General features: G+C 44.4%; 3 protein-coding genes and 1 pseudogene across 3 annotated transcripts; all 4 read right to left on the minus strand.

The window, feature by feature from the left end:
• Positions 1-577: 577 nt before the first annotated feature.
• On the minus strand, positions 578-35438 carry BIN2 (bridging integrator 2). Its single transcript, XM_066614743.1, has 14 exons — positions 35361-35438; positions 29326-29406; positions 28624-28678; positions 27256-27350; positions 26366-26461; positions 24924-25031; positions 22515-22600; positions 19473-19548; positions 16111-16193; positions 13503-14197; positions 13261-13367; positions 9820-9891; positions 9454-9549; positions 578-3811 (listed from the first exon to the last, which is right to left on the minus strand). Exons 1-14 carry the CDS (start codon positions 35436-35438, stop codon positions 3704-3706), a joined length of 1836 nt encoding a protein of 611 aa, XP_066470840.1. The 3' UTR covers positions 578-3703.
• A 3687-nt stretch (positions 35439-39125) lies between these two features.
• Positions 39126-50660, minus strand: CELA1 (chymotrypsin like elastase 1). The gene is made up of 8 exons (XM_066615292.1): positions 50621-50660; positions 48224-48306; positions 47061-47161; positions 45104-45229; positions 42120-42256; positions 41374-41519; positions 40010-40159; positions 39126-39168 (listed from the first exon to the last, which is right to left on the minus strand). Exons 1-8 carry the CDS (start codon positions 50658-50660, stop codon positions 39151-39153), a joined length of 801 nt encoding a protein of 266 aa, XP_066471389.1. The 3' UTR covers positions 39126-39150.
• A 4725-nt stretch (positions 50661-55385) lies between these two features.
• Positions 55386-113269, minus strand: GALNT6 (polypeptide N-acetylgalactosaminyltransferase 6). Its single transcript, XM_066614467.1, has 11 exons — positions 113230-113269; positions 89216-89864; positions 75994-76166; positions 69922-70071; positions 68307-68541; positions 63347-63464; positions 62192-62392; positions 61046-61177; positions 59196-59297; positions 58107-58259; positions 55386-57354 (listed from the first exon to the last, which is right to left on the minus strand). Exons 2-11 carry the CDS (start codon positions 89701-89703, stop codon positions 57241-57243), a joined length of 1866 nt encoding a protein of 621 aa, XP_066470564.1. The 5' UTR covers positions 89704-89864; positions 113230-113269; the 3' UTR covers positions 55386-57240.
• Positions 59369-59490, minus strand: LOC136642948 (5S ribosomal RNA; annotated as a pseudogene).
• Positions 113270-144179: the final 30910 nt, after the last annotated feature.

Consider the following 144179-nt stretch of genomic DNA (forward strand, 5'->3'; position numbering starts at 1 on the left):
ATTGTGAAACCTCTGCAGTTGTATCTTTAAAATGCAAAACTTAGTTTTGCCGTACAGGGATTGGCTATACATTGGCAGACATCTCCTTTGAACTAGTGTAGACATGTGCAGAGGCAGCATGGGGCTATCATTGGTCCCATCTCTGTGGTTAAGCAAATCGGACAGCATAGACTTTGCCCCAAATGTAACTCGCAACAAGAAATGCCCTCTGTAAATCCCAGAATTAGACCCCAAATTCTTACCTAATCAGATGATGTTGGAGCAAAAAAAAAAACCAAATGCTGCTTCATGTGGTGTTGGCAGAGTCTCTCTCTTTCTCTCCCCAAGCTCCAGCTGCCCTGGGTATCTCTCCCAGCTCCTGCTTCCTCATAGAACTGCCTAGCTTTCTGCCTAGCTTTCTGGTGACTAGGCTAAGGCGTTTCCCTTCCCACCTCACCTTTCCAGTTTCACTACATTGATAATAAATGGCAGAGTCATCAGAATGCTTACTCCTCATTCACTCTTTGTAATGCCAATGAAAGAGGCAGGCAGGCACAAGTGGCCCATAATATTTCACAGACTGAAAACACAGGGCATCTAGGTTCACCTGGGCTCACTTTATTAAAAGAGGCTGGTTTTACATAAAGAATCAAAGCAAGCAAATAAAATATGCTTAACAACCATTTTCCTGGGATTATCTGATTTGGGTTGGCACAAAATACTAGAGAGTTACAGAACAAGCTTTGAGACAAGCCACTTAGGGCCACGCTGTTATAAAATCCTTTTACTGAAATACTTTTGGTATAGGAATTAACTTGCAAGCTCTGTGACAATCACATGCAGTTCTACTTTGGTGAACACATGTGGAGTGCAATGTGTATCAGGAAGCTGTGGCCAGTTCTGGCTTCTATTGTGTATATACATACAGCAAAATACATACATGACAATGTATGTTGGAGTTGTGCACTAATTCCCACATGGATGTGTATGAATTTATAATACAAGATGCAGTTTTTCAATACAAGAACATAGGTTATAGACTTTTCATCTGAAGAGAGGAGAACATGTCTTCACTGGTCTTTGAATGCCCACAATTTAGTACTTGTTTATTTAAAAGTTGAGACCTGAATGATCTCAGACATTTAGGACAGGCAACTAAAAATGCTTGACCAGTAGCTCCTGTTTTGCTTTCTCATTCCTGATGTTGTTAAGATGTTCTCTATGGAATCCAGGTGTGCAAGATGCTTCAGTCTGCACTGGTGTCACAACTGTCCTCAAAGTTGAAAGAGACAGGTGTGGGCTGTGTCTTTGTTGATCCATTGCAGAGATAAACACTTCTGCATCTGAAGCAAAAATCAAAATGATGCCTCCCCCACCTGCAGCTGTGTACTGAAGTGCAGTTTTCTTAATTGCAGATATGGAGACATTGGAGCCATGAAAAAGGCATCCCTTCTGGAAACTGCTTCATGGGAACATCAGCAAAGTAGGTTTCCACCATTTAGTTTGAAGTGGTAGGAGTACATTACCTGTAAGCATATTTAGGCCAACTTACATCAGTTTAACTGTCATGGCTTTCCCCTGAATTGCCGTTTGGTGAGGCTGCTGAAAATGTTTTGTTCCTATTCTCACAAACCTACACAACATTGACCTCTGCACAAGGAATTCTGGTAACTAGTTTACATGTATTCTGTTTTTCGTGGACAGTTCCCTGTATTTCTATTCATGTGTGTTTAAAAAAAAATGCTCAACCAGGAGTGGACCAGTGTTTGGTCTCAAGATTTCAAAATGCATAAGAATGATATAAGACAAAAAGATTAAAACAGGACAAGCAATGGATTTCCCACCGGTAAAAAAGTATGCTATTTACAAATAATGGCATGATGACCCGGGATAGACATATCCATGCTGGTCTTCACATGATTAGTATCTTTGGTGGTTAAGTCAAACTACCAGGTTCAGAGGCAGAAAGCCACTATATACCAGATGCAGAGAACAAGGGAAGACTGTGATGTTTTGGGTGTCCAGAGGTAGGTCTCTTTCCTGTTGGAAACAGAATGCTGGACAAACGGATCTCTGTACTGATCTAGTAAGGCCATTCTTATGTTCCTGCAAGACCTGTTGGTGTTTGCAGGGGGAAAAAATACTAAACGGTCAACTAGGTACGATGTGTCTACAGGGAACCCCAAGTTACCAGGTGGGTGTATCAGAGGTTCTTTTGTAAAATGCACAGCAAAGTACAGAGCTGAACAAATCAAGCCTAGAATGCATGAAGGATTCATAAATTTGCTCTACCACAGACCTCACAAATCCCTGACTAAGGACTAGTTCACACAACAATAGAGGAAGTGGTAAAATTGTCCCTGGTGTGTAAGACTTAAGTAGTTCCCAAATCTTTTTGGCTGGTGGCTTCCTTGACCTACTGGGCTATTGGCTGCAGCTCCCCGTTAGGGCTACAATCCCATACATTGTATAGTGTTTCAGGGAGTCTATGACTCCCCTGGCTGGTTTCCATTGCTCCCCAGGGAGCCATGGCTCACAGTTTGAGAACCACTGTTCTAGGGTACAGATGGGGAATGGCATGGTTGAATTGATCCCCAAGGGAATACAATTTTCTGTATAAGGGAGAAAAATTAGCAGGAGTTCTCCACAATAGCTAGCTTTCTATATGAAGCAGGCAAAGCATTTAATTGTGATTTGTTCACCTACTGTTTGAAGTAGTACAGTCCAGGAATTACCACTTCATCACTTATTGTTTGCATGAGCTAGGCCTAAACATGTTTAATTTACCAGGGATTTCAGTCTTTTTTTTCATCTTTACAAAGCAGAAGCAAATCTTCATTTGCATCCCATCCCAATCACTTTATTTAAGCCAAGCAGAGAAGCCTTCTCTTGGGGCTGTTTCAGTAATTAGAACTATAACCTTTAATTGATTAATCAGTTAGCTTAATCAAACTCCTTTTAAAACTGATTACTTTTAAAAAACATGTTAATTATATTTCACATAAGTACTTAAGGATGGCTGGCACCATCTTATAATAAGAGGCATTCCCACCATTTTCAATAAGAGGGTTAACCTGTTGAAACATTATATTGTATATACATCAACTAAAAATAAAGTGTGCATTTTTTTTCAGAACTATTGTTAGGTTATAGGCTTATAGGTTATACAGATTTAACTAACCAAAACTAATTTGACTAAGATGTTGTTAATTGGGTGGCAGTCATAATAATAATTAAGAATAAATTATTGAGTTGTATACATTATTATTACTGACCTTCAGTAGAGCCATAAAATGCAACCTCATAGGGTTGAATTGGTGGGGGCCTAAGGTCAGCTACTAGGTTTTGTTAAAGAACCACTTCAACAAGACAATATGGGATGGTGGGCCAAAACGTGCTAGTCCTTAGCCTGCCAGCGATTCATTACAGCTCTGAGTGCCTCCATACCCCTCTTTCATCTCTTCAAGTGTACCTGAAAGGTGAAATAGTAATTCTTGTGAAGGGTGATTTGGCACAAGAGTTGCCGGTTGCTGACTCTAGGGAGCCTCCAAATTACCAAGAATAATGCAGTTTAGGTAGTATCACATATTGGCATGAAGCTACATGGGTAAGGAACAGGGAGGGAGAGAAGTAACATTGAGAAGTATCTTTGGAAAAGCAGTAGAACAGTGGGGCTTCTCCTCTATCATGTTGTCCTTCACCTCGGTTCTGGCCGTTTCTGAGCTTATTCTGAGATAGACTTGATGAGGTCTGGGGGGAACATCCCTTTCTGTAACGTATCATGGCTCTCTTTCCAGTCACTCTCTTTTATACCCATCAGGAATCCCTTTTCCTAGAAAGAAAAATAATTGTTAGTCAGGGCTTTCCCGTGATCATAGCCAGGAGCGTCTTCACCGCATTTTTTCCATGTACAGGTTGAGACTCATTATTTGTGAGGGTTCCATTCCAGAACTCATGTGAATGGCAAAAACTAAATCAATTTAAAGCAAATCAATTTAAAGAACAAAGTCCCTTTGCTCTGGTGTTTTAAAAACAGCTTTGCTAATCTTTTGAAATGCGCACAGAGGCCATCAGTCTCTCTCCAGGCACTTAGGCTTCACTAGGAGGCAGCAATCCCTCTCTTCACCAGGAGCCCCAGGGAGAGGGAAAGAATGGGTGATAATCACTGCCTTCTTTCAAGTGCTCAGGGCGAAGGGAGGAGGGAAGCCTGGAGAGAGAATGATTGATGGATTGTCAGGACTGTTTTCCTTAAATTTAAAGGGTACTTCTCATCACTGTGAGATAGAAAAATATGTGGATTTCCCCCCCCCCCGTCCCTGTGAAAAATCTATGGAGAATTAGATTATATCTGTAAACCCTTGCATGACTGTCTCCCTACAACAGTAAAAAACAGTTTTTTAAACTGTGATTTTAAAGGGGTGCATTTTTCGCCTTCTCCAGGGATCAGCACATTCCTTCTCATTTGCAGGGGCCATTCATGTTGAGTCAAATCTGTGTATAAAAAATCCGTGTATAACAAGGTTGGACCTGTAGTTAAAAACCAGAGAGGCAACTCAGGACCAAATCCTATCCAACTTTCCAGCACTTGTGCAGCCATGCCAATGAGGCATGCGCTGCATTCTGTGGTAGGGGTGCAGCCACAGAGGCCTCCTCCAGGTAAGGGAATGTTTGTTCTCTTTCTTCCGGGCTGCATTGCGGCTGCAACCACAGCTGCACAGGAAAGTTGGATAGGATTGGGCCCTCAGTTGTTGGTCCATTGGAAGAGCAGCTACAGGCACTCTAGTATGATTAGCAGTCATACGGTATGACAACAAATTACAAACTAGTTTCTGGAGTGAAATCTGGGGCTCTCAGAATTTATAAACGAAGATCTTCAGCAGCAACCAAAATTGCAAGCATCCACCTATGCCTGTCAGAATTTGCTCCAAACTATGGATGTGCTCAGAATGAGTGTCTTTAAATTCTGTCACTCAGACTGCAATCTTTAAATATCAAAATTTGCATCAAGAAACAATTTTATATTTTGAAATATAAGGACTGCATTCTGAATGAGGGGACTCATTTTTTTTGGAGCAGATTCTGACCATTCAGATGTGTGTATGCTGGGAGGCAGACATAAGTGGATGCTTGCATTGCCCATCTTACTACTATGTGGTCAAAGGAGATTAGCACTGCCATCCTCTAAAAGGTATACACAACAAAAGCAGAAAAGCACCCAGCACTGTTGCTAGTCCCTTTCTGTAGGGTAAGGCTACTCTGAAGCTACAAGCATGACAGTCTGGCTCCATTAATGGACAGGGGACCGTGATCTGTAAGGGGTTTGGGCCCCCCTCCCCCCGCAATGCTAACTACATTAGCAAGGGGAAGATCCCTCTGCCATCCACTGACTGGAGGACCAGCAGTTGTTGGGTGTTTGCCCCTTCTCTTGGATGCCAGTGCACCCCTTGTTTTTAAAGCAGCTATATTGGACAAGAGAGACTGTCACATAGAGGGGGGCTTGGGCCATTGAGGTTACAAGCCTAGGCAGCAGGGCACTCCCTGCTCTTTGCCTTTTGCTAAGAGAAACTTGCCTAGTCAGGACAATGGCAGTCTGAATGGGCCACCCCATTGCAATCAGAAGAGCTCTAAGCCTCCTGATTGATTGGTATTCACAAAGCTTGGTTTCTTTGTGCTCTTCCCACATGGTCCTTTCCCAACAAGCCAAACCTGCTCCTTAGCTGGATCATTCTGGACTCTTAATGACACCTTAGTGGAGCACATTATCATGATGCTCTGTAAACTTTTCTCTCTGAGACCAAAAGCTTTCTGCCATTTCTAATCATATCGCCCCACTCGTTTACTGGCTTTACAGAAAGGAGCATGCTTGCTTTTTGCCTTTTCACCTGTCTGGGAGCTTTTCTTTTCTTTTGTTTCCTTTTAAGGCTATAACTGCCCTTGCCATTTTGGGAATTAGTGTTGTGCTTGCTGAGGACAGGCTGTCAGACACATACATTGCTCAGTTTTCCTTTCAAGGCACCTGGACCTGAGGATCCTGTCAGTTGCGTCCTGTCCCCCCCTTGCATCCCACAACTTGCTGTCCACTAGCCCTGCTGCCCTGGGCCTTGCTTGGAACTGGCACCTTGGAGGCTGGGTTCCCAAGTGCTGGTGTCTGCCTAGCATCACTGCAGCCTGCAAGCCAATCTGATCTCATGCCAGAGGTTTTATCTCAGCAGATTAGGAGTGGCATCATCTCATTTTCTCCCTCAAACCACATTTTACTTAAATGCCACTTCACAGAGCCTGTTTGCTTTTAGGAATGATAAAAAAAAAAGATGTAATGTTTATATAGAGCTTTCTGAGTGTGCAAAGTGCTTATCATGTATAGTCTTGATATTGTCCTTGCAACAATGCTGTAAGGTAAGTACCTAAACTACCCTGTTTTGTAGCTGGGGAGCTGGCAAGAGGTCCTGCCTTATCCAAGGCCACCTAGTGAGAACTGACAGCAGAAGTGAGATTCAAATCAGGGTAGTTCTTATTCACAGCAACTCTTAGTAACTGTCCTACATCATCCCCCCCCCCTCGAACTTGCTAATACAGCTGTCACTACCCTTGCCTGTTGCTCTGTAGTATAGCTAGAAGGTGTGCCGCTGTGTTCCGGTCAAGTCTGGAGTATGATCTGAGGCCTGGGGAGGCAGCTTGCAGTCTCCTCAGAAGGCCTTCTAAGGCCTCCAGGAGGAGGGATAATAAAATGCATAGGATTTGTATCACACTTTAGAGCAGGGATGTCAAACTTGTTTCATACAGAGGGCTGAAGTTAGCATTCATGGTGCCTGCTGAGGGCCAGAAGTGACATCAATAAGCAGACAATAGCCAGGAGTGAGCATGTTGTTCTCACATAGAAACTTATTCGCTGCAAACGGCAAAAGAGAAAACCTGCAAATTTTGTTCTTATTTTCTAGATATGAGAGAGCCCAACTATCACATTGGGAAAGCCCAATTATAACGGGGGCTGGAAAAATTGCTTCCGGGGGCTGCATTTGGCCCAGGGACTTTATGTTTGACACCCCTGTTAGAGGGTTCAGAGTACTCAATATACATTAGTAATTATTGCAATCAACTCAGTGGCGGTCCTGGACTTTTTCCCACCCTGGGCTGCCACTTTGTTTGCTGCCCCTCGCCCCCTGACTTGGAAGTAATTGTGGTGATGTCATCATGTCACCACAGCTGCTTCCAGAATTGCGTCGGGAGTACAAGGCTACTCCTGGCATGCTTTTGCACTGCTCTGGGCTGTCCCCCTTCTTCTCCTTCTCTCCTTTATGGGAGGAGAGGAAAGGGGCAGCCTAGAGCAATGCTGAATCCTGGCTGGAGAGGGAGCAACTTGCTACCTCTCCAGCTGCGATTCTGCACCCCCCCCTTCAGCAGTTTTTTTTTTTTTAAAGAGAAAGAACCTGGCAGAGCTGCCGACTTCTTTCCCTTTAAAAAAAAATAAACTGGCCTTTCATGGTTCAGATACAGACTTGGTCCTATACTTGTTAGACCGGAGAAATGAGTGCAGCTCATCAAATGTAGCAAAATATATATTTAAAGCACGGTCGAGGCGTAAATTCCTCTGTATTTCTTTGCCTGATCAATGATTGGTGGCTACCCTGAATGTTTTAATTTTGTTTTCTTGTTGGATTGTTTATGCCAATAAAGGTGGAATGAATGAATGAATGAATGAATAATAAACTGGCTGTGGGGGGAGGGCAAGGGTGGCCCCATTGCCCCTGGAGGGGCAGTACCTGGGGCATTTGTACCCATTTCTCCCCCAGGTACGCCACTGAATCAACTTGTAAAGTTATTACAACCCTAATTATTCTAGGTGGGGGGCTAAGATTAAGAAAAAGGGGTCTGCCTAAAGGCCCTCTACTAAGTTCATAGTTGAGGCAAGCTTTGAACTGAGAATTGCTTTACTTATAGTTCTTTGCCATTACATTGCAATAGCTTAATAGACGAATTGGGTTGTGTTTCATAAAAGCTAAACATCTGAAGATGTAGCACTGGGCATGTTAATATGACTTTAAATTTTTGGTTTTGCTAGGAAGTGACTGATCAGTGCTCTTAGTGTAGTAAGGGGGTGTGTGAAGGAGAAAGTTAATGATTGAGAGAAGGCAGCGAGCACATTATAAAACAATTGAATAAACAGACCCAACACACTGCAGCAGAGTAGCTCTGCTTGTGGTTCCTGTTCCAAGCTGAGAGCAGGGAATGCAACAAGGTCAGGTCATACTTTCTATGAAACAGCAGGGTCAGGTTCCATAGCTACCTAAAATACAACAAGGCTGTGCTGTTTACACAGCAACACGCTTCAAAATATACCCCACCAGACAGAGGTAGCATTGTGTACATTTGTCGTTGAACAATACAGTAATCAAAACCAAAACTTTGGCACCAAATTCTGCATGAGGATAAGACCCATATAAACTATGCATATTATGCAGGTTTGCCTAATTATGCATTTGCCTATTCTGATGTAAAGCTTGGGTTACTTTGGGGCTGCTATAGACATATTTTTCAAAGCCCTGCACAGAACTATGAGCCAATGTTCTACATTTATTTATTTAGACAGGTATTTATATACCACCTTTCTTTGGTCGTCAGATTTCTCCTCAGACTTTAATCCAAGGCGGTTTACATAGGCAGGCTGTTCTAAACCCCTAGGATTTTTCTAAACGCCTAGGATGTTCTAACATCCTGTTCTAAACCCCTGTTCTAGAACCCCAGTTCTAGACCCCTAGAATGTTCTAGGGATTTTTACAATTGAATAGTTCTAGTCTTTCATATAACTCCTCCTTCCAGCTATACATATACATTCTATAGTTTGTCCATACCATCACCGTGGCCCCCTCACCCCTGCCCCCAGATCTCCTCCTAATGTCTCTTGGATACAAGCTTAGGAAGAGAGAAGGGACAAGAGCAATCCTCTAACTTGAACTATTGCTTTCATTAATTGTATTGGTAGCAATTGCTAACCTCTGTTTTCAAATACAGTATATTAGCTCCCTTTGGGTATGCAGCAAAGAACAGCCAGATAGACCGGACTTAAAAGTGTCAGATTCAGGTGGGCTGGGGATCAGCTTAGCATAATATGGGATAGAGGTAGAGTTGAATGGAATGTGACAGGTCATTGGCAGGACTTGGTGGAAACGACCCTTGTTGGAATTGGGCCATTCTTTGAAACTGTTAGTGAAATAATCTCTCAAGTTTGCTGTCTTTCCAAACCCCAGTACTGGTGATCTTCAAGAATGGAGGTAGGTTATCAGACAGGCCACTAAAATAATACAAGGTACCTACCTATCCATCTGGGAACCAAATTGGACAAGTGTGGGATTTGTGTATGAGGTTTTGAGGCTACAAATTGACCACTTCAGATATTTAGAACATCCTAGATTACAGCAGCATTATGCACTATCATCCTCCATACGTGATAATGCCAAGCACATCCTCTTATCTTACCTCTGTCTGTGCATCAGACAGCACTAATATGGTCTCCCCCTCTTCAAACTGAAGGCAGTTCTCATCCTTTGAAGCATAAGGTTGGATTGCCTGAGCCTGAAACATGAACCACAACACCAGTAAAGAAAATGCATTTCTAAAATGGTCAACTGGGCTGGTCTTGTGTGTCCTGTGTGTAGAGTAGAAAGTGGCATTTCCAACATGATAGTAAAGAAATCCTTTGCAGTAAACAAACATACCCCAGCATGGACCTAAACATCCAGGATTTGGAACTTATGCTCTCCTCCCAATCCATATGCAAATTTGTAAATCATGTCAACAGTGCAAACAAACCAAAAAAACCCCTTCCCTATGAATGCTTTTTACCTTGAATAGGAAGCCCTGGGGCAGCTTGTAATCATTCTCTTCCTTATCAGCTGAGAAGAAGTTAGAGATGATCTGAAACACAAAGCCTTTCCAGTTAACCCAAGAGCAGAATCCGGGAATGACCAGGAAGGGAGAAATGTAACCAAGAATGAAACCATGACAGGCACCAAGTGCTAAAGGCCTCTACCCCCACATTTAAAATATAATTATAATAATAAGGCTAAGAAGAAGAAGAGAGTAGTTCAAAAAGCAGTTTACATAATAAAACCAGTAACAATGGTTGATGGGGTAAATAAAAATACCAATTTACCCACAGGGGTAAGAGTTGCTCAGAAGAGTTACTGAGATAACACATGTGAACACTTGGAAAGTGTTCAGTATACAGCAGTATACAGTATACAGCAGCCATTTTCATCCATTGTGCCGTGGCACACACTGGTGTGCTGCAAGTGGTCCACAGGTATGCCACAGGAATTTGGGGGAAGGTCATTTATTTGTAGGGCCAGTGGGGGATGTGAGCTCACACTGGCAGTATAGTGTGCCTTGTCAATTGTCAAAAACCTGGTGGTGTGCCTTGACCATTGTAGTGCCTTGTCAGTGTGCCATGAGATGAAAAAGGCTGAAAATTGCTGGTATACAGTATAAGGACCGAGCATTGTCTTTATTCTTTCGCTGCTACTTTGCAGTCAGGCAACTAATATGCAGATGTGCTTTCAGTTGGCAGAACCATAGAACTCCTGTTTCAGGCAGAGGTGTGACCAAGTGTGAGAAAGTGTTGTGTACAGGATTTTTCCTGTCAGCCAGGACTGCTATTCCTTTCACGCCTGCCATGTTTGCTACAAGGAAGCCATCCAAGTCAGAGCTCTGATTTGGAAAACCTGTGTTATTGAGCTGCTGTTGCAGCTTCCTAGGCAATGATGCAATGCAAGGATGGCCTTGACCTTTACAAGAGACAAAAATTGTTTTAAGCAAGGGTCTCAAAATAATCACCTGAATGAGAAAGGTAAGATGGAGAGTTTGTCTGCTCCAATTGAGATGTTAAACCTACTTAACCTTAAACCTACTCTAGAAGACCACTAAAGCAAATAGCACTGTCTTTGTTGAGTTTCAGAGGTGATCTCATGCTGCAGGTATCCCACCATAAATTAGAAAAACACATCAAAAGAGTCATCTCTTTGTCTATGATCATCACCCACACTTGCCCATTATCAGGTAGTCCTTTTAAGGGGCTGTGACCCACATGATTAGCAAACAGTATGAGGCAAGTGGTTCCTAGGAGATAGTTTTGTGGCCACCCAAATGGCTCTGGGCAGTGACCCAACATTTTTTCTGGGGTGACAGCCCTTCTTGAAAGGACTTGGAAGTGGACTGGAAGCCAGTGAAGCTGGTGTAATAGTCACATGCTCCCAAAAAAACCAACTGCAGCCAAGACCTAAGGAGCTGCATTTTGCACCAGCTGAAGTTTCCCACCTCTTGAATGAAAAGAGGCAAATACAAGAAGTATAACATGTACAACAGAGTCAGAAGCAGGCAATGTAAAGGAGTCTCATTGTAACAGCCTCACAAGATACAGAGCAGCCAGTTGCTGCTGTCTTTTGCTCCATGCTGAGTCTCAGTTGGTCCCAGTAGGTCAGCAGAATTTATTTGTCCTCGCTGTTTTCTAAGCTACAGCATCTCTGGGGCCAAGTGGCAGCAGGACAAAGTAAGGGACCTGACCCTCTCTTAGTGCCAGTTACAGGATTACTGACACCCAATTGAACGGTGGCTGTGAATTGAGGAGTAACATCCCCATGCCATCATCTCTTGCTTGGACAGTGTCTGTTTCAACTGTTCTTTTGCAGGAGAAATCTAGCTACATTTGCTTTTTAAGGAAGAAATGAAGGTAGTGCTGATTGTGAGCTTCTTGGAGAAGGGACTTTTCCCCCCCCTTAAGTTACCCTGAAAAGCGCCATATAGCTCAATAACTATTATTTGGCAAATATCAGGAGGTTGCTTGTTTTTAACATCTGATGTTGTTCATATTATGTACACAGTATGCCCTTTTAATAATCTGACTATATATTGTTGCTTTATTCTTTTATGATGATGATATTGTTTATCTTAAATATTTGTTGTAAGCTGTCCTGGTGACCCTTGCAGGGTTGAAAGGTCAGGATATAATTTTTAAAAATTAAAACAACCACCATAATCATTCCTCATTTCCCCTTACCCCATATAGCCCCATTGCTCTGTTGACCTGGGTACTACTGCTGAATTCAGCCACTGCAACCGCTTTTCTCTTAATTTCCTCAGTGGCCATTTACGTCCTCTAAAATGGATAAACATCCCTACTTATGTAGAATCTACAGAAGTAGAAAAGATTCTTCTACAGAATCTTTCTATTAAGGCTTCTCTCTTTTATATGGTTTTCTATACCAGGGGTGTCCAAAGTTTTTGGCAGGAGGGCCACATCATCTCTCTCACACTGTGTCAGGGGCAGGGGAAAAAAAGAATTAATTTACATTTAAAATTTGAATAAATTTACATAGACTTACATAAATGAATATATTAAAGATGAACTTATATGAATGAATGCAGGTCTTCCAATAGTTCAAGGCCTATAAAAGGCCTTGCACAAAGCAAGGCTGCCCTTTCCTTTGCTGCCGCTACTGCATCACAGACATGAAACAACAAGCAGCAGAGACAGCCCTCATCCCACAGCTCATGCGAGAGGTCAAACAGTTGCCCTCACGTTGAGAGCAGCTGTGTCGGGCCAGTGTGGGCTCCAACAAATCTCCAGAGGGCCAGAGGCTCATTGGAGACTGGGGGCTCCCTGAGGGCCACATTGAGAGGCCTCGAGGGCCACAAGTCGCCCCAGGGCCGGGGTTTGGGCACCCCTGTTCTATGCTAATAACATTCTGTAGCGGTAGCAATACATCTTTTTTGCTTGCCTGCAAGCAAGGTTGCAATGATTGTACACACTTCCTTGGGAGTCAGTCCCACTGAGTTTAATGGAGCTTCAGAGTAGACATGCACAGGATTGTACTGCAGGGCTAGCTAGCGAGGGCAGTTTTGCATGTCTCTCTGGCAAGGAAGTACATCTGACTGTGACATGCAAAAGGGCCTTCTTTGTGCTGCTGCTCAGACTGTGGAACTCCCTCCACCAGGAGGCAAAGTCAGCCCTGTCACTATTGCAGTTTTTGCAGCCACTAAAAACTGTTTTGTTTCAGTTAGCCTGTTGACCTCTGGTGCTGGGGGTGTTTCTGTTTTGCCACTGCTGTTTGTTATCTGCTTTCGTACACTATTGCATCTCAGCATTTTTTTTATTTTTAATGTTTGCTTTTAAATTACGTTGCTAGCCACTTTGAGTGCCTCCCTAATAGGAGTGGAAAGTGCAGGGCGGAATTTTTAAAAATACATAAACGAAGCATAAATAGAGATGAGCTTTCTTGTGCCGTTTACCTGAGTCTTGGTGGGCTTTGGGGAAAGGTCTATTTCTTCAATGCTCCCGTTGCTGTCGCTGTCTTCTTCAGATTCCTTGCACTCTTGAATGATTGCTTCAGTGGCCTCTGTTTTGGGGAGAGCAAAAATAAGATTGCCAGAAATAAGAAATAAGAGAACAAATTTCTTGCTCTTGGACTGTGCCAAAATGGGAATGGGAGACAAAGAAGCTTGATTGTTTTTAAGACAAACTGAACTCTCACCGGATGGCAAATTGTTCTCTTTGTGATTTGACTCTTTTACCAGGGCTTCCTCCTGGGTGTCTTCAGGGGACTCAGCTTCCTGTTTTAGTAGATTGTCATCAATTGGCCGGGGTGAAGAGCTTTCATCTTGCTTGCAAGTATCATTGGCTCCAGTATTATCGCGATGCTGGGGCTGGGCAGTGTCTTCTGAGACTTTGTGAGTGCCTTGTCCTTTGTGGGTAGCTACATGCATTGCCTCTGATAAGATCTCTGTTGCTATATTAATTGCAATATCCTCAACCTTCTTGGGACTGTCTCTGGAGAGGCTGATGGGCTCTTCCAACGTTGATGGTTGGTTATCACTTTTGACACTGGAAGAGTCTGCCTTGGCTGCCTCTGTCATCTCATTTTGTACTTCTGTGGCCAACGACGCAGGGCTCTCCTCTTCAGTCTTGCTGGCACCATTGGATACAGGTGGCATCTCTGTTGCTGAAAGAGATTCATTTGTGCCCAGAGAGGCAGGGCTCTCCTCCTCCTCAGTCTTGTTGGCACCATTGGATGCAGATGCCATCTCTGGTGCTGAAAAAGATTCATTTGCGAGATTTGAGGAAGTGGCAGGAGGAGAAATTGGTGCCTCACTTCTGCTGTTCCCTGGAAGCACGAAAGAGGAGCTGGTTGGACTTACTGGGGAGGAGATGACCAGTGAGCCTCTGTTGCTGCATTTGGAGAAACATATAAACTCTTAGTATGTTCACATTTATTTATTTCCTAACATTTCAATCTAGTTTTTCCACTTAAAGAAAATGCCCCAAATGCATAAAATACAAACCATCATACAATGGTTGTAAAATCAAACATGTAAACTACATCATGTATGATGTATGAACCATCATACAGAGACTCTAGCCAGACTTTGGCAGGGCAGGTTTTATAGTCATGTATACCTTTGGGAGAAATTCAGTGGCAGCACTAATTAAAGTGAACGTTCATTTAAGGGAAAAATTGGAATAATTGGGAACCTGAGGGTCGGAGAAGGACTCTTTCTGCTCAAGGCATCACCTAAATACAGTTTTGGACCATTCCTATTCTTACCTGCGCCGGGAGAGTGTTTGCTCTGCCGGCACAAACTGGTGCAAATGTGCTGCACTTTGTGATGGTGCACCTGATTGCAGCACTGGTGAGAAGTCCAGACCCTTCCCACTGGCTATGGCACATGGTGCTGTGCCTTCTGGAGCAGGTGAGTCCAGTGCTGTGCAGTTCAAGGGTGGGGGCAGGGGGAGGCCAGTGATGGGGGCAGGGTAGGTGGATTAGGCTGGGAGGGGGGTGGGATCGGCAGTGCTGGCACATGCCATATCCTATCCTCTTTCTTAGGCCTGATCTGCCACCAAGGATCAATGCAGACTTGTGCCAGTTATATAGCTGGCACAGGACTGAGTTGACCCATTGCCTGCAGAGGCTTATTCTGGGTCAAGGGGTCAAATGTCCTCTTAGCTTAAGGAAACCTCCAGCATGCAAAATTTGCCCACACCTGCAGAAGCCACACCGGTGCCGGTGCTTTGGCACAGGGGAACTTCTGTAGGATCAGACTGTGAGCTTAATGGTTAGAAAATGGAGTTAGGCCACTGCAGACTGGAACATCTTCTGTATAATTCTTTAAGATCTCGTACAGAAAATCGGCTGATGATTCCACCATCCATAAGGCATGTTGGCCATTTGTGAACCGGCCTTTTCTGCAATGACTGCCAGGTTGGGGGATCACTTGGCTGCTTGATTTGTGATATTGGTTCATTTGAATGAACTGTGACCACTTGGTTGTTTAGACAAGCTTTCTGGGCTCACATGCCCCTAGTGTGGAAGGTTGTTTCTATCTCTGGTTGCTGTGAAGCTTCCATTTGCAATTTCTTTTTAATTGTTTTTAGGCAGCTGTTCTCAAACTTCCAGGGAACTTGAGAACTGCTGTAAGTCCTTTCAGGGGAGCAGGGAAGGCAGCAGGGGTGGGGGAAAGGCAGCAATGTGATCCCCAGGATCACATTGCCAAGGAGGGAGCAGGGACTGGCATGTACTTACCAGTCCCTGCAGCAGCCTCCTGGGACTGTGGGGAGCCCTGTGCGACCCTCCGCAGGACTTCCCGAGCTTTAGAAAGTGAAAGCGGAGCAATTGTGCCCCACTTCCAGTTTGCAATCACTCCGCTTTCACTTTCAGACACTTGGGGAGCCCTGTGGAGGGTTGTGCAGGGCTCCCTGCACCCTGGGAGGCTGCTGCAGGGACTGGTAAGTATGTGCCAGTCCCTGCGCCCCCCTCTCGGTGATGCAATCCTGGGGATTGTGTTGCTGCCTTCCCCTCACCCCCGCCCCTTAAGGGGACAGAGCCCTCAGGCTGGGGTGTTGCAATGCCCCAGTTTGAGAACCACTGGTTTTAGGGATTTCATATATATTTTGTTTAAAAAGGTTGCTCTCTGCCTTGATAACTTTTGTTATTAAAAACAATGTTCAATTTTTTTTAACAAACCAAAATACTCTGTCTCCTAACTGAAGCCCAGAACAGTTTCATCTGGGGCAGGGGAAGAAGAGGGATTTTAATGCAGCTCCTTTATAGTCATACACGCTCACAAAAAGAGAAAACTGTTTACCTTGTTATCCCTTTAATAATGAAGACTTTATTGGAGTGTTGCTTTTCCAGTTTGCCCATCAGGTCGTATAGGTCATGGTTCAGCTGGAAGTGGCAACAATGAGATAACCAAATATCAGGCCTGATAATCAAGAGGTTTTTGGTTTTCTTTTTTTTAAATAAACTTAAAAAAAAATCAAATAATTACTGGCTAAGTATGTAATTCCAGATGAGCAGTGCAGATTTTTGTTACCTGCCTCATATCCCCTCACTCCTGTCTTGTCCCTCCATTCCCATCTTCATTCGTCCTTCCCTCCCAGCAATTATGGCACACTGTGGTAAGCAATTTTTAAATTCAAACAATGTCCATCTACTGTAAACAGTGACTGAAACAGTTTACCAATGTAAGGATAAACACAATTAAAAAAATTATAAACACAAATATAAGAATGAAATCTGAGTCAATTAACCATAAACTTGACTCAAATAATTGGCTTCAATTTGCATAATAAATGCAAATGAGAAAACTACAATACTGAAGAAAAAGCCTAATTTCCTTGATTTTACATACTGCATGCTTATGGTCACAGTAGGCACCATCCTAAAGAGACATTCCCTCTTTTGTCTGGGTCATGCAAGAGAAAAAGCCCCTTCTTCTAAGATGGCACTTACCACCTTAAATGTTTTGTAAGTACTTCTGTGATGATCTGGTGCAACCTTGTGGCCAACTGTGAGGGAGTAACTTAAAACCCAAACCTCAGTGGTGCCTCACAAGACAAAATTAATTCGTTCCGTGAGTCGTTTCGTTTTGCGAAATTTTCGTCTTGCGAAGTGCGATTTAAAACAAACCAAAAAAAAAAAAAAGGAAAAAAATTTGTCTTGCGAAGCACAGCCATAGAAAAATTCGTCTTGCGAGTCACTAAAAAAATCACAAAACGCTTTCGTCTTGTGAGTTTTTCATTGCGCGAGGCATTCATCTTGCGAGGCATCACTGTAGATTGGTTGCTACAGGAAAGGGAAAAGTGTATCCCTAAATATGAAGTAAATTTGGGGTGTCAATCATCACCATACCCCCTGCCTGGGTAAGCTGAAAAGACAAGGATTCCATCAGCAAGGTTGCTAAAGGAGTGATCTGGGAAGCCAACTGACCTGGCCTGTCTCACTCCTTATCCCCACACTAACACCACATTGCACTAACTCTGTCTGAGAGGCCATCAAAGAGTAGGAGAGATAGCTCAGGAGAGATAGCTCTTTGCTCTGGACACAAGGACTGGCAAGTGATATGTAACAATAAACCAGAGTTTACAAAAAAGTAAAAATGAAAAGGAGAAAGAGTGAATGGGGGAAAAAACTGGCAAAACACATACACTTGGAATTTGATAAAACAAAACATGTTTTCTAATTAGAAATTAGATTAGAAGCAAATCTGAGTTGTCTGGCATAAGCCCTGCCTAGAAGGGTAGAAACTTTGATGAAATTTCCTTGTTCACCTCCAGAGGTGCCATCAGTAATGAACTGGTCACCTATGTTCAGAACGTTAAAGAAAACAGGCCCAGAGTCAAATGAGTTTGCTCCTTTTATGGAGTTCTGATTGGCCCAGCCCCTTCTGCTGCAGCTGGTCAATTCAGAGAGAGATATATTGTTGGCATCCTTCAGTCTCGGAAGACTATGGTATTGCTCTCTGAATGGTGGTTCTGGAACAGAGTGTCCTCTCCAGTGCGCGAAGCCTGGGTAAAGTAGATCTGGAGGACAGACTGTTACCCATGCAGCAAATCCCCCCTCTCCACGTCGCTGGAATGGTCCAATGGAAAGGCAGAAGCCAATACGGTTGGTTCCAGCGGCGTTGCAGGAGTTGCCAGAATGTGACTGTGTTCAGCCATGAACTGCCTCAGGGACTCCGGCTCCGGATTTTGCCTCGAGGTTGACTCCTGAAGCCTTTTCCATAACTGGATGTAGCCACAAGGCAGTGGAAGTTTGGGATCAGAGTTTTCCTTCTCTCAGAAGGGTAGATGGGGCTTGTTAGCCTGGGAAGGCCGCTCATTCAGAGAGAAGAAACTTAGAATCAGCCAATTGAACCTTTCCTTAGTAGTGCAACTTAACCAACCTTATGCCAAACTCAGCAGGGTGCTAGCTGTTTTCTATCCAGTCTTTTGTTTTACTCCAGCCAGGCTGGAGTCTCTGGTGTCCCCAATACACATCCCAGCCAAATTGCTGCTGTGGACATGTAGATAAAAGATCCGAATGGCCGAGATCAACAAGATGGCTCATCTTAGCCAGCACCATGTTACACAGAGACATAAGCACAGGAAAAAGTACAGAATGTGGTGCTGAGAACAGAATTCAGTTTCCTGAGAATCTTCACTCTCATTGAAAACACACACGAGAGAGAGAGAGAGAGAGAGAGAGAGAGAGAGAGAGAGAGAGAGAGAGAGAGGGGGGGGAAGGAGGGAGGGAGGGAGGGTGGAGATGATCCATCTCTTCCCACACACAGAGCTTGGAAGGGATCCCCATAACAGGGATGGTCCAAAATGTTTTCTGTGCCTGAGACAGAAATCTAAAATGGTATCTCCATCCCATACTGATAAAAATATGATTGACTGTTCACCACCATTTAATGAGGTACCCCATAAACTCACCAAAAGCCTCACCCTGCCCAATAGTAGAGCTAACCCTGCACCAGAGGGTCGTAATTTTCAATCTCTCTGTCTTTTGGAACCTTTTCAACATTGATTAGTCTGCCAAATAACCCTGCTGTGGAACCTCAGCAAACGGCAGGGGATTCTGGAGCATATGGTAGGGCACACGTTTGGTCCATGTGGGTGACTGGCTGGCCTGTTGAGCCTCACCATGGCCTTGCTTGGAATGTGATGTGGAACACACCCAACATTCTTCTGCAGCTGCGCATCACAAAGACAGACACCTAGTGATTGGGCAAGTGTTTTCCAGAGTATCTTGTCCATCATTACTACAGTATGCATGTTGTGCTGGGCCCAGTGCAATGCAGATGGCTCATGTGCTCCTCCCATAGAGGGATCCAGAGGTTTTAGTCCTCCTCTGGGCCTAGATGCAGTCAGAGCTACTGTCAGTCAATCAAGGAGAATTGGGAGGAAATGGGTCATGCTTCACTTTTCTGCCCGTTATGGTTGTAAACTTGTGAGCATACTGGCTTGCCCTGGGCTGCAGCCACTTCCTCCTGTTCCTACCTCAACCTTTTATTTAATTCACACAAAGTGCCAAGTGCTGTACAGGGAAGTGATTTTGTTCCTGTTCAGAGCATTTGGATCCAAGTAGATTTGTACCAGTAGGCCATGTGGGGGGAAGAAATCTGAATTATCCTTCCATATACCAATTAGATCCCAGCTAATGTGATGTTGTCTTATTTACCTTGCTCATTTCCTTGTAGAAGATATCTCGCAAATTGGAAATATTCTGGAATATAGTCACATAGCATGCAATTCGACTGAAAAAGAAAAAAGTAAATATTGTATTATGGAATAATCTACCCTAATGATGCTAATGGAGTTGGGTCGTGCAATAAGAAAGAATATAATAACTGAAGACACAGAAAAAGGTGGGTGGGACTCAGGAAGAGTCTCTCAACACAAGCTGCAGAAGAATCAGAAGGCATGGCTTTTTCTGAATTGCTCCACTGCAGACTGCAGGAGAGTAACTGCAAGTTTTGAAGCTCCCCCAAGAAAAGAGATATTGTACAGCCTAGGCTTTTTCATGATATAGTAATTTACTAGGCGGAGAGAGCCTGTATTGGGGGGGGGGGTTGTTTACACATTTGGTCTTCCATCTGAAGTGGTTCTGTTCAGTCCAGTAAGTCCTTGCAAGTCTGCTGAATTGGCAGATTGGTTGAGAACCAGCCTACACCTACATATAAATCAGATAATTCAGAATTCCTGGAACTGCACCAGTTCAAATTGTGGGTGAGAAGGGTGGAAATACTTTTCACAATCTTCTCTGTTCATGGAAAACTAGTATATCAGAGATACAGATAGTTGTAACTTAGAGGTCTATCCCAATATACTAGTTGGCTATATGCAAATAACCTTTTTCCAGCCCAGGAAAGCTGCATTCAAACCTGCATTCCTGCACCTTCAACAATTGGAAGTGGTACAGTCTCTATTCCAAATGATTGGCTGAATGTGTGGATCAGTTCTAAGACACAAGCCTAAACATGTGGGAATCCTCATGCCTCTCATGGGTTGGCACCATTTCTCTCTCTTGCTGTATAGTGGTATATCAAGTACCCCACGTCGCAGTTACAGGATGTGCTGTCAAAGACCTGCCATCCAATATTGAGTACAGTATTTGTCTGCAGTGATAAGTGCTGTACTTAAGGAGAGATCCTCCCTGTGAGTGCCATCCTGGCATGCTCTCACTCCCCCCCCCCATGGTATGTATGCTCTCCATGTTTTCGGTGGAAAAGGGCTCATGAGGCACAGAGAAATCCAACCCCCCTTCACTACTAGAGTTTCTTTTACAGAGTGGATGAGAAAACATGACTGTTATCACTGCACCTATGCACCCTATGCACCTGAAAACATGACTGTTATCACTGCACCTATGCACCCTATGCACCTGAAAACATGACTGTTATCACTGCACCTATGCACCTAGCTATTATTTTCTTAGCTAGCAGAAAGTGATAACCCAAATAGTCCACATTTAAAACTGGCTACATTAGAATAGGTTTCAAGCAATCTTTTTGTTTTTTTTCCAGCAGACTGGCTGGAAGATGTAAGGGCAGCACAAGTACAATGGCACAAATTTGGCATTGATTATCAATAAATGCATGCACACAGTTCTGGGAGGAAGGGAGAGGTGTGTGTGTGTGTGTGTACACAAGAAATACATGAAGATGACTTTCAAGCCAGCATGGGAAACAGGAACAAAATGAAATGCAACAAGAATCTTGTTGCGAACCCAGCTTAAGGGCGGACTAGATGTGACGCTAAACCTGTGGTTTCAACTTCCCTCTCTTCTTCCTGTGACCTTTAGTTCCTGAGAGGCGTGATGTGATATGCCACCACTACATGTTAGAAGCTATTGTGGGGAGATAGCAGCAAAACAACCAAGACAGTGCCCTGTGTTACAGAAGCAGGGAAACTGGATGCAAGGCTGCCATTTTGGGAAGCAAACCTGTTTGGTGTCCTGTCTAGATCTTCTCTCAGTCACTATTTGTTCACTAAAGGACACAGAAGCTAAAATTCCATTTCTTTCATTTTGCTGCCCTCCTGTGGTCACCGATCACCAGTACTTTTCCAACATTATTTCAAAAAAGACCACATTCCAATGCTAATTCAGAAGACATTCCAGGTGGCAATTTGTAGCACAGCTGAATTCATTCTTTAAGTTTACTGCCTTGCCATTCTTCCGACTGCACATTGCATCAGGTATTTTACACACAGAGTATAAGTGCCACAGAAGTAATAGTAATAATTACCTCTACTTGCCAGCCTGATTTCTGTGTTTGAAGTTCTGGATTTAGGTCTTGCTTGCATGCTCTGAACACCAGGTCCCAGTCCAGCTAATCTGCTCCAACTGGTAAATTTCTAAGAATCTAGGTACTGGGGCTATGGCTGCATTCTTAGCTTCTAGTGCTAGAAGCACTAGAGAGCTGGTTTATTTTTTAGGTTCCAGGATTTGCTGGGGTTGCATTGTTTTTTTTTAGGTTCCAGCATGCTAGCCATGCTAGAATTTCTCAGAACAAGCTCAGAATTAGAAAAGGTGGCCGCCACCATGCAAATGTCACTTCCCCCTATTTTTCTATCTAAAGAATGGAGGAACCTGTCGAAAACATGGCGGCTCCCATAGTGTATGGACTGTATGGAAACAATATAGTGATCTTCATACAATTGATTTCAATGAGGAGATGCCATTTTGTTGTTTTTTAAATAACCGTGCTGGAAGCATGCTCGCAGTGTGCTGGAAATGTCACTTCTGCATTTTTCCTAGGTAAAAAAAAAATGCAGCACATGTGTGTCTGGAAACTGCAGCATTGACTCAGTTTACTGCCCCCTAGCTGCATATATGAGAAGGCTAGTTGCGGGCTGAGCAGTAAAAAAAACACACTCTCTGCACACACTCAGAGACAGAGTGTGTTTGCGTTCCAGTTCAAGGTTGAGCCCTGGCCCCTAAACGTCTCCTCTGCCTGCCTGAGACAAGCTCTGGTTCTGGTTTTGGAAGGGTTTTTAATTGCACTTTAATTCTAGCATTACTGTGTTTCTATTCCCCATTGTTACCTTCCTGCCTGAATTCAGCCTTAGCTCATAACAGGGCTTGATGGTTAGCAGTGAAAAGGCTCTTTGTGAGAACATGGCAATTAACATTTAACTCCACATATAATTTCTAGTTCCAAACTTCTAGAATCAATGGTCTATTTCAAATCCCTCATGATCTTTAGCCAGTGTAAGTTACCTGTTGTAAAGAACTGGCAAGTCTTCTCTTAATTCTTTATTGAGCTCCTCAAACACAGCTTGGGCTTTGTAGAACTCCTCTTCAGCCTGCCAAACCAAAAGGGTAACCAGAAGCATAGAATATTAAGCACAATTGACAAAGGCAGCTGAGTCAATGGCTCCAACTTCAGATCTTGACTACACATTACATATATCAACAGGAAAAGTAGCCACTTTTTAAACCAGGTTCCAACTCTTAAGAATTCAGAAGGCTCCTTGAAAACAGACGGAGGAAGCTGGAGAGGGCTGTGGAACTGTGGACTACCTTTCTCCATCTGTCATTGTCTCTGTGTTATCATTCAGTTGCTAATTGTTGCTGCTCCCCCCCTCCCAACACCTAGGGAAAATGAGGGCTGACCTACATGATCCCTTAAGCAGTACAGGTAGTTTGGTGCTGATGTGCTTGTTTTCTGAACCCCAAAAAGCAAGTGGGGGAAGGGGGCAGGTTTATTTTCTTTTTCTTTTTTTTATACTTGCACATGGTCCCCATCTGTACTGACACCCTCTTTTAGATACAGCTGCTATTACCATCAGGAAAGAAGCTCCCATTAGCACCAAATAGCAGTGTTCTAGATTGGGAATATGGCAAGGGGAAAGGGTTAAAGTGCCCCTCCCAGCACAATCCTGAGCCAGATTTCTTACCTCCCCGAGGCTGCTGTTTAGGGAAGAAAAAATAAGCATGATCATAATGTGTGGTTAGGCCCTTGCAGCCCAATCCGTTGCCAGCTTCTGCCAGCAGGATGAGCACAAGCACAGTCACAAACCTATCATAAGGCATGTTGTACAAGCTCAGAGGCTCATCCCCACCAATAGAAAGGCCTGCATCAGCCTCCTGCACCTGTCAGAGCAGGTAAGCAGTCCATAGGATGGGAGGAAGGCTGAACAGGGGAGGGAAGGGGTGTAATGGGGTGGGAGAGGATGGGGCGGAGGGTGGATCAGACCTGGGAAGGGGGTGAATATGGCAAACGAGGCCTCCGCCATATCTTGAGCCTGAAAGCCTGACATGGGGCAGCTTGGATCTACACCAGCTATAAAGCTGGCACAGATCCAAGTAGCCCCATATAGGCTGCTGGGGCTTTACTCAGGGTAAGGGCCCCCTTGATAAGACTTCCAGCAGCCACAATTCCCGCATTGGGTGTGGCAGAGGCTACACCAGCCCCCCTGCACTGCAATGTGGGAATTTGGTTAGGACTGGGCTCTTAGTCTCAAAACGAGACATAGGATAGGTATAGGCAAGCAGTAAAGAAAGGAGGCCAGTGGCTCTACAGTACCATCTTGCCCTTCTCCACTGGAGGCTAGAGAATTCTCAACAGCCTGGCTTACAAATGGCTCCTTTTCAGAAGGTGCGCAGGGAGGCAGGAGCAAGTGGCTGCCTTTCTCCAGCTGTTGTTCATCCCAGCTTTATCTTACCTGTTCTCCAGCAGTCACTTGTCCCTTCCCCCCCCCCCACCTCAATTCCCAAGGACAAGCAGCCAATGAAAGGAGAGAAATAAGATATTCGGAGATAAGAAACAGATGGAGAATGGCAGCCAACAGCTCTTTCTTCCCTGGGGTTTTCCTTGCTATTCCTTCCAGGCTGCTCTGCCGATCTCAGCAGGAACTCAGAATTCTCAACAGTCAGAGCCTGGCTTACTTCCAGGTGGCTATTTTTGATTAAAGCAACACGTCCTCGTCCTCCTTGGCAGGCTCTAAGCATTTGTTCTCTGTCCCCCTTGACCCTTCTCTAGAAAGGCTCTGCTCTGCTTTCTGCTTCTGACGTGTCTCAACCTCCTCTCTCTAGCGTTTCAGGAGCAAGACTGAAGATATAAAAATAGAACACTGTGAAACAGAAAAGTTTCTGAGCTCTGGGGGCTTTGTCTGAGTGTTACATTCTGATGCAAGGTGGCAATTCAGGGATATTGGGATCTCTTTAAGCAAAGTTACCTCAATTTATGAGGGAATCGCATTGACTCACAAGGTATGCAAAGGAAAACTTGAAACTCGGAGAGCCAGGATAGTGTAATGGTTCTGGAGCTGGACTCAGACCTGCAAGATCCAGTTTCAAATCCCTGCCCAGCTGTGAAGCTTTCTGAGTGACCTTGGGCCAGTCACTACCTCTTAGTTTGTTGTGAGGACAAAAGGAGGGGAGGAACTATGTACACCACTGAACTCCTTGGAGGAAGGGTGGTACAGAAATGTGAATGCATGTGAAAAAAATGTGAAAACAAACTCTTGTTAATAGAGTTTTGAGGGGACATTTGGATGTATCTTGTTCCAGGAGCAGGTTGGGCTTTAAGGATCTGCGTTGATGTTGCTGTGAGACTATCACTACCTGCTGATTGTAAGAAAACTGCTCCATGGCTTGGGTTGGCTTTCGAGACAGTCTTTGTACCTTTGCAATTTTTGCTTCATCTTTTTTCTTGGCATTCTGCAGAGCTTCCAAGTGATGCCTGCTGCTGTCATAATCCACTAGTTTCCGTCCCCTCTTAGCAATTCGCTCCTGTGAAGAAAGAGAAATGTGAACTAGAGGGGATGCTTCACTTTTCTTCTCCATACAATCTCCAGATGGAGGACCTTTGAACAGAAGCCACCACTGAATACCGATAAACCAGCAGGCACACCTTGCAGAATTTAGTAGAGGCAGGGAGCGGGGGAAATTCACAGCAAGACTCAGAACCCTATTCTTAGATGTATACAAGATTGAATTGTGACAAGACAGTGGATTTTCAGAGTGTTTGCTCTCATTATCTTTTACACCTCACGAAAACTGGAGATAGAAGTGTTACCAAAGAAGAATCACATATGCAGAGGGGGCACAACTCTCTTCTTCAGCTCCCTCTAAAAAGCTCATCTGGAATCCAGTATCCCTGTGGTCCAAACAATGATACACGTCCAAAAAAGTTCATGTCATTGCAAGGGCTCTCATTTGGGCTCATGCATGATCCCATGTCCTAATGTCTGCCTGCTTTAGGAGGCCCTCCTGCTGCAGTATGCCAGACCCAACATCTTGAGATCTTTAGCAGGTATCACCCCCACTGCATGATCCACCTGAAGCAGCAATTCTGCTGAAGGTTCCTTTTATTTGTGCAGTGAGATCCATGAGGGGGACAAAGCAGGGCCCTTTCAGTTGAGACCTTGATATTATACCCTTCCAAGAGATGGCTGCATAAGCCTCTGCTACCTGCAGGCTCTCCTTTGAGTGTCTTTACACTGTGATGCATCTTTACTTTAAGGTCTCATAGTCCAGAATGACTTTAAGGTCACTTTAAAGTCCAGAATGCTGCATCTCCACTGCAAACACAGTTGTTTCATGATGACCCAGATAGGGTCTGCTGCTGAATGTCTGCTTTGGTCCTAAATAGCCAGTATGCATTGGCAGAGAGCATTTCAACATGAAAATCTGGAACTGTGCAGATCATTAAAGGTATTCCCACTGTCTTCTGGAAGGCTTCCTCTGAGTGTTGTGTAATGGAGATTAAGAGCTTGGAGAGAGAGAGAGAGAGAGAGAGAGAGAGAGAGAGGGCTTGGAAAGAAAGGGTGAAGATGCAGGGGAGAAGATACCATACCATTTTTAATTGTTTTAAAAAGGGCAGGAGGGAGTAAAAAGAGAGGAAAGATAAAAAGACATATAAAAACATTCAAAACAGAAAGGCTAGCATAAAAATTTGAATTTATGTTTTTACAAAGAAAATGTCAAGGAGGTATAGGAAATATCCACGTCTCTTTCACAATCATGATGGCTAGAAACATTTTAAAATGAAAAACTGAACTTTTCAAGGTGCCACGTTCCCTAATAAGTTTTGGATTCTACATAGGTAACCCTGGAATCCATACCTTAATTTCATTAAACTGAATCAAGTAATTCTCCATGGTCCTGATTGCCTGGTCTGCAAACTTCTCCTCATAATCTTCCCACAAAAGATCATTGCTCTGCAGGTAAAACAGATGGAGACATTTCAGAATGGCATTCAGATAGTACACTAATGGCCCAACCCTAACAAAGACCTGCGCCAGCAGAATGCTTATTCCGACAATGTGTGTTGTTGCAAAAGTCCTGTAGCAGGGTGGGGAGGATGGAATGATGCGAAAGGGGCTGGGGTGGTTGGACTGGGCCCAGTAGGGAAATGGGATTGGCAGCAACAGCACACACCATATCCAGCCCCCTGGCACAGGTCTGAGTTGACCCATTGTGGCTGCTGTGGTTTATCCCAGGGCAAGAGATCAAACGTCCCCTTACCCCCTGAGAAGACCTCCATTGCCTGCGTCAGTGCTGCTGCATCACTGCATGGGGATTTACATTGGATTGGGCTGTAAGTATCCTACGTACATACAGATCACGTTCCAGCAGACTGTATGTAAGTTGAAACAAATGTAGGTTGAAACATCCAGTTCTTTCTGCTCTAGCACTATCACATTTGTGCAGACACACCACCAAAAGATGTACTGCACTTTTGCGACAGGACCAAAGCAGCCACCCTTAACCAGGACATCTGCAACTCAGGAAGCCCATGTATAATGTATATACAGTACTCCCCTGCCTTTTTGAGGTCATCCTATGTATTTCTTCATTCAGTGACTGCAAAATCAAGCAATAACTTGCATGTATGAAACTGCTAGGCAGATAAATTCAGGAGAACTAGTACTCAAACCAGAGGCCTTAACTATATTACAGGCCCAGGGCCAAAACTTGATTGGGAGGTCCATAATTGGATTTTTCAACTCACGTTTGCAATGGCTTTCAAGTCTTCATGCCCATCCCAGTCATCTCTGTAAATTTCTTGCAAGGTTTCAGAGACTTTCTTGGAACTTTCATGCATCACTGCAAAAGGATTAAAAAAATCCAGATTAACTCAGTGTTCCCACTGACTCAATGATTAGAGTTTTCTGAAATCAAGTTTCTTTGTTGTCAGTGACCAATCAATACATGTGGCCTGCTGCATGAACTGCTTCTTGTTCTCAGCATTGCAACCTTTGTAGGATTCGTAGGGCAGAAGGAAACTCTGGAGCCCCTCCTACTTGGACTGAGTGTAATGGAAGAGGAAGGCTGTGTTGTCTTGTTCACAAGGCAGCGGAAATAACAACACTGAAGAAGCAGTTCATAAAGTGAGAAAAAGAAATGGGGTGCGTACAGCAAAAGAAGGAGAGGCAGGCAAGGGAGAAAGTAGCCCAACAAGATCCACTGATACAGGCCAGTGGCTCCTGTCAGTCATGAATGGCACAGATCACAGAAATGAACAATGATGAGGTGAGAGAGTAGATCTCTTAATAGGAATGGTTGGTTCACCAAGGTCATTGACTCCTGGGTTTAAGACAGTTTTGACAAGAAGCTCTTGATAGCTGGCTCCAAGTGCCTGTACTGTAATCCCCAACCCCCTTTGCCAGTTGCTTGATGGTACAATGAGTAGGGAACTGGCTTCCGGTCTTCTGGCTTGAGCCCTGTGGCACCACATTATCTTGCTGCAAACTGTTTCCCTGTGTTCTGAGTTGATTTTAAACTGAATTATTGGACCCTCCCCTTTGGTGTGATGAAAATATTATCTGGAGTGTGAAATGGAAATAATTAATTCTCACACAAAAGGATTCCACGCAAACATGGCTTGGTGTCTCTAAGCTTCCTAGAGACCCCATCCTCCTAATCATCAGAAAGCTGTGCCTAATTGTGCTAGAGATTTTCTTTACCACTGTGGTGGTGCAGCAACAGTGCTAGACTCAGTCCAGACTCCTGCTCAGAAGTTGAGCTCTCAGTCTACCTCAAAGTGTTGCTTGAAGCAAGGAGAATGAGGTATGCTGCTCTCAGAGGAAGAGTGGAGGATTTTTTGTTTTAATCATCCAAGATAGACATGGACAAGAGTAAAAAAAAAAAAAAAGGAGAATTATTATGCTGTTGAGAAAGTTTGCCTTATGTAGACTTCAAGACTCCACAAGAGATGGCAGCTAAGCTAAAAACACAGTGAAAACTCTTGTCAACTTGTCTCATCATCTAGCTCTTGTCCACCTTGCGCTCAGGTTGTGCAGCTGAACAACGGAGGAAGTGGCAGCAAACAGTCTAGTACTGACAGATATGACAGTTCTGCAAACTTGGCTCACTTTACCTTTCACAGCACTGAGGAAAACCTTGAGGTCCTTATAAAGCCTGTGACCTTCAGTCTGGGAAAAAAAGAGGAAAGGCAGAAAGTACTTGTGTCAGATGTGGATGCCAATTCCTGCATGTCATTTTCATCATTCTCTTTAGATGCTCAAAGCAAGCAGGAGGAAAGAAAGAACAAAGCATGATGCTTCTGCCTGTAGTGCCCTCTCATCTTTAGCTAGGAACATGTCATATGAATAGATATCCTCAATAAGGTTCTGTTCAAGATATCATGATATTTCTTCACCACAATAACTTTCAAGAAACTGCCTGAGTCGCTTTATGCTCCACCTCCATACACCATCTCCTATTAAACATACACCCCAGAGGTCTATTCAAACCTGACCTCCACCCTTTCTCTATGTATTTCACAAATTCCTTTCTATATCTTCTCTTCCTCCTCACCATCCCAACATTTCCAGACAGCGGGGAGCCTCCCACTTCTCTATCAAAGCCAGCTTCTGGTGTTGACCTTAGATCTGGAAGATCCTGGTTCAAATCCCCACTCAGCCACCAAACTTCCTGGGTGACCTTGGGCCAGGCACTATCTCTCAGCCTCAACTACATAACAGGGTTACTGTGAGGACAAAAGGAGAGAAAGAACCACGTACTCCACCCAAGTTCTTTGGAGGAAGGGCCGTATAAAAATGTGAGAAATAAATATAACCTGCTGTTGTTGAAAATTGTATGCACTTTGTTCAAACTGCTCATCTTTAGTTTCCACTGTTTTTCCCAGTTTCTGCAAAACCTGTAGAGAAAGGAAAAAAAGATAGTAGGGTATTAAGATCTTCTCCACTAACCATTCAGTTAATTGCGTATACCTGGGGTGTCCAAAGTTTTTGGCAGGAGGGCCACATCAGCTCTCTGACACTGTGTCGGGGGCCGGGGGAAAAAAGAATTAATTTACATTTAAAATTTGAATAAATTGACATAAGTTTACATAAATGAATATATTAAAGACAAACTTATATGAATGAATGAAGGTCTTGCAATAGCTCAAGGCCTATGAAAGGCCTTGCACAAAGCAAGGCTGGCTTTTCCTTTGGGCCAGTGCAGGCTCCAACAAATCTCGGGAGGGCCAGAGTCTCATTGGAGGCTGGGGGCTTCCTGAGGGCCGCATTGAGAGGCCTCGAGGGCTGCATGTGGCCCCAGGGCCGGGGTTTGGGCACCCCTGGCGTATACCCTTAAGAGCATTTAAAATGCCTGCTTGAATTGCCACACTTTTGAGTATGCTTGTTCTTGAGGCACAAAAGCCAAATGACTACAAGAAAGAAAAGTTCACTATCCATTTTTAGGGTCTCAATGACAATACCAATGATTGGATGTGGCACTGGATGCCCAGTTAATGAACAACCAGACTGTGTGCTGAGATACAACTGTCCATAAATAGGCAACAGCCTGAATTCATAGGGTTCTTCTTGCAGAATCATTGTTTTGTTGGAAGGTTATAAGAGTAGCAGTGGCAGCTTCACATGCAACATCCACAGAAAAGTTGCCTTTTTGCAGCCTAGAGAGCCATGCTATAGTTACAAATACCCCCATAATGGGAGAGAATAGGCATGGCTTCTCTTGCCTGTTCCAGTCCAGTCCTGTTATCTTCCACTTGCCCATCTGCTGGCCCAAGACCTTCTGATGTCTGATGCAGCATGCCAGATGCTGCATCTCTTACTTGACAATGTGCCAGCCTCCTCCTCTTCTCCAATGTTCTAGCTCAGCACTCCACAGATCCTTTCCTCTCTGTCCCCCTCTTCCTTTTCCAAACCAGGGACTGGAAAGAGGAGGAACTGCAGTGTAAGCAAGAAGGTGGACAGAGATGAGCACTCCCACCAGTGCTGAGGCAACCACTTCAGTTGGCCTCATGAATGGGCCAGCTCTGGTTGCAATAAGCAGAATTCCAGGTATGTCTCACATTAACCAGGAAAGCAGCAATGAAAATATCACAGACAGAAATATCACCACAGCTGCTTTGTCTGCTGTTGCACTGGCGAACTGAAAACTGCAGAGCAGGTCTCTGAGTTGCAAGTGATAGAACACAACTACAAAGTTTGCCTTAACTCTGCTTTTCAGCATTCTGAAAGAAGTGTCACCTGGTTTTGTGGCTGACAATAATGCAAGTTAACTTTCTGCAGTTTCCCACATCCTAACCCTGTAGGCGTAGAACAATGCTAAAGGCACATGAGCTGAAGAAACAACCAAAACCACAAGCAGCAAACAATAATCTCTATCAACAGGTTGCAAGCCAGTGACAGGCTGAGCCCTAGTTCTTTTCCCAGTCAGCTTAGCAAACCTTCCTGTACTTACAAACACTGTAAGGCACCACAGAATGAAACTGCTTTTATCAGTTTGACTATCAAGGCTTTCCCCAAAGAATTCTGGGAACTGTCATTTGGTGAAGGCGTTGATCATTTTTATGTCTGAGATCCCTTACTCCTCTCACAAAACATTCCCAGAGTCCTCTGGGAAGAGATAACCAATTTGTTTGTGATATGGTTATATGGTGTCTTCTCTCAGCATGGCTTTGGGTGTTACACTCAAAAGCAGATAACCAAATAACTTGTGCATCTGATGTAATAGCTAAAGGGGGGATTCTCTTCTCCCTGATCCTCCATGATACTGATCTCCATATCAGTCAGGTCAGATGACCGCACTCACCTTGTGGTAATAGGGCCACATTCCCCTTTTCGGATGTGACCATGTATGAACAGCAGGAATCTCTAGTACTATACGTTTATATTCACCCCTCGATAAGATAGCCTGCATACACTTTCCGTGTGCAGCAGCAGTAAAAGGGCAAATTCAATACAAATTTCTTGGACAGAGATGGGAGCAAATGTCCAGCACTTTCGATATAGTCCAACATTTATATATATTCTATCTGAACCAGTATTCAGTGTGCTGGCATGCATACCTATTATTTCAGTTGCAAAGCTGTGAGGAAAAAAACCAGACTTCCATTATAAGTTCCATTATAGTCGATGGGACTTACTTCCAGGAAAGTGTGGATAAGAAAGGAAAATTTCCCAGGAAAGTACAAGTTACAGGTCATAGTAGGTATGTGCAAGCTCTTGGTTTTAGGTGCAGTCTGCCTCTGATTGCCAGATGCAGGGGAGGGCACCAAGATGCAGGTTGTGTCTGTTGTCTTGTGTGCTCCCTGGGGCATTTGGTGGGCCACTGTGAGATACAGGAAACCGGACTAAACGGGCCTTTGGCCTGATCCAGTGGGGCTCTTCTTATGTTCTTAGGATTGTAGCCTTTAATACATTTTATAACTATGGGCACAATCCTAACCCCTTATGTCAGTGCTTTCCAGCACTGACATAAGGGCAATGCTGCTCTGAGGTAAGGGAACAAACATTCCCTTACTTTGATGAGGCCTCCGTGAGTGACACCCAACTGCAAGATGCAGCACATGTCCCATTGGCACTGCTGTGCCAATGCTGGAAAGTACTGACATAAGGGATTAGGATTGCGCCGTGTCATCTAAATCCAGAAAGATGAAGCAGATGAGACATTAAACTAAGTAAGGACCAGATTGCTCATGAACCTTCTAGACTGTGCATAAAATTGTGGCAAGAAGAAAGGTTTGGGTGAGGAAACAGACAAAGGAAGGAGTCGTTTTACCCTGTCTCAATTTAGCCACAAGAGATCAAATGGCCAACCCATACTCTACTGCCACCTCAGCCTGGGAGAGGTGTATCTGAAGGCTATCAATTAATTCCACTTCCTGAGTCACCATCTCCTCTGGTTCATGCTGAATTCAGCAAATTTTGTTCAGTTTGACGGAATTTATTTTCCTCCCTCCCGTTTGGTTTAACTCTTCTGTCTTAGGTCTGAACTAGATGTGACTTGAGAGATCTACAATCAGATCTACAAATGTCTTTTTCTTTAGCTAAAAGCAGCCAATGGGGCCCGTTTTCATCACTGCACAATGTCTTTGATTTCTCAGAAATCTGTTCCCATAAGTTGCTACTAGCTGCGGGAGGGGGGGCAACAACAACAATATGGGTATCCTGCCTTGGGAAGTGGGAGAACAATTTGATTTGGATACAGCAGTGGAAAAAAAGGGTGAACGCCCTTCCTCCAGCACCAGAGGCCCTCAGTCGAAATTGCCTCCAGCATCATTTAATAACAAACTAAGCCAGAAGATGTCACATTTTGGCCTTTGGGGGTTACTGTTTTAATAGTTTTCATAAGAATTTGTAGCTTATGATTAGGGATCGGGTTGTTTCCTGTGGGCAACAACTGTGACTGTTAAAATTTGCTTATAATTGGGGTTGGCAAGCAAAACCAGTTGCCCCTCGTATCTGGGGTGGCTAGTGAAAGGGAGGAAACTGTTTTTCTGTGTTGGAGATGAATTCATAAAGCCTCACCTGAATATGTTAGTTCATCATAATCATAATCATTATCTTAGAAATTCATAAGGAGGGAACCTGAAGAAAGGTGAATGCGGCTTTGAAAATTCTAAGACGCTTGTGTGGATTGCAAGGGAGAAAGGAGCCTAGAAGCATGAAGGACTGTCATGTACAGTCAGTTCTTATTATCTGCTAGGGTTAGGTTCCTGGGAAACCTAGTGGATACCAAATTAGAAGATACTGAATCACTGAACCTATGGAAAAATGGGGTTAGGTTCCAGGGGACCCTCTTCACTATACACACTAGGGCTCATCTACGACTCCAGCTTCTGATGTTTCCTCCTCTGTGCTGGATATCCCTTGACACATTGAAGGTTGTGGGGATGATTATAGTGGTTTCTCCATGCTGGCTATCCCTCAACTCGTTGAAGGTTGCTGGCCCAACGCCTCAGAGTTCAGCAAGGGAGGGGATTGCTTCACCTGTCATCCTCCACCTGTTTCTTGGCTCCTTCCCTGGGCTTGCCCCAGCCCCAGAGCAGCCCACTGGTAGCCTATGTGTGTGAAGCTAAGAATGCAGTAGGTTGGAATTCAAGTCAAGAGGTTAGTTAAGTGTTCAAGTCCCTGGTGGTCCTGAATAAGAGCCTCCCTTGGGACCCTCAAGACCATGTACACCTACCTTAGACAAGGAGCTGAGGTTGTGAATGTCAAGTGACTCCTCCTTTTATGTAATAAGTGAGAAAGACAAAGACAACATGTGGTATAGATTCAGGAAGAAACAGAGACTGAGATGGGATGTGATTGGAGAGAGACTGAAACTGAAGCTAAAAGAAGGAGTCAGCTGCTAGCAGCTGCAGCCATGCTTAGAAGATTGCAAAGACACCATAAACCTCCAGTGATCTCACTTCTAAAGGAAGCCCAAACCCAGGTAATGCTGTGCCCATGGAACTTCTCACCACTTTTGGTAGCATTTGCCTTATTTATAAACATACAAGTTTGAACATCTTGAGTAGCACATTCCTGAAAGCAGCTTCAGTTACATGCATTTTCTAAGCAAGCCTGCAACTGTCAGCCTAATTCTGGACAAGATTGCTTAGGTATTGCCTCTTTCAAAAGTGGTTTTTGCCTATTTCAGAAGTGGTTTCTACAAAATCCAGAAGGGTGATGTAACATGGAAGTGCAGAATAGGAAAAAAAAAATTCTTTCTGCTTATAAGCAAAACCATGGGCAAAGTGTTTATATTGTCCCTTGATTAATACATCATGGGGTTGGAAGGGGGCAGATAAAGCTGAATGGGGGTGGTAGTGGAATTGAATCCTAGGCGTTATCCATCTTGGGGCCCTGAAGCGGAAAACAGAAACAGCTCAGCACAAAAGTTTTTCTTTGCAATGTCACTCCTCAAGTGACGCAACACCCCTGCCCAAACATCTCCTTGTCAAAGTTTGTTTATTTAATATTCTTATGTGACTCATCCTAAACATTTCCTGCAGATAACAGAATTCTCTGTTGGAGATTCCTAGCCCCCTTCACAGAACGACTGTTCTCAGCTTTCCCCGGAACAAGGGAATAACTGTTAAACCAGCATGTGGTACGGCTATACTATTTTTCTTTGGATTGATTGCTCTGTACTAAGGGTAGGCAGAAAGTAGGTGTCTGATTTGCAGGAGTGACTGACTCAATTATTTAACTTTAGCTACATTAAAAAAAAAAAGACCCCCCCCTCCTCAGTTAGGCTGCTGAAACAGAGAGTTTGGAGACTTTTTGCATTTTGGTACTACAAAGAAATTCCTGGGCCAAGCATGAACTCAGAGGCACCCTGCTGTTTTATGTCTATCTGCCTCAACTCAAGCCACTATTTTGTAAAGTGGGGTCCTAGTCAAAAAACAAAATTGATTCTGCAAATCTGAAGTCTGCCCATCCTAATCTAGATAAATTTCCCCCCTGACTATATATAATTACAAACATAGATTAGATGGCCATGCATTCAAGGACAGGAAGGGATGGGTGAGGGGTAGAAATGTCCCTTTTGCCAATATTTAATCACTCAAGCCACAAAAGATGGTTAAAGCCTGCAATCCAATACACACTTACATAGGAGTTAGTCCACTGAACTCAATTGGGCTCATTTATGAGTAGACAAGCATAGGATTGTACTAAAAATGTGTGAGGAGGTACTAGTCCACACTGAGCACACACCGACAAGTAAACCATCCGAAATCTTTTTCTTTCTTCCTAATTTTGCCCCACCTCTCCTTGTTCCTGGGGCATATTTTGAGAAGCGAGAGGACAGGCTGACACATCCCGCCCTGAACATAAAGCAGATAAATGTAAAATGACTTATCAGCATCAGTACCTTTTCTTGAGCTCGGCAGAATTGCTTTTGGACCCGTTTTGCGAACAGCCCGGCCCCTCCCGTCTTGCTTTCAGCCATGGCTGTATTTCGTTGTGCAATTTCTGTTTTCAGCATCAAGCTGTGGTTTAATTTTTTTTTTAACTTCTGTAAAAGGAAGTTTAAGAAAGAAGTGTCATCTGTCACTGGGCTTGGCACCCGCTTAACCATTGGTTTGGGACATGTTTGCCTCTTTAGCTATGTGCTGCGTAAGCCCGCCTCCTTTAGACAGAATATACAAAGCTGAGAAATGACATGCTGGATCAGACTAAAGACCATCTTGTCCAGTATCCTGGAGCAAATTCTGTGCTTAGAAATGCCTTTCAGGCCTGGCTTCCTGAGGCAATAGAATGAGGTGGAGATAAGATAGTAGAAGGGACTGTGCCACTTGACAAAATGGTTCCTATTGTGGAAAATTCTCTGCAAATAGACACTAGCAGATCAAATGAGTTGGGAATCTCTCTCTCTTAGGTGCACTTTTTAGTTGCAGAGATTTATTGTATACCATGGACTTTTATAGTTGGTGTCTCTACCTATTGTCTTATATGGTACTACCTCAGCTTTGTCCCTTTTCATTTGGCTGCATGTATCTACCAAGCCTCAGTACTGAACATCTATATATGAAACATGCAGGGCTGGATGAACCAAATTACATACCATAGGTCCTCTTTATCTGTGGGTTTGTTACCCATGGATTTGACCCATGGCAGGTTCTGAACCTGCAGTGGGAGGACCCACAGAGGACCTCCTGGATGAGACTGGAAGCTTGTTCCAGTCACATTTGGGAGGTTTTCTGAGGCCTGAAGAGGCCATATGCCAAATCTATGGACCTCAGAACTCCTCCAGACATGGGGATTTTGGTATCTGCAGGGCTACCCTGTAGATACTGAGGTCCAAATTGTGTGCTATAGAGCGGAGCTTAGTGGCATTTTATTCTTACATTTAGTATTTATATAACATAGTTATGAGATTAGGATTTGACGTAGTGATTGAGCAGGACACTAGAGCCAGGGAATGAACAAAAAATGGTTCGCAGAACCCAAGTAACTCCCTAAATGGGAGCCTCCAACAGGACCCTCAAGTACAGCTATCTGATAGGAAGGGCAAAGGCATAACCTCTCCTACACCCTCTGTGTGCTATGTTCAGAGCAAATGTGCAGAAATGAGCACTTCCCATGGAATAACAGCAACTCTGGATGCAAAACCCACGTGGGCTTCCTTGTGCATGAGTGGTTTGCTATAGAATAGGCCAGGTACATTTTCACTTTTTAATCAGTAAGTTCCAATTCTTCCATGTTGATTTTGAATGTATGGCTGCAAAACCCACATGGATTTTTATATCTGTGAGTTTTGAGCCTTTGGAGGTGGCAAGACGCACCCTAGACTGGCTCCCATTGTAGCCTGTCATCTCATTTTTGACTTTAAAGAGCAGCCGTCTTCTCCCCTTTGCTTTTGGCAAATTTAAAAGAACAGTGTGAAAGTGGAGCTAGCTTGAATTTTGACTGACAAGGACAGATCCATGATGAAGGAAACCAGTGATTCAACTGTTCCTGCTACTCCTGTCAACAGTGAGAGGCTTTCTCACCATCCAAGGAACCCTTTGTAGGGAAGAAGGAGTTAAGAGCTTTCATTGATATTTGCAGGAAAGGGCTGTCCAGGAAACTCTTGCCAAAAATTACCAAAATATAGAGCAGTTCTGCAACATTTTGGAGAAGCTGAAGGATGTGGGCTAGTAGAGGGTCCAATTCTATCCAAAATTCTGGTGCCCATACAGTTGCAGTGCAGCTCTGAAGCAAGGAAACAAACATTCCCTTACCTTGAGGAGGACTTCATGGCTGTATCAGTGCTGGAAAGTTGGACAGGATTGGGCCCTCAAGTTCAAATCCTTGCTTAGCCATGCTGCTTAATGGAGGAACTTGGGCTTGTTGCTAACTCTCAGTCAACCTACTACACAGAATTGTGAAGATAATATGGGGAAGGAGGAGTGCTATATGTGCTACTGTGCTTCTTGGGCAAAAGGTGGGGTAACATTTAAGAAATAATATTTCATTTTGGAATTTTTTAGAATTAAGAACATCAGCCAAGAAGTCTTTTAGAAATCATTTTGCATATTGATGTGTGTGTGTGTGTTGCTCATTTTAATAATAATACATCTTGAATGAAAAATTTAAAAAAGGTGTTTGCGATGAAACACATTAAAGACTCCATAAGACTCTTTCATTCCTTCTTTTAAAAGAAATCAAGACATGATGTGAGAATTTCATGAGGGAAGCTCCAGACTTCTTTTTCCAAAAGCTGTCAGGCAGGAGGGCAGGTTTGGATCAGGGCTGGGAAATGTGAGTGTGCCTCAAGGCAGCCTCAGGTGTGCCGCAGGGCCAGAGGAGGCAGGCAGCAGGGGCTGCGAAAAGAGGAAGGCTGCAATCCAACCCTCATTTACCTGGAAGAAAGCCTGTTGACTGTTATGGGACTTACTTCTGAGTAGACACGCCTAGGATTGGGTATCAAGTCCCTTGTCTGCCCTGCCTGCTGATTGGACAACCAGAAAAGCCTGGAGGAGGTCTGGGCGGAGTGAGAAGGAGGAAGCTGGGGCAGCTGAGCAGGCAGGAAGGGAGCAAGTTTGCTGAGGCCACCAGCCTAAGAACGGGCTGGCTGAGGGTTGACAAAAGTCCCTTCTCCTTTCCACAGTTGCCTGCAGCTTCCCCAAAGCAACTCTCCCTGCCGCGCCTTTGCCTTTCAGAGGAAGGGCGCTGGGCCACAATCCTATCCACACTTTCCTGGGAGTAAGCCCCATTGACTATAATGGGACTTACTTCTGAGTAGACATGCCTGACCTGGGCTGGGCTCTCACGTTCCTCTCCTAGCCCCACTTTCCTGGGAGTAAGCCCCATTGACTATAATGGGACTTACTTCTGAGTAGACATGCCTGAGCTGGGCTGGGCTCTCACGTTCCTCTCCTAGCCCCACTTTCCTAGGAGTAAGCCCCATTGACTATAATGGGACTTACTTCTGAGTAGACATGCCCAGGATTGGGCTTTTGGTCACACTTTTTTTCTGAAATACAAGAGCAGGCAATGGGGGGGGGGAAGAATGTGAGGCAAGTGATTCAAGGGGAGGGACAGTAGGAGAGGTGCTAACTGCAATTATGAGATGAGGGAGGGTGGGGGAGAGGAGGAGAGAGAAGTCCCACTTTGCCTGCTTGTGTATTTGAGAAAAAAGTGCAACCAAAAGCTCAATTCTAGGCATGTCTACTCAGAGGTAAGTCCCACAGGCACATTCCCCCCCAATGTCCCCCCCCCAGTCTTTGGATGCAATCCTAACCACACTTTCCTGAGAGTAAGCCCCATTGAACAAAATAGGACTTACTTCTGAGTAGACCTGGTTAAGATTGTGCCCTTTGTCATGTAATGATTTAATTGTATTAATTCTATTAATTAAAAATTAATTGTAATGTAGTAATTTAATGTAAGTAAAAAAACTGGGAGTGTGCCTTGACAATTTCAGTGCCTTGACAGTGTGCTGAAAAAGGTTAAAAATGGCTGCTCTAAAGGCTACTCCCACCTTGCAGGGAAGGGAAAGAGCAAAACCAGACTAACCCCAGAGAACATAAAGATAGAGAACAAAACAGGCTAATACAGCTTTATTTTTTTACCAAGGTTTGCAGACACTACAACATTCCACAAACTGTGCAGCATGTTTTGACTGGACAGTGACATCAGCCTTCCATACAGGGTCTGTTTTCTGTTTTCTAGCTTGTTCAGTTCGAGGAAATAACCTGAAAGAAGTTTTTTTTTAAAGTTATAAGATTATAAGCCTCATGCCACACATTCTTAAAAAAAAAAAAGTTATCCAAAATACCAGTTTTTAGTATTGGCACCAAAGTAGTACATAAAACCTGTGTCATGAAATGCCCTAGCAAGGAAAAGGCAATATAGAATTCCTGTTCCTATAGCTATAAGTGGGAACCATTCACTTCTATGAAGCTAGTTAAGTACAGCAAAAATAACAAATGAGTCATGCAGCACTTCAAGACTAACCAAGTTATTTCAACCTAAGCTTTCATGGGCTACAGCCCCTGCATCAGAGGTCTCTGATGAAGTGGACTGTAATCTGAAAAAGCTTATGCTGAAATAAGATTTGTTTTGTAGTGCTTTTCCGGTGCTACTGGGCTCTCTGTTGTTCTGTTTCTGGCTTCTCCCCACCACAACCCCAACAAATGCTGTGCTTTGTCTTACATATTTTAGTTCTGAAAGAGAGATTGAGTATATTTTGCATTATCACTCCCATCCCACGCACATTTTCTCTGAAGTGGGTCCTGTTGATTTTGATGGAGTTCACTATTGTTTAGGATTACAGCCCCATTTTCATTTCCAGTTTATGGTTCAGCCAACAGGGAACTTCTTATCCCTTCCACTCACCTGGACTTTGACACCGCCTATGCCACCACCAAATCAACCTCGCCGCAAATTCTTGGCATCTTCGTAAAACTAGCATGATGACCATTATGTGCTTGCAAGGCATGGTAGCTATTGCAGTTGTAAAGACTGGCATATTCTGGTCACCTCCTCAATGCAGTCACCATGGTTGCACTGCACTGCACATTGAAATAAACTTACACTATTCATCCAGGAGATGTAGGCAGAGACCCGGGTGAACACAGTAGGTTTCAGGTAGACGTTACAACCGGAACTGGAAACAAAGCTAGTGACACCATGGACGTAATACCTCCCATTCACCAGGCAGTGCAAGGGTCCTCCAGAATCCCCCTGGAGAACAAAGCAGAGAGCAAAGATGTGCATTATCAGTATTTCTCATGTATCATTTTTTCCTTGTGATATTTCAATGATATTTCTGTTCTGTCAGCGGCTTGCTGGGCTGTGTGAAAGGAGACCAGCTTTGTTAAAAACGTGCCACTCAAATAAAGGACTGCCCTACATCTTTCTGAAACACAATGGAACCCACAGCTCAATCCTATGGGGCTGCATTGCTGGTGGAACTTAGCGTTCTGCCAGCGGTGACTGCTTTACGGATGCTCTGTCAGAACCTGCTGATGGGGGGGGGGGGGTTGTTGAGATGAGTTGGAAGGAGGACAGAATGGGATGGGGAGGGGAAAGAGTGAGTTGGCTCCAGGAAGGGGGCCCCCTTCTCAGACCTGATCTGGGTCCATTTGAACCCTCACCAGCAATTTCACTGGTGAAATGCACTGGTTCGAGTAGATCCGTTTGTGCCGTGGAGTCTTACACCTGGGTAAGGGAATGAATGCCCCCTTATCCAGAGAAGAAGACTTCCTGGACTCCCCCCCCCCCCACAAGATGCAGCACAAGCTATTTTGGTGCACTTGCATTGACAGGGGGGGCATAGGCTTTCCCCCCCACCACCCAGATAATGCATTGGCAATGAAGGGAATGATTTTCCAAATTCCAGATGAATGATTCCCTTGCAGAATTTGAAGAGGCTCAACAAAATGAGCCAGAATGTTTTAGAAATTAGAAATTAGACTGGATACTAATTCAGCTTTGGTTGAGTATCCAGTCAATATCTTCTGCAGATGCTTATGATCTTTGAGATCAACAGAGAAGGCTCTTTTATTACTGCTGTCTCTTTGCCAGTTCTACAACAGTGGCAAACAGAGATGTAATCTTGATGGATGTATTTCAATGAAGAGGAGGAATAAAAGAACAATATAAATATAATTCCTGTAAGGAACAGAGAAACATGTTGTTTGATGTGCAAACATACTGGGCAATACTTTTTTTAAACGTCAAGTCATCATCAGAATGTTATCAACACAGAGGTGAACATTTTTTTCTGGGTTCTCAAAGAGTCATGGCACACACAGAACTAGATATAATTCAGATGACAACTGGAGTACTGGCTTGAGAAGTTTCACTTGCAATTTTAAGGGAGAATTCCCCCCCCCCCCAAATAGTTTCCCATCTAATCTTAAAAAGCTTGTGATTCAAGTGATTTGTTTTTCTACCTGGCATCCAGAGCGGCTTCCATCACCTCCAGCACACACCATGGTATTCTTGACTGTTGAGCCCCAATAGGATGGACTGGAGCATGTTGCATAATCCACCACTGGGAGATAGGCTTCCTGCAGGACTGAGGCCAGCTGCCCACCAGCTGTACAAAACACACACAGAGAGGAGTGGGATTTGGCTTGCCAAAAGAGATACCTATATATCTCAAGATTCCTCTTTGAAAGGAGGGGGAGAATTTCCTTGTTATATATGACATGATGGATAACCTGTCTGTATTGTATTCCAGTTTTGGAACGCTAGGACCATCATGGGGCAAACTGGCAGATTTATAGTGATCCTGATAGCACCAAATGTTTAGACAGTAGAGCATGAAGGATATGAGGTGGAACAAATAATCAAATTACCCATCAAGCTGAGCAAAAAACAACCACCATCACCTCCTTTAATTCTGGTCTGTCACGCTGAAGTTTTACTCTTGACTCAGCAGACCCTACTGAGGTAAAAACCTCGGCACTTCAATCAAACCCTGAGACCTGACAACAGATTTCCCCCTGCCCCACTGGCAAACAGTCAGCCTGTCATGGTATATATTGAGGTATATATTGATTATACTACAGCCATTATCTTATCCGAAGGACCAGAGTTTGAACTAGGGGGCAATGAGACTGAAGACTTGGGCATCTACAGCTTGAGCTACGTGACAGCTTGATAGCTCTTCCTGGGAAGTTATAGTAACACTCACTTCTAGTTCTGCCCCAGCCAGTGATGTAACAGGGATTATTGTTCGGCAGGATCTGACCAGACGGGGGCAAAGAACCAAGCTGTACGTAGCTGTTCAGAGTTGCACTTTGAGAGAGACGGAGCAGTGCAATGTCATAGCTGTTAAAGAACAGAGATACAATGGAGAGAGATATGAGAAAGGAAAATTGTCTTCATAGCAGCTGTTGACGCCTGGCCCCCTTTCAAGGCGTGATCTAGTGGCATGGGTCTATACCAGTGATTTTCAACCTTTTTCATCTCGTGGCACACTGACAAGGCACTAAAATTGTCAAGTCACACCATCAGGTTTTTGACAATTACAGGGCACACCATGCTTCCAGTGGGGGGCTCACATCCCCATTGGCCCCACTAATAAATGATCCCCAAATGATTCCCCCAAATTCCTGTAGCACACCTGTGGACCACTTGCAGCACACTAGTGTGCCACGGCACAGTGGTTGAAAATGGCTGGTCTATACAAACCTGCGCCAGCCAATTTGCTAGGGCAGATCCGAGTAGACCTCTCCATACTGCGGAGAATGGGATTGGGCTATTAGTAAGAATGGTCTTTAAAAGCAGTTTATTGCTAAATTTCTTTTTCTGCCAATGATTGCAAACAGATTGCTGCCCACTCCTTCCCCACCCCCTTTGGCCCAACATAAGTCCTGAAATGGATTCTTAGGGCACAGTCCTAACCAACTTTCTAGCAATGGAATAACTTTGCCAGTGGGGCATGTGCTACATCCTGCAGTTTGGGGGCACTCCCAGAGGCCTCCTCAAGGTAAGGTAATGTTTGTCCCCTTACCTCAGAATTGCATTGCCCTTATGTCAGTGCTGGAAAGTTGGTTAGGATTGTGGCCTTAGTCTGTGATGAACCCAGGAGACTCCAAATTCCAGCCTGGGTCAAGGAATGGCTCAATCACAAACAAAACATTGCGTTCCCTATGCAGCATTCTGCCTGGAGACAGGCCAATATAGGCTGGAGTTTCTAGCATGGTCCCGTTTCTTAAAATACTGGGCCAAAGTGTGCTTCAGGGCTGATCAAAACCCATTGTTAAAAGGGATACTGACTGACCCACTGTCATCTCCCTGCTTAGCTCTTTTCTATAAGAAAATCAGACAGATGGGCCTCGAGGCAGATCTACAAGGAGCTGCTACACCTGAGGTTTCTGTTAGGCTCCTGATAACAAGATTAACTGATATAGAAACGCAAGAGATTTTGGGTGCAGCACACAAAAAATGTTCGCCCCTGAATTTCCACCTAAGTAATACATTTGGTCAACAACCAAAGTATTTGACCTTCTTGGAGTGCCCCTTTGAAAGGAGGGCTTTTACATTAGCTCGCTGCAATGTGTTGCCTTCTAAAGACCTACTTGGCAGGTTTAGAAATGCCAAGGAAGGAAGAACGAGTCTGTAACTGTGGCCTTAGAGAGGTAGACTCTCTTTCATACATTGTTTTGCACTGTGTTAGCAATCAAGTGCCTAGAGAGCAGTACCTTCTCCCATTATTAAGAACTAAAAAAGGTCTTTCTGAGAATGTTTGCCTACAATTTTTGTTGGCGGGAGATTCTAAACTCGTGACCCTTCTAGTTGTGAAATTTTTACACCTGAGTAACTTGAAGAGGGCTAATCTGTTGGTCCTAAGCAACCTGGAGTTACCGCGCAAGTAAATTGTTGTGTTTTAACCTTTATCTTTATTCGCTTTTTAACATATATTTATATATTGGATTGTTTAGAGATATTATGTGTTAATTTTTATGCCTAATAAAGGTTTGATTGATTGATTGATAAAACAAACAAAACACCATGCATCTCCCATAACATTTAGTTCTACCGCAAGGTTGCAAATGGCAGTTCTAGTCACACTCTGTGTGGGAGCCAACTTCACTGACCTATGTGGAACATATTCCCAAGTAAACGTGCATAGAATCAACACAGAACAACCATGTGCTCTGTATTCTACTTGAGTTTTTATCACAAGTGACAATAACTGAAATGTGTGAAATTGTCATCAGGATTTACATGAGGTCTTTCCCAGTCATGCTACTTGACCGCTTTTTAATTGAAGATGCCAGGGACTGAGCCTCAGACTTCCTGCCAACAATGTATATGCTACATCCTTCAACTATGGCCCTTCTCTTTGGGTTTGCATTTCTCAAACAGCAGGCTGCAATGGCCAGTCACGTAGTGGTAAATTTTTAAATGAAGGAGTTCATCAGATTATACCCCCATAGCACCCCTCCAGGGACCCATTAAGATCTTGACAAAGAAACAACAATCAACTTTAAATTTCTCCATTAGAGTATTCCATTCTCCTTACTTATATTTCTACTTTGACACTTTATGTCATTAAACAATCTAGCTCATTTGATCCCAACCTTGGAGGGGGGAGGTGAGGCGGTTCATTAGTTCTAATGCAAATGCATTAAAATGGAAAAATGGGTTTGAAAAATATACCCAATAAATATAAAAAGTATATTAGAGCGTAGCCTAAACATGTTCTCACAAGTAAGTCCCACTTTGTTCAATAGAATTTACGTTATTTACATTATAAATTTGCAAAGGCTTGTAGCCTTACTATAACATTAATCTAACATGGTCTAACATTTGCCAGAAGCAAATTTCTCCGTTTATCTCCTTCTGAGCCTGATGCTTCTTCTTGGCTGAGGTCCTTTTGAAAAACAATATCAAAGACAGCAGTTGCTGTAGGAGACGCTCCACTCCTCCCCTGCTCCCCTTCAACTGTACCTCTGGCCATGGCATAGGGCAAATTCCTTTTGGAACCGAGGAGACTTTCAAAAACAGCTTGTGAAACGGCTTTGGGATATTTCTATTCAAAGGGATGTGGGGGGAGTGAAACAATCCCACTGAGTACATATGACTGTGCCTAAACAGCCTTTTTGGATCCTGGCCATTACGTGAACATTCGTTTCTGAGCACGAACAATATTATCAGATTCACACTTACCCTCCAGCAACATTGTTGCTGTTCCAGTTTGGGTGCACAAAGATACGTCCGACGCTTATGTACTGTTCGGTGCCTTCCTGCTGATAAATGTTGTGGTCACCAAGAACCACACGAAAATTCATGTTGCTGTAGATAAGAGAGCAGGAACACAGAAGTGAATGATGTTGCCAATTCCAAATCTCTCCATGAGCCTCAAATGTTTGACAGAGGATATGAAACTCCCAGAGGTAAATAACAGACCAATAGCAAGGTGGCAGAAAAGGTACTCTATACCAGGGGTGCCCAAACCCCGACCCTGGGGCTACTTGCGACCCTCAAGGACTCTCAATGTGGCCCTCAGGGAGCCCCTAGTCTCCAATGAGCCTCTGGCCCTCTGGAGACTTGCTGGAGCCCGCGCTGGCCTGACGCAACCGCTCTCAGCATGAGGGCATTTGTTCAGCCTCTGGCATGAGCTGTGGGACGTGGGCTCCCTCCACTGCTTACTGTTTCACGACTGTGATGCGGTAGTGAAGGAAAGGTTGGTCTTGCTTTGTGCAAGGCCTTTTATAGGCCTTGAGCTATTGCAAGACCTTCATTCATTTGTATGTTTCATCTCCAGTATATTCATTTATGTAAACTTATGTAAATTTATTTAAATTTGAAATATAAATTAATTATTTTTTTCCCTGGTCCCCGATGCCGTGTCAGAGAAATGATGTGGCCCTCCTGCTGAAAAGTTTAGACACCCCTGCTCTACACAACTATTATTGGATTTGAGGGTTCAATAGCCAAGGTGCTGTCCAACTTTGAAAGACAAGTTTTTGTTGGGAACATCAAATGATGAAAAAAATTTATACAGTGGACTTAAATTTTAATATGTCACTCTGAAAGATGAAAATCTGAACCAAGGATAACTTTGAATTTTTCACATAATAATCATCATAATTGAACCAGAATTATCCACATAATAATATTAGCTTATTTTGTATAATGTATGTTGGGTTATACAATTCTTAATAACAAACCTATGTAAGTTTTTAAATAGAACATAGGTGTGAGGGTCTGGGTTCCATTCCCCGCATAGCAATGAAGCTTGCTAAGTGACCCTGGGCCTCTCTCTCAGAGCCTAATTACCTCACAGCAGGGCCTCTGAGAAGAATTTTATCAGGGGGTACAAAATTTCTTTTGGGCCCTCTCACAAAGGAGGAGTAGTGAAACAGAGCAGGGGAGGGTCGTGATGGGGAAGCAGAATGGGGGCAGGAGGGGCGGAACAGGATGGTGAGAGAATGGAGATAGCTGGAAATGTCTTTGGAGCGCAGGCCTACCTACCCATGTGGCATCGACAGCTAGATACAGTAATACTGAAAACCAAACACACTCCTAAGTATCTCTAAAATCTTTTAAATATAGAAAATCATGCAGAAAATTAGCATCATCATATTTAGGCTCACACTAGAATGGAAAGTGTCCTGCGTGTACCAAAACTTGCTTCTGCAGCAGCTGTAGCCCCTCAGCTGTGTCCCTGAGCTTCTTTACATTTCTTCATGGTAAGCAGAACCACAAGCCAAAGACCTACTGTAGGAGGCCAGTTTCCTCCCAGATTTGACACTGTGTTAAGTAGTGTCATTGAACACATTCCTCGGTCCAGCATATTTGGCTTTCCAGTAGCCGTAGTAGCTGCAGCCGCATGCTTGTGGAAGTGTCCCCAGCATCCTATGTGGGCAACAAGTCTGAGTAGACAGGAAAATGTCAGATCCCAGGAAATTTCTTTGGCTCCTTTGGATCTTTTGGCTCCTGGGCCCGGGTACAAATTACCCCCCTTACCCCCCTCTCCTAGGCCCTGCCTCACAGAGGTGTTCTGAGGAGGCAAAAGCCATGTCTGAGCTTGTTGGAAGAAATGAGGGGAAAAATGTAAAAAAAAGAAATTAAAGCATATTTGTTAGCTAGGTTAAGTAATGAAGCCATGATTCATTGTCACCTGTCCACACAGTGAGCTGCTGTCATCACCCAGTTTCGCTGCACCAACGTCCCACCGCATGTGTGATACCAGCTTCCACCAGAGGCATATTGGAGGGAAATCTAAATGAGAGGGGAGTGAAGTGCATTTTTTGCCATTCAGAAGAGCACTAGAGATAGCCATATTGAGGATATGAGAGGAGAAGGTGTTCGTGGCTGGCTGTTGAAGGGAACTAGTCCCACAGACCATTCGTTAAACAATAGCTGGGTGATGTGGGCACATGTTTGGGGGTCACTTTTGAAGGAAACCAGATATAAAAGACCAACGACGTGCATTTTTGTAATGCAGTTCAGGCATTAACACACTATCCTTGTACCTAAGGCCCCATGAAAGATTTTAGTTGAAAGGAAAATATTGTCATTACTTAAAAGTCTTTAACTTCTGCATTTACACAGTCAGAAGTTAAAGTGAAAACATCAGCACCATGTGATGTGGATTCCTTTTTAGGGATGAACAACACTCTTAACTCCCCAGTTAGTAGCTAGTTTTGCTGGAAGGCCACTTGGAAGAGATGTGGGGTGATGTGTCAACATCTCCATCCCTTCCTTGCATAGTCACCTGCCAGTGCTCTCTGTTATCAGTGACGGCATCCACCTTTGGCCAAATTGGGCACCCATTAGAGAGCCCACCTGGCTGGGCTAACCTTTGAACCTTCAGGACCAGTGGCACTGGGAGTGCCCAATGTGTCATGGAGGCCCAGTGCAGAACTTGGCCACTGGGTCCCCAGCAGCCTGGTGCTGACATTGCTGGTTATTGCACTTAAAATTCCCTTCTTGTTTATCTTTTAGAGCTCTTCTGCTGTGTATTGAAACCGCTCCTTTTCATCCTCCTCCTTCATCTTGTAGCACCGGTCTTTTGCTGACACCTGGGGCCAGCCTACAGCATATCTTCCAAGCAATCAAGTACAGTTTTGCCCCAGCGTGTCTTTTTTAGCAGGGTAAACAGCCATGGGAGGCTGCAATTTTGAGCAGAGGAATAGGGTAGTAACTGCTGCTAAATGCTTCAAAATCAACCCCCCCCATCTGTTTTCTGGGGGAAATAACCCCTGTAGGAAGTGATAGAGATCCCTGTTGAAAAGCAAACAGGGAAAGCTGCCATTTTATCAAAAGAAAGATTGAATGTACCTGGGATGGCCATGAATTCTTCCTTGCTTCAGTGCCCCCAACTACACGTCCATTGTCCTCCAGCGACTGCTCTGAATAGCAGCCTGCAAGAGTAAAATGGTGTCAAGAGTAGGAACCCATTTGAATGCAACCTTTTGGATAAATGGGAAACAGCAAATGGCATGATAACTATGTCTGACCTGTACCATTTCAAACTGCAGGAGGCGAGGCCTCCCATGATGGAATGTTCCCAAATACAAGGGCAGTTTCTGCTCCTTGAAACCCTTGATACCAGGAAAAAGGGTTCTACCTAGTTTTCCATGGGTAGGAATCTTTTCTTCAGGCAAAAATAATTCAGCATGTGATCTGCCACTTGCATTTTGAAGTGGTACCACTTAAAATGGCTTGTCTAAAAGTGGTAAAAGCTCCCCCTACGCCCCACCAGTTTTGGGCCATTTCACACCCTCCACCCACACTTTTTTAAAAACTCAAAAATCTGAGGGTCAAAAACACGTCTAGTTTGGACTCTAAAAGTCCTGCACTTCCATTAATTTATCTGCTGTGAATCAATGCAAAAGACGTCATGCTGTTGGTAAGGTTTGCCAACCATACAGTGCAATTCAAGCCCAATCCTATGCATGTCTACTAAGAAGTCCATATAGGATTGCATATTACTACCAGGTAAATGCGTATGCTGTATTCCACATTCCTGGATTTAGGTGGAAATCCTATACATTGTATAGAGGTGAGGTTCTCAACAAGGGCAAAATACAAATGCGGATGTTTTGCTGAAGAGAAGAAAACTTACTTTTTCTGCAAGATTAAAAAAACAAAAACAAACTTGGGCAGTGTGGCAGGTTTTTCCCCTTCAGTCACCCCCTCAATTGGTATCACTGGGGGAGGCCCACCTCCTTGCCTCCACCAAGTGACACCTGCTGCTTCTACTAACAGATCACATCAGCTCCCCAGATTGTAACCCCTGCACCCTGAAGTGCTTCAACTCTCTGCTGGTTCTCTCCCAGTTCCCTTATTCTGTCTGTCTCACACTCAGATCAGCTTTGTGTCTGTTTCAGACCCACCCTGCCTCACTGTAGTTGCTTCCTTGGTTCTTTTTACACTGACCAGAAAGGGGAGAAATGAGTCACCTCATGCCTATCCGCTCAGGTGGACGCACCCAACACCCAAGCGTTTGATGACATCTTCTGTTCTAGGGAGATGTCAAGGAAGCAAGCTGGAGCCTTAAGAACCCCTTAGTGAGATTCCAGGCAGGCTGACAAGTCATTGCTTTGGAGCAAATCCCTTGTGCAAGGATCAGTCATGACAGTGTCACATTCCAAATGCATAACATTAGAAAAAGAATAGAGAGGGAAGAGGAAAATGAGCAAATGCAGGCACTAAATTTTTTTTTATAAAGTATAAATATTTCATGATTGTGCAGAATGGTCTCAGTGTGAGACAGTTCTGAGAAGAGTGGTGCAGTACCGCAGGAAATACAGTGACCCCCCCCTCCTGCTTATGATGGTAATCCATTCCAGAGACACCATTGTTTTGTGAAAAAATTGTAATGTGAACCCAATAATACATTATTTTTTGGTAATTTGTTCCAAGACTACAAAAGTCAGTCACATAGCGGGGGGGGGGAGTCACTCAGGAGCCCAGGCGGCACTGCTCCTGAGGTGGTAATGTCGCACTTGCTGCAATGCAGTTGCCACAGCCCTGCTCCCCTCACTCACAGCCAAGTTGCTCAGAGTGGCAGGCCTTGCTCTGAGTGGCATGTGACCATGCTGAGAAAGACTGTAGTCATTCTTGGTGCGGTTGGTTGGAGTGAAGACTGCCACTTCTTTTAAAGTGCCTGGCTTCACTGATTGCGCCAAAGGCTGCAGAGGCAGGCAGAAGGACCTGCCCACCCCTGCTGCCTGTTGGGGCAAAGAAGCAGCTGGCTTCACTCCAGAAGTAATTGCGGTGACAGCATGCCTTACAGCACGCTGGTCAGCTATGCGGCTGATAGAAGTGAAGTTCCTGCCACTGAACTAAGGCTTAATGGCAGAAAGTGTTTCTATTTCCCTTACTTAAAGGTGATTTTTAAAGGACCTGCTGTGCTCCTTAGGGCCATGATTATCAACTTACACAATGTTGTAATTATAAAGCACAAATTGCCAGGCTGTATTCTTCTCTTAATAAATGCAGCCACTTTGTAAAAAAATTCTGCTATTGGCTGATAATTGTACCAAATGCTTGTGTTTGTTTTGCTGATTGGCTTATGTATCCCCCATGAGGCCCTGGCAGCAGAAATCGTAAGCCCATCGCAAAGTGAATGAACTATCATATAGTGAACCTTGTTTTACTACAGAGAGTTCATTGTAAAGGGATTTGATTATAAAGTGAACCCATTGTAAAGTGTGGGTTTTCTATACTTACCACTCAGGACTACAGCAGCGAAGATGAAAAGCTTCAGCATGGTGATCAAGTGCACAAGTGCAGGGCATGGTCTGGATTGCCCATCTTTTTATACTTTCTTAATCTTAGGTCAAAGAGATAGCAGAGTTTAGTACTAGTGTATGGAAAGCAGGTGGAGAAGGAGGATGGGAAGAAGTGCAGGTGATCTGGAAACACAAACTGACCTTGCTCTTTTGCTGTTAAACATTTTTCATTCTGTGCTGTGTTGAAGGTCAGCAGTAAACATCTATTGAATTAATTGGCAGTGTATATATTTTAGGGCACCGACAGGTTTGGGGCTTCTAATGTCTCAGCCTCTTGAAAAATGGTTATCACTCATTTGCACTGGCTGCCAATCATTTTATTCTTGTTAGATTTTTTTCTTCTTGGAAACATCCCCAGTTACAGATGCTGTTGGATTTACAGGTTGTAACATTATTGAATTTGACATATTGGAAGGTATTCAAAGAACAGTGGGCAGAAGAAAATGACTCAGTGCTGTGCCATGAACTCTTGTGCAAGTGCTAGTGGAAAACCTCACAGGGCCACAGTGCATCGAAGACTGTACTATAACATGAACTCTGTGGTGAGCAATGAAGGAACAAATAGCAACAGATGAACTCAAGTGAACCAAAAGGTAGCGAGAAGGAACTCCTCTGGAGTTGGAGTTCACTTTTCTCATGCAGCACACTTCTGCAAATGGAAGAGGAAGGACACCTCTGGAACCAAGTCATTGTTGCATTATTCTGTTGGTCATTCTCAAAGCCAGGATGGTACAGTGGATCAGTAGCTGAACTCAAGACTTTGGAAGATCCAAGTTCAACTCCCCGCTCAGCCATGAAGCTTCCAGGGTAACCTTCGGTCAGTCACTCTCTCTCTCTCAGCCCCATCTACCTCACAGGGTTGTTGTGAGGACAATAGGAGAGGAGGAACTATGTACATCATACATTGCCCTTAGAATAAGGGCAGGGTACACATGTGAAAAACCAATACATTTCAAAAGCAGCATTAAAAATTTCAAAAAATACATCAGATGCTTAAACTGTGCAGTATTTTATTTAGGTCTTAGAAAAAGATCAATAAGGAAATGCTACAGTGGCTAAAGGTTTGTATAGTACCACTGATATGCCAGAAACTGTACAGAATTCTGGCATTAGTCTGCATCCACCCCCGCTCCCCACATAAAGTTGTAACATTAGGTATAAAAGGACCCTAAAAGTCTCCACGACAACAGTCACTTTTGCGTTTGGTGCAGCAAATTGCAGCAGTAAAAAAAAATATAGCAATAATTTTTTTTAACTATCGCTTGGATATAATTTGACTGTGTTGCCTGGCTATATATTCATCGTTTAACATGTTACGCTCCTTGTAAAGTGGCTGGGTGGGGAGGATACAGGGAGTGGCAAGGTCACACTCTCAGGATCCTCCTAGCCCAGTACTTTACAAGAAGCTGAAGGAGGACACAACAGCAAAGTTCATGCTGGTGCTGATTTGTATGTGCACATGTTTACTGGCATGTGCGCTGGCACATAGTGGTGGTGCTGGCTCTGGCACTGACAGGGGAGATGGTGAAATAATTTGCCATTTGGGACAGGTCAGCTTGGGCCACCCCGTGCCAACCTGAAGTGTGTATGTGTGAAAGAAGAAAATGGTGCAGGCTCAGTGGAAGCAACATTACCTATGATGTCCAGAACCCCACACGCACTGGTTGCCTGGCACCTTTCCACAAGCAATTGATGGCCAGCGTACAGCACTGCAGCCCCTGTTAATTGTAACACCACACACTGTCAAGTGCAGAATGCTTCAAGCACATACACAGCCATGCATGGTCTGAGAGCAGCACCTTGGCAAAACTGCTGAGAATTTAGAGGTGCATTTCTCAGCTCATACACTTTCACAGGTATTTCAGATGACTGAAGTAAGGGTGCTGTAGTGGAGAATATGCAGAAGATCAACCCCTGGTATTTCCAGTGAAAACAGACCCATAAAGGAAGGCAAGAAAGTCTCCCTACTTGAACCCTAGGGAGCTGCTACCAGCCAAAACAGTGGTGTGACTCAGTGGAAGCCAGCTTCAGATGCTGCTTATCTTGAACTGGCCCTGTCTACACACAGTTCTCTTCTACAACTTTTTATTTTCACACTCTGCTTAATGGTTAACTGCATTTTTACTGTATGGCTTTTAAAGTACACACAATATGAAATTGGGCAAGGTTGATTTTGGTTCTAATTTTTTGTCTATGCTTGTTCATCCAGTATGTGAAACATGCCTCTTGACCATGAACAGGTAAAGACAGCTACCTCTTTGTAACTAGAGCAGTGGTTCCTAAACTGTGGGTCATGACCCACTTGTGGGTCTCCAAAGAGTGATAGATCAGATAACTAATTGCCTCAAGGCCTGAAGCTATTCATAAACTAGATACTTAGCTGCTAATTATCCTGCAAAGAGCTCAGCTACTGCAGGTTGCAAGTATGAGTAAATATAGGGAAATAAATGTTTGAGGATCTTTTTCTGGTTATTACATAAAAATAAAAAATATTTCTTTCTAGATCTCTTTTTATAACAGCAGTCACACTTGTGGCTGCTGTGTCCAGAAAATGTGGTCCCCGTTTGGACCGCAGCTTACTATTCCTCCTCGGTGCAGCTCATCTTCTGAATAGATCTGAGAAGCTCTTGGCAGTCACATCTGTTACCTGGCATCCCAGAAGGCTGTGCAACAGGACATGAGTGTCATTTTAGAAAGTGGGTCCTGGTGCTAAAAAGTTTGGGAACCACTGAACTAGAGTGACAGTGAGGAAAGCAGGCCTCAGAGTATGTAACTCTGACAATCTGTTTTAATTACAAAGCAAAGCTAAGCTCCTCTGGGAATGCACAAGGAGCAAATCAATTAAACTGGAATAGCAACTCAATTTGGCAAGCCTCCTTGTGCCAATCCCTCCTCCAAGAAAAAAACAAACAAACAAAACCCCAGAAGCTGCACCTGCTGAATTTCTCCTTCTATCTTCCAGATACAGTCACTTTCTGGAGCATGCCAGGAAAACTTCACTAGGAATCAAAGAGGGTTTGGGGGGAGGGGATGCACTAACCACCACATCCTTGTTTACTTCATAGGAAAGTCTCTATACCTTCTTCCAAAGTAGAAGTCTATTGCAAGAGGCTGCATTTTCAGATTGTTAATCCTCCCCCTGTTCCCCCACTGAGTGTGCATATGGTCTCCTTTTTTTCCTCTGACACCACCACTATCAGGTACATTACATTGAGAATGACCAGCGTAGGGTCACCCAGCAAGTTTTGGTGCCAAGCAGGGATGTGACTTCCTGTTTCAAGTCCAGCATTCTAACCACAACTACCTCACTGGCTCTCCAACAGCCAAACAATATATTATCTTAAGCCCACCATGAAGAGACAGGCTTAGTGCTAGGAATCAACAGGAAGTGCTTCTTTTTGGATAGTCCTGGAGGACTTGACATAGTTTAGGGCTGCAGCACACAGGGGTTTTAATGTTTGATTCTTGAAAATTCCTCCCCCAATTTTATTGTTTTGGGGGTCATTTTCAGGAAAACACAGTACAAGGGAAAAAAAGTCAACATCCACTAGTGGTTCCAATCAGGATCTGCTCCATGCCTTAAAAAAACAAAAACACACACACACAGAAGCAGCACTTCCACTTTTAAATATGCCTCTTAAGCAGATTGTGAAGCAACAATCTAATTTTACCCTGACCTGCTGTGATGAATGAGCTCCCCTTGCTTCCTTTGTTGTCCCTATTTTCTCCCATTGCCCCCCCCCCGATCAGCTCATAAACATGCCATTAATATAAGAGTGTAAAAGGTACTTAGTATTGATCTGATTTTTTTTACTGTGGTCTGTAGAGGGATGGCACTTGTTCCCTGATTTTTTGTTTTAGGGTCATCCCATTTTGAGCACCGGGGGTGCAAATTTGACTCTTTTAGGGCCCCAGCAACAGTGTAGCTTTGACCCTTCACTGCCTCCCCCCACACTGAAGTTAGAAATCCAATTTTGGCATATTTTGAAAAGCTAGGGACTAGTCTCTGTAATTTACTTTCATTGGAACCTCTCAGAAACAGGTGAAACCTGGAATCCGTTAGTGCACATAATTTGTAGCTTCCTTTCCTGGTTTAAAACAAACTGCAGTTTGTTGTCATAGTATCACAATGGCAATTTATGGTTAGTTCAAACCATAGTGTATTCACATACCAGCCACACTCTTGCATAGTCAACCTCCTACTTCAAAAGATGGATGCAATTGCAAAATTGGGAGAGGGAGATAAAAATGGAACTGAATACAAATGTGAGAGACAGGGAACACAGGTGCTCAGATTATATCCTTGTATACAAATGCACTCTCTTTTACATAACTTGTACAGGTTATAGTCAAAAAAAGAAAAACAGCTCATTAAAACATTACTGTACTCTTTCCCCATTTCTTAGAACGTGAAAACATTTCCCTCATGCATTTCCTCAATTTGTAGGTAGATAGACTTTTCATTACACTTTTATCAAAATTTAGTAGGGCCACATACAGCTGCCCGAAGGACTGATCTGGGACCTGGCCATTTCCAACACCAACATAGCATCTCATATCTCAGAATGTTCATTGCTCACATTTGTTACTTCCCTTCCTTGGATGAAAGGTGTACATGAATGGCTTTACAGGTCAGTTCAGAAGGAATCAGAGACAGGAAGCTTCTCTTGTAAAATACAACTTTAATTTCATTTCTTCCCCAAACCGAGGTTACCAAAGCAGGCCTTTTTTCAGTTTCACTTGAAGCCTCTCTGGACATAGGAAGCACATGATCACTTAGAACACTAATGCCAGTTTCAGCACTCAAAATCTCGGAAGACTTGGTACCTGCCCTTGTTCAGAGTCATCTTTCTTCAATGGTGCTAAAGTGTGAAGGGAAAATGGGAGGAAGCTCTCAGACAGGCAATTTAGCCCCATTTTTTCCAACCAATTCACTTTGAAGTATAGCCATAAGTACCCAATTCTTGAAAGCCAGGATGCATTTCCTTCCTGGTTAACTTAAATGGACAGTGTGACTGCAGTGTCAGCTATGGGAAACAAGACATACTAAGGCTCATTGTCAGTCATGATTAAACTGTTTCTTTGTGGATAAACAGCGTCAAATCTTGCATTAAAAAAACAACCCCGCCCAATGAAATGTAAAGTCACTGAGTATTTCTTCATAGCATCAAGACATGTCATGGAAACAACCATTTTCTCCAGGAGGCAAGTATAACCAGCAATTTCCAGTGTCAGTTTACTCCAGCCTCTAACTCTGAGTGGGCATTTTTGCAAGCTGGCATTCACTCTTGTTGGGCGAGGCATAAGCTTAATTCAGACACCAAGGTGAGTTTGCAGGCTTGTATAGCACCCATTGCCCAGGTGATCCAGCTTCCCCTGCTAGTCTCTAAAAGGCACATTAGCAATTTTTATGCTCCTACATTGCACTGTACATACATCAAGGCCACAGAAGGATCTCAAGGACAGGCAGGCATCTTTATATCACTCCCTTGCCCCCCAGTGCTGGAAGTCAAATCATATAGATCTCAAAACCCATTGCTGAACCCTGTGAGTTGCATGGGCTGGTGGAAACCAAGTCAGGTTGAACCACACAGGATATCTGGACTGCAGGGATCATAAGGGCTGAAGCAGGCTGCCCAGAAACTGAATGTGGAGCCATTAGGGGGTGCCCAGCAACACACCACCTTCATCATTCCTTATATATATAAGATATCTTAAAGCCATTTGCATTTAGTTGCAGTGTGTTGGTGAAAGTTCCCAAAGCCTGAGGTAAGGCACTGGCCACAGCCTGTGCAAAGGGCTGAGGATTTCAAATCACACACCACCACTGCACTCCAGTGTTCACTATTTTAAATGCAGACAAACCTACTGGGACTTCAAGAGCAACAGCTGTCCATTACCAACCAGAAAGTCTGTGCAACAACCTTTAAAAGAGAGCATTCAAAATCTCTCCCAATAATTCCTCCCTAAGCCCTTATGGTGCAATTTCTCCTGACAAGAACCAAAAGGTGTCAGAATATGCATTTTCATGGTAACAGAAATGTCAGTCATTATCTTTGGCATCAGTATTTTCTAAATATCCCACAGGCAAGTTTATTCCTTAGGACAGGCTCCATAGCTGGTTTGCAATGCACTACTTTCTAACACTGCTCACATTATCACAGTATAACAAATTAGGAAAATTGCATTTCAAGTCTTGTAACTGCTTCTCTTTATCTACTTCAGAATAAAATCACCAGTGACGACATCTGTCTCACAACATGGAGTTCTGATTAACAATACTTATGGGTACTCTAAAGAGCAAACACAACTAAACAAAAATAAAATTAGACAAACTGGGGCTTGCTGTGTCTATTAAGACCGTCCCATCCCAAAAGGCACGAGGGGGCTATAGGCAAGTGTGTGATTATGCAGCATATTTGGATGAATCTCTCTCTCTTTCCTCTCCTTGGATTTATCCTCTGTTCTCTTGAAAGTAGAGTAAGAAAAATAGAAGCCTCCACACGAGGTCGCTGGCAACAGGCCTTGCTTGTGCTGCTTTGGTCTTTGCCTGATCACTTAGCTGAAGTACCAGAGCTGATGGGAATCAGCAGAGTTGCAAGGAGCCATGGAGGGATGTTCACCTCTTGCAGACAGACACTTATTTGAGGCCATGTTTTTCAGCAAGTGATCCTAAAAGCAAGGACAAAACCGTGATCACACCAGCATCCCTCTATTATAATTACAGAGGGATAATAATAATAATAATCCCTCTATTATAATTATTCTGGCATCCTGTTCCTAACAGCTGGACAGATACCCCCTGCTCCAGCACTCATAAGCAGGCTATGAAGTCAACAGCAGCTCCCATTTGATGGTCTCAGCATATGGAGCCTCTGCGCATCAGGTTCCATTAAGCTGTCACAGCTAAGAGCCGTAACAGAATGATCCTCCATCAGTTTTTTAAAAGGCCTCTTTCAAGTTATCCAAGCCAACAACCATCACCACATTTGGTCATTAAGGACTGTTTTGCTGCCATTTCTCCCCTTGCTTCCCCTGGGCATCTTTCCCCCTAAAATGGCTAGGTCTTGGGGCTCCAATAATGCCAAAAGGGATTCCCCCTCGAGCAAACTCTCAGAAGCTAGCTCTGCTATTGTCACTGTGGTTTTTTATTAAGCAGCCTGGAGTGCCAACTGATTCCAGCTCCCAGCAGTCACTGCCAGAAGAAGAATTCCATTGTCCAGCAGGTGTTTGTCATGGGTAAGGAAAAAGGGTGGAGTGGTAGATGACCATGAGCACTTTCGGCTAGGTCAGAGCCATAGAAGCAGCAAGAACTATGTGGCTGGGCAACAATGGAAAACTAGCTGTTGGTCCAGACATGCATTCTGAAATCAGGAACGTGAAGAAAAGCAGCATGCCCCACTGAACTCCAGGAATTAACTTACAGCAGTCAGTTCCCATTCTTCATTTTCTGGCACACGGGAATGCTTCCCTGTATAGTGACAGTCTCCAAGTTCCACAGGCCCTATTTTGGATCGGAGGCAGAGCTGCTTGCCAATGTTGTGACGGAGATCTCGCTGGGATGTGTATTCAAAGTACTGAGAGTAAAATGGAGACAAAAACAAGGGGCTATGAGTCCCTACTGTATACAAAAGCAAAGCTGAAGAGTCCACATTTTTCATTTTAAAGAAGTGAGGGAATTTGTTTTTACAATGCGAGCTCACAGGGGTATGGACCTCATGGCACAGGGATACTAGGAAAACTGCAGGATATGCATACCCTTGAAAGAAATTCACCAGGAGCACTTATTGCTGTGGGCCTTTCTTCATGTGAATGTAGTCTCAAAGTGATGCAGGGGTCACAAGAAACTACTGTATCACATCCAGGCTCCCAAATAGCAGAACTACAAATTCATAATGCAGATAAGGTTCTGTTTTCTGATGTAATCCAGGAACAAAGCATCTCATGGTGGTAGTGGAGGAAGACACATACATCTTGGGTTTTATTTCCCTGCTTCTGCATCCTGAGCTTGGACTCATAAGTGGTGGTGCGTTCCCCAAAGGAAAAATAGCTTTCCCCCCCTCCTATCTCTGTCATAGTTGGTTCTTTTTGCTTGAAAGAAAATTATTCAAATATTTGGGAGTGCTTTTTATGTTCTCATAGTTCTCCATGGGCTCATTTTCATTTGTTGTTTAACACATCAATCATAATGTACCATTTTTTTTCCTAAATCTCAAATTTTTTTCCTTCTAAAATCTCAAATGTGGAACCAAGCTCCGTCCCAAATTACACTTTGCCCTTTCTGTGCCTCTCACCCAGTGGTTTTTGTTTTGTTGCGGCCATTGCTTCAGCTTTCCCCCTTCTGATAGGAAAGGAATCCGAGTGCAGATGAATGGGAGAAGAGACAAGGTCTCAAGTTTATTGTCTCTCTTGCCTATCAAGGCACTGCAAGGTCATTCACAAAAAGATTAAACAAGTTAAAACCACCAAACAAAAATAAAAAGGTAGCAAAAACGTTCACATTTATTCCATACCTGATTGCCTCCCATCCCATGGCAGGGATACATAATAAGTGGCTTCCCTCCATGGTTGTTCTCACCAACATCCAGGCAGCGTTTGGCACCCTCATTTCTAATCTGAAAGCACACCAACACAACATAATTAGGGAGCTGGCTGGCAACCTTCAGTCTCGAAAGACTATGGTATAAGCCTACAGCACCCGGTATTCCCAAGCGGTCTCCCATCCAAGTACTAACCAGGCCTGACCCTGCTTAGCTTCCAAGATCAGATGAGATCAGGCATGTGCAGGGTAACAGTTAGGGAGCTATCACCAGTCAGTTCCAGAACCTAGACAAGCTTTCTAGTTTTACTTGAACACTGGAGACACACAGTCCTTGTTATTCTGTCTTGTCAACAATGCACACTCAGAACTGGTGTTTTCCGCATTACTGAATTTTCCTTTCAGCTCAAGTGACTTTTCCACTTCCCTCAAAGCAGTTGCATTAACTTTTCTCCCCCACTGAGGTTAGACTCAGTGAACATTTTGCGGTATCAAAGCAGCTCAGTCAATAGCCGAGGCTGCTTGCAGGTGAAATGTAGTCCACCCTCCAGATTCTAAATGGAATTTTTATTTTGCCAGAAATCCAGCTGAGAAAAAAAAGAGATGCTTCGAAACCAGGGTCACCTTTGCTACCACGGGGATGTCGACACTACCAAGCTTGGTGTGCAATGCCAAACTTCAAACAGTTCACCTGGAATGAAAATCTTCCCACCCTGGCTATGCATATATTGACCCTCACCTCTGTCCCACCCCTTTGGCATTTCCTTGAGCAGGAACTGCTAACTACACAAAAGTACACCTGTTCTCTGCAGCACAGGAAGGAACAAACTCTCAAGGTTTATTTTTTTCCTTCTTTTTGCAAGGTTTCAGAACAGTGAGTGCTAAATTCTGAAACAAATGCTGAGAAGTAAATATTGACTAAGTGATGATCAGTGCTTTTGAATGCCATTTTCTGTCTAATGAAGTAGGCTGCAGAGTCAAAGTCAAGCTAAGCGACACACAAAATACCATTTGGGAGAGAAGGCAGCAGACTGATTAGGACAACAAGACAAGACCAGCGCTATCACCCTCAGTTGTTAACTACTTCCAAAAAGGCCTGTAAAATTTCACAAGCAGGGCTCTCTATTTCTTTGTTGCTTTCTTATTTCATCTGAAATGAGCTCCCCATTCTTTGGGGGTATATGGAGAACTCCAGAAATATATTGCTTCAGTGCCCAAAAGCTGTTTTCAGAGAGGGAGAAGACACATTGCTCCTTCCAATCCCAGCACATTCTCCTCCACTATAGTACTGACCCCAAGCTTAGCACTTTACTTCCTACAGTGAGAAAAACGGCCATGCACAGAAGGAAAAAGTGTGCACTGAGACACATCACTGCAGTATGGGCAAGGCTTCCCCTCGAAAGCACAGCCATTGAACGAGGGTCCCCCCAGCCTCCCCCACCCAGCCCAGCCCAGCACAACCCCCCTCTTCTCCCCCCACCCCATCCTTTCCCAGGCAGTCTTCCTCCTGCACCAGGCAACTCTGGCTGACAAGTGCGAGGGCGCAGTGAGCCCAGCTGACTCTAATGGGACTGACTTCTGAGGAGACAGGCAGAGGAGGGGCTCTGAGGCTGCAGTCCTCTCCACACTTTCCTGGGAGGAAGCCCCACTGCCTCTAATGGGACTGACTTCTGAGGAGACAGACACAGGATTGGGCCCTGAGGCTGCCATCCTATCCACAGTAAGCCCCATTAACTATAATGGAACTTTTCCATTTTCCATTATAACATTTTCCATTATAACTTATAATGGAAAGCAAGAATGAATGACCCCAACAGTACTTACAGCTCCATAGAAAGCAGGAGTAAGATCTGGGATGAAGATCTCGGGATAAATTGTCTGTAGATACCAGGTGAAGTTTTTGCAGTGTAATTGCTCCTTCAGCTCAAGCCGCTCAGTGAGATCTCCGTACGTTTTCTGATAAAGTCAAGGCATGACAAGTTAAAAAAATGTTTGTTGTTGAAAAGTGGACTATATGTTTGTAATAATAAGAGCCAAATTTACAAATGGAGCCTGTAACACTATCTTGCCTCCAAAGCTCTGTATTATGGAACAATCCTAGACCTTTAGAGCACTTATTTTGAGACAACAATGCCATACTCTACTTCCCTCTTTGATCTGCTTCATATGTGGGTTCATCTGAGCTGAGCCTTCCTAGGATTCCCCTGGAATAAGCATCCAGGGACAAGGCTCAGTCTTGAAGTTTCCAAAGTCCTAGGAACCTTCAAGCTGCTCTCCCTTCTCGAATGCTAAATGCAACACATATCAAAACTCCAGCAGACCTTCCCTGCAACCAGGGCTTTGACTGAAACACCAAGGTCTTGGGAGTGGAATACTCAGAGCCATAACAAGGGTGGAGCTTGAGGGGCACTTGCCTAAGGTGCTATGTCAAGCTGGGGTGGCATGACTGCTCCCAGTCTACCCTAGTTATGGGAGGGGTGCTGGTGGCTTTGCACATCCTGTTCCTTCTCCTCTGGAGACTCCCAGTCTCCAAGGGAGAAGGAACAGGGCAAGTGAAGCCGCTGTAGCGACTGCCCCCTCCTCCAGGGAGAGACCAGAAGTGACATCACAATGTTGTGATGTCAGTGGCTTGTGTGCCAAAGCAGTGTATTACGGCTCTGGGGGTAATTCTCAGAGTTTAGAGTCTTGCCACAAATGGAAGGAATTGAAGACTTCCTTTGATTCCTTTGTCTTCCTTCTAGCAAGACAGCAATGCAAATTGAAAATGCCCAAATAGGCAATTTTTCTTGCCTCAAAGCATCCAATGATTATGTTTAAAAACCCTCTGCATTGCAGATTAATCCAACTCTACATAGGGAAAGAACATGCTGTATGGAGAATACTGTTGATTGATTGTTGCGTGTAGGGTGAAACAAGCTAAAGGGGCCTCAAGCCTTTAGAGACAGTTTTCAAGGCAAATTGATATCCTACTTCTCTAGCCATCTGAGAAGCCTGCTGGTTCCTCCTGTAGAAGATTTCCTTGTAGTTGTCCATCCAGACTTCTGCCAGGCGCACTTGATTCCTGGAGATAACTTGAGTTCCTTTTGGGAAGGTGTGGGGACTCTTGGAACGGAACACGTGGCCAACTACTGAACAGGGAATGATCTCCAGCTGACCCCCACACTGCCAAACCTGCAGAAATCAAACAGAAAGCCACAAACCTTCAAGGGGTTGAGGAGGCACTTCAAGGGGTTGGAAACACTTTGATTTGATCCTGCTTAATATGAAAGGTCAATCAGGATATGAAAAGGTTTGATTACTTCTATCTACCAGACACTGTGGAGAGAACAGCAGCTTTTCTGTGGGAGATTAAGAGCTGGATTAATGAACACTAATGATGGTATGGTCAGAAGGTATATGGATCGCTGGCTGGAAAGTTGGGATTATTTTATATTATTAAAGAGTGTAAGTTTTTTATGCCAATAAAGGTTCCAAAACCTAACCTAAACATTTAAGGGGTGGGTAATGAGTGTTCTTGAGTGTTATGGACCAAGAGCTGAAGTAGCAATTCAGATGCAGAGACTTCCCCCAATCTCACAGGGCTTCCAAACCCAATGGCAGTGGGCAGATTATCCAACCAACTGCGCCCAATCCAAGCGCTCTCTAGAATCAGAGTGCAACTCTCTGGTTAGCAACTTGGGGCAGAGGGGGAAACACTAGAGGCAATACAAGGAACTGCAGCCATCCTTCAAATGTCAGTTGAGTTCTTACTTTTGCAGGACCAATGCTGAAGCTCCACAGTAGTTGTCCTGGGTACTGCAGGACATGCTTGTGGATACTTGTTCCTTTACCACCAGTTGACTTTTGCCTCATTGTAGATCAGAAAAGCCATGTCAAGTCCAAATAGGCATGTCTGTGAGCATGCAGTTGGAACCCTGGGTCTCACTTGGGAGCTCCTGCTTCTCTTTTGTCGCCACATAGTGGCACTCCACACAGCACTTGAAAATTGCATTTCCTATGGAATTTGTTCCCCAAATTAATGTTAGGGAGCCCACTGAATATAAGCCCATAAGATGGTTTTTAATTGCCTATGTGGACCGTGGTTTGGCTTGACCGCAAGTTTTACATTGTGCCTTTCTTTCTTACCCGAAAGGACATTTCCACATTCTCCCCTCCCCAGATTTCCATCTGATCATCATAGGAACCGATGTGTTCAAAATAGGACCTGGAAATGGCAAAGAGGCCACCAGCAAATGTGGGAGTTCTGCAAAAAGAGAAAATGAAACACCACAATCAGTTTATATCATGACAAGACTGATAAGATAGTTCCCTGTCCCAAAAAGGTTCACAGTCTGAAATGAAACACAACACCAGCAACAGCCACTAAGGCTCCAATCCTTTCTACACTTTCCTGGGAGTAAGTCCCATTGACTACAATGGGACTTCTGAGTAGACTTGCATAGGATTGGGCTCCAAGTGTTGCTATACTGGGATGAACAGAGGCAATAGCGGTTCTCCTGCTACACGCAAGAGAGCTACCATTTTAAAAAGCTGCCTCTTTGCCCTGTTAGTTCCACTGTGGTTGACAAGTAGATGGATCACTTACCTGAAGACAGAAAGCGGCTGGCCCAAAATTGTAAAAAAGGCACACTTTGGCCAATCACAGCAGAAACAGCCACAGTGCTTAGAATGTAGCTCATTCATTAGGGGCTTTAAGCAAGAGTTGTTTTGAGGCCAACAGGGCCTTTATTCAGTTTCGGGTATCATTACTGTAAATGCATATTTCGGAGCTAGAAATAAGAGCACTCGGGGACTGAGCTTTTTACCCTGCTCTGCTTTCACAATCAAACCTTAGGAAAAAAAAGGGGTGAGAAGTAGTGATGGGAGCCGAACGTGTGCTTCAGCAAGGCTTTCTCTGAAATGCAGCTCTGTTCTTACCAGGAGGGCCAGTGGAGATTAGGAGCTGCTGAAAGCCAAGTTACCAGCCTCTCCTTCATTCTCCCTCTTAAAGGAAGCAACAACAACAAAAAAAAAGGAATCCCGGAGCCCCTTTCATGGGGGCAGAACAGTCTCCTGTCTGACCTTTGCACAAAGAGGAGCTGTACTTGAGGCCAAAGGAAGAGGATTGTGTCTCGCTGCCGCAATGGCCAGGGCCAAGAGCCGGTATTAAATGTCTCCCACTTCATGAATTCAAGGTCATTGCGAGCTTTGAGAGGTTGGGATACTGGTTACCTTAATGACTCTGCATCTGCCCACTGCCAAGACAGACAAGAGGCTGGCAGCGTTTGAAAGAGAAAGGAACCTGGTCCTTTCATGTCAGGGCCTTCATTATCCTGCTCTTGTACAGCAAGACAACAAGCAAAAAGAATTGTCCGTTACTGTTTTGGTCCTCCTAAAGAACTTTGAGTGCATCCAGTGCTTTACAAATGCTTCTAAGCCCAACAAAAGCCAAGGGGTAGACCATTGTGATATTCCAATTTTGAAGGGGATATCTAGTCTACGCAATCCTGTTTTGGTTTTACACCATTTTAACTGTTCTGGTTCTGTAAAAAATATTCTGAAACTGATTTGGGCAGGTGCAAAAAAATTCTGTGTTATCGTTTTGATTCCTAATTCCTCACCAGAATTATAGTTTCCCAGGGTGCTTAGGGGAAAGTGTAATGCAGATGAACAAAAGCAGAGAAACCCAGCAGCCTGTACATGCAAGCATTATCCAGGGCTTGGGGTTAATGCTTATTTTCAAGGCTGTTTATATAATAGTAAGCACTGGATGCATATCTGTATTTGAGCAATATGCAAGATCGATTTTTGTTTTTGTTGTATGTTGTATATTGTATACAATACCTGTTGTATATTGTGATCTGTGATATAGGGATCACAGAGCCTTTTCAAGTGCACTTCCCTTTTAACATGCTAATTTGCTCAAAAGCACTGTACCCTTCTGCTCTTTGCAAGATCACTTATGCTAGCTAGAATATATGATTCAGAGAGGAAGCATTCAAAAACTCTGGCTCTTTCCAGAAATGCTGCATGTCTTCCAGCACAGTGTGCACTACACTCTTTGCTGTGCGCTCAGGGGTCCTCATTGTTATGTGAAAGTCCCCCTTTTCCTTAGTTGTGATTTTATATCTGGTTATGTTACTAAAACATCATGCAGGCCACACCTCTCCCAGCACACATTTCCAAAAACTCTGGGCAAGTCACAAGCTGATACAACCTCCACCTCTCTAGGAAGAAGTCTGGCATAGTAAATCATTGTTTAAGTGTCTCCTATTCATTGTAACTCAATCACTGCTTAAGTACTCTATGCAAATTTGAACTGCCTTCCTGGGTTACTGTATTGGAGTATTTGATTTAGTTATTTAGCCATTTAGTTATTTGATTTTTCTTTGTAAACCGCTTTGTGAACTTTTAGTTGAAAAGCGGTATATAAATACTGTTAATAATAATAATAATAATAATAATAATAATAATAATAATAATAATAATAATAATAATAATAATGTGTAAGTTCCCCCAGCTAGGAAGCCAGCCATTAATTTTGCTGATAAGGGACATCCTGACTCCAAACACCTTGCTGGGTGGAAGTAAACAAGCCCTCAGCTCTGGTCTGAAAAGCCCTTTTTAAGAGAAGGCTTTTTCCACACATGCTCTCTCTGGCTCTCCCTCCAAGGTAGAGGGTCTCCTTCACAGGACCCCCCCCCAACTGCTCTTCAGGACAGGTAACTATCTTGCACCTGACTCCCTTTCCCCCCCCCTCTTTTCTCCCCTTCTCTCCCCATCTTTAGTTAGCAACTGGGTTTGGCAAACCAGGGACCTCCAAAATCCTTCCCTACAACCTCTTCCTTTTTCTAATTTCCTCGGATGCACCAAATACTCTCTACATGCAACCACCATAAAAGCTAGGTACACTAGATTCAAGTAAACATATACTTATTTTTTCCATGTGCATTATGTTTACCTTTGTGCTTTTTGTAATAACTTTTAATAAAAGATTATAGTTTTTTCTCCCAGTCTCCTCTTTAAGCTAAAAAGGAATTTCTCTGCATTACGCCATCTTGTTATCCAGCCTGCGATCCTGAGGTTCCAATAAGGGCACTGTAATAATTCCCCTAAAACAAAACAGCCCTTTTGGTAACATCACAACCCAGAGTAGCCAACTTCATTAGAAAGTAGCACTGTCAGCCAATTCAAGAAATCTTAAGCAAATTAACTGGTGCTGTCTGCATATGAATGAAAATTAGAAGCATTTTTAGAACAGTAAGGTCATGATATTAGACAGAAAACAAAATGCAGCAACTTTTCACTATTATTCTGTAACTAATGAAATAGCATTGGTGGTCTTCCCAGCCCACACAGCTCCTTATGCAACACTCTCCACCTAAGCATGAGGGAGAGCTCAGGATGAGGCAAGGCCAAGACCTCAGCTGCACAGGATGATGAAGAGCATCTCATGTATAGCTTTGCATGTGGACAATTCTGGAGCCAGCCCTCACAGCAATGGCAAAAGAGGAGGAAACCGCTGCCTGAGTGCCTGTCATCAAGACATGCTACAAGGCATTGTTCCATGTAAGCCAAGTGGCCATGCAGCTTGAAGCCCTGAAAAGCCAAACTCTGCACAGCACGGTGTTTCCAGAAGCCTGGAGATGATGTGCAATGTCATCGCCATGATCCGAAAATGGCAGTGAGTCACCATGCAGCAAAGCTTGTACCTACAAGTGAAATGGGAACTATGCCAATCCACAAACCTATTGCTGCTGGCCAGTGGGGCTAGCAAGGTCAATGTGCGTGGCAGCCCAAGCAGAGACATAGAGTGAAGCCTCACATGCTCCAATGAAGTCAGTGGTCAAGTAACTTCTACTCAGTTTCACTCCAAATGAAAATAGAAGACAGAAAGAAAAAAGCTCTTTAATGGCCTTACTGACAATGAGAAAATGTAACCACGTGCATCTTTCCCACAGACATATATGTGGGTAAGCATTCCTCTTCAAAATACTCAAACCTTTAGCCCCTATTCCAGAAAGACTCCAGGCACTTGTGTGCCTTCATCTGTTCCAAGCACTTGGGCAGAGGAAATAGTGTGCTTCTGGCCACAGAGATCATCCAGTAGGCACATTCCATCACGCAAGATGGATGAACCTCTGGCAATCATGCTGTATATGCAGCTGAAGTGAGTTTTCCCAATTTGAGGTGCTGTGGGAACCCTATGAGGCCTGCCAGATGATGGTGTACAATTGTCTAGGCTCTGCTACACAAAGCCAGCTGAAATTGTCTCAAAAAACCTGCCAATTGTCCCCAGCCTTAAGGTGATATTTTGCATTCCACAGAAAATGCCAGCAGTTCCTGTTCCCCACAGACGCTGCTGTACGATACAAGAATTTTATTTCAAGGTTAAACTACATACAGTCCGATTTTTTAAAAACTCAGAGCAGGTATTCTGAATGCATTGAGATAACTGAATTTAAGATCAAGTGCAAAAGATGAAAGGGGAACAATAGACTTCTTAATGAGAAGCTTCACAAAGAAGCACAACCTGTCTGGAGCCTGAGGAAATCTATCAACTCCTTTCATTTGCAGGAATGAGCTTCATAATGACCTCCCTTCACTCAAAACCCATGCAGTTTAGTCTCCTCACCATCCCTTCCCCTTCCCTCCCACTGCCTGTTTAAGTGACAAAGGTGTTTCAGCAGATGATCAGGCTATTCTAAGACTTGTATTTCTGTCAACTCCTGTGGGGAAAAAAGGTTACAGGCCTCATTGGATAAACTTCAGAATGAGCAGGATAAATGGCTGCCTCACCTCGAGACAGAAAGATACCACCACTCCACTCCTTGATCTTGAAACAATACAAACTGCATAACAGAAGCAATTGTTGTCCAGGTTAATTGCATGTGCACACTTTTTGGCAAATGTCAAAATGTGTTCCAGTTTCTACTCTGCACTCAAGTGATCAGAACTCCACTGTGGTTTCAAGGAGAGGCTCAACCCAGAATTTTAGTTATTAAAATGGGTGCTTTTGGAAAACATACAAAATTCCAGTTCAATACAATCTCCTCAGAAGAGAGAAACACAATCAATTGAAACGTTATTTTCACCTTGAACTTACTTGATCGGATAAGTCTCATCTTTCCTCCTCTGCTTCTCATGCTGAGGGATGGACTCCCATCCAAAAGTCAGACTCCAGTCAAAATTACCCCGACTGTGCTGCTTCCCATATTGAATGGGCTTGGAAAACTCAAAAGTATTCAGGTCAATGGTGGTGATGTCTGGACTGACCACTGCTGTGGGCTCCTCCGCAATACGTGACAAGAGAGGTTCCAACCAGCCATGGAAGCATTCACCTAAGAAAGGAGGAGGGTGATAGCCAAGTCAGTTGCTGATGTCTCCACAGCTCCACCCTTGTATATCCAAAACACCACTGCTTAGAGCAGCGATTTTCAACCTTTTTTCACCTCACAGCACACTGACAAGGCACTAAAGTTGTCAAGGCACACCATCAGTTTTGATACTTGACAAGGCACACTGCATTGACAGCAGGGGCTCACATCCTCAATGGCCCTACTGACCCTTCCACAAACTTCTGCAGCACACCTGCACACCATTTGTGGTGCACCAATGTGCTGTGGCACACTGGTTGAAAATCACTGCAGTGGATGCTTCACCCCTCCCCACACTGTTCTGTGCCAAAATCACATGAGATCATTGTGCTAGATGGGGCAGAGACCTTCAACACCCTGTAAAAAGGTTTATTTTTTTTAGCTTGCTTCATAAAGCCATTTACCTCAATTAATCTACCACAGATACTATACTCGGGTCACACACAGCCTAAGTGGAAGACAAGGAAAGCTAAATTCTGCATGAAAATATCAGGGTATATCCAGTAAGCTTATACAATGGTGGAAGGGACCACCACATCCCCTCAGTATTTCCTGAGCAGCTACTCCTAAGAGCTGTTGACCCTTAAGAAGGATGTTGGATTGAGTGCTGGGAGTGGGGGAACGAGGAATCTTCAGCAAGCAGAGTTGAAGAGAGGGATTGGGGAACACCTCTTGTGCTGTTGCGCAAATGCAAGTGTGAATGTAGCAACAACAGCAGCAAAAAAACAGATATACACTTTGTATAAAATGAGACTTATATAATGTTACCATATTGGAATACTGGAATGATTTGGGTTGGGTTGCTTTGCAGAATTATTTTATCTGTACAGTACCAAGACAACAACAGGGCAAGGAAAGGAGGAGCTCTGCTTGGGAAAGATAATGTAGTGTACTGTGGAGGACTAGAGGGCGTGCACATTACAAGCAAATGAAAACAGAATTCCCCTAGTAAAGATGGTGTTCACACGTGTATGTACAAGACTTGATTTTTCTAGCCTTGAATATCACACAATATGAGCTGGCTTGCAAGAATAGGCTGTTCCCGAGACAGCAGTTCTACCACTTCACATCATCTCCAACATTATGCTTTTCAGTCAAGTCATTTCACTGCCAGCCATCAAGGTCTGGTTTGCACATGCACAGTGAACGAAGTGACATAAACCCCCTAAATTCTCAAGAACTGCTTGCAGCAGTAGCACTTGTTGTGCCAACAGGGGCAGGTGGGAGTGCCACTGGGCTCCAGGACTCCTCAGGCCAGAACTGGCTGTTGCAAGTCTTTGCAGCAGACAAATACCACCTAAGCATCAAGGACTGGACTCAGACCACTAAAGAGTTACTACTTACAATGAGCATCCAGGAAAGTGAGCACATCTCCTGTGGCCACACTAGCACCGAGCAACCGGGCAGTGATCAAGCCCTTCCTCTCCTGCTGTCGGACAACCTGCACTATTTGCAGCTGCTTCACGTAGGCATCCAACTGGTCTTTCAAGTGGTCTGGAACAGAACAGCTCAAGTTACAGAAAGCAGAAAGGGCAGAACTCTGAATTGTGCAGAAGCATTGCAACACAGGCTGGGCCAATTTAAACAGTGGCTAGGTGGACACAGCAGAAAAGCAATGGCCCACGCCTAATTTTCCGGTGGCCAGTGTCATTTGTAAAGGGCTCTTGGAAAAATCATGCATGGCTTTCTAATGGTGTATTAATATCTTGGTGCTATGTGTCTAGATGCCCGTGAATGCAACAAGAACCCTTTATCTGAAACACTGATGACGGAAAACTCAAAACAGATCAATGATTTTCAGCAGCTTCCATATGACTGATCTCATCAGGGGGTTATACAGAGAACAACTATATCAATGGCTAGTCATAATTCTGGCTATACACACACACCCTGAGTTACAGATGGCTTAGCAATGCTTCTGCACAGGCACAACACATCCTTTTCTGGTGCTTCCACATGGGGTAATAGTGCTGGCCAGCAAGAACCACCAGTTCCAATTGATGTCAATTTCAAGTTATGAACAGACCTCCAGAACCTAACTTCTTCATATATCTCCAAACTCCAGTTGCTGGAAAACAGCAGCAAGAGAGGAGGCTGTTTGTCTATAAGTCCTGCTCCTGGGTAGCCACAAAAATGTACTTGAGTAGATGAACCTTTGGTCTGATTCAGCAGGTTCTTAACAACTCACAAACAAGCCAGGATTGTATCAAATCCCGGCTTGTTCTAAGCCAGGATTCCTTCCCCGCATGTGAAAAAGAGAGAAGGAGTAGTGCATGAGCCCGAGGACATCAAGCAAAACCAGGTTTAGGCCATGATTGTGTTGCAACATCAAAAGCAAGCTGTTGATTGACTGGGATGTGTGGTAAAATGGGTTGCATTTGCTTCTCATTCAAGTCATGAAACTTGGAGTGTGCTCCAACAGAACTACCTGTGTCAAAAGTGCTTGTGACTGAACGTAGGAAGGCATGCTGGGAGAATATGTAAATGAAATCTGAACAGGAAGGTGTGCATCTAAAGAATGCTGAGGGCTGCTGAGGTTTTGAAGGTTCAGTCCAATGAGCTCTCTTTGGCAAAATGCTAATACCAAGAAGAGTTCCTATTACTTCCTTGCAACAGATCACATTTACATTTCACAAGCAGACAGAAATGTGTCAAGACCCACCACCCTTTGTCAATGAAATATTTCAGGATAACCACAGGCCTTGATGTAGACTTGTCATCTCACACCTCTATAACTTTCAATTTGGACTAGACCAGTGGTTCCCAAACACCGACAGGGAAGTGGGAAACCAAGTAACTGTTTGTGTGGGAAGGGTGCAGCAACAGTGCTGCAGAGATTGCAGTGTTGCCTCTGCCAAGGGGCTTTTACACTTACGGGGGGGGGGGCAGTACTGGTCTCCAGCAGGGTCCTGGAGGCTCGCAGCCCTCTCTGATCTCCTCCATGGCTGCTGTAAACAGCCCTTATCTCCAATCTAAAGTAACTTCCAGTTTTCGAGGAAAACCAGAAGTAGCTTTAGATTGGAGATAAGGGCTTTGGAAAGCTGCAGAGGAGATCAGAGGGGGCTGCAAGGCTTCAAGACTCTGCAGGACACCAAGGCTCCCCCCAGGCAAGTAAAAAAACCCTGACAGCGGCAGCACCATGATCTCTGCAGCACTGTCACTGCAATCGGAGCAGGGCCACTCCCCTTATGGGGCAATGCCCTGCTTCCGGTTCCCCAGGTAAGCCACAACCCACCAGTTTGGGAACCACTAGACTAGACAACAGCACTAAGATGGGAAGTGGTGCTCCTCCCTTCCCCTGGCACCTCTTCTTCACACTTGGCTTGGGTCCCTATTTAGCACCGACACTGACCGCACCGTTCCCTGCCAGGTGCAAAGCATGGAAGGAAGTGGTTCACAGCCCTGTGGTAAGAAAGACAGTAGACTTTTTGTGCTTTGCAGAACTGAGCATTGCTGTGACTGAGAAGGGAGATTACACAGAAGAGACCTCCGGAAAAGGTTCTTACATGAAGGATGGCCCAGCACTGAGAAAACAACTGCTATGGAAACAGAGAGACAGGCTCCAGATAAAAAGCAACAGAGAGCATTGCAAACTGCGCCTTAGAGATGAACCACTTTCTTGTGGTATAAACAGACTTGTGAGTTCGCTACTTGGCTAGTAAGAATCACCTCCATGTGACCTGGCAGGAAACTGTTAAAAACAAGAGTCAATTTTTTTCCCTTTAAGGCCACAAATGACACATATGGGCATGTGCAGACATGGCTACTTTGTTGTGGGCTATTACATTCTTTGGATGTGTTTGCAAAGCTGGTCATAAGCCTTTGTGGGGCTAGAAGCCATTTATCAAATCCCAAGCAAACACCAGAGACATTAGAGGCCAGATGTTTTCTGGTACCTGTGGTGGGCGCATGCAGGTGGGAATTAGTTCAGATCCAGAATACAGGTAGCCTACTATATACTCTTCACATGAAGGGTTGAGTGATGTGGTTGGCCCTCCTTATTCATGGATTTGACACAACATGGGTGCTGACCTCATGCTTCAGAACACCTCCCGGACATAACTGGAAGGCATTCCTGGTCACATCTGGAAGGTTCTTGTGCAGAAGATTCCATTATCCACAGGTGTCGGTATCTGCAGTGGGACTGGCAATGGATCCTACGTGGATACTGAGGGTATATGCATTTTTAAGCTTAGCAGAAGCAAATGCTTAGGGAAGAGTTAGGCAACTCTTCCAGCTGAGCACTGCTTTGTGGGATATGATGGGAGACAGGAGACCTTTCTGCAACAGTCGCCTGGGTGGCTTGTGCATTTCACTGGCGAGTATCAGAGGAGGGTTGATAGCTGATGTTGAAATGGCAGCTATGATGCCTCTCCCCTTGCACTAGGACAGAGATTCAAAGAGGTCCCTTGGAACTTTCCTGGGGCAATAATTCATTTGCCTCAGGCCCAAAGTCAAGTCTTCTTGCAGGCAGCCTACTCATCATTTCAGCACTGGGTACAAGAAAAGGTTTCTCACCCCTCCTGCCAGAACAAGATTAGCAGAATATACACAAGTTGCCCTTACGATATCAGAGTCATGGTACAGGGTGCCACCATCTATAAAACACAGCTGCACAATAGGGCTCAGGCTACAAGCCAGGCAACCAGAGAACGTTATTACATTTTTAAAAAACCACAGCATTTCAAAAACCACATAAGAGTCACTTTGAACAAGCTGCTTGTTTTGGCTGGAAATGAGATCTGCCTAATCTGATGAAACAAGCAAGATACTTTATAACTAGGTTCTCTAGAGAGCTCTCAAGTGCCTGGTGTGGTGGGGAGATGTTTTCCCCTCCTGAAAACAATGATGATTTACTTGACTAAGCTAACCTCTTTCGAAAAAAGACAAGCAGGATTAAAGACCTGAGAGAGCCTTGTGTTGGATCCAGGGGTGTCTTTTTGTGAAAGGCTGACACAGGCATCCCAGAAGAAAATATGCATGTGCTACAAAAAAAAACACCACACTTAGCACAAAATCACATGCACTAGCATAGCTAAGGAGGGGGGTGGGGTACAGGGTCATGGGCTGAAGGTCTAGGTCATGTGGGAAGATGCCACTTCTCTGACATGGACTAGTGGGGAGCCCAGCTGATCCCAGCCCTCTAGAACCCCCAATGGTGGCAGCACAGACCCTCCAGACCTCAGAAGACCTTCTGGAGGCTTTAGAAAGGCACTTCCAGTTTTTGCCCCAGATGTCTTAGCTATACCACTGATCACATGGTGTTTCTTTCAGAGTCTGGAAATGCTGGATTGGGGTCTCCGAGTTATAGGAGTGCTTCTGCCTGCCATCGTAGGGGGAACAAGACTAGATTTAGCTAGGCATCCTCCTGGCACAGCTTCTTATACTTTGGATCAAGACACATACACAGTTTCTTTTTGCACAGTGATTTCCGAAAGTTTAAGTGCTGCTCATTTATTACCTGGATGTTGTCCCCAACATATTTCTGTTACACCATATTGCAGTTGGGTGACTGAGGCAGAGAGGTTTGCCCAAGGTCACCTTGTGAGTATATGGCAGTGATGAGGTTTGAACTGGGAAAGTCCTAAATTGCAACTCAGTATCTTCACCACTACACTACCTCACACCAGTTCTCATCTACACAGAGCTTGGGGTGCTCTGGTTTCCAGCTGGGAGTACATCAAGCCTATCAAAGCCATTGTTCCAAAGACACCTGAAACCTCTCCCTTTGGACCTCAAGAGCCCTTTAAGAATAGCAAGTGGTTAAGAGTCAGGGGAGCAGACACCCCCTCCTCACCCGCCCCAGGAAGCCCTGATGTTGAACCATGTCATTATCCTAACCTCGGGCATAACCAATTTAGATTGCTAAGTGACAGCTTGTGGTTTCCAAACTTGCCCGAGTGAGCAATTTATTCCCGGCTGGAAACTAAATATTGCTTTCTGCTTCTGCAGAGCATGGGAAATCTTCCATTAGTGCCCTTGGGACAGGTTCACTCAAAACGCCAAGACTAAAAACAAGGCAACACACAGAATAAAAACTCAGAACAGCAGCAACAAGGGAAGTCAGCCAGCCAAGGAGTATCCCAACTCACATCTGGTGGGGAAAGTCCAATAAAACTACTTAGGAGTCGAGGTGTTTGCTTCTGGTGAGCAAGGTAAGATTACATTCCAAGTCTTACTGGGTTTACTTCTGAGTAAAGCAAGCAACACTGTTTTCAAGCATCTCTACTTATGAGCTCTCTTTGAACACAGACCATCCCATCACCTGACCCAGAAAGTTTTGCAAGTATGCAGTCTTCCTTCTGAGCAGGATAACACTACATTCAGAACTATAGATAATGAATGCTACTGACAGCTCAAAAGGAAGAAAGAGGGAGAATGAAAAAGGAGCTGCAGAAAAAAGAGGGCTAACAGAAGCTAGACAAATATTTCAGCAAGGGATTGAGGGTGCCTGTCTACATATTTACAGAGTGTTATCCACATGAATGTGCAAAGAGCCAGGATGGTGTAGTGGTTAGGGAGTTGGACTTAACCTGGAAGATCCAGGCTCAAATCCTCGGTCAGGCATGAAGCTTCCTGGGGTGACGTAGGACCCATCACTCTCTTAGCCTCACCTACCTCACAGGGCTTTTGTGAGTACAAAAGGAGCGAAGGAACCATGTACACCCTGAGCTCCTTGGAAAAAGGGCAGTATAAGAATGTGAAAAAACTAAACACTACCACAAGTGCCTTGTGCCCTGAGATGCTTGCAATCTCAAGACTGACAGTGGCAAGTACACAGGAAGGAGAGACGCAACAATGTAATTCAGGATTAATGGGAACAAATGGAGTTACTGGAACTTAGAACATCACTGCAGACAGCAATAATGACAGCAATAATAGTGTCTCTGTGCGCAAGAGACACAATCACTGACTCCAGAGTTTGTAATGGGAACCTCATGGGACAAGACTAATTTAGCCTATGAAGCTACTCAGGTCTCAAGAGTAGCCTTTGGGCATAGAAAAGAACAGTGGTATGTAACATTGGGCCCTGCAACTGGCAGGCAGTGCAGTTCTTGGGACCAGCCAGGCCTGGTGGAGGCCTTCTGACTTGCCTGGTCAACAGAGCATAATCTTTTCTCTGCTGCAATTTAGACCCAGTTCCATTGACAGGCAGCAGGAACTTGGGGGGAATCTCATCCCACATCCAAAGGTGGGTATAGCCACCCTTTACCCAAAAATGATACTGCAGGGGAAGAGGGTTTCAACTGAACGAAACCAACCAACTAGCTTGCCACTGCATATGATACAGTCCATTTGGCAACACCACTTGGGGGTTCAGCACCTGAACACTTCCCTTATGGAACTGCCAGAGGCTTACACTCCATCTCTCAGAATGAAACCAAGCACACACCCAGATCCAAAGGCTGCACTTACCGTCTGTGCTGGCATCATCCACAAGAATGATCTCTTTTAGCAAGATAGCGGGAGAGGAGTACAGGACACTGTAGACGGTCCGGAGCAAGGTGGACCAGGCCTCATTATGGAAGACGATCACGACGCTGGTGGTCGGGAGAGGCGGACAACGCTTGAACTTTTGATCAATACACCTATGAAGGGAACACCAAGTTCAGTCTGAGCCTTTGAGTCAAATGAGACATCACCTCCAGCACCTGAATGGGGCTGGAGCACTTGTCTTTTATTCAGGAAATGGCACTGGCTCAGGTTACCTGTGGATCAAGACTGCAGCAGCCAAGGGCGGGAAGAGGAAGGGAAGAGAAAGAACTCTGACTGAGGGTCCCTGCAGAGCTCTCCTTCAAGACCCCCCTCCCATCACAGGCAGTACAACTCAGAACACCACCTGATATGGCCTGATGCCATAGTGCTAGATGGGCTAAGAGCGCAACCATAAATAGTTGTGGCAAGAGAAGTTTCAGCAGGTGCAGCTTCCGGCACAGTAGTAAGAAAAGTTACACTCACCGACATCCTGTCTTTGCCACAACTCATAAGGATGCAAGATAAATTGTCTTTTGTTGCAGCCCACCTAACCTTCTCCCCCCCCCCTTGCCTTGGCTCAGGAGCCTGTAGCTCACAAGAGAAGGTCACAGACTGCATCTCCAAGGGACAGCCTACTACAAAATACTTTCAATTGCTTCCCTGCTCCACGCCTGTGAATGGAAACTTCTGTTGCGCACAAGGTATTGCTTTACTGAGGAAAAAAAAAGGGGAAGGCCATTTATTCTCCCAAGGCTGAGGAAGAGAATTGCCTTGCCTTCTGCTTTGAGAGGAAGCTCAGCTAGGAGATAAATGACTACAAGGGAGATCATTTGTTCCACATGTTATGCCCAGTCCTGCTGAACGGCTCAAGTCCTGCACAAACCAGATCACTGTACTTTCTCCCTGCTGCCTCGCCTAGTTCCAACACCATCAGGACTGTACATATAAAATCTTCTGTCAAGTTTTCAAAGCTACATATAATTCCTTAATAGCATGATTTATTCAGTTTGCACTAGTCACAGTAAGGGCAGGGTGGTATACAGGGGCTGAAGCATCCCTCTGTCGGCCCCTGCAAATTCTATTCCATGTCTGCGTGCACCCCAGCTTCAAAAATCCTACCAACCCTTATTCAATGTTTTGAGCCACCTTCAGGGCTAGAAACTTGTGTTTTAAATGAAAACTTCTATTTTAATTTGACATTTCAGAATGACAAACATCAAATTTCACCTGCAATCACAGAACATAAGAACATAAGAACATAAGAACAGCCCCACTGGATCAGGCCATAGGCCCATCTAGTCCAGCTTCCTGTATCTCACAGCGGCCCACCAAATGCCCCAGGGAGCACACCAGATAACAAGAGACCTCATCCTGGTGCTCTCCCCTACATCTGGCATTCTGACTTAACCCATTCCTAAAATCAGGAGGTTGCGCATACACATCATGGCTTGTACCCCATAATGGATTTTTCCTCCAGAAATTCGTCCAATCCCCTTTTAAAGGCGTCTAGGCTAGACGCCAGCACCACATCCTGTGGCAAGGAGTTCCACAGACCGACCACGCGCTGAGTAAAGAAATATTTTCTTTTGTCTGTCCTAACCCGCCCAACGCTCAATTTTAGTGGATGTCCCCTGGTTCTGGTATTATGTGAGAGTGTAAAGAGCATCTCCCTATCCACTCTGTCCATCCCCTGCATAATTTTGTATGTCTCAATCATGTCCCCCCTCAAGCGTCTCTTTTCTAGGCTGAAGAGGCCCAAATTACAGAATTACTGACTGTGCCTTGATGGGCAGAGTAAAACTCTTGCATCTGCCTTACAAGTCTGTTTAACTTCAATCTTTTGGCATCAATAGGGGAATTGCAGCAATGTGATGTTTGCACCCCAGCACTGAATTATGCCCCTCTTAAAGATTTGCTGAAACCAGAGCATCTTCTTCAAAAAATTGAACTCAGTTCTCCATAAATAGGCATTTGAGGCTGAAGAACACAGATTTACTTTATGTTTAAACAAGACACATCACTGAGTCAGATGCAACAGTTTAACTGTTATTTGGCTATCACAGATGACTTAATTGCAGACATGCTCCTCAACCCCAAAGCTGTGATTCCCTTCCTGGTTCACAAAAACCATAGTTTGGATATATTCCCAATTTCATTAAATATTTTCTAATGTAAGCTCACTGGGGCAGGGAGCAGTCTTTACTGCTACTCTTTAACATACCACACACATTGATAGTGCTACACAATCAATAGCAAGAACTGGTGCTTTTTAAAGGGCATTTGTTGTGGTCAATTTTATATCTTGAAAACAACTCATGCAATATTCTCGGCGCTTAAGAGGGATTTGAGCTCTTGGCATACATACCCATTTCATGTGGGATGTAGACTTAGGGAGAGATATAGGTGTGCCTGAGAAAATAATCACAGGTGATCTAAACAAGAGATTGGCGGAGGTAGGTGCCCCTCCCAGCTGTCCCCAAATGGTCCTGACCTCCATTGCCTTCCAGCCAGCCTGAACTCCAATATGTTTGCAGAGTCACAACCATACAGAAATCCAGGACAGTTCTCAACCGGAGCTGTTGGCATCTTTACCTGAAGCTGTAGTCTAACACGGAACACTTTTGCCTGAGCTGAAAACTTTCCTCTATTTCCCCACAACTAGACAACATTTCTAGGATACAAGATAAAACAGCTCTTAGGGAAACATGGCAGAGAGCCTGATAATTTAGAATGATTTTGGTAGAGGAAACCTCCACAATGCTCCCCTTCCCCACCCGCCTCTTTGGAGTTCACTGTCCATGCCCCTCTCTGAACTTTTCAGCAGGAAGGCAGGCCGGCACGGTTCCCTTGCATGCCACATATCTCTGGTGCACATCAAAAGGGGGAAACCGTTCCACATGGGAGATCAGGTTTTTTCCTCTCGCCTCCTTCCCCCCCACAAGTGCTCAACAATCAAAAGTTTCATTCAGGGGCTCCCTCCATCTGAGCCAATTTCCCCAGCTCTCCGATTTATGGTTTCGGTTCTGGGAGGGCTTTACACTTTAATTTAAATTGGTTTATGCCTCTTTGGTTGACTGAATAACATTCTTGCACTCCCTGCCTGGAACACAGCCTTCCTCCATTGTGATATCTACACCTGCTAGGCAGAAATAATCAGTTGTTGGGAGGGTGAAGGGGAGGTAGAGGAGGAGAGAGACTGTCTGGAAACTCAGCCTACTCTTGAGCCATTATTCAAGCTGTCTTTGTTGGCTGCCCTCTTCCCTCCCACCCACCACAAGGCCTTGACTGACTCCTCTCCCCCTATGAAAAGCAAGTGGGAGTCTCAAAGTTTCTGGAGACCACAGGGAAGGAGGGGGAAGAGAAGGGTCACGTTTGACTCCTTCCTTGCCCTCCTGCTGTACTGTAAAGCTGGGTCTGTTCCACTTGGCGAGCAAAGTGAAAAATTAAGGGGGCAACGAAGCCCTTACAAGCAGGAGGAAATGGACCAAAACCAAGGGCGGGCGTCGGATGGAATCAAGGAAGTTTTTGAACTTGGAAACTTTTATGTAAAAAAAACGACAGGGGTGGCAATTGGGAATTTTTGCTGCTTCAGAAATGGGCCTCTTGTAGGGAATAAGGGTGGGAGAATGTGTGGCAGGAGGAGGGGCAAAGCAGCAGGTAATTAAAAAGAGAGACATGCACCCCAGGCCCTTTCTTCATGACAAATGAAAGAAAGCCATAGAAATCCTTCTGCAGAAAATGAAATCTTGCCGATCTCCCCTTTGAGCTGACAGCTCACACTAATCTGTGCAGACAGCTTACAGAGCATCCGAGTCTCATAGCAGGGCTTTCCAGACTCCTCAAGGAAGCTGTTAGGAAGTTATTTTAATCCATACAGTTCACAATAAAAACACGGTCACCACTTTTCAGACCGTGGAAACTGTACAACTTTCTACTTTTCAAATGAGAGCCAACACAAACGTTTGCAAAATATTCAAAATTCAGCAGAATTTCCCATTTCAACGAGAATTTTTAAAATCTGACAAGATTTACTTCATTACTCATTCTTCATAAAGAAAAATCGACATCCGAAGTTTACTTTTCAATGTGAGCTGTTTATCCTTAAATTTGGATGTTTTAGACTTGCATTATTGTATGTAACAAACTATTGCTTTATCACCCTAGCATATCATACCAAATATTGAAATCAAATATCATTGGGGGTTGCATATAGATAGCATTAAAAGAGCTTAAGCCAAAGTTCTCCTCCACAAATGTTGTCGTATTTTGAGAGTGCTGAATATTTTTTGCTATTGGATATAGGGACTTGTAAGCTAGTTAAAAATTGAACCAACATGGCTAAAATTTAATTCTAGTTTTACAGGAGAATCTTAAGCCAGATGCATATCCATTAGGAGATCACTGCTGTTCAATGAAATTAATATGGACCATGCCCAGTTGGAGAGCCCAACGAGGCTAGTGCACTGAACTTGGATGCAAAAGGTTAATATCAATTCCTACATGTTCCTGTTCTACAGGAACACCTACAATTTCTAGACAACTCATTGATTCTACGTTTAATTAGATGGGTGACATACTAGGCAAGGATGCCAAAAGCACAAAGTCCGTTACTTAAAAGAAAACTGTGTGTGTATGCAACTGCCCAATTGGGGCCAATAGCATCACTATAATCAATATACAGTGTAACACAAAGTAGTCAGAATGAATGTTCTTAACTTGCATTGCTTTCTGCAGTTTAATCTTTAACATATTCAAGAACTGTTCTCTTTACCTTGTTGAGAATCTAGCTCCCTCCCCATTCAAACAGAAAATTGTATCCCTTACTTTATGATTTGAATTCACACAACAGAAGTGGTCGTTCAATAACCGCCCTCCTATCCCGTTCCCAGGGACAAGATTTTTGGAAGAGCCTCACACAACATTTCCATTAGACAAAGTCAATACCAATATCTTAAATGGCTTCAAAAAGAATTAAGAAGACAGGTCTGTCCAGCAGCATTACCTACAATAGCCACGTGCAACTCTCATGCACAAAAGTAACACACATGGGAACAAGGAAAGCCCTCACCTTCCTGCTTGTCAGCTCCCCAGAGTATCATCTTGCTGGCCACTACTGGCAACAGGATGCTGAACTAAACTAATCTTGATCCTATCCATTGAGGCAAGTCTTTGGCATTTAAAGACTTTGAGGAGTGGAATTACTACCATTTTCTTTAACAATACAGCCTTGCAGTATTGCTCAGGTAGCGGCTTCTTTCTATCTTATCATACTTTAATTAATTAATTCGATTTATATTCTGCCTTTCTACCTGAAGGGCACCCAAGGTGGCCCTTCTATCTATCTTTCTATCTATCATACTAAACATACAGGAAATCTATTGGGAAAAGGCAAGTACACATTGCCAACAGTTTAAGATGGTTTGTTTTGTCATGATTCACGACAATAGTTTTTATGAATGACCACAAACCTGCTGCTCCGACAAGCAGAGCATCATGGCTGGGCTTGACCAGGGGAGAAGACTGAGAGTCTTCTTGCAGAGCACCACCAGCAATGATAGCAGCCTTCTGTTGTCTCCTTACATGGTCACACTACCTGGAGGACTCTTCCCTTGCCCATAACTGCTATTTAAGAGCTGAGCAACAGCCCACAGGCTGTTCTTCTATTAATACCATTCATTTCAGAGCTTTAAATACAATATTATACTTGTCCATTTTGAGAGGGGACCTGGCAGTGGCATAGCTATGCCACCTGGCACCGAGGGGCACAAATTTTTTAAACCCCCCTCAGAAGGCCTTAGAAAGGCACTTCCAGTTATTGCCAAAAACCAGAAGTGCCTTTCTAAGGTCTCTGGCAGGCCTTCTGAGGTTTGGGGAGGCTGTGCACTGCCTTCCTGGGCCTCAGAGAGGTTCCCCCCCCCCGACATCACCTCCAGGTATGGTACCCAAGGTAACCGACCCCCTGTTACTCCTTTAGCTATGTCACTGGAGCCTGGAATGTAACTCATTGATTTACATTATATAGTTCAATTCATTTTTTTTAATGCAACAGTTCCTTCAGGAAAAGAAGGCTGTTGTAAAACAAGGGCTACTTGTACCTGTTTCCCGAACATCCTTTGCTATCCCAAGGAAGGTAGTCTTGTACATGGCATAGATGCCAGCATCGGTTAACAGGCTTGAGAGCTGGTAGAGACTGGCCGTGGTTGCAGTTCTCCGAGAGTCTTTATTGAAAGAAATCAAAAGCACTGGAGAAGTTCTTCCCAGAGTTAGACCCATCTGGGAGTAAATGCAGATGACCAATAAACCTGCAGGCCCCTCCCCATCCCCTGCCTCTTTCAGTCTCTAGTTCTGCAGCAGCAACTGGAGAGGCTAGTCAGAATCCTCCCCTCTATCAAATTCTCAAAAAGGCACAGGAACCTTCTCAGGGACTAAACTTCACAACCACCTTTTCCACCAACCTTCTGCTATTCCACTAGCCTTTGCTGTCTCCATCTATTGTTTCTTCTGCCGCCTTTTCTGAGCCATGCCCCCCATGGTATTTGCCCATTATGATCCCTGCTTTTGGGACCTCCAAGGAAGCTTTCCAACCCTCTTTCTACTAGGTCTGTGTGAGGTTTCAATTCCAGTTTATATCAAATACAGTGCAACCTCATTATCTGTGGGGAATCCATTTCAGGACACCCCTCCCCCCCCAACAGAGAAGCGAATCCATGGATAAGCAAATTCATGCCCCTTCCATTTGACAAGCAAACTGGAACATAAGAACATAAGAACAGCCCCACTGGATCAGGCCATAGGCCCATCTAGTCCAGCTTCCTGTATCTCACAGCGGCCCACCAAATGCCCCAGCGAGCACACCAGATAACAAGAGACCTCATCCTGGTGCCCTCCCCTACATCTGGCATTCTGACTTAACCCATTTCTAAAATCAGGAGGTTGCGCATACACATCATGGCTTGTACCCCATAATGGATTTTTCCTCCAGAAACTTGTCCAATCCCCTTTTAAAGGCGTCTAGGCTAGACGCCAGCACCACATCCTGTGGCAAGGAGTTCCACAGACCGACCACACGCTGAGTAAAGAAATATTTTCTTTTGTCTGTCCTAACTCGCCCAACACTCAATTTTAGTGGATATCCCCTGGTTCAGGTATTATGTGAGAGTGTAAAGAGCATCTCCCTATCCACTCTGTCCATCCCCTGCATAATTTTGTATGTCTCAATCATGTCCCCCCTCAGGCGTCTCTTTTCTAGGCTGAAGAGGCCCAAACGCCGTAGCCTTTTCTCATAAGGAAGGTGCCCCAGCCCCGTAATCATCTTAGTTGCTCTCTTTTGCACCTTTTCCATTTCCACTATGTCTTTTTTGAGATGCGGCGACCAGAACTAGACACAATACTCCAGGTGTGGCCTTACCATAGATTTGTACAACGGCATTATAATACTAGCCGTTTTGTTCTCAATACCCTTCCTAATGATCCCAAGCATAGAATTGGCCTTCTTCACTGCCGCCGCACATTGGGTCGACACTTTCATCGACCTGTCCACCACCACCCCAAGATCTCTCTCCTGATCTGTCACAGACAGCTCAGAACCCATCAGCCTATATCTAAAGTTTTGATTTTTTGCCCCAATGTGCATGACTTTACACTTACTGACATTGAAGCACATCTGCCATTTTGCTGCCCATTCTGCCAGTCTGGAGAGATCCTTCTGGAGCTCCTCACAATCACTTCTGGTCTTTACCACTCGGAAAAGTTTGGTGTCATCTGCAAACTTAGCCACTTCACTGCTCAACCCTGTCTCCAGGTCATTTATGAAGAGGTTGAAAAGCACCGGTCCCAGGACAGATCCTTGGGGCACACCACTTTTCACCTCTCTCCATTGTGAAAATTGCCCATTGACACCCACTCTCTGCTTCCTGGCCTCCAAACAGTTCTCAATCCACGAGAGGACCTGTCCTCTAATTCCCTGACTGTGGAGTTTTTTCAGTAGCCTTTGGTGAGGGACCGTGTCAAACGCCTTCTGAAAGTCCAGATATATAATGTCCACGGGTTCTCCCGCATCCACATGCCTGTTGACCTTTTCAAAGAATTCTATAAGGTTCGTGAGGCAAGACTTACCCTTACAGAAGCCATGCTGACTCTCCCTCAGCAAGGCCTGTTCGTCTATGTGTTTTGAGATCCTATCTTTGATGAGGCATTCCACCATCTTACCCGGTATGGATGTTAGGCTGACCGGCCTATAGTTTCCCGGGTCCCCTCTCTTTCCCTTTTTAAAAATAGGCGTGACATCTGCTATCCTCCAATCTTCTGGCACCGTGGCCGTTTTGAGGGACAAGTTGCATACCTTAGTCAAGAGATCTGCAACTTCATTCTTCAATTCCTTAATAACTCTTGGGTGGATGCCATCAGGGCCCGGTGACTTATTGATCTTTAATTTATCAATGAGGTCTGAAACATCTTCTCTTTTAATCTCTATCTGACTTAACTCCTCGGTCAGGAGGGGCTGTTCGGGCAGCGGTATCTGCCCGAGGTCTTCTGCCGTGAAGACAGATGCAAAGAACTCATTTAATTTCTCTGCCATCTCTAAGTCTCCTTTTATCTCCCCTTTCCCTCCCTCACCATCCAGAGGGCCAACCGCTTCTCTGGCGGGTTTCCTGCTTCTAACATATTTGAAGAAGCTTTTATTATTCCCCTTAATGTTGCTGGCCATGCATTCCTCATAGTCTCTCTTGGCCTCCCATATCACCTTCTTACATTTCTTTTGCCACAGTTTATGTTCCTTTTTATTCTCCTCATTAGGGCAAGACTTCCATTTACGGAAGGAAGCTTCCTTGCCCTTCACAGCCTCTCGAACTTGGCTGGTTAGCCATGCGGGCACCCTCCTGGATTTAGTGGAACCCTTCTTTCTTTGCGGTATACACCTCTGCTGGGCCTCTATTACTGTTGTTTTAAGCAGCCTCCATGCACTCTGGAGAGATTGGACTCTTTTTACCCTCCCTTTCAACCTCCTTCTAACCAGCCTCCTCATTTGAGGGAAGTCCGCCCGTCGGAAGTCAAGGGTTTTTGTTAGAGATTTGCCTGGTATTCTTCCCCCAACGTGCACGTCAAAACGGATCGCAGCATGATCACTGTTCCCCAATGTCTCAGTAACGTTTACATCTCTAACCAGGTCCTGCGTACTGCACAATATTAAATCCAGAGTCACCTGTCCTCTGGTGGGCTCCGTGACTAGCTGATCTAAGCCACAGTCATTTAGCACGTCAAGAAATCCGGTTTCCTTATCCTGACCAGAACACAAATTGACCCAGTCAATAAGAGGCTAATTGAAGTCCCCCATGATTACAACACTGTCCCTCCTTGTCACTTCCCTGATCTGTTTCCTCATTTCAAGGTCCCCATCCGATTTCTGGTCTGGAGGACGATAGCACGCCCCCAGTATTACATCGCTGCACAAGCCTGGTAATTTAACCCACAGAGATTCTACGGTGGAGTCGGACCCACCTTCAATCTCTACTTTGCTGGATTCTATCCCTTCCTTAACATAAAGGGCCACCCCACCTCCAACACGCCCCTGCCTGTCCCTCCTGTAGAGTTTATAGCCCAGGATTGCGGTATCCCACTGATTCTCCGCATTCCACCAGGTTTCCGTTATGCCCACTATGTCAATATTTTCCCTTGTCACCAGACATTCCAGTTCTCCCACCTTTGCTCGTAGACTTCGGGCATTCGCATAAAAGCATTTATACACGGAATGCCCCAGGATGGGCAGCTTATTCGCTCCTTTGTCCCCGCATCCTCTCATTGTGCCAAACCGTCTATCACATCCCATCACCCTACCTTTCCCAATTTCTTCTCCTACCCTGCCTTTGTCTTGTTGTTCTCTAACCTCCCCATCCTCATCCCATAGGGATGAGGAGTCCTGAACCGGATGCCCCTCGGCTCCTGTCGGCCTTCCCCCAGGGATCAGTTTAAAAGCTGCTCTGCCACCTTTTTAATGTTATGCGCCAGCAGTCTGGTTCCATTCTGGTTCAAGTGGAGCCCGTCCCTCTTGTACAGGCCCCGCTTGTCCCAAAAAGTTCCCCAGTGCCTAACGAATCTAAACCCCTCCTCCCTACACCACCGTCTCATCCACACATTGAGACCCCTGATCTCCGCCTGCCTAGCTGGCCCTGCACGTGGAACAGGTAGCACTTCAGAGAACGCTACCTTTGAGGTCCTGGCTTTCAGCTTCCTACCTAATAGCCTAAATCTGGCCTCCAGGACCTCCCAGCTACACTTGCCCACGTCGTTGGTGCCGACATGCACCACAACTGCTACCTCTCCCCCAGCACTGTCTACTAGCCTGTCTAGACAAGAAGTGATGTCCGCAACCTTCGCACCAGGCAGGCAAGTCACCATGCGGTCCTCACATCCATCGCAAACCCCCCTCTCTATGTTTCTAATAATCGAATCCCCCACTACAAGAAGCCCCCAACCCCCCTCCCGCCGAGGAGTATCCCGAGTACGCTCGGATACAGGCCCATCCCCTGGAGAAGGGATCCCCCCCAGGGGATTGTTTCCCTCCTCTCCAGGATGACGTCCTCCAGTCCCGAGACTTCCTACCCGGGCTGCCGAGGAGCTGCACGCCTGAGGTTGGGACGAAGCCTGATCGTCCCCGGAAGTCTCCCCATGGTCCTCCTCTGGCTGCCTGCGCTTCTCCAGGTCGGCCACCAAGGCTTCAAGGGAGCGGACGCGTTCCCTGAGACCCTGGAGTTCCTTGCACCGAGGACACACCCATAAGCTCTCCAGCAGGCCTGGCAGGCCTCAGAAGACCTGCTAGAGGTCTCACAGAGCCACTTCTGGTTTGCTCAGCAAATCGGATGAGACTTTCTCCTCGTATCCATGAGTCAAATCCATGGATGCCAGATCTGTGGATACCCAGGGATGCACTGTAATGGCTTTTTTTTTTTCAGGAGTTATGGGCATGTTGAGTTATGGGCAACACAAAGCATGTTGATGCTGTATACCTTTGTTCCCTGAGCTGGCGGTATAAGCGGTGTCCAAATGAAATACAGATTTACCAATGGAATGAGTAAATCTTGAATGAGTTCTTTGCATCTGTCTTCATGGCAGAAGACCTCGGGCAGACACCGCTGCCCGAACGGCCCCTCCTGACCGAGGAGTTAAGTCAGATAGAGGTTAAAAGAGAAGATGTTTCAGACCTCATTGATAAATTAAAGATCAATAAGTCACCGGGCCCTGATGGCATCCACCCAAGAGTTAAGGAATTGAAGAATGAAGTTGCAGATCTCTTGACTAAGATATGCAACTTGTCCCTCAAGTAAAGAGTAAAGAAAAATATTTCTTTACTCAGCATGTGGTTGATCTGTGGAACTCTTTGCCACAGGATGTGGTGATGGCGACCGGCCTGGACGCCTTTGAAAGGGGACTGGACAAGTTTCTGGAGGAAAAATCCATTACGGGATACAAGCCATGATGTGTATGTGCAACCTCCTGATTTTAGAAATGGGCTATGTCAGAATGCCAGATGCAAGGGAGGGCACCAGGATGAGGTCTCTTGTTATCTGGTGTGCTCCCTGGGGCATTTGGTGGGCCGCTGTGAGATACAGGAAGCTGGACTAGATGGGCCTATGGCCTGATCCAGTGGGGCTGTTCTTATGTAGGAGGACACACCACAGTGGGCATGCAAACAAGGTGGAAGCAGTCACTGACAGCATCTAGCTATGCGATGGTTAGATTCATCACACCTCCGCATCCCAATCAAGCAGAAGACTGGTCAAGTTCTCTACAACCCCAAGGTGGAAGTTACAGGAGACTGGCCTCCCATGAGGCCATTGCTTCATGCTCTTCATGCTGACTGGAATAAACTGCCAGGTGGCAAATTTTAGCTTGGGGGGGGTGTCACAGGACCCTGGGTGGCCACGGTCCCGCTCCCCTTGCTTGCAGCCGCCCTCACTCCAAGCAGCACACAACTGTGCCAAGAATGATCACAGGGCTGGGTAGGTTCTCCTGCTTGCCCCCCGCAGGCTTTCTTGGTGCAGTCGGTCTGAGCAAAGCTGGCCACTTTTTTTTTTTTTTTTGGAGGTGACCGGCTTTGCTCTGACCCAGATGGGAAGTACTGCAGTTGCGTGATGACATCACTGCAATTACTTCTGGGGTGGGGATGGCAGATGGGTCATAAGAACAGCCCCACTGGATCAGGCCATAGGCCCATCTAGTCCAGCTTCCTGTATCTCACAGCAGCCCACCAAATGCCCCAGGGAGCACACCAGATAACAAGAGACCTCATTCTGGTGCCCTCCCTTGCATCTGGCATTCTGACATAGCCCATTTCTGTAATCAGGAGGTTGCACATACACATCATGGCTTGTAACCCTAATGGATTTTTCCTCCAGAAACTTGTCCAATTCCCTTTTAAAGGCATCCAGGCCAGATGCCAACACCACATCCTGTGGCAAGGAGTTCCACAGACCGACCACACGTTGAGTAAAGAAATATTTTCTTTTGTCTGTCCTAACTCTCCCAACACTCAGTTTTAGTGGATGTCCCCTGGTTCTGATGTTCTGTGAGAGTGTAAAGAGCATCTTTCTATCCACTCTGTCCATCCCCTGCATTATTTTGTATGTCTCAATCATGTCCCCCCTCAGGCGCCTCATTTCTAGGATGAAGAGGCCCAAACGCCGTAGCCTTTCCTCATAAGGAAGGTGCCCCAGCCCAGTAATCATCTTAGTCGCTCTTTTGCACCTTTTCCATTTCCACTATGTCTTTTTTGAGATGCGGCAACCAGAACTTGACATAATACTCCAGGTGTGGCCTTACCATCGATTTGTACAACGGCATTATAATATTAGCCGTTTTGTTCTCAATACCTTTTCTAATGATCCCAAGCATAGAACTGGCCTTCTTTACTGCTGCTGCACATTGGGTCAACACTTTCATGGAGCTGTCCACTAGCACCCCAAGATCCCTTTCCTGTTCTGTCTCACAGTTCAGAACCCATTAGCCTATATTGATTTTTGTTTTGATTTTTTGCCCCAATGTGCATTACTTTACAGCTACGTGGTCAGCTATTACTGGTCAGCTACATGGCTGCAAATGCTTGTCTGTTTTCAGTTTGGATTTATTCCTGGGCAGTACTTTCTACAGAAACGGAGAAAGGTCTTACTCTGGAGGTCTCGTGTCTGGTCCCAGGGCCCTCTGGAGAGAGATCCGGTCACTAGCATAAGCATTGAAACAATGCTTCTCATAGCCACGCTCCTTCTCCTTGGCTTCCTCTGATGTCCACTGATCCTTCTTGAATGGTTTGCCGTCAGCACCTGGGCTATTGGGGTCCTGTGGCGGGCGCTCCATAAAGGGTTTCAGCTCTGCTGGTGTGTAGTAACCTGGCAGGCAGGACTTGCTGTTCTGTAGAGGTACCTCTTGCTGAACTGGAGCCCGGATCTGTAGCTTTGGCATAGAGTCACGGATGTTGTTGACAGCTCCCATCATCATGTCAATCATTTGGTCTTTCCTGTCCACAATGTTTTTTAGCCAAGGCTCCTCCCTATGGTCCCCATTGCCTACATCCCTCTGCATGATAAAGAGGAAGATCACAAAGACAATGCCCACAAAAGCCAGCTTCAGAGGGCCATAATGTCTTCGAAGCAGCCTCATTATGGCTGAGGTTGTGGATACTGTTCTTCTGTCAAAGCTGCACGCTCTTCAAGGCTTTAGTTAAACTGTGCAATCTCACCATCTTCTTCCCAATTTAAGAAGCACACAATGATTCAGATAAATCTTGAAGGAAAAATGTGCACCTTTTCGGCACCACTCATCTAAATGAGAAAAAGATAGACACTTAATTTTGAAGCAAGTTATTCACATATATCTTTCTCTTCACTGTGAGATACCCTGCCATTGACTCTTATCTCAAAAACAGCAATAGAAGAGTAAGAGCTGAGTGGTAAAGACCACAGTAGTGGCGTAGCTAAGGCTGGAGGCACAAAATTTTTTAACTCCCCCATTTTAACAAATCAAGCACCCCACCCCCCCAGTTGCATCTGGTTGTGTCCAGGAGGTAGTCTGAGGCACAGGAAAGAACTGCAAGGCCACCTCAGAAGGCCTCCAGGAGGCCTTAGAAAGGCACAAAAACCAGAAGGGTCTTTAAGGCCTTCACGAGGCCTTGTACAGCTTTTTTCCCCACCTCAGGTTTGCCATTGGGGCGGGGGTTTGCACCCCTTCAATGCTTAGTACCCAGAGCAATGTAACCCCTGCCTCCCTTAGCTGTGCCACTAGAGCACTGTCTGGTCTGCCAACCCTGCAGCTGGTGGTCCTATGGTGAAGATGATCCCAGCCCAGAAGCCCCTTAGTGCACGGGAGAACTCAGATCTAATGATAGCAATGGAGGTCTGATGCTGAAGATGTCTTCTGCTGCTGAACAGGAGAAAGAAGCAGCTGTTGACTTTAAGCAGATTCAACTACATATGACATGGAGGATGTGTGATTGAGCTCCCAATGTCGTCCCCCCCCCCCCAGCAACTGGGACAGTAAAGCCTTCCCCCATCATGCCCAATACAAGTTGCTCCCCCGGAGCTGCTAGTAGCTGCAGCGGGGGAACATGCAGATACAATATGAACGCGTACAGTATTTCACCCTGGGGATGATTTGCAGGGGTGGGTGGGTGAAGAGGGTTAAAACCCTTAGAAGTTTAAATCCAAATTGTGCTTCTGCTTCTGTTGCCTTTGAAGGGAGGTCCAATCATGGATTTCCTCCGTCATATTAGTTTTACGGTAAATAATCACACATCTCTTTGGGGAAAAAGACTTTGTATAAGTAAGTGAACTACCTCCTCTACAACAGAGACTTCAGTAGATCTAAACCAAGGTGGCTGCACTGAGAAACAGCACCACCAGCACCCCATTCATTTTGCATGTAGTGTGTGTACACACACAGCTGCTGTTGTAGAAGGACTAGTTTTACCCCACCAGCTTGCAGGATGTTATGGGTGGGTGAACAGACTGTCGATTACAGGACATGTCAACTATATTTCTTATAAACCAGAGGCATTTGTAGAGTTTGTTCCCAGTATCTTAATTCACAAAGTTAACATTTGCAAAGCCATCCCAACACCATTTGCTTTATGTTTATCGATCACTGACAATTTCATAATAATGTGTTGCTGTCAGACAGGCCCAATCATCAAGAGACAATCACAGCTCTTTCCATTCCCCCCCCCCCACATAAAAACTTTTTCAATTCATATGCACACAATAGGTTTTGATTAAGAATATCTATATATTTGATATTTATATACGATAGTGTTTTGAATATTTATATACTATAATTACTACATTTATATAATATACTTCAGCAGAAGTTCAAAGTGGTTTACAGAGAAAAATCAAACAACTAAATGGCTCCCTGTCCCAAAAGGGCTCGCTATCTAAAGAAAATGCAGACCACCACCAGCAAATAGCCACTAGAAAAGACACTGTGGTGAAGTAGAGGGACAGTTACTCTCCCCCTGCTAAGCTAGTTAGCAAAGTAACTAACAAGCAGAATAGTTTTGGTGCTTGCTAGAATCATAACCAGTGGAGGGGGGGGGAATCAAAAATGTTCCTACTCACTGTATGAACATCATTCATGGTCTCTGGGTCTGGAGCAGGTGCTCCTGTTTAAGTATTAAGACAGAAGTGGGGGGCTCACAACTCCTATTTGCTGTTGCCATCAGCAAAAACAAATACACTGGTGGTCTACTTCTTGTAACACAGCCACATCAGCACTGGAAAGAGTCTTCCGGCAACCTCTGAAAAGATTTTTAACAGCTGTAAAGTTGCACAGGGCTTCTCCTTGTTACAAGATTGTGCCCACCAGCCTTTACTGATCTTCAGAGTTTCTGACTATCACCTTCATTTTTTAAAATACTACTTATTAAGGCTGCCATGCTTATTAGGATGTAAGGTCTGATGGAACTCAGTGTGCCTTTTGAGAAGGATCAGGTTGCAATGAAGATGAATCTGTCCCTTTTTGTGGGGGGGGGGGCAGACAACCCCACCCACCACATATCCTTTGAGCCTGGATGTTACCATGTTCTTTACACACAGGACCAAGAGAACTGCCTTGCAGTAAAGCTTGTGTCAAAGCTGCTATCAGTCACATCCCATTTTTAAGGGCGCCTACCAGAACTCAAGCACCACCCTGGAAGGGTCAAGATGCAGCTTGCACCACCATGGATGACTAAGGATGAGGAACTGTCATCTTAACATAGCTACTTCCCTAGAACTTGTGGCTTCCAGCCAGGGCACTGACAGAATTCTCTACTAGAAATCCTAAGCCACAGGACTGGACAGGAAGAACACCACACCCACAGAAGCTATCCAAAGTTGTAGCCCTTTCAATGTATTGTGCTTTTATCCCACTCTTCCTTTAAAAAGCTCAGACCTGTTTACAGAGAGCACACATTTTTTCAAACCTGGAACATATCTGGTCTTTGCTTACTGAGTTTCAAGCTGTTAGCCAAGTAGTATAGCTACTGCTATAACCACAGAAGGTCCAAATCCAATCCTTGAATCTCCAGTAGAAGCAAGGTGGGGAAAAAGCCCCTGCAACTGAAAATCAACAGTACTTGACAAAGCTGCCCAGAGACAGCAGGCCCTTGGCCCATCTAGATCAGTATTGCCTATGCTGGAGGTTCTCAAACTGGGTATCGTGACACCCCAGCCAGAGAAGCTCTGTCTGTGCCCCTTTAAGGGCTGGGGAAGGGGAATGCAGCAACACTGTCAGGATGATTGCACTGCTGCCGGGGCTTACAGGGGCATTTACGTTCATCTGAGCTAGTGCTGGCCTTTGTGCAATGTGGGGAGCCTTGGACGCCTCTGCAGGGCTCCCCAAGCCTCAAAATATAAAAATAAAGATTGTGACCCACTTTCTGGTTGGGGTGTCACGACACCCAGTTTTCAATTGTGCAACTGGAAGTGGGTCACAATTGTTATTTTTAGATTTCACGAGGCTCCCCGCATCCCACAGAGGCCAGCACTAGCTCAAGTAAGTGTAAATGCCCCTGAAAGTCTTGGCAGCAGTGTGATCGTCCCAGTTGCATCGCTTCATCTCTCTCCCCCTCAAAGACATATAGCGGTTCCCAAATTCCCAGTTGGGGAACCACTGGCCTATGCTGGCTGGTGGCAATTCTCCAGAATTTCAACTTCAGGGTCTTTTCCAGTCCTAGAGGGAGATGCCAGGGATTAAACCCGGACCTTCTACAGGCAAAGGAGATGCTCTGTCATTGAGTTAAACCTCCATTCTTCCCACAGTGCTACATCCACCAGTTGTCTGGCTTGCTATATGGTTTCAGCATACAGCATTGGGAGCTCAAACATCACTGGGGTCTTTGGGCAATGAGCCTTTACAGATGAGACCCTTCAGCCTGGAAGAGGCAGGACACGCAAACCGAGAATTTGGAACTTCTCGGGCACTCTTCTACAAGCAAGAACAGCAATGCTGCTATGGCAGCTATACCCTTTGATCCTGGAGCCAAAATGCTTGATCTGGGCACACTCCAGAGCTGAACCTGTGCTTGCAGATGATTCTTATTCAGGCCCCTTAGAGCAGTGGTTCGCACACATTTAACACTGGGACCCACTTGTTAGAATGAGAATCTGTCAGGACCCACCGGAAGTGACAGCATCAAGCAAGAACATTTTTAACAATCCTAAACTGCAGTCCTACCCAGGATTAAGTCCCTTTACTGTCACTGTTAAAAGAATATACATAGTTGCTTGTTAAAAGTACATTTAAAGTACAGTACAAAGGTCTGTAACATTTCCCCCAATGCAGTCACATACCATGGTAGCATCAAGTCTAATATATTAAAAATAAAATATTGAAATGAATGGGGACCCACCTGAAATTGGCTCGCGACCCACAGTTTGAGAAACACTGCCTTAGAGAACATGCAGTTCTTATACCCCTATCCAAAACAGATGACAGGGAAATAACTTTAACTTACCACAAGGGCTTCATTTCTAAGGCCAGGAAACAGAATTCAAGCCTGCCAAGCAGTTAAGGTTACTCAGCACATTCTCATCATGCTCAGAGGCACCATCCACACAGTTGTGAATATTCCAGAACAGACCCCTAGAATCTAGAACATATTCGAAGTCTGGGTATGTCTGATTAACTCTTGCCAAACTATTCTACAAACTTACAAGCAAGAACCTATCAACTAGCAAAGCCACAGCAATGAAAGGTCTTGTGACAATCATTTAATTTCCCAAACCAAGGTAGTTTTGGAAAGGGATAGCAAGTTTCAAAATGGAAAAGCAGCAGAGCTCTAGATCGGAGTGCCCAAACCCCGGCCCTGGGACACATGTGGCCCTCGAGGCCTCTCAATGCAGCCCTCAGGGAACTCCCCGTCTCCAATGAGCCTCTGGCCCTCCAGAGATTTATTGCAGCCCGCACTGGCCCGACGCAACTGCTCGCAGTGTGAGGGCAACTGTTTGACCTTTCGCATGAGCTGTGGGATGAGGGTTCCCTCCACTGCTTGTTGTTTCACGTCTGTGATGCAGTAGCGGCAGCGAAGGCCAGCCTTGCTTTGTGCAAGGCCTTTTATAGGCCTTGAGCTATTGCAAGACCTTCATTCATTCATATAAGTTCATCTTTAATATATAAATTTATGTAAACTTATGTAAATTTATTCAAATTTTAAATGTAAATTAATTCTTCCCCCCCCCCCGGCCCCCAACACAGTGTCAGAGAGATGATGTGGCCCTCCTGCAAAAACTTTGGACACCCCTGCTCTAGATAGAGGAATTTCTGCAATCCAAAATACTGATGCGACAGATCCTTTCAGGAACCAAACCAACAGTTACTCCAGACAAAACTCAAGACTGGAATCACAGAGGCAGGAACCTCAGAAGCAGGTTTGTGTCAATCACAGGAACTGGGACAATTTTCAGTAGTTTAGGGGAAAGTACACCACATTTCATGCGTTTGAGCCTTTAGGAGCGTTTCAAAACGGAAGTTAAAAAGAGAACAAGCCAATCACTGGATCAGAAGTCAGGAGAGGTAAGTAAAGCATTCCCGGCTGATGAAAGACATGCCTCTACCTCCTGGTTTCTGAGTCTTCCATTCTGAACACATTTATTAGGGAGCAGGTCTCACTGAACACAGTGGGACTTGCTTCCAAGTTAACATGCATTGGCTGGAGCTCTTGAGCAGGGATTGATTCCATATACTTTACAACCCTGAGGGCTATAACTTTGACTTTTAAGCAAAAACATGCAATCCAATAACCAACCCAGCAGTGCAAGGGGATGCCCTTCTAGATAAGGCGCAACCTGTATGCCGAAAGACAGCACTGCTTATGGTTAAACTGCGGTAAGAGTGTTAACACAGAATTTTCAAACCAAGTTTGACCACCAACACCACCACTGGATAGTCAGCATGTAACTTAACTATCGTAAACTGGAGAATCACATTAATTTCTTCTGAAAAGCAACAGGGTTGCTTTTAGATGGGCTTTTTGTGCATCTACAAACCCCATTTTCTATTACAGGTCTACATTCTATTACAGGCATTCTAGCTGAAACAGAAAAAGCTGTTTCTGACTGAGTGGTCACAACAAACATTGCTTCCCATGTAAAGAGTCTGCCACAACCTGCAAGCACATGGCAGAGTGCGCCGGGGGGGGGGGGGAGCCAGCATCCATCTTTGCTTCTCCCTTGGCAGACAACCCTCTTTTTCTAAGCCACATCAAATCCCTGCAAGCATTAGCATTTGGTCACACTGGAGTTACCTACCCCACCTATTCCAAACAGGATGTCCATTTCTCTTCTAGGATGGGAGGAGGCCGAGGAGAATGACTTGCATGGGTTTGTGAACTGCAATTTAAAAAGGAAAGTAAAAAGTTGCACCCGAGAAACACACTAGGGGGAAGAAGATCAGTCTCTGCTGTTAAGGCGGCTGTGGGCCGCCTCTCTTCCTGTCTGAATTAAAATTACATCCTACACACAGGCACACTTTTGAGGTTTGAGTCATTAATTTCGACCTGGGGGCAGAGATGCAAGAGGCTGATTCGCTCGGGTGGATTTACAGCCAGGAATTGATTTATGCAGTCTTCTTGCTCAGCACTTCCCAAACCTCTTGAATTAAAAGAGGGCGAGTGAATATATATTTTACAGGCATCTTGAATCCCAGAACGTGATTTCAAGGAAGTGACATTCAGGAACATCTGAATTTTTGGTACCTTCACTGGGAATGGTCTCTTCCCCTACGCCAAGTTGAATGCATCCCTCCATTGATCTGCAGCGTCTTCTGACCCTGCTAATGCATCTCAATCAGCTCTGAAGCCAAGATTCAGGCACAGGGATCTCCCACTCTGAGCAAACAGTAGCAGCTCAGTCAGGGCTCTCCCCACATTATTCACTATTCATGATCTCATGCAGTGCTAGCACCAGACTGCTGTGGGCCTCTATTGGGCCCTCCATAGCATCTCCCAATGTCATCCTCCATTACCAGGGGCTGGCTGGTTCATTGGCCATTGCTCAACCTGGTCAGCCCAACACCATCCCTGAGCTTGTGCTCAGGATACAAGTCAATGCAAGTGAAGAACTGAAATGCACAACAGAAGTGCACTGAAAGAGTCTGTGTTGCTACTCACAAAGGGAAGGGGGCTAAAGGGACCCTTTACCCATCTCTCTTCCTGTGTGAGAACGAGTCAATGAGCAGAGCCCTTTAGCTATCGTTCTGATCAAAATGTGGTGTCCCATAAAAGCCAGCAGCCCACCATGTCTGTAAGGAAAATGAATTCTTTTTATCCTTCACAGAGAAGGCAGAATCTCTTAAAACAGTGAAATATTATATTGTGGATCCATCACATAACCACAAACAGAATCCTAAAACCTTTATTTAAAAGGCAAGGCATTTCATACAGCTATACTCTGCTAAATTCAGAACAGTCAACTGAAGCCCCCCCCCCCCCCAAAAAAAAAACTTATTCAAGAAGTTGAACACATGCATAGATCTCATTGCACTCTTCTCAGTGCCTGTGTTGCTTGAAAAACCTTGCAAGATTTCCCAAGTGGGGACCTCTACAGACAGTCAGTTATCTGCAGCATCACCAGCTCAGTAGGTTTATCTATTGGGGGGGGGGGGAGGGAAACACAGCAAACAAAGAAGCAAGCACGAGACTTTATACTCCTGCATGGCTGACAAAGACAGTCTTTTCCACTAGCATATTTGCAGAATCATATGCATGTTGGTAATTTGCATGCTTCGGAGGACCGGCAAATAGAACAGAATTTCTTAAGCCATTTCTGCCCAATGTTGCATATACACAACAGGGACTAAATGCGTACACCTGTGGGCCAGGCAAAAATGGGTTAAGTAGAATTGAAGAAAACCCAAGGAGGCAACCAACACTATGTGCCCGCGTGCACACAAGTATTCTATGTGCTGTCCAGGTTTCTGAAGTAGTTAGTTAGTACTACAGTCAGTTTTTTTAAATCCTTGAGCCACCAGCACATAAAAAAGAAGACTTGGGGAGTCCAACCCTACTATCCACCCAACCACATCTAACTACTTGCTTCCTAGCGTTGGGAACTTGTCGCAAAAATGTGTGATTTTGGGTTACTCGGGCAACTTGTGAGTCGCACGCGTGGAAGATCTGACTCAAGTTAGGGCCCTCCTGACTCGGTACCCGTCCCCACGCATGCTGACTCAAGTCTGCCTGTATCTGGGAGTGCTTGCTTACCGTTCTCGCCATGTGGAAAACCTTGTGGGGCAAGCATCCCAACGGCAAGCAGCAGGGATTTCTCTGGTGTGCTCCCTGGGGCATTTGGTGGAGATACAGGAAGCTGGACTAGATGGGCCTATGGCCTGATCCAGTGGGGCTGTTCTTATGATCTTATGTAGGGAATTCCAGCCAGGAAGAAGGAAAGGGTTAATGTGAACAGGAGGGGGAGGCAGGATTGGACTCTCTTTTCCTGTCTCTGATAGGAAAGAAGGAATAAATGATCATTAGACAAAGGATCAGCATTCTCATATTTTCATTTGCTGAGGGTCGGCAGAAGGAGGAGCAGGAGAGGGGGAAGCCTCATTGAATGAGCAGCTAAAGAGGGTCTACTTCTGAGTAGAACTGCAAGAATCAGGTCATCCAGGTAAGCTTCCCAGCTGCTGCATGTGACCATCCTCCCTCCCACCACCTCTACCCTCTTTACAGATGGGTGGGGACATCAGGGGAGTGAGTAAAGGGAACTCAGATACACACACACTACCCAGCAGCAGCCCCGCTTTTATCCATGGAGGGCTTTTAAAGGGGGGAGCTACTTGATTTGAGGCACTAAAGGGTGACTCGGTGACTTGGAAAGCGCCCCCGTTATTCTTTCGAGTTGGGTCGTGGGGGGGGGTGGTGACTCGGTGATTCGTCTTGAGCCAAGCCCCACTGGGTTTTGCCAACGCTTCCTGTATTGCAGTTTGCTTGTGGTAAACAGGTTATGCAAGAGCTCCATCACAGATTCAGACTGGGATTAGATGCCTCACCACAAGCTTTCTAAAAGGTGGATGGAACTATAGTTTTTCCAGCTCTGATGTGAAACTGTGGTGGAGTATGTTGGCTTTGTGTCCAATGCAATCCTGGTTAAATAAGAGCGTGCGAATGGATTTTTCTGCTAGAACATATTTATTGCCCATTGTTGCACCAATACTAGCCCACAAAATGGCTTACAAACAATTGAAAGCAACATAAGACAAATACTGTCTAGAGCCAGAGGAAACAATACTTGCCCCGATCCATCTTGTTACATGGAAGACAATATGAACATCCCAGTCTATCCCCCATGCCTATTTCACCTCTCATCTACACAAGAATGTGCAAGATCCATATATGTAGGTAAATCACTGCAAATTTTGTGATTCAGGTCAACAGTGCAATTTTATCCACAGGAGATTATGCATATGAGACATTCACACATTGACTACAAACACACACAGTGTAGTAAGGACTGACCTTTTTATTCACAACACATTTTGATCTCCAAAGTCTTCTGCAAGTGAATTTAAATATCTTAAGGAGTAATGCAGTACAACCCCATGCAAGCTCAAAGACTAGTTTTACTAAACACTAATCCTTAACATTTCTCCCCTCCCCATAACGTATGTGCTTCTACAGCTGTCACTGACAGGTTCTACACCTGGCTGCTCCATATTCCATTCCCACATGGAAAGAGGACAAACACTTTTGTGCTGCCTTCCATGGGATGGGCTGGATCAGAGCAACATTTTATCCACTCCAGCCTATAGTAAATTCTTCACACCATCACCTAGAGCAGGGGTCTCCAAAGGGCCCTAATGATAGAAGGCAAGCAAAGCTGTTTAAGGCTGAAATCTTTTGCAGAGACTGCTTGACAGGATCCACATGCAGGGTGACTAGAAATGTGATGTTCTAAATACAGTACTACAAAAGTGAGAGATTTTCAGCAGCCCATGCAATGTTGCACACACGGAGAAATCTAAAGCGCAGCCCAAATATACATAAATCCACATGGCAATGGGTACTTTTCACAGAATGTGTGCGCGTTGGGAAGCAACAATGGAGTGCTTATCCTGTGGGTTTCGAGTGTGCCATTGAATACTTAAGTATCTTTCCCACACAAAGGTGTACTGCTGTGGGGCACTGGTTTTGCTCAATTGTCAGTTTCAGCTTTAAATTGCTTTAAGCATGTAGTGGATGTCTGTTTCCTTGAGAACTAAAGGTGGGATATGGCTGGAACAAAACAAAAATTCAGAGCGTTGTCTCCTCACTAGGGCAGCCTGGATGAGTCACATACACATCTCAGACTGGTGATGTCACCACCACATAAAATCACCACATTCTAAAAGAGAACAAAAGCTCCATTTTAATGTGGCCAGAGTTGATTAGTCTCTGCAGAAGTACCTTAAACAGCATTATATGTGCCAAGCCCTAAGCCCTTTAAGTCCAGGATCACACAACTGGCCTTGCTCCCCTCCCCATGCTGTCCCAGGCCCACTGCTTCTGCCATGGCATACTGGGGAGGGGAAGCCTCTTACCATGGTCCCTCGCATTCCCAAACAAGTAAGTATGAAACCTGTGGTTCTACTGAAAGGGATCCCATGAATGAAGAAGCTCCCCTGTGAGCACCACAGCAGAGGCAGACCTGGGGCAGTGTCAGGTGGCAAGCCTGGAAAGGAAGTGGACTGCCCGCTTTCCACTCAATTTCAGCAGGCAGGATCAATGAGGCTCATGTCCACAGTAGGCTGGAGGGAGGTAGCAGCACCTCAAGGAGAAGAGCGCCCTAAATCTACCACTCCCCCCATCACCCTTCCTGATGTGAGTTGCATCATTTACTTCATGGCTAGGCTGGCCCCGACTTTAAACCTCATAGTGTACCCAACTCTGCACAGGATTGGGCAGTAGGCATCCTTTCCTACTGGAAAAATTGTTTTAAAGGATGAAAGCTGTAGACTCAGGATTTGAGCCTGAAAGCCCAACTTCATGCAGGAAAAAAAAAAAATCAGAAGCAATTTTTAGCACCTAACCCACCAGCTATCCAGCATCTCTTCTAGGCTTTGAAGCTAGTCAGAGCCAACTTGGAGGAAAAGGTTACTCAGTACTGGAACTGCAGATTAACATCTCAAGATACTGCTGATAAAACAAAGTTCTTACTAATAGCCATATCTGGAAATATCTAAATTACAGCCTGTGAAAAATCACTGCTACAAGTCAGGGGGGAAAAAAAAATCACACTGCAAAGATCTTCAGATGATATTTGATTTAATGGTTGTCAGTAAAATGTTGCTTCCCTAAAACTAGATACCTGCAAAAAGCAGATATGGCTATTGGAAAGCCTGACATTTCCCTCCACTCCCCCCATAAGCTGTCACATGAATTCTTCCTGTGCAATCTGAGTGCAAGCTGAGCAGTCATTGAAAGCTTAGCTGCTGGCCCCAACTTCTCCATAATACTCATCACTTATAGCTAGAAGTGGAACAGAGTTTTATGTGGGGGGGGGGTAGTCGTTTCCTCTTTGTAGGTATACTTGAAGACACACAGACCCAGATGTTGTGGGAGTACACCACTCCTAAGAATTCATAACAAGGAAATCAACAAAAAAATGGTAAGGTGGTATAAGCAGGAGACAAACCAGGCAGACGCCACCAGGACTGAAAGCAGTATAGACCCCCCTCTCCCATTTCATGCTTACCTCTAACCAAACGAAACCTAACTCTGCCCTCTCTTAATTGGCCCCCCCATTGAAATTTAGATTGCAAGCACCCTGGAGAATGACCACCCCTTTTTAAAAGTCTCATGGATATGACATAATTCAATTAAAAAGAGGTAGAGGTTCTGGCCACAATGTCCTTTCTAAAGAGGATCAGTCCACCAACACGCTCCCTATGGGACAACAGACTAAGCAAGTGATATTAATTGTTCTTAGTGGCTACTTCTAGAGAAAACCATAATGAACTCAGACAATGCAAAATCTCAGACAGTAGTGGTGTGCCTTTAAATCAACGCAAACAAGGAACAGCAAGCATTTTAAGGCATTCGGTTTTGACCACAGGATGCCATAGCTGCAAACTCTTTCGTATCATTTCAAATTGCAGTAGCTGAATGCTGATCTGGTCACATAGTTCACAACAGACGACCTGACCAAAAACCACCTTTTGTTTTTCTCTCCACAATTCTGTTTCTACGTAGCTTAACTTTGTGGTGATCATTTTTCATCCAGTTCTAAAGCCATTCTCAGATAGGTGCTGATGGGGGCTGGCTTGAATGTTCAAGTGGCTCTCGGTCAAGGCTGGTGTTGGGCACTACGTCCCAGAAGGCAAGATAATAGTCAATGTGGCATAGCACTGTCATAGGAACAGAAGAGTACCTTAGGTGCATCTAGACAAGTCAAGTATGTCTATAATGACCAACAAGATACTTCTGGGAAGCCCAGAGGCACACATGTACCACCATTATCAGAAAGAGAAGACCTTCCTTCTCCCTCAGACACTCATGAGAAAGCTCATAATTACCAAGCCAAATAACAAATAACCATGAGCAGAGCTTGCCCATCACTAGTTTTAAGTGCCCTCAAAGATCAAACACACACACACCATGAAGACACAACACCCGGATGCAGCCCTAAACCTGCCTATCACATAAGTTGTGGGTCAGAGGCTCAGTATCAGACAGGATTTATTCAGTGAATAAAGAGTACTATCTTAAGAGGTAATTGCTTCCTGTTTCATGTGAGCATGTATGCTTATATGAAACAAATGCGAAGAGAAACCCTACCTTGCATACGTCAGTCCACACCGAAAGACTGCACCTGCATGGAGGAATCGCTTTATCATGCATTTGTGAAAAAGCACTCTCCCACCACTGCAGTCAAGGCTTCCATTTCAAATAAAGTAAGCCAGACAAGCAAATGGCACCATGTTTTTCCCCTGAGAAGTGCCTGTAAACAATGCTGGGCAATTCTGACCAAAGGAAAGACAATTAGTCACTGAAGCCTTTAAATGATGATTCACCTTCACGCCAAAATAGGAACACATTTGGAGCTGAACCCACAACTACTTCCCCCACTGCAGCAGCAACCATGACAGCAGACCCTTAAGGCCCATAGTGAGTCTTCTACTTGAAAAGGCCAGAAGACAAATCTCAGACACTACAACACGGCTACATCTGTCATGCCACTAACCATGCCAAGAGCCTTTGGGATAAAGTGAGATAATTAATGGTTAAGAGTAGAAGGTAGATGGAGGAGACAACAGTCTTAGATATGTTGGCCCCAGGTCACATATTGCAATTGATTTATTTATTAAAGTTATTTATGTCCCATCATTCCGGGCGATATTTGCAATATGTAGTACTCAGAGCAGCTCACAAGAGGTCAAACAATTTCTAAGGCAACTAAAAGCAACAAAACTAAAAATCAACAAATTGATTTTGTCAATCAAATCAACCAATGTCTCAGACAAATTAAATTGATCAGCAGGAGCAAGTTGTAATCTGGGGATCCTCCTGGATTCCATGCTTCTTCTGGAAGACAAAGTGTGAGGGGTGCTGGGGGACGACAACGATGATGACGATGGAGCAATGCCTTAGTTCATCTTGGGCTGGTGCATGAGCTGCAACCATACTTGAATCAATCACACCTCACCATAGTGGACTACGCATTGGTGACACAATTCAGAAATGGCATTTAGTGCAAGAGCATACCAGCTTGTATGGTCATTGGGACTAGGAGATTTGACTGTCAGACCAGTTCTCCTCCACTGTCTATGGGTTTGTTTCTGGGCATGATGCAGGGAGCTGATGCTGACCTTTAAAACCCTTTATGGCTTAGAGACGAGGGATCTGAAGGACACCTCTTCCCATATGGGCTGCCCATCCCCTAAGGTCACTGGGAGGCCTTCTAGCGTGGGCTGCCATTATCTGAAATTCAGTTGGACAAGAAGGCAAAAGACCCTCTTTGTAGTAGTACCAGTTACAGAACCCCTTCCCTGCTGAATGAAGAACTTGACTTTCCCTGTTGGTCTTCTAGCTGGGGCTCAAGGTTGTTTGTTTTGCACTGCTTTCTTGATTTTATAATTTGTGGTTTTCCGTCTGCTGCTATTCTTCTTACAGTTAGCTTTTGGCAATTTTGTGTTTTATTGCAGTTTTTTTACACCATTAGCAACCTTGGGCCTTTTATGACAAAAGGGAATGGCAGAATAAAACAATGTTTTAAAACAAATATAAATGAAAGCAGGAGATCAAAGACAAACCAACAGCATATCTAAGCTGGAAAGAGAAAGAAGAAGGCTGAATAACTGGCAAGTTCAAACTTGCTAGAATTCTGTCTGGTACTGAATGACATCAAGGAGGAAGCTACAAACGTCTAAGGATAATAAGAAAATAAGAGCCTGGCTGGATCAGGCCCAGGGCCTATCTAGTGCAGCTTCCTGTATCCCACAGTGACCCGCCAGATGCCTCAGGGAGTACACAAGACAACAAGATACTGCACTTGTATCCTGTTGCCACTCCCTTGCAGTAGTCATAAGCTTCCTCTTGGTGGTCAAGCGAGCAAACTTTGAGGCAGAAAGGTCATGGCTGACACTGATTTTCACAAATACATTGAAGTCACAAAATGTTTTGGCTCCTAAGTGAGCCATTCACCTGAAGGCAAAGCTGAAGTGAGAGAGCACTCCTAAATGAGGAAGGTAGAAAGTCCATTACAGAGCTTGCATGCTGCCATTTACTGAGTTGGACCCTTGGTCCATCGATTTCAGCACTGCCTACATTGACCAGCACAGCACTTCGGGGTTCCAGGTAGAAGGGACTGTCGGCCCTTCCGAGTATGCCAGGGATGATAACTAGGACTTTCTGCATGAAAAGCAGGTTTCTACCATGAGCCACGGCCCCATCCACTAGTCCTGAGGAAACCTTAGCTGGTTGTATATGGAGCTTCTGTTGACTTTCCATCAGATATCTTTAAGATTCCCCATATAAGGGGAAACATTTTTGGGAGCATCTGTGCATGTGCACAACTGGGGTGTGTGTAAAAATCCTCAGCACTAAAATCCAATCCAGTTCACCTAACCCCTGAAGTTGTTTTTACATTTAAGAAGAGGGGGGGGGGATCTTGTACCCTTATGTGCTCCCTCCAGTATTCAAGTGCATCATTTATACCATCAAGACAGCATAAGGCTTCATTAGCAGAGCATTTATGTTTAATACTGCAAAAATTAACTGAGGGTTGTTTAGTATGGAATTCTGCTTAGCACACACACTTTAGTTGATGAGAAACAGAAAGAAAACCCAGGTTAAAAAAAGCACAGGGCAGACAAAAGAGAGGCAATGGCTGGCACGACCATAAAGTTCTTCTTGTCAACCATGAAGGTAAGGGTTTATTTGTTTTTAAAATTAAATCAAGAATAGCAGATGCCCACATCATCACACTGCATGTAGGACTTTAACTCTTACTCAGCAAAATGTATCCAGTGGATGACCAGCCAAAAACTGGAAGGCGCACCCCTTACACTTTTGCAGTGGCATTTCATAAAATGGCTTAGGGATGACAGATTTCAGTAAAAGATCATCTTTGAGAGATCAAGGTACACTTGCAATCCTTTGGCTACGGGTGATAGGGATGCTATCCTTCTAAATGCGTCAACGTTTCAAGGTAACTAGGTTTTCCAAGAGCTCAGGCTATGAACTGTGGTTGCTACAGAAGAACCCTGCTAGTCCCCCTCCTAGTGTTACCAGCGCTCCACAGTTGGAGAGGTCCATATCTTATTTTTTAATCATTGTTTTGCGTACCTATAACATCGACAACATCTCTGCTGACGTTCTACTCATTTTATCCCAGCCTTCCACCAAACAACTCAGGATAGCTCCCCCTCTCCGCATGTGAGGCAAGTTCTTCCTCCCAAAGATCATGTGGAACTAGGAGACCGCTTCCCCCATTTTACAGATGAACAACTAAGAACAACAAAGTCAATTTATCCAAGGTCAACCAACAAAATTCACAATTTAATCTCCTGGGATCCAAGTCCTGGGCCACAATGCTATGCGCCCTTGCCTGCCAGCAAGCCTTTTGAGCAAATGATGACTAATTACTGAGTAAACATGCAACAACCGAGGTGCAGCGCACCCTATGCAAGTGGCTATCAAACTGCGTCCTTCAGATGCCTGGGTTCTCCTCAACAAGGTCAGCCAACGGTGGACAAGTTCCCGTGGAAGCAGCAGCTACAGAGGTTCATGCCTTCCATCCAGGACAACAGCAACGCACAACCATACTAACTAGTGCCTTGTGGAGCTCCATGTGTGCACCATGGAATACACTCCAGAAACCTTTACAGAAATCTGCAACATGTAAAGTTTCCCTAACAAACAAATATGAAAAATTTCCTTTCTCGCCAATTTTGAAAGCCACTGTATTATATTGGCTCTCAAGAGAGATTAGTTTATAAACCATGCGCCCTTCCACAGGGAACAAGTCAATGAGCCTTGTGTGCTTGGTTTTTTCTTTCCTAAATGGCAGTCATGGAAGTGTGCTTGTACAATCAGGACTGTGGCTGCAGCATGGGTGGGGAGAATGGGATTTAACCTGTTGCCTCGCTGCAGTCCTGTATTTGGTTCGCTCTCCTCTGGGCTGCAACTTCAGAAACAAGAAGCCAAATGCTTAAGTGACAAACGACATGCTTCATGTATTGTGCAGTCAGCCCCAATGATAAGCTTGGGAATCAACAGCAAGCTATTATTAGGGCCCGAGACCAAAAACTAGCTCTACTCCCACTGCTGTTCGATTAAACTGATTTCCACAACAAAGTGCTCCAGTACGAACCTATGAGAAAACTACAAGCCTGCTAAATACAAGCTTGCCAATACAGTATAATGGACTTATTCATAAAGTTAGATCCCTGCTAGAAAAAAGCCCTTTTGCCCTACAGCTGAAGAGGTGGTGGTGGTCAGTTCACCCCCACCGGGAGACAGGGCAAGAAGCAGGCTCTTTGCGCATGTGTAAAATTATCTCTGAAGCCCAACTTCAGAATCACTATAGGAATTGCCATGGATCCATTCAAAATCAAAGCGCTCCCCTCCTTTGCCATGGGGTCACACAGCAAGAAGTTATTCTTTTTGTGTGCCCGTTGGGCAAAAAGGCGGGGTATAAATTAATAAAATAAAATAATAATATTCTGTGGGTCTGCCCCATCTCTCTGCTCCCTCAGTCTGTAAGAGTTTAGGGTGATGTGATCATTGACGATTTTTCTCCCATTAGTTTCTACCTAGAAGAAAAAGTGATCAGAACTGTAGAATCTTAGGGCCCAATCCTATCTAATTTTCCAGGGCCGGTGCAGCAGTGCAAATGGGGTGTGTGCTGCATCCTTTGGTGGGGTGGCAGTCACAGAGGCTGCATTGCAGCTGCACCGGTGGTGGAAAGTTGGATAGGATTGGGCCCTCTTATCAAAAGCCTGCTGCTGGTGCCATCTCCAGCTGCTCCTGGTTAAGTCTTCAGGCTCTCCTCCCTACCAAGTGAAAATTGGCTGATGACTGTTCAAGGTAAGCCATCTAACCAAGGAAGCCATCTAACAAGTTTAGTCTTGCATCAGCTGAGGACACAAGGTAGGCTTATCTTTAAGCCAGTAGCAGATGCTAACCTTTCCAGGCAGGCTGGCTAGCCTTGAGGTTAACCCTTAATTTGGGTGGGACTGTAAGTTCCTACCTTCTGGTAACTGGGGAAGAGAGCAAGAGAAACTTGCCCTACAGAATTGCTACCTATGTCAAAGCCACACAAAGCCTTCACTTTAGCAAAAAAAAAAATCCAACTTGCAGTGCAAGTCAATCCATGTGTACTCAGAAGGAAGCTCCGCTGAACTCAAAAGGACTTACACCCAGGAAAGTATGCACCTGACCCAGCACTCTCGTGCTGCTTTAGAGGGGAAATACAGTCTTTTCAAGGCAGCTTGTCCATCACTGATCTACTCACTTAGAAACCCTTGAAAATCCTTCTAGAAACATGGTTAGAAAATAATGTGCTGTTTCAGATGGTAGAACAACAAGAGTTTATTTATGATTCCCATGCTTCTGTTACACATCAATTTACTGCCGTCCCCACATTCTCAGAAATGTATATAAATCTCTGCTGGAATGACAGAAGCCCAGCACTTTGTACAAGACAATACAGGTAATGTTATGAGCAAAGCCTGACTCTTTTCCAGGAAGAGCTGCCAAGGTAAGAGGGAGGCTGGGGGGGGGGGGAGTAGGAGAAAAGATAGAAAAGGAGCACATTTCATGCAAGTACTAAAAAAATGTTTTGAATTTGCTCCAAAGGCAGGGTTGTCCTTTGGAGCTGCAGGGCCCAATCGGAAACATTTTTTACTGTGCCCAAGGTTCCCTGTCAAGTATGTAGAATCTCAGAGACAGAAATAAAATTTCAAAATAGAAGCTGTATAAACAGACATGACTGATTTTTTTAAGAATTCAGAAGAAAATTAAAGTTGTTGCTGCTCTCTATAAAACCGGTAATGTGGTGCTAGGTGACTGTTGAAATGTGTAGTTGTGTGTATTCGACACACAAGGCCCCCTTAGGCATGGGGCTCAATTGGCTTAATTCTGGCCCTGGTGCTAGCAGTACTTTAGGAAAGCATTTAAGGCAATACCTGTCACTGACACTGAGGAAAAAGGCTCAGCTACCTTCTCAGCAGGCCAAAATCCCATTCAGATGGGGGCTCCAAAGGTTACTTGAAAGGAAGATGTAAAGAAGGAAAAATGCTTATGGGCAGAACAAGCAGTTTGGCCCTTAGACACAGAAAGCAGACAGCACACCTTCTGAGAAGAATTTTATCAGGGGCACAAAGTTTCTTTTGGGCCCCTTTGCAAAGGAGGTGGGGTGAAACACAGTGGGGGAGGGTGGTGATGGGTGAGCAGAATGGAGGTGGGGAGAGGTGAAACAAGGTGGGGGGAGGGTGGAGATAGCTAGAAAAGTCTTTGGAGCCCAAGACTACCCACCTGTGTGGGATCAGCACACATTACTGATACAGCTGGATACAATAATACAGAAAACCAAACACACTCCTAAGTCTCCAAAATCTTTTAAATATAGAAAATCATGCAGAAAATTAGCATCATTGTATTTAGGCTCTCACTAGAATAGAAAATGTCCTGCGTGTACCAAAACATGCTTCTGCAGCAGCTGTAGTCTTACAGCTTTGTCCCTGAGCTCCTATGCACTCCTTCATGGTAAGCAGATCCACAAGCAAAAGAGCTCCTGTACCAGTCTAGTTTCCTCCCAAATTTGACACTGTGTTAAGGAGCGTCATGTATGCGTTCGTTGGCCCAGCATATATGGCTTGCCAGTAGCTGCAGCTACATGCTCATGCAGTGGCATAGCTAATGATCATGTAGCCCGGTGCCAAGCTTCAAATGATGCCCCGGATGTGATGTCACAATCAGAAGTTACATCACACCTGGGCTTTTACAAAGTGCAAACTGGGGGAAAACCTGCCTCCTCCCCCCAGTAGCTCACCACACACTTGCTCTGCCTCCTCCCCCCAGCCAGTGGCATAGCTAAGGCAGCTATTTGCTACCTGGGATCAAAAAGATTTGTAGCTTTCCCCAAGACAAAATCAAATTTAATTAAGTTAATAAATAAGAACTGTTGCCTGATTTGTTTGAGACACTCTGCTGGGGTGAAGAGGGACAGTTATTACCCCCCTGTTATTACCCCCAGTTAGCGGGGGTAACTGTATTATGATACATAGAAATGAGAGTTGACTCATATTAACACCTTATTGGTTCCATGCTGTATCATAACATCTCATTGGCTCTCAGAACAATCAGTCTCATGGGCCAGTTTTGAGTTAAGAAAATCCACTTTTTGTTCCATAAGGCAGTTATGTTTTCATTTTCTGGTTAACCGGCTATAACTTTTGATAGAATACAGATATTCCAATGCAGTTTGTTTCATTGCATTTTGCATTAAATTACCTTTCCAATGATATATAACATGGTATTCATACATACCAAGATTTTCACAATTTTGGTCACTAGTGTCAAGCTCAGCTTGTTGCCCCCCTAAAGCTTGATGCCCGGTGCCACTGCTACCCCCTACACCCCCTTAGCTACAGCACTGCGCTCGCGATAGTGTTCCCAGCATCCCATGCGGTCAACAAGTCTATCTACACAGATAGGAAAATGCAAGATCCCAGGAAATTTCTGGGTCCCCTCCTTTGGCTCTTGGGCTCACTTTTTGATTCTGGGCCTGGGTACAAATTATCCCCTTTACCCCTCTCTCCTAGGCCCTGGTGGACAGAACACAGTCCCTGCTTAGAATGGGGAAAACAGAGGAGTCGCAGTCCTGGTCTTGCAAATTCATTTCCAAAGAGAAGCTACTCTTAAAACATCAGTCCCTAAAATGTTTTCACTGAGGCAAGTGCCCCAGAGACAGTTCTGCCTTTATCAAGGAGCAAGATGAGAGAACCTGTCAATTCCCACCCTTTAAACAGGAAACACCAGCTTTTCTAGATACTCACCGTGCCCCGTACTGAACCAGGATAGTCAATATTTGTATTCCTTTGCGAGTCAGCATCCTATCCACCAGAAAAGTGGATCAGAAACCAGAAGTGTTTTTTTTTTCCCTGCAAACACTAGACCTCACAGAAGAGGTCAACTCTCATAATTAAGTTAGCATCATCTGCTAGGAAGGGCTTCCCAATTATAGAGCACACACACTCAGATACATTGTTACATCTGCTAATACGCTCACTTGTAACCTACAAAGATGTAGATACGTGGAATCCATTATTTTAAAAGCACTTCTGTTCTCTCTACAAGGTGAAGTTGTGAACAAATCTTTTACACACCTTAACTAAAACCTGGTACAACATTTCAGAGCCAAATTGAGTCAATATGGGGGCAGAATCATGGACTGTTAATTGGCATCCCTGATTTTGAACACAATGATTCACTGATGGATCCCAGTACATCAGTTTGGAACTGCCACATCTAGATGCAAATGGAAGTTTAAAAAACCCTTCTAAAATCACAACAAATAACTTCACATTAAACCTGTAAAAAAAAAAAAATTACTGTACTTACAAAAACACAGCCATAGTAAAGAGTAAGGCTGAAGTCAGAAGACAGGAAGCTTACAGCAAAGAAAGGTGGAAGAACCATAACCTTACATGCAGAGAGGACAACACTGAAACCCGGTTATTGCTCTTATGAACTTTGCTGAAAACACATGGGATCTAGCCCTTATTCTTACTATTAATATACCACCACTTCACATCCAGGGTTGCCAACAGTTTTACTGTCCCTTTAACAGCAGCTTGACCTGCAGACAGTGGTAAGTACAGCAATGGTGTTTTTCTCCATCTGCCTAGTTTTGCAGATTAGACAAAAGCAGCTCTCCAGCATGCTCACTCCCCCCCCCCATCCTCACAGTTGGCACTCAACTCACTTTTCTTCTCTGCAGATAGGCTGGGGGGAAAAACTGGTTCTAAGTTTTAGCTTGGAATGAGCCTTGTTTCCACCTGTTTGCTCACTGGTCCCTTAGCAGCCTGTCATAAAACTGCAGAGTTATGAAGTTAGCACAGCAAGACTGAGCTATAAACCATGTTGTTCCAAATTCCAGTCTCATCTCTGTCACAAACTCACTACTTAGTCCAGCGATTCTCAACCTTTTTCATCTCATGGCACACTGACAAGGCAATGAAATTGTCAAGGCACACCACCAGTTTTTTACAGTTGCCAAGGCACACCGTGCTGCTGGTGGGGGGCTCCCATTTCCCCATGGCCCTACCAACAAATGACCCTCCCCCAAACTCCTGCAGCACACCTGTGGACCATTAGTGGCACATCAGTGTGCCAAGGCAACCTTCTCTCAGCCTGCATCTGCAATAAAATGCCAATGCTACTAGTGATACTACTGTACACTGTGGTTGGCAAGATTACTGAAGTAATGCTTGTTCTTACAATAAAAAGGAAACTGAAAGTTGCCACACAGTTATTTTTTTGGAGCAGCTGTTTGATCCAAGTAACAGCACTTAGAAGAAGGGAATATCCATTCATACCCTCAAAAGGTTCAAAACTTGAAATAAGGATCAGTCCTGGAACACACATGGGGCACTTTGGCAGTCCTACCGCATAAAGCTCACTTTTTCATCCACTCTTTCCTTGGGTCAAACAAACTTTGCAGGGTTCAAACTTTGCATTGTTTCAGAACCAGCTAACCAGTGATCAGGTGTATACACAACGAACACTGGACACATGTGAGGAAGTAGAGTTGGTATCACACATGGTTGGATTAAACAAGGGTCCAACGAAGATGGGTTACAGTAGAGCTATCACTGCTCTTATTAATGTGTTAATTGAGAATATTCTAAGAGAGAGCCAAGAGGCAGAAGAACAATAAAGGAGAGACAGACCTATACGATAAGAAATGTGCCCAGATTTGTAATGTGGGACCTGCAAGTTAAATGCCAGTCCAAGTCTAAAAAGTTGTATCCAATTGAAAATAAACAAACTCCAAAACATCTTGCGACATCTTAAATGCCAGCGCATTCATTTTGCAGAATAAGCTGTCATGAACTGGAGGCATCAGATGAGTGAATGATATCTTCAGGGCAAAGTAATTACATGCATAGATAGAAAGAATGACTGAAAAAGTGGACTTGGAGGTCAAGAAATACAAGAGAGACCATTTAAGACTGTTCCTCCTTTTGCATTACATGATGGTTTATATCACACACATACACCCCCAACAATGGTGCAGGTATATGATTTTACACAGACTCTAACAAAGAATAATCAACCATCTAGTGCAGCGGTTTTCAACCTTTTTGTTCTCACCACACACGGAGAAAGTGTTAAAATTTTCAAGGCAGTTTTTTGACAATTGAGAAAGCACACCACACTGCCAGCTGGGGAGAGGTACATATCCCCCCAATGGCCCTACTAATACAGGACCCTCCCCTAAACTCCTGCTGCACACACACTCCAGCAGACTATTTGTGGCACACCGGTGTGCCATGGCACAGTTGAAAATTGCTGAGCTGGTGAAATGAGTTCTAGATTACCAAGGCTGACAATGTGATCCTGGAAAGTCTCCAAAGCCACTTGGCGGTTTTGGCCACAATGGACCCACAAGGGTTGGACCTCTGGAAGTCACCCTACCAGACTGAGCACCAAAAAGAAAAAGGCACTTTCAGGGTCATGGGTGAAAACAGCCTAATAGGGTGACTGCTTCGTTCCTACCCCAGTGTATCCCTGCTCTATCTCATGCCCCCCATTTCAAGATCTCTCCCTCCCCTCATGGAGTAGCCCCACCACCACTTTGACCCCATTGCAATGCCTCCCCAAAGGAGAAAGCATCTGAGGTCACTGATCAGCCCCCCAAGTTGACTCCAATGCAATGCCTCCCCAAAGGAGAAAGCATCTGAGGTCACTGATCACCCCCCAGTTGACCCCAAGCATCTGAAGTCACTGATCACCCCCCCCCCAGTTGACCCCAATGCAATGCCTCTCCAAAGGAGAAAGCCTCCGAGTTCACTCCCCTCTGATCATCCCTTCCTACCCGGATCAGGGACCCCAACAGTAGGGAGACAAGCTGAACCTGCTCCGGAGGGACCCCCCGCCTTGGGATCCTCCTCCTCCCGGTCCCTCGAGCCGCGCTCCGCGGACCCACCGAGAACCTCAGCCCCACTCACCTCAAGCGGAGCTGGGGCAGCCCCCGGCTGGAGATGCGCTCCCGCTCTGCGTGCCCACGCTGGAGCCGGAGGTGCGGCGAGAGCCCCGGCCGCCGCCTGCTGGGTGGAGCCAAGAGGCGGAACAGCCCCAACCGGACTTCTCACCTGCAGCCGACCCCGGGCGAGGCAGCGGGAAACTCCGCCGCCCTGGGCACAGGTGTATCCACCACCAGCGCTCCAGTCCCGCGGCGCTCGCTGGGTCCTAAAGCCGGCGCGCTCGCTGCCAACAGCCCCCCGTTGGGTCCTAGCGCCCGCCCCACAGCCAAAATCAGTGGCACAGACTCTTGAGCCGTCACGGTTGGCACCAGCCAGAATGAATGTACTGTACACATGGTGCAGATGTGGCACAAAGCATTGCTGGGAAAGCGAGCTCTCCGACATATGACGCTCCACCTCTGAAGCAGATGCGGAACAGCCCAAGCCTGTGCATGTCTACTCAGAAGCAAAACCCACTGCAGTCAATGGGGCTTGCTCCCAGGTAAGTGTGGATAGGATTGCAGCCTGAGGAGTTGACCCCATTAATATAATAGGACTGGCTTCTGAGTGGACATGCATAGGGTGGGCTCTGAGGCTGCATTCCTAGCCACACTTTCCTGGCAGTAAGCTCCATTGACTATAATAGGACTTACTTCTGAGTAGACATGCTTAGGATTGGGCTCTAAGTCACATCAATGCCTCCTTCACCCTCACCAGATACTCCTTTTTAGATCTCATCATCTCATGGGGTAAACTTTTTCCTTCCTCACCCCAACTTAGTCACAGACAGACTAGACCTAAGCCTATGAGGAGCTGGTCTTTCTGTATGTAAGTGAGGACAATGTGGTTTTTTTTTTTTTAAAGCAGTACAAAAAGTATGCATGTTTACTTTAAAGGAGGTCCCACAGCGTTCCATGAGATTTATTCCCAGGTAAGAGGTGTAAAACGCTGCAATCCTATACAGATTGATCAGGGAGTAAGTCTAGTTGAACTTTATTTAACTTCCAAGTAGACATGTATTGGCTTGTGCTGCAAGTATGGCATGTGAAGAAAGTGCCTTTCCTTCAATTAAATACAGGGTTCTGTTGGTGCAATATCATAGAATAGTTGAAAGGTACCTAAAAGGTCATCTAGTCTAACCTCCTGCCTGTAGTAGGAAATCATTCTAGAGCAGCGTTTCTCAAACTGTGGGTTGCAAGCCCATTTCAGTTGGGTCCCCATTCATGTCAATGTGTACTTTTTTGTAATACATTTGATCTGAAATGTATTACAACACATTACATTTGATCTGTAAATGTATTGTGTATTACAACACAATACATTTGATCTGAAATGTATTACACACCATGGCATGTGATTGCATTTGGGGAAATGTTACAGATCTGTGCTTTGTATAGGCTACTACATATATGCTTTTAACAATAATAGTCAATGGGGATTACTCCTGGGTAAGTGTGGATTGAATTGCAGCATTTGAGATATTCAGGCAATTTTTTTTTTAAACAGATCAGCTACTGCCAGAGAAGGTTAGGGTTTTTTATTTTAAATAATTTTAAAACATATTGTAAACTTTTAATTTTAAAACATATTGTAAACTTTTAATGTAAACATATTGTAAACTTAATTAATTTGGTTTGATTTTGTCATATGAAGGGCGTTAAAAATTTTCTTGCTTGATGATGTCACTCCTGGCCACAACATCACTTCCAGGTTAATGACATCACATCCAGTGGGTCCTGACTGGTTGTCACTCTAGAAAGTGGGCCCCGGTGCCAAAAAGTTTGAGAATCGCTGACTTAGAGCATATCCAGAACCTGCTGGTTGAGACTCTGCTTGAAGATTTCCAGTGAGGGAGAATCCACCACTTCCCTTGGCAATCTGTTCCACTGCTGATATGTGTGAATTACAGTACAGTACTTGTTTAGGGGTGATTGCTCCTGCCTCTGGGGACTAGAATGGCACTACTAAAAAAGTATCCTGAAGATTGAATATTTTGCTTACATGTTTTGCTTCTCTGGAGCCTGATCATAAAGCAGGACACAAAAGTACAGTACTGTGCTTTATTTACAAATATATAAGCAAGAACTTGTTTCACCTATTTTTACATCCATCATAATGTTACATGCACACTTACCAGGAAGCGAGTCCCTTTGAACACAACGGGACTTATCTCTGAGTGGATGTCTAGGAGAGTGCTCTGCTTGATCAACCAGTTAGAGAAGAATGGAAGCACCTTTTTGGTGGCCTTGTGCCTTTAACAGCAACCTGCTACCTGAACATTAAAGGGGTGAAGCTTTTCTTGGCCTGATAAATGTATGCATGTTAGGTTACTATTAAAGTCACAGGAAATGGGACAGCAAAATTGCTGGCAACAACATCCAGGCTTAGTATACTCTCATTCACCAGTCCACAGCTCACCAATCTTCCATATTCCAGCAGCAACACAACTCAGACAGGCAAGAGTGTTTTATGGCACCTTATACACTAACATGTTTATTGTGACCCATACTTCATGCATCTGATGAAGTGGGCCTTAGCCCGCAAAAGCTTATGTCACAACAACTATGTATACTCAGAAGTAAGTACTATTGATTTCAGTGACATGTATTCCCAGGTAAGCATACGTAGGATTGTAGCCTATGGTTTCAATCCTATGCACACTTATCTGGGAATAAAGTCTCTTGGAGCCCAGCCCTATCCAAATTTCCAGCACTGATGCAGCATCTGCAGTGGGGTGGGGCAGTCACAAAGGCCTCCTCAAGGTGTACATTTCCTTCAAGGGAACATTTGTTCCCTTACCTTGGGGTTACATTGCAGCTGCATCAGTGCTGGAGAGTCGGGTAGGATTGGGTCCTTGAATATTGTGGGAATTACTTCAGGGTAAATATTATTGCACTGTCAACCTGTCTGTTTTTAAGACGTCACAATTCTCTTTTTTGAGTGTTTGCTGTACAAAATGGATTGACCCAGCAGCCCTTCTGGAATTCAACTTGAGCACTTACCACACTATGCAAATATAGTAAAGAGAAACCAAAACAGAGAAATGAGAAAGAGAACTACTAGGTAAAATGAAAGGAACCCAATTCCAGTTTGAGTTTTCGCCAAATCATGAAAGGATCTGGGACCATATACTCCTAAAAATGTCAGTCATGTCCCATTTGTCATTGACTGCCAAACAGGAAAGTTAGTTAACCTGACCAGACATGACTCTCAAGCAGACTAGTTGTTTTGTTAGATTACTGTGAAAGCCAACCTAACTCTGAATCAGATCAGGTCCATTTTATTGGTTGACTCTATAAGGAGAGATTTTTTCCCTTCTGTGCAACTCTTCAGTGTACAAGAATCCTCTAAAAAAGGGGTCTCCAAACTCCGGCCCAGGGGCCAGATGTGGCCCATGGCAAGCCTCTATCTGGCCCGTGGCCAACTTCTTGTCCCCTGAAAGCCTCTGGCCCACTTGGCTGAACATGATTGGAGCTGTGCTCTGGTTGTATCTGGAGGGTGTTCTAAGGGCCAGAGAGGTTGAACGAATGAGGCCGTTAATTCATTTATTCACTCATCTAAGTTCCATCTCTAATTTATTTATATAAATTTTATATATAATTTTTTTTTCTGGCCCTCTACACCGTGCCAGATATTTGGTGTGGCCCTCTGGTCAAAAAGTTTGGAGACCCCTGCTGTAAAAGCTTGGATATATATCCCTAGGTTGGAGCGGTTACATGCTGCAAGAAGAAGCTACAGGCAGAGTGGGAAGGAGAGAGAGTACAGTTTGCCTTCTATAAGCGTGGTTACTTGGTCCCTTCCCAGATTATTCTTACTGTTCAAAGGGGGAAAGGCCTTATCTTACCTTTCTGCCACATGTCATGTGTGATAGTCAATATTTAAATTATAATCCTCAATGTTGTTGCTAATCTCCCCATTGCCAGTCTGAGAACTGTCAATGTTTGTGAAAAACTCCCTCTCCCTCTGCTCTGTTGCATTATGGCTTGATCTTGGCTTGATCTCTACATTATGATCTCTACAAACTATTATGGAGGTTTCATGTCCCAAGTTTGAGGGACAGAGACACACCCCATTTTCCACTTTTGTCTATCAATGTGTTTTGGGTTCTTGTTGGCATCCTTCAGTCTTGGAAGACTATGGTGTCACGCTCTGAATGGTGGTTCTAGAACAGAGTGTCCTCTCCAGTGTGCGAAGCCTGGGTAAAGTAGGTATGGAGGATAGGCTGTTACCCATGCAGCAAATCCCCCCTCTCCACATCGCTGAAATGGTCCAATGGAAAGGCAGAGGCCAATATGGTTGGTTCCAGCGGCATCGCAGGAGTTGCCAGAACGTGACTGTGTTCAGCCATGAACTGCCTCAGGGACTCCGGCTCCGGATTTTGCCTTGAGGTTGACTCCTGAAGCCTTTTCCATAACTGGATGTAGCCACAAGGCAGTGGAGGTTTGGGATCAGAGTTTTCCTTCTCTCAGATGTGCTGCCTTCCCAGGCTGATGAGTCCCATCTACCTGGTGGCTGTTTAGTCGCCTCTTACAACAAGTACAGCCAAACTGAGGGCCTATTCTTATCCCCAGCCCCCAGGGGAATTTTTTTAATAAATGGATTTAGATAAATGGTTTTGGATTAAGTGCACCAAATTCCAGCTTTCCATCTGTTGTGGAAGTATCTGATTAATTTTGGTAGCCTCCTGAGTGAATTAGGTTCAGGTGTCTTATCCATCTGAAATCTTGAAGCAAGGTGGATAAGCAAAATCTTTGCATTGCTTCCTAATTGTCTATCACATTGTTATACCACCCTTCCTCCAAGGAGCTCAAGGCAGGGTACATGGTTCCTTCCCCCCCTTTCATCCTCACAACAACCCTGTGAAGTAGGTGAGGCTAAGAGATAAGTGACAGGACCAGGGTCACCCAGGACACTTCACAGCTGAGCAGGGATTTGAACCTGCATCTTCCAGGTCTCAGTCCAATTCCAGAACCACTACACCAGGGGTCTTTTCAAACTTTTAAGTCAGAGGGCAGCATCAAATATCTGGCAAAGTATCAAGGGCTAGAAAAAAATTAATTTTAAATATAAAATTTCAATAAATTCATTAGTGATGAAACTTAGATGGATGAATAAATGAATGGGCTCAAATTTCCAGGATTTCTCCAAGCACCAACACACACCACAAAAATAAAGCACACACTTAAATGGACTCTCATTCCCCCAGCTCACAAGCAGCTTACTTAGGGCGCAATCTGAACCCCTTATGTCAGTGCTTTCCAGCACTGACATAAGGGCAATGCAACTCCGAGGTAAGGGAACAAACATTCCCTTACTTTGAGGAAGCCTCCGTGGGTGACACCTAACTGCAGGATGCAGCACATGCCCCATTGGTACTGCTATGCCAGTGGTGGAAAGCACTGACATAAGGGGTTTCGGATTGCGCCCTTAAATATACAGGAGTAAACACCTCAGAACCAGCACCATAGGAAACACCCAGGGCTGCATCTGGCCCCCAGGCTGGGGTTTGGAGCTATAGAGGTTGATATCTCGAGATTATTTGATGTCTAATATGCCAGTCCTATCACCTTTACTTAGAAGTACAGCAGGTTGTGATTCCCATGGAGGTTACTTCTGAGGAAGGATGCTAATGATCACAGCTGGAACCACGTGATATTGGAGTTCTGCTTGAGTGGTTCATTGTTTGGAACTGGTCCTCACTCTAGGCTTCTGCACTGTCCTAGCGCAGGGGTCTCCAAACTTTTTGGCCAAAGGGCCACATCAAATATCTGGCATGGTGTGGAGGGCCGGAAAAAACATTTAAATATAAAATTTAAATAAATAAGAGATGGAACTTAGATGAGTGAATAAATGAATGAATGGGCTCATTCATTCTGGCCCTCAGAACACCCTCCAGACACAATCAGAGCACAGTTCTGGTCATGTTCAGTTGAGTGGGCCAGAGGCTTTCAGGGGAAAAGAGGTTGGCCGCAGGGTGGAAAGAGGTTTGCTGCGGGCCACATATGGCCCCCGGGCCGGGGTTTGGAGACCACTGTCCTAGTGTAAGAAGGGGTCCAAGACACTGCAAGTTTCTGTATTTCCTAGGCTATAGGATACTATTATGATTGGAGTTGCCAACATTTTACTGCCCCAGCTCCTGTTCCTTTAGTAGCAAGACAATCCATAGAAATTAGGAGCTTGTAATGCTTTTCTTTGAAAAGTGTCTGTCATTTGTTCACTTTCACACATCAAACTGCTGTGAAATGCACACTACAGTTAGTGCTGAAATGCACACATAAATTGCAGTGCTGGGTTGCTGGGAGCAACCCAGGTCAGTTGGCAACTCTTCAGACAACATGGGTTAGGATGAACTCCAAATTCCATTAATGCCAGTGGCAACACAGATTTCAGTTTGAGTCATTTTACATAAGCATTTGTTGCTAACAGACAAGAGATACAACATAAATTAAGGACAGATAAGGCAGGTACGTATCTTTAAAGAAAAGTGCCTGTTGGCAAAGGAATATGCAAGTTTAAGAGTATTATTACTTACATTTATATCTTCCTCTTCCTCCAAGGAGCTCAGGACAGTGGACAGAGTTTCACTCTCTTGTATCCTCACAACAAACTGTCGAGGGCCCAATCCTATCTAATTTTCCTATTGGCCAGGGCCAATAGGGCACACACTGCATCTTGTGGTGGGAATATGGTTATGGAGGCTTCCACAAGGTGAGGGAACATTTGTTCCCTTACCTCAAGGCTGCATTGCAGCTGTACCGGTGCTGAAAAGTTGGATAGGATTGGTCCCTGAGTTTGGTTACAGCTGAGGGAGAATGCCAGTTTAGGCCTCCTGGATCCTAGTCCAGTGCTCTAACTACTACACCACACTAGTCCTCTACAAAGAAGCATGGCATGTTTCAAGTGAAATGGAGACAGAGGTACTTTTTCTCTGTACCTGCCCGCATGAAGGGTTCCTTGCAACAATATACAGCATTGAAAAAGCAATGTGAACTGCGCTCAGCAAATGAGTAACACACATGTATTATCCCACAAAAACCATATAATGCTCGTTTTCAACCTTTGCGGTGTTTCCCACTTTGTCGCAGCCTTGTTTCAGACCAAGCTATACTTTTAAATTGGCTTTGCTCTTCTCCTGTTCCTAATGGCAACCTGGCACATAGAAAGGAAGCAGCTGAAAGTTTTGCCCATCGTTTTAGCTTCATGCCAGTAATGTATCCAGCAACTGGAAAGATGAGAGACAATAAAACAAAGAAACGAACAAAATGGTTCAACTCAGAAATGTCATTCACAAACACTTGAAAGGTACAAGACTTCTAAATGAAGCGTTGGGAATCTTAGGTGTGCTGCATACATTAAATGGGGACGGACAGACAGGTGGCTGCCATCATGTGTACGCAGGTCAAGCGCCAACACCAAGCACAGCTCCTTGGCATGTATATAGGATGGCCAGATGCAAGTAGGATACCATCTGGCCTGTACCTGAGCCTGTAACAGCCACTTGGTGCACAGAGCCAGCAGCTGAAACTTTGGTGGTATGGAAAGATAGATTATCCCCTGTTAATGTCTGTGTATGACGTGAGCTGTCAAAGGCATAGTTACCAGGAGTGGTTTAAGTGTTCAGGACTCTAGAAGCAAAGGAAGATAAGTCTCCCGTGCCTCGGATATTGCACAACAAAAGAAATGTCAACTGCTCAGGTTTTTTTTTCAGGCCTGCATGACAAGTTACACCTATCAAATTCTTTCTACTACAGATATCAAAGGCATAAGAAAGCCTTTCTTCCTCTGTGTATATCATCTGGAGACTGCACTGCAGACAAAAACACAGCTTTGTGGCATACAAAATGTTTTTACGCATACCTATTTAAAAAAAAAAAATGTAAGGCTGCTTCATGCATTAAAGGATATTTAACCTCTTCTCTCAGTGTATCTCTGAAATTATTCTTAGTAAAGACCATCACATGTTAATAACAAGTGCCATTTTATTTTAGGCATTCAGGTATGAGGTGATCGTCTCCCATCCAAATATTTACTTGGCTTAAACCTATTTAAGTGTATGACATTGGGACACGAGTATATACTCAAGAGCAGGGGTGCCCAAACCCCGACCCTGGGGACACCTGTGGCCCTCGAGGCCTCTCAATGCTGCCCTCAGGGAACACCCAGTCTCCAATGAGCCTCTAGCCCTCTGCAGATTTGTTGGAGCCCACACTGGCCCGGCACAACTGCTCTCAGCGTGAGGGTGACTGTTTGACCTCTCGCATGAGCTGTGGGATGAGGGCTCCCTCCACTGCTTGCTTTTTCATGTCTGTGATGCAGCAGTGGCAGCAAAAAAAAGGTCAGCCTTGCTTTCTGCAAGGCCTTGTATAGGCCTTGAGCTATTGCAAGACCTTCATTCATTCATATAAGTTCATCTTTAATATATTCACTTATGTAAACTTAAGTAAATTTATTCAAATTTTAAATGTAAATTAATTCTTTCCCCCTCCCCGGCCCCCGACATAGTGTCAGAGAGCTGATGTGGCCCTCCTGCCAAAAACTTTGGACACCCCTGCTTTAGAGCAGGGGTGTCCAGCAAGAGGGCCACATCATCTCTCTGACACTGTGTTAGGGGTTGGGAATAAAATAATTAATTTGCTTTTAAAATTTGAATAAATTTACATAAATGAATATATCAGAGATGGAACTTATATGAATGAATGAAGGTCTTGCACTAGCTCAAGGACTATAAAAGGCCTTGCACAAAGCAAGGCCAGCCTTTCCTTTGCTGCCACTGCTGCATCACGAACGTGAAACAGCAAGTAGTGGAGGGAGCCCTCGTCCCACAGCTCAGGTGAGTGGTCGAACAGTCGTCCTCACTCTGAGAGCAGTTGTGTTGGCCCAGCTAGGGTTCAGCATGGGGTTTGCAAGTCTCCAGCATGGGGTTTGCAAATCTCTGGAGGGCCAGAGGCTCATTGGAGACTGGGGTATCTCTGTGGGCTGGATTGGGAGACCCCGAGGGCTACAAGTGGCCCCCAGGCCTGCGTTTGGACACCCCTGCTCTATAGCAGCCATTCTCAACAGGAGCCATATGGCTCCCTGGGGAATCCTGGCACATTTGAAAGGGGTGTTCTTGGTGTTTGTAATACGTGATTTTACATTCATCTGTTCATGCTGTATCCTTGTTTAACAGGGGTCCCTAGAACCTGAGAAGAGCTCCTAAGGGGTTTGAATAAGCCTGAAAAGGTTTCAGAATGGCAGCTCCAGAGAAGCAAGTTTGAATAACGACAGCAAGTCCTGTTGCATGATTCCCCCCCCCTTTTTTACTTGCTTCTTCTGAGATCAAATTGTTCTTTAATTAGCTACCTCTGAGCTCAACTTGTTCTTTAATTAGCTGTTAGGATACTAAATTTGGGAAAGACCGAGAAATGAACCCTGGAGACAAAGGTGTGTATCCGTTTAGTACGTACAAGACAAAAATGCGGCTTTCACAACGACTGATTATTGGGTCACAGATATGAACAATGTTTGACTCAGGATCATATTTTTGGCCAGTCTGCCAAATTTCTGACTAGTTGTTTTTTTTTAAGGCAACACTTTCCTGATTACTCACCGTTGGACTTGGTTGTTGTCAGGATATTCCAGTCATTCTCAATTTTTATCTTTGAGTCTCTGCACCAAACCTGCCACCAGTCGTGTGCCCCTATCTGTTTAATTATAGTAGTGGAATATGTTAAAGACTTAACTGGCATGTTTCCTGAGAGACAGATGAAAGCTAATTTCCAGCACTCTGGTTTGCTCTGCCAACATTCTGGCCGCAATTCCACGAGCACTTAATTCAATGCACCATGGAATACGGTGAGGCTTCTGTCTGTGCAGACATGCATAGGATTGTGCTGTATGTCATAGTCTATAATGTGCAAGAAACAGAATGCAGGGTGCTGTTATACCATTGAGAAGGCAAGGTGGTCCAGATAAGAAGCTTAATTCTGAATGCGTGGAGTGGCAGAGGAGGTTTTATCCACACCATATTGGTGCCTCCTCCTAAGACACCAACCTTAACTGTGCACATTAGTGACTTGAACATAGGAAGCTGCCAGCCATTGATTCAGGTGGCTCATCATATACCCTAGAATTACTTACACTGACTGGCAGCAGCTCTCCTGGGTTTCAGACAAGGGTCTTTCCCAGCCCCAGTCCCACCTGGAGGTAACAGGGACTGAACCTGGAATCTTTTGCATGCAAAGCATCCACTCTACCACTGAGCTATGGGTCCTCCCTAGATAACTTCCAATCTTTCTTATAAGGAAAAACTATCTACTAAGGGACATCATTGCAATGGGGACAAAGTCTGCCCTTTACTCCCAACACTGTATGCCCTGGCCCAGTGGTGTCACTGGGGTTTGCGTCACCTGTGCAGGAGGCCAGTGTGTCACCCCATGATGGACTCCTCCCATGAGTGGGTGGGGCAATGTCCCAGGCAGTGGGCGTGGTGATGTACCATTGCCCGCCCCACTGGTTTTTTGGCTATAGCTTTTGGTAGAATAGAGATATTTCAGTGCAGTTTGTTTCATTGCATTCTTCATGAAATTCCATCTCAAATGATATATGACATAACCATATTATTCAAAAATATCAAGATTTAAATTTTTTTTACCAGTAGTGGTGTAACCCCCCAGCACGTTACCCAGTGCAACCCACACCCCACTTAGCAACACCACTGACCTGGCCTTCAGGGACATAGATTCCACAAGGGGGTAAGATGCACTTGCATCTTGTCCCCCAGTGGTCCAGTATAAAAATGTTCTCTTCACCCAGCTCCCACATTTAATAATGGTGCGAGTCAGTCTGGTGTAGAATTTACTAGGTCAGTTGCATCCAAAAAGTTGCTGCTCCTGTAGTTTTTATCTTGCTTTATTAGGTGTGTTAATCTGATTGCATAGTATTAGTGCTGGTCAGTTTTATTATTGCCTGCATAGATTATATTCTTGTTATTTATATATCTGTTTTGGTCTATTTTAAATTATGTGTATTTTATGTATTACTGTATAATTGTACACCACTTTGAGTTTTCGATAAGGCAGGGTAAAAATATTTTAAATAAAATCTTTGAAATAAATAAAAACCAGAGATTTTGGAGGCAAGCCCAGGGATGTCACAAGGTGGCGTCTGGTGATGTCACAATGCTCCTAGCAAACTGTTGGAAAATGGGGGGGGGGCAAGGCAAGAGTCCAGAAGTGCCCCCCAAATGGCCTGTGATTGATCTTTGCACTGTTCTGCCAAAGAAAACAGAGTCATTTGGTGCAATGTAACAACCCTAGTCAGATGCCTCTCTAGACCAAATGAAGGAGATTGATGGTCAGACCTCCCACTGTTTTAAAAATATTTAATAGCAGGTGCGGCAGTCCCTGACTCTTGGCAGGGCTGTGAGACTGGTGTCAATGGGGTTTAACCCCTTCCCCAAGTGCAATTTTTATGTATGAAAATCACCCTCTCACCAAAGTTGCTATTTACTCCATGGGTAAAAAAAACATGGCACCTACATGTGTTTTGCCCTGTAGGGCAAATAGCAGCTTTGAGAGAGATTTTCATCATAAAAATGACAGAGAGAGAAAGAGTTAACCCCCCCCCCCCACAGTATTCTGGGTTCAGGTTCAGTAACATCACTTATTGGCCACTATTAATGTCTTCTACTGGTTTTTAAATCTTTATCATGGTTCTTCCCATGTCACGTCTAATTGCACCCTCAGTTGTAATCCTTTGGATTCCTGAGGAATCCCCCACCCTTTTGTCTAGGGCAGGGGTGTCAAACATAAGGCCTGCAGGCTGAATGTGGACACTGGAAGCAATTTTTCTGGTCCCTGTTATAACTGGGTGCTCCCAGTGTGATAAGGTGGCTCTCTCCTATCTTGAAAATATGAACAAGATTTGCACATTTTCTCTTCTGTCATTTGCAGTTAATGAGTTTTTATGAGAGAATCAAGTGCTTATTTCTGGCCAACATTTAAGAACATAAGAACATAAGAACAGCCCCACTGGATCAGGCCATAGGCCCATCTAGTCCAGCTTCCTGTATCTCACAGCGGCCCACCAAATGCCCCAGGGAGCACACCAGATAACAAGAGACCTCATCCTGGTGCTCTCCCCTACATCTGGCATTCTGACTTAACCCATTCCTAAAATCAGGAGGTTGTGCATACACATCATGGCTTGTACCCCATAATGGATTTTTCCTCCAGAAACTCGTCCAATCCCCTTTTAAAGGCATCTAGGCTAGACGCCAGCACCACATCCTGTGGCAAGGAGTTTCACAGACCGACCACGCGCTGAGTAAAGAAATATTTTCTTTTGTCTGTCCTAACCCGCCCAACACTCAATTTTAGTGGATGTCCCCTGGTTCTGGTATTATGTGAGAGTGTAAAGAGCATCTCCCTATCCACTCTGTCCATCCCCTGCATAATTTTGTATGTCTCAATCATGTCCCCCCTCAAGCGTCTCTTTTCTAGGCTGAAGAGGCCCAAACGCCGTAGCCTTTCCTCATAAGGAAGGTGCCCCAGCCCCGTAATCATCTTAGTTGCTCTCTTTTGCACCTTTTCCATTTCCACTATGTCTTTTTTGAGATGCGGCGACCAGAACTGGACACAATACTCCAGGTGTGGCCTTACCATCGATTTGTACAACGGCATTATAATACTAACCGTTTTGTTCTCAATACCCTTCCTAATGATCCCAAGCATAGAATTGGCCTTCTTCACTGCCGCCGCACATTGGGTCGACACTTTCATCGACCTGTCCACCACCACCCCAAGATCTCTCTCCTGATCTGTCACAGACAGCTCAGAACCCATCAGCCTATATCTAAAGTTTTGATTTTTTGCCCCAATGTGCATGACTTTACACTTACTGACATTGAAGCACATCTGCCATTTTGCTGCCCATTCTGCCAGTCTGGAGAGATCCTTCTGGAGCTCCTCACAATCACTTCTGGTCTTTACCACTCGGAAAAGTTTGGTGTCGTCTGCAAACTTAGCCACTTCACTGCTCAACCCTGTCTCCAGGTCATTTATGAAGAGGTTGAAAAGCACCGGTCCCAGGACAGATCCTTGGGGCACACCGCTTTTCACCTCTCTCCATTGTGAAAATTGCCCATTGACACCCACTCTCTGCTTCCTGGCCTCCAACCAGTTCTCAATCCACGAGAGGACCTGTCCTCTAATTCCCTGACTGTGGAGTTTTTTCAGTAGCCTTTGGTGAGGGACCGTGTCAAACGCCTTCTGAAAGTCCAGATATATAATGTCCACGGGTTCTCCCGCATCCACATGCCTGTTGACCTTTTCAAAGAATTCTATAAGGTTTGTGAGGCAAGACTTACCCTTACAGAAGCCATGCTGACTCTCCCTCAGCAAGGCCTGTTCGTCTATGTGTTTTGAGATCCTATCTTTGATGAGGCATTCCACCATCTTACCCGGTATGGATGTTAGGCTGACCGGCCTATAGTTTCCCGGGTCCCCCCTCTTTCCCTTTTTAAAAATAGGCGTGACATTTGCTATCCTCCAATCTTCTGGCACTGTGGCCGTTTTGAGGGACAAGTTGCATACCTTAGTCAAGAGATCTGCAACTTCATTCTTCAATTCCTTAATAACCCTTGGGTGTATGCCATCAGGGCCCGGTGACTTATTGATCTTTAATTTATCTATGAGGTCTGAAACATCTTCTCTTTTAACCTCCATCTGACTTAACTCCTCGGTCAGGAGGGGCCGTTCGGGCAGCGGTATCTGCCCGAGGTCTTCTGCCGTGAAGACAGATGCAAAGAACTCATTTAATTTCTCTGCCATCTCTAAGTCTCCTTTTATCTCCCCTTTCCCTCCCTCACCATCCAGAGGGCCAACCGCTTCTCTGGCAGGTTTCCTGCTTCTAACATATTTGAAGAAGCTTTTATTATTCCCCTTAATGTTGCTGGCCATGCGTTCCTCATAGTCTCGCTTGGCCTCCCCTATCACCTTTTTACATTTCTTTTGCCACAGTTTATGTTCCTTTTTATTCTCTTCATTAGGGCAAGACTTCCATTTACGGAAGGAAGCTTCCTTGCCCTTCACAGCCTCTCCAACTTGGCTGGTTAGCCATGCGGGCACTCTCCTGGATTTAGTGCAACCCTTCTTTCTTTGCGGTATACAAAGAAAGACATCATTTGTTTAATGATGTCACTTCTGGCCTTCAGCAGGCACCATGAATTCTAACTTTGACCCTCTGTGAGAAAAGAGTTTGACATCCCTCATCTAGGGCAGGAGTAGGCAAACTTTCAACTTTAGGGTTCTTGGACCTTTAACAATTGTGTAGGAGAGAGAATTTCAGCAGGTGCAGCTTGTTGCCTGTGAGATGACAAGCTGCACCTGCTGAAATTCCCTCTTCTGTACAATTGTTAAAGGTCCAGGATCCCTAAAGCTGAAAGTTTGCCTATCCCTGGTCTAGGGAGTCATACAGCACAATCCTATGCATGTCTACTCAGAAGTAAGTCCCATTGTGTTCAATGGGGCTTATTCCCAGGAAAGTGTAGTCAGTCACAACTAGCAATTGAACATTAGGTGTTATCCTGGGTGACTCCCTGCTAACTTGACAAAGAGGTACCCTTGAAGAGGGTTCTGTTGCTGCTGCAGTCTGCCTTACATGTGTTTTTTTTAGCCTGTGAGCTCCTGTGGAACTGTTTGTGCATTTCCTTTGCTATTTACACTTCTTGAAAAACTTTTTTTTTCTGAAAAGCAAATATATGGACATTCTAAATAACAATAAAAAGTTTACCCCACACAGTTAGGTACTTTTGGATGACTCAGTGAAAGAGTTTTCACTATTCCTGTATTTAGATCTAAGAAGGAATTTCCCTCAGTCCAATCTATTAGTGGCTTGTGGTTTGTCTTCCCCAGTGCAATGTGATCATGGCTGCTCACAAACAAGAATTAAAAAGTGAATTCTTCTTTTTGCTAATGCTATACTCTCCAGACCTGTTTTGTGCAAATTATGTAACGCCTGATCCCCATGCAATGGGCAGCCTTCCACCCTCCACTGCTACTGAGAGCCAGGCTGGTGTAGTGGTTAATCCCCCCTCAGCCATGAAGCTTCCTGGGTGACCTTGGGCCAGTCACTTTCTCTCAGCCTCACCTACCTCACAGGGTTGTTGTGAGGAAAAAAGGAGGGGAGCAGCTGTGTACTTGTACTGTGTACAGCCCTGAGCTCTTTGGAGGAAGGGCGGCATAAAAATGTGAAAAATAAATAAATAATAATACCAAGGGAATCTCACCTGTTTAACCCCTTCCTCAAAAATAGCCACTGCTACTCCAGGAATGGGGAATTTTCTTTCTCTCACTATGTCTTTCAAAAGGCAACTGACTTGGTGTACAACTATGATAAAAAAAACCCACCACAGTAAACAAATGGAAAAACTTAGAATCACCAATGTAAAGTTAAAATTAAAACTAGACAAAGCAACCATTAAATAGGTTGTATGTGTGTATTTTCAAGAGAGATGCAGGCTCAAAAACAGTGATTTGTTATTATTTGCAAATTGCCCAGTGCCCTTCATTATCTGAGGCTGCAATCCTAAACACACTTTCCTGAGAGTAAGCCCTATTGAACAAAATAGGACTTACTTCTGAGTAGACCTGGTTAGGATTGTGCCCCAAGACTGCAATCCTAAAAACACTTACTAGGGAATAAGCCCTATTGAACGAGAATGAGATTTGCTTCTGATTATGCTGTTAACTTGGCATCCCAGCTAAAAGTGTTTTGGTTCTAAAGTGAAGTGTCATACCAACAGTTAAAAAAAGTATTGGAACTTTCTCCTATATCAGTATGTTTTAATTGCCCACATGAATTTATTGCAGCCAAGGTCCAAAAGCCATGAGAATATCCCAGCGAAGGGCAGGCCAACTTCCGTTAAAATGCAGGAGTCCTGGCTGGCTTCCCCAGGGCTTAAAGACCAGTTGGAGATGATTTCTGTTTACTTCTGGAGCAGAACAGGGTTCAGTTCCTGTGCTACAACTGTCATGATATGCAGCTTTGACGTTACAGAACTTCCTCATTCCTACCCATTTTGTGGAGAAACCGCACCAGCTGTCAATCTGTGTCATGACAACTTAATGGGCATGCTCAATTATACAATCAAGATTCTGCATCATCCAGGGCATCATACCGATCAGGCCTGCACAACCTGTGACCTATCTAGTTGAACTCAGTTCACTAGTCATTTATTATAGCATGCCAACAGGATATGAACCTCCCTGTTGTTTCACTCTTATACAGATGGCAACAGGAGGCTTATTCAGTCTTTAGAAGACTACAATACATTGCTGGTGGGTTTAGCGGGCCCTGTTGCATGCATCTGTCTTTCTTAATAATGTCTTATGTTAAAATTGTAATCCCTATACACATTTATCTAGAAGTAAGCCTTATTGAACATTGTGAGACTTTTTTCCAAACAATATTATCATTATGATGATTATATATTATTACAAATTTATATCCCACTTTTCAACAGGAATACTTCACAAAGTGATTTACATAGTAAAATAAATGGTTCCACGTCCCCAAAGTGCTCACAATCTTAAAAAAAAAAAAAAAAAAATAGAGAAGAGATACCAGTAATAGCCACTGGAAGACAGGAGAAAAGTTTTTTTGATTTTTTTTTCCAAAGCAAAAGATGTGAGTGACACTCAGGTTGGCCACTTGCACCTTTTGCTTTGAAAACACAGCAAACAAAAATTAGGCAGCTGATCACAGCTAAGTGTGACAACTCTGAGAACATCAGAAGTACCATATTTTTCGCTCCATAAGACGCACTTCCCCCCCCCCAAAAGTGGGGGGAAAAGTGTGTGCGTCTTATGGAGCAAATACAGCAAAAAAACCAAAAAAAAACAACAACTCCGCCCCAGCCCTGGCCCCCGCTCGCTCTGCTCTGCTTCCCTGGGCAGTCAGAGGCTACTCAGAAGTAAGTCTCAGAGTCACTGGGGCTCACTCCCAGGAAAGCGTGGGTGGGGTGGCAGTCTCACTGCCCAATCCTTGCATGCTTACTCTGAAGTAAGTCCCATTAGAGTCAGGGGGGCTTACTTCCAGGAAAGCCTCTCTCTCCCCCCCAAGCCTGGAGCATCACAACTTCTCTGCAACACAAACACTTTCCCCCCTCTCTCACACACACAGGCTGCCCCCTTCTCTTACACACACAGATGCTCTGCCCCCCCCCCACACTCACACAGCAGGGGAGGGGCGCTTTCACTCACCTCATCCAGCATCTGAATGTAAGCGCCCCCCCCCCCATCACAAAGAAAAAACTGTCTCCTTGGTCAGAATGCCAGTGTTTGCTTATTGCACAAGCCCCAGGGAAGGCTCAGTACTCACCATAAATCCAGAGGTTTGTTGTGTCTTGATAATTCAAGTTGTGGTTGGACTTTCCACTTGTTCATTTGTATTGGAATCACGGAAGAACTGGTGAGGAGGTAGATGTGGTGTCAGCAGTGGCCCCTTTAAGGGTAAGGCCTGAGCATTCAGCAGAGTGTGCTGCACAGCTGCAGCCACTGGAAGGCAATAGGGCCCTCAGGGATATAAGGAGTACCAGAGGCAGAAAGGGTTTGTGGGTTTTGAAGGAGTGCAGGTTGAAGGAAGGAGACTGACTGGGTTTATTGAATTTGGAATCTGACTATGGATTGTGACTGGAGTTGGATACCCTGATGGATTTGACTGACCTTGGACTGTAATTTGTCTTATTGGTTCTGGACTCTGATTTGGCAACTCTGATTGATGGGACTGATTTACTTGGCATCTGTGGACTGGAACTGGACTCACTTTTGCTTGCTGCAATGGTGAGTTGCACAAGGGGGACTGATCAGCCTTAAGCAGGCACAAGGCCCAGTGGATTGGGATTTGGCAGAACATCATTGTAGCAGAAAGATAATGTGATCCCCTATTTGTGTGTACCTGCTTTTGTGAGCTTCATAAATTCTGACTCTAGTGATGAGTTCTTGAGGTTTCCAGAAAACTAGAGTACTCAAACCTTTAAGTCTCTCCATTTGTTAATGACAGTGATAATGGTTCTTAATGCCACTGTTGACTGCTGTTCACTTTACATGGTTCAAATGTTGTTCTGTTATAGTTTATTAAATATTTTATTACACTATTTGGTTCAGAATATTTTTTTCCTGTTTTCCTCCTATAAAAACTATGTGCATCTTATGGTCAGGTGCATCTTATGGAGCAAAAAATACAGTAATTGTTACTTCCAGGTGAGGTGGGGGGGGCAGTGTTATAATGCATTCCTGGCTCCTGGACTGCAGAAGAGCTAGGACCATCAGAGAGGGGGAACTTCCCCCCCCAAACTTTTCTTGTGCTGGACTCTGCTCCAGTCTCCATCCATGGGTTCTTGCTGCCCAAAACTGTTCCAAGGTACTGGTATTTTTGAGATCAAAAATCAGTCCTAAAATGACTTCCTGTATTGTGGTGAGCATAGCCACATGATACAATCCAGCTGCCTTAGGCAACTTCCTCCACAGTTTGGGATCTACAACTAAAGGGTCAGAGACAGCTGAGGGCAGGAACAGGCACCTGGGATGGCTTCAAGAAACATTTGTACTTCCGTGCTTGAGGACTTCCAGCTTCAGCACAAACCTATACAGGTTCTATGAGACTTACTCCCAAGCATGTATAAGAATGCAGACTTAGTTTATGAGACTTAATAGTATGTAGTACTATTCCTTATGTAACCCTAGAAAATGCTGATGGCTAAACATGAATTAATGCTCCTCCAGGCAAATTTCTCAGTTTGCCTCTTGCTAAGCTTGATGCTCCTTCTCCGATCAGGTTCTTTGAAAAAATGTTTCAGAGATAGCACTTGAGTGCTCCTGATGTAGAAGTCCCAGAACTCTGCTCCCCATCGAGTACAGCTCTTCTTGGAAGGAAGCTCCTCCAAGTTGACAAGTTCACTACCACTGCCTCAGGTTAAAGTTGCTAAAGTTAGTGCAGGTGGCCAACAGTGGACAGATTCAAAAGTCTGCTAACTTTAAACTGTACCCCAAATTCTCCAGCTTAGAGGGGGACCTTCTGTCTACATCTTATAATTAGGGCAATGTTGAATAGTTGAACCTGATCCACTTCTAATGTTCTACTTTGCTGTTTAGTGTAATTCTTATGAGGAGTCTTCAATATCTCCAGGCCACACTGTGCAACAGAAATGCTTTCCTTGGGAGAGCTTTCTCCAATTTCCTTCTGCATTATTATTTATAAGTACTGATAAGGTACATCCTGCTTTTAAGTTCTGCTTCTCAAAAAATGAGGGCCAGTCTTATTCATAAAGGCAATTTGGTTAGATATCTAGTCGAGAGATGTCAAACATAAGATCTGGGGGGCTGTATCCAGCCTGCAGAAGCTCTTTATATGCCCAGGGGTGGGCAAACTTTCAACTTTAGGGATCCTGGACCTTTAACAATTGTTTAGGAGACACAACATTGCAGCTCAGTCAATAGTATTAGAGCAGTGATTTTCAACCTTTTTCATCTCACGGCACACTGACAAGGCACTAAAATGGTCAAGGTACACCACCAGGTTTTTGTCAATTGACAAGGCACACTATGCTGCCAGTGGGGGCTCACATCTCCCATTGGCCCTACTAATAAATAACCTTCCCCCAAATTTCTGTGGCACACCTGTGAACCACTCGCGGCACACCAGTGTGCCGCGGCACAGTGGTTGAAAATGGCTGTATTAGAGAAATGGGTTGTATCTTCTAATGTTTAAGGAATCATTATTATTCTTTAAGTCTGCAAATTGATTGTCTGTATATGTATGTGTGTGATATGCCGATAAAGATTCTGATACTGAAACAGTAGGAGAGATGTGAGATGACAAGCTGCACCTGCTGATATTCCCTCTTCTATGCAATTGTTATAGGTCAAGGATCCCTAAAGATGAAAGTTTGCCCACCCCTGATATGGCTCTCCTAGCACTGTCCTTTTAGCAGTGCTGGTTCTTCCAAAGCATTAGGAGGGACAGATGCCTAGGCAGAAGTGGAACTGCTGAAAGTGCAGCCCGCATGATTATTGGGCTCTCCTGTATCTTGAAAATATGATCAAGATCTGCATATGTATTTTTCTCTTCTTTCATTTGCAGCTAATGAGTTCCTACTGGAGAACCAAGGGCTTATTTCTGGCCATTGTTTGCTCAGTAACATCACTTTTTGCTTAATGATGTCACTTCTAACCCTCAGGAAGCACTATGAATGCTATTTAACCTGCTGTATGAAATGTGTTTTACACGCCTGTCTAGACAGAATTAAAATTCTGGGGAAAGCAACAATTTTAGCACCTCAGCATAAATTGTGCCTGTCAGGGAAAGCCCTATTGGGTCTAACTGCCAGTTTTTTTCTGACATAATTCATGTGCCTTGAACAGCTGTACAGTATAGTAAACAAAAACTAATCCAGGTGGTGCAATGGTGGGAAGATTCAGCTATTAATGTCTGTATTTTGGAATTTCCCTGGGAGTGAAACCAGCCTTTATTAGAAGGCATAATGCTTTAGGACTGCTTTTTATTCTAGCAGTGCCCCTGTGCCCTTGATGCACAATGCAACATCTTTCAAAAATTGATCATTAACAGTGTTTTTAATTTTTAAAAAATGTAGCTAGCTGATGCCATCTAAGAAAAGGTTTTCCTAGTAACCCCTTCTTTTGCACACAGGAGGGAAAGCCTTTCTAAGAGTTTTTCTAAGCTCCTACTAATTGGGCAAAGAGGCATTTTTTGTGAATTTTTTTAACATTATAAGAATTTCAGGGATAGGGAACTATTAATTGTTAACTACTTTTTTAACAGTGGTTTTATTAATTATTATTATTATTATTATTAATGCTAATAATAACATTGAGCCTTCTGACACACGTAACTCTTCAAAACTTTTTTAACAATCAGGAGTGCTCAAGGCTTAGCTGTTACAGGAACATCTTGATTCAGGTGCAGGAGGCCATGATCACCACTAGGTGGTGCAAGTCCTTCTCCTTAAGTAGCAATCTTAAGGAAAAGATTGTTGCTTAATTTGCACAAAAAGCCTAGTAAGAAGCTGAAGATAAAAAAAGGAAATGTACAGGAAACAGAAGATAAGGGAGTTCATCAAAGACAAGTATATTTCTAGGGAGAGTGTCAGGAATATTAAATCTCAGTATGAGCTGAGGGTAAAAAAACCCAGAAAACTACTATTTTAAATTTATAATGAAGGATGATAAAAATTACTATTTTAAATGATGATGATAAATTTTGGGAAAGAGCACCTTAGATGCAACTGAAATATGACCCAATCTGGCAGCTATTATGCATTTAGTTATGGCTGGCTACATAAACACATGTGCGTGCACACACACAAGAAAGTGATGGGAAGGCAAGCAGCTGCAGTCAAAGGGCGGCAAATGTTGTACATGTGAATTGCACTGAATTATAAGTAGGTGCCAGTACCTTAGATTAGCAGGTGGAATTGTTAATAGTACTCCTGTTGTGTAGACTTCATGGAAAGCTGTTCAGGGCAAAATTTTCATTGAAAGAGCAGCTGCAGCCTAAGTGGGTAGAGTTTTTAAAATGTGTGTCCGTAACAAGGGGGCCTGTAAGAACAATACCAATTGAATAAACCTATTTAATTCATCTTGCAAACATGAATAATGCTTTATAGGTTATTTAAAAAAAATAAATCACTTGTTTCTTCAGAACAGACTGTGACAGAGACAACTAAATGTTTGTTGCAGTGTTTCTCAAACTGTGGGTCAGAACCCACTAGGTGGGTCATGAGCCAATTTCATGTGGGTCGTCATTCATTTCAAGGTGTATTTTATTTTTCATATATTAGACTTGATGCTACCATGGCATGTGACTGCATTTGGGGAAATGTGACAGATCTGTACTCTTAAAAGGCTACTACATATATGCTTTTAATAATGATCATTGGGGCTAGGACTGTGGAGAGTGTTGGCAGGATTGTGTGGCTAAGATTTCAGCCTTTAGAATGTTTGGGGAATTTTTTAAAACAGATCAGCAAGTACTTGGTAGGGTTAAGAGCAGTGTTATTCAAACTGTGAGGTGTGGCTCTTTAGGGCAGTGCCAGGAACTCAAAGGAGAGGTGCAATACAGTCACACCCCTGGGCAGAATAGGAGCCCTTGTCTGCGCTTTTTTTAAAGCAGAAGAAACAGGAGTTGCTCAGCTGCAAGAGTGGCTGCTGCCACCCTGCCCTCTTCCGAGCATGCTTGGCTTGCAGTCCTTAACCCTCATTGATCCTTGTCTGGTTAGTTCCTACTTCCCAGCCTGGGATTGCTTCTCATCAAAGTGAAATCTATCTTTTCAACCCCTCCCTGTTCCACTCCCCCCATTGGATCTCCAAACCTTCCCATTTTCCTCCCCCTCTCCTTAAAGTTGTTTCCATGCAGTTGGCAAAGGGGGAGGGGAGAGAGAAGCACACACTTTACTTGGCCAGGAGCAGAAAAAGGGTACTGTTTTGAAAGTGATTTATTAATCTTGTTTGACTGAAGCGAAAAGGCTGTATTTTTAAAGTGATGAATCTTGCTATTTGAAGGGAATACTTATCAGCCATTGATGAAGTGATTGCCAGCCCAATCCTATCCACACTTTCCTGGGGGTAAGCCCCATTGACTCAAATGGAACTTACTTCTGAGTAGACATGCATAGGCTTGAGCTGTGATTAGTATAGGAGACAAATCAGCTTCCTACTAACCAAACCCTTATCAGCTCTGATATATTTTCATGGTCTATTTTTGTTTTCCCCACCAGCTGCTGGAAAAATTTGATTTCATTAAATAAAGGGTTCAATCCTATCCAAGGAGAATGGGAGAAATGCCTAGTTGGATTGGGGTCCACAGGGGTGTGTGTGTGTAATGTTTGTCAGACTGGTTCAAAAAGTTCATTTGATAAAACAATTCAATTGGTACGCTTACAAAGTTTAAAAAAATGAGTCCTCCTGGACCAGACAAAATCTACCTACTCCCACATCCTGTCTCCAACAGTGATCACCAGCTGATCATTTATAAAGCATGTATATTGCTGTGTATTAATAATATATTTTTAAGATCTGCATTTAATTAATGATATGATTAATATAATTAATATTAATATAGTTGATATATATTTAATATTTAATATTATATTATAATAAATATAATATTATATTTAATATAGTTAATATAGTTAATATAGTTAATATTTCTGGCCACTTCCTGTTTAATGATGTCACTTCCAGCCCTCAGGAACATGATGGGGAGTCATGGCCAACAGCCACAAGCGTCAAGGGAGCCACTGGCTGGAAAAGTTTGAGTACCACTGATTAAGAGGGTTATTCTTTATTTTAAATACATTTTTAAAAGTATACTTATTGTAAACTTTTAATTTACTCACAGCCTAATCCTGATTTGCCTGGTGTGTGGGGCTGCAACAGCACCGAAAATGGCTGCCGCCACATCTAGAGCAGTCTAGGCAGCTGCTGGCAGCTCCTTGGGAGAAGGGGACTTTTGTCCCCTTCCCCCAGGTAAAGCAAGTAGTCCTGTAATGGGGCAACTTGATTCTAAGGTGACTCAAAGGCCAGCCCAACACAGAAGCTCTGGATTCATTGGAGAAAAGCTCCACCAGTCCCGCCTTCCTCCCACCCTGCTCCCTCCCCCTGGCACACCTTTTTCCCACCCTCTCCCTGCCTCCTCCTCCCCGGAACACCTCCCCCAACACCTGCACCTAGCTCTCCGCTACTCAGCAGTCTACATGACCGTCGAGCTGTGGAGCTCCAATTCTCACCTGTTGCTAGCCTAGTGCTAGCCAGCACTGGGCTAGCACCAGTGGAGCACCAGTGCTAGTGCCCGCAAACATGCTTTATGGCACGTTTGTGACAGTGTGTCCTGGTGGTGAGCCGGTGCACCAAGCTCAGGACTGGACTCTTAATTTTGTCATATGGGGGTTGCTAAAAAAATTCCCTGCTTGTTTTACATCACTTCCGGCTATGACATCACTTCCAGGTTAATGACATCACTTCCAGCGGGTGCCAACAGACTGTCATTCTAAAAAGTGGGTCCTGGTGCTTAAAGGTCTGAGAACCACTGGGTTATTGCATTGTATTGATCAAGAAATGAGGTTGACTAGCGTGATTTGTACAAGCTGACACAAGAAACTGAACAGGGATTTGAATTCAGCTTTCAGGTCCAGTCCCTGCGGTCAACCTGCTTGCTTTTCCAATCAAGCCTATGATGAGTCATGCTTCCCTGTCATGCAAAGTGGCTTTACAGGCTTCATAACTGACAATGGATTCTGATGGGCAATTAAACCTCTATTTGCTCAAAGGTGTCTTGATCCAGGTCCTGCTGCAGGCTTGAAAGCTAATGCCTTCTTTCTTCAGTCCCAACCCTCAATATCTAGTTTCTGAAAAATTGGATGGCAAATCTAATAATAAGAACCCAGTTAGCTAATAAGTGACTAGGTAGATAAGTCAATTTGCAGCTAGAATTGTATTACTATTTAATGTTCCTGCAGCTATAATAGGATTATGCAAATTAAGCATATGGCACAGCACTTGTAGATATTAGGTTTGTAGAATCTTGGTTGTTAATTAGAATATTATGGTGGTTTGTTCAAAACCCATGTGTCCATGTCTGTTGGATGCTTTCATTAAAATGATCTCATTTCCTTCATTCCTGAGCAGAGATGCTTGAATTTATCTTGGACTGCGAGTGCTTTCTACCAAAATTCAAAATGTACTGAAAAGTTAGTGCTGTTCCTCCCTGCTGTGTTTATTTCCTGAGAACAGATTGGATCCCCAGAAGAGTTCACCTACCATGCAGGTGATATTGTTTCATCCGGATATGGCAAACGCAAAAGAGTCACAAGTGCACTGTTCTGCAGAATCTCAGTCCATCAAGCAGCCAGACTCTCTCTGAACAGCATGCTTCATATTTACTATTTTGGGAAGCAACACGTAGCCTTGTTGGGGTTGTCTGCCAATCAGCATTCTACTGGTTTGCCCAATAAAACCATGTCTTGACAGATAAACAGGACTTGTTTAAATAGCAAAACAAATCAATAAAAGCCTCCCTGTCCCCAGAGGACTCACAGTCTAAAAAGAGACGGAGAAGGGACACCAGTGCTGACTCAGCTCTCATTTCCATATACCAGAGTTAATACTAGAACTCTTAGGGTCCAATCTAGGCCAACCAGTGCTGGCCCTCCACCAGTGCTAAGCATCACAAACGTGCCATAAAGCAAGTCAGTGACGCTCAGCACTGGGTCAGAGCTGGTGCTGGCTCAGTGCCAGTCTGGAGGCCCATCACATGCTGCCCAGAGCTTGTTCTCGGAGGGAGGGGGGAGGGAGTGGGTGGGGGAGGAACACCTACTCCGGGTGGGGGGAGAACAAGGTGAGGGAGCAGGGCTGGAGGGCATGGAACTGATGAAGCTTTGCTCCACTGGATCTGATACGAGGTAAGGGATGCCCACCTGACGCTTTTGCAGCATCCTTTTGGTCCATCTCTCTCTGAATGTTAAACTAGAGTTTAAAAAATGGTTTTGGTTTTTAAAATGGTTTCGTTTTTTTTACAAGTCAAGTGTTTGGCTGGAGTTGGCCGCGTGCCGCAGATGTTCTCGGCACAACAGATAAGACTATGCAAGCACAATGAATGGGCCTTTGTTTTCAAACCACAGAGAAAAAAATATTTCTGCAGTTTGTAACTTTCGGTTTGAAGGCTTTTTAGAGCAACAGGCTGCACACACATGCTGGAAACAGTATCATTGCTTTAAGCTTAGAGTGCATATATAGGCATATAAAGGTAGCTATATAATATTTTTAGAGCAATTCACAGAAGAAATTTGGTTTCCTTATTTTTCTTATTCTTCATTTTAAAACCAGTTTTGGTGCCTCAACAAGTGTAACTAACACTATTTCAGTAAGTTTTAGTGGTCTAATTGCATTAGAAGGGTTTAAGAAGACATCACAGCCATTTCCGGTTAACATTGCAAAGGTCAGTTTCCCAGAGAAATGCATCAGGTTGCATTTTTTTGGCTGTGCCCGCAAAACCCCATGGTATGTATGTTACATTTTGAAGGCCAAAAGAACGTCATGATGAGAATGTTGCAAGGTAAGCAGCAAAGTTCAAAAGCAAACTCAGTAGGCAAGAGTGGTGATCGTCTGCAAGCTTTATTTCATTGCCAGCAATGGGCTTCTCAGGGACTCCTGTCCAAATGAAGAGAGCAATGAGAGCTATGTGGGAACTCTCAGTGCCTCCGAGAGAGAGAGTGCCTCCGAAAGAGAGAGCGATGTTCCAGTGTGAGCCTTTTGCTTATATAGCATTTTGGCTTCTTTGTTTGAGGAGTCTTACATTTCATTGGCTGATGTGTGACATCAGAGATGGAGGCTTTCTCAGGATTGGTCACAGAAAAATTTACAAGCATTTGATTAGCCAGTTTCAAGTTACATGTCCTAAATATGGCAAAAAAATTCATTGAGACATATATTTTAACAACCACTAGGTGGCACTCTTTACTCATTTATTACTGGCCTTTGGTATATGTCTTTGTCTATCTCTGGCCATTCCTCACTGGCCTGACCCTGACATGTTTCAAACAGCCATCTGCTTATCTATTCAACATTCTTTCTGTCTGGTCTAATTAATCACTGTGGGCTTTCTGCTAACCTCTGTTTGAACCAAGTCCTCTCTAGTTGTGATCCTCCATATGTGTACTGTTACCTTTGGGTGATATATAATGGTATACAATTATACAAAACAAACTAACTTCTTATTTGTAAATAAAAATTTTAAGAGACTTTTCTATTTCAATTAAATCCAGCTTTCTCCAGTCAGCTTTTAGCTCTGACAGAGATTCTCAGGAATGTTTTGACAATTAGGGGCTTTTTCATATTATCTTGTTCCTATCCATTTCTGCTTATCTGTTCCTGTCTGTTTCTGCTGATGTCTGTATCTTGGAAAACTCTATTTTAATTAGCAACAGATTTACTGCCTTTGCCAAGGCCTTGTTCCTCATTAAAGTGTCTCTAACCCTTAGTTTTATGCCTTTGGTGCCAAGAGTTATGTTTTCCCAATTAATTGTGGCAGGAGCATCCTGACTCTTGCCTACTCCTTATCTGTCTTTTTTTGAGTTGTAAATCTGTCACTTTGAGTCTACAGAGTGGGAATGTTTTGCTTAAGGTAAGAGTCCTTTTTGTTAACTTCTGCCAAGGTTGCATCTTGAATTACAATTTTCAAACAAGTGACTTTTAAGCAAAACTTAATAATTTTCCTTTTCTGTATATTTCTATACTATTTGCTTTCAATAACATCAGGCAATCAAGCTTTACTCTATCAGCCAATTTATATATTGATTACACTTTAAAAAACAATCTCTATAATTATTAAGGCATTAGAGACTATTGCCATGCAGGCATATTAAATTTGGCACTTCTGTGATATGTTGCTTTGGTGTAATGCTCTCTCAATATTCATAACACTGTCCTTCTGAAATTTAAATGTTTTAAAAGTCCAAAAGCCTTCTTCTGTCTGGTCTAAGGAAGCCTGAATGCAGAAATGCCTTTTCCCTTTTAATTCTCTGCTTAAAAGCTTAAATCATCTGTCATGCTACCAATTAGCCTGACAGATGGAAAATCCAGCTTTTTACTCAAACAGTGCTTTGAAGCCTGAACCCTTATCTTGTCCTTGGCATTTCTTAAGACTGATTTACAACCTGCTTGAAGCAGACCCCCTTTTCACTGAGAAGTGAAATGAATTTTTTGTAAGTTTAAGCATCATTTTCCCATTTAGCTGCTCTATTAGGCTTTAATAATTTGTGAATATTTAGCTATAAACACCCATAGCATAGCGTAACATTTGGTTAAACATTTGAACATAAGTGGCTTTCATGACCCTGTCTCAAGATGAGGTCAGCTTTTGAACAAAGGGGTTGCAGTACCACCTACTGCCTGGTCAAAATCTGTAAACTGTACATGTTGGATGTATGGGATTGCGTAATCTGAACAACTGGTGATTTGTAACCGACCAATGAAATGTCTCCAAAGCGAAATGTATGTGTTTCAAGGAGGGAACCCCACATTGTAATAAAAGTGAGCGGAGGCAGATGCTCTGCGCTTCTTCTGCCTCCCACTTCTGACTCTGATACTCTCTCAAAGCTTGGAATGTTCCTTTGAGATGCTCTGTTTTGGAATACAACCTTTTGCTGAATTGTCTCAATGCTTGGAAATCTCTTGAGGTGTTTGGATTTACAATAAAGGCCTGGATTTGATCACTACTGCCTACTGAGTTTGCTTTTGAACCTTGGACTATCTTGCAGCATTTGGGATTACCTTGCAACAGATCCAGAAGCTTGTGTTGGGCTTCCCAGCCCAACATGGGGTCGCTTTACTCTGTGCAGGCTGAATAGCTGGCTTAATAACCAGCGCAGACTTGAGTATCCCATTGTGGGGCCTCCTCCCTTATTCAAGAAAGGGGAGGAATGTTCCCTTCCCCCAAGGAGCCGCCAGCAGCTGCCCGGTGAGCATTGGATGCAGCTGCAGCCATTTTGGTGCCACTGCTCCTCTGGGTGCTGAACAACTCAGGACAGGGCTGTTATTCAGTTGTGTGAATGTCTTCAAGTTGGGCACTGGTTTTTTGTTGGTTACTAATGTGTTGGGTGACCTGTACTGTTCTATGTTAAATAAATACAGTTAATGGGGGTTATACCAACCCTAGTGATGCCACAGTATCTAGGTTATGTGTATGATATTGTACTTTATTCTTATAGTCTGATATGGGAGGAAGTCCATCATGGGGGTGACATAATAAGCTCTCACACTGGGTGATGCAAATTCTAGTGACATCTCTGGGGGGGGGGCAGCCTCCGGGCAGTCCTCTGCAGCTGCTGAAATCTGTGACTGTTGGACTCAGTGAATTTTGTGGGCCTCAAGCCCTCAAAACCTGACCTGAGCTGTGATCCGGTTGGGTCTGGAGGCCCTTCTGAGGCCTTCAAAAGACCGTAAAGGACAACTTCGGTTTTCAGCCAACTTTCAGTTTTTGGCTCTGGTTGGGTTCGGAGAGCTACAGGTGGCCCACCCTGCGAGTTCAGAACCCATGGATATTCAAATCTGTGGGTACTGAACCTGCAGTTACCACGGGCCACCTGTACTGTAGAAAGATAATTTTTCTGCATGTGTGTTCACATCAACAAAACACATTCAGAGGCATTTCCCAGATATCTTCACAAGACAAAATAGGGGCCGCAATTTATCAGGGATGGGTACCAGAAAACAGGAACTGTTCATGGTAAATAGGGACAGGTGGAATATATGCAAATGTTGGAAGTAAAGTATGTAAGTAGCGAGTATAGTAATGCCTCTCATAATATTATTTCCTTTGGCACTATTATGCTACAATGCTCTTTGACCTGGGTATGCTTGACAGCTATCGTAGCCAATGAGAGCAATGCATTCTGTGTAGCACAGAGCCAATCAGTGCTAGTTTCCAGCCTCATCAATTATTTCTCCTCTAACATTGTTTCATGCAATGCTTGACTTTTAGCAGATGTATCCCCTGTGCTATTGGAGATATTGCGGTATAGAAAAAGGGTGGGTAAGGCAAGTGATCAAGTACGCTCATGGGTTCAAATTTCATAGTCCCTTTGTTGAAGCAGATTCTCCCTTAGAAAACTTGTGCAGAATGCCTAGGAAATTGGTTGGGGGGAGGTGTACTGTGCTTTTCATCTTTGCATCCTGCAGGTGTGAAAACAAGAAAAGCCACCAAAGGGTTTTAAGCCACTGTTTTAAGCTCAGCATTCTCACTAGGTTTGAGTATATCAGCCAATACTTTCTTGTGCCAAAAGCATGGAAGGCAGGTTTTGTGAAAAGCATATGCTACAATTTGGACAGGTTTATTCTGTTTCCTGAAAATATGGGTGCAAAACGGACCGAAAAAACCCAGGCAGGTTTGCTCTTCCGCTTTTAAGCATGCATGTTTCCATTTCAATCTGTGGGTGTTCTGTTAAGTACACAGGGTGCTGCATAAATTTTTGTGAATGAATTGGAAACCTGGTTTTATCAAGCGATTACACGTCATGCACTGCAGATGGGATTTGTGTCTGTCATTCTTCAGTGCTTAAAGTGAACATCAGTCAAACACATGCTCATTCCGGAATGACACCTACATCCATTTCAGTGAGCCGAAGCTAGTAAGCAATAATGAGATACCACCAGCTCCTGGGATGTTCTTTGTTTAAGACAAATATCCTAGGCTTAAGGCTGTTTAAAGAGTAAAGGGAATATTCAAGCCAACTGAAAGTGCTGGCTTTTTCTTTCAAGGATGTGTCTGTGGCACTGATGGACCCATCAAAGGTGACTACTTTCCTGTGTGACATTTCATTTTTAAAGCTATCACAAAGCTTGTTTGGAAGGGAAGAACAAGCATATGTAACATTGTAAGATGGGGGTGTGTTTGCATTGATGTATGATGGGGGGACATTCCAAAAAAGCTTTGATGACTTTAGTAAGACAGCCTGAAAGCTTTAAATGATGACTCAGGCAAGAATTCAAAAGTCTGAAATAGTGACTCAGATTAAACAGCCTGAAAATAACACTTCTATGCTTTCCAAAATCACTTAACTAGTCTGACTTGGGGGTCAAATAGATCCCAGGCGAGTCATAGTTTAAACAATTACATTTATTTGACAATTGCTACAGTTTAATATATAGTCAGCTCTGGATTTGTGGGGAGGTTACATCTGGGTGAAAATTAAAAATGTGTTAATTAAAAATATTTTTCCTATAGGAACCAATATAACTGGTGTGGGTTAGGGGAAAAGTCACCAAACTGTTATGTGGATGACTGGTGGTGTCTGCTTGTCCAAGATGATATAGGGGGAAAGTTGATGAGGGAGGCTACTGGGAATAAGAGTGGCTACTGATGTCAATGGCTGAGAAAACAAT

Source organism: Tiliqua scincoides, chromosome 2 (genome assembly GCF_035046505.1).
Source record: "Tiliqua scincoides isolate rTilSci1 chromosome 2, rTilSci1.hap2, whole genome shotgun sequence".
Taxonomy (NCBI): domain Eukaryota; kingdom Metazoa; phylum Chordata; class Lepidosauria; order Squamata; family Scincidae; genus Tiliqua; species Tiliqua scincoides.

What these genes read in the sequence shown, in the direction of transcription:
- BIN2 (XM_066614743.1), bottom strand. Translation starts at nt 35,438, where the DNA reads ATGGCTGAAAGCAAGACGGGAGGGGCCGGGCTGTTCGCAAAACGGGTC. An exon ending in TCTGCCGAGCTCAAGAAAAG is followed by an intron (nt 29,407 to 35,360) that starts GTACTGATGCTG and finishes CTTTCTCTACAG; the next exon opens with GTTTTGCAGAAACTGGGAAA. An exon ending in CAAAGCCCACCAAGACTCAG is followed by an intron (nt 9,892 to 13,260) that starts GTAAACGGCACA and finishes TTTGTGTTTCAG; the next exon opens with ATCATCTCTAACTTCTTCTC.
- CELA1 (XM_066615292.1), bottom strand. Translation starts at nt 50,660, where the DNA reads ATGCTGAAGCTTTTCATCTTCGCTGCTGTAGTCCTGAGTG. An exon ending in CGCTGCTGTAGTCCTGAGTG is followed by an intron (nt 48,307 to 50,620) that starts GTAAGTATAGAA and finishes TTACTCTTGCAG; the next exon opens with GCTGCTATTCAGAGCAGTCG. An exon ending in GAAGCCGCTCTGGATGCCAG is followed by an intron (nt 40,160 to 41,373) that starts GTAGAAAAACAA and finishes TTTGTTCTCCAG; the next exon opens with GGGGATTCTGGAGGACCCTT.
- GALNT6 (XM_066614467.1), bottom strand. Translation starts at nt 89,703, where the DNA reads ATGAGGCTGCTTCGAAGACATTATGGCCCTCTGAAGCTGGCTTTTGTG. An exon ending in CCAGACACGAGACCTCCAGA is followed by an intron (nt 76,167 to 89,215) that starts GTAAGACCTTTC and finishes TTCCCTTCATAG; the next exon opens with GTGTATTGATCAAAAGTTCA. An exon ending in CTCCTGCTTTCTATGGAGCT is followed by an intron (nt 59,298 to 61,045) that starts GTAAGTACTGTT and finishes GTGTGCTTTCAG; the next exon opens with ATTAGAAATGAGGGTGCCAA.